Source organism: Nematostella vectensis, chromosome 6, assembly GCF_932526225.1.
Source record: "Nematostella vectensis chromosome 6, jaNemVect1.1, whole genome shotgun sequence".
NCBI lineage: Eukaryota > Metazoa > Cnidaria > Anthozoa > Actiniaria > Edwardsiidae > Nematostella > Nematostella vectensis.
In genome coordinates, this window is record NC_064039.1 from 13,732,738 (window position 1) to 13,838,929 (window position 106,192).

Genomic DNA, 106,192 nt, shown 5'->3' on the forward strand with positions numbered 1-106,192 from the left:
TACACTTTTTTTTCTAAAAACGTCTAATATTTAGTTGAGGCTGGGCCGTTCTTATTTTTTGGACATGTTAAGGCTGAATATGTTCTTAACGATGTTCTTAAATGTTCAGAATATAATACCAAATGAATTAGGAAAAGAATTACACTAATGATCAATAGCAATAATAAGGCTGTTACTATGAGCACAATTTGAATCTTTATTTTAGAACGCATCGGGACTAAAAAATAATTTTCTTCTGTTATCTGAGCCTCGGCATGTTCTTATCATGTTTTCAAATTTGGTGAAATCTCAGGCTAGACGTCCATAAAAAAAGGTTATTAAAACAAAGGCAACGGCAAAAAGAAACAGAAAACAATTGGAAAAACAAAATCAAGTACGTGGAAATGCGTTCTGTTTGATACGGTTCAGCTTTTCTCTACCAATCATGACTAAAAACACCAAGTTTTTAGGTCTGTTGAGGGGACTTTTGCGCTGCAAACCAACTATGTTTGCTAAGAAGAAATATGGTTCTTGTCAGTTTTGGAAGTACTCTAGTTATTTTACGGAAACTAGTTCAGAATTGAGCGCCTGAAGTTTTTTCGGTAGCGTCTTCCTAGCAGCCTTCGCCGTCGTCCCTTCTAGAACTCTCTGTTGCAAGTTCTGAGGAAAACGAGTGAAATGTATCAGAAAGAGTATATTTCACGTCTGTTGCTTTGAATCTTTCATGTTGCCGTCTTCTTAGATACTAATAAGAAACTAAACGGATACTAAACAGAAACTAAAGGCAAGGGGGGGGGGGGGGGTAATCGTTAATAACAAAAAAATCTAAATTACCTGTTTTTTTTTTTTTTGCATAAAATTAGAGAGGACGGCTGGAAATACGTCGACATATTTTTAACAGCGATTTTCCCGCTATTTAGCGGATGTAGGCTAAATTTCTATTTTAGCCATCACTAGCGTGAAATATTCAAAACGCGATCGCACACATATACACAGTATAAAACAGCTGAATAATAAATACGATGCGGGTGAACGAATTTGGATTTGTTCGTATAAATGGCAGCAAGGTAGGAACATTTTTTTTCTTTCTTTGCAAAAAGACTCACCAGAAAAATAAATACACATTAAACACTTAAACACTATCCGAGAATGTTACCTGTTTTTATAAAACCCTGACAAATACATTAGAATCTAGAATAATAATAGAATAATAATAATAGAATAATAAGCTTTTTGGGGTTTTTATTTTTCAATCACGGGAACCCTGCGTCTGTTTAATTTCCCGCGCTTTTCGCAACTCGCGGTCACTCGTAAACACAAAGAAATATTCGCTTGAAAATGATGCCGTCAAACCTCCAAACATTCAAGATATGGTCGGTGAAGAAATAGAAGACTTGATTGATAAAGAATTGACAAGTAAAGCACTAAATTTTCCTCTGAACCTTGTCGAACTGGTTTGAAATCCGACGAGCTGTTGCTCATCATTCGGAAGACAGCACATTGAATCCTTTGCTTTGGGAGCAAATTGAAAAGATAAACTTACAGAAATTTTTACGTTCAGAGAATAAGAAACGAGCATCGAGCGAGCATTAATGTTGGAATGTACTTGAATAAAATAATTGTTATGAATCTTCTTACTGCTTATTCCAAAAGAAAGTCAACCCTTCTTTTATAGCACAGCATTGAGAGTTTCAGAATTAAAAATTAAATTATCTCTAAAGGGATGGCTCCGCTTTAGGTTGTGCCTAAATCTATATATTATCAGACTAGGATCCACACAATTTACAGAAGTTGCTGTGAATAATTAAAAAAAAAAACATGTTTATAATGCCTTTCCATAGATTCTAGCTGATTTTACTCGGTAAATAGGTATTTTTATTATTTTAATATTTTTATGAAGTACCCCCCCCCCCCCCCCCTGACCGTTTTTAGTATCTGATTAGTATCTGAGGGATTAGTATCTAGGACCACCGCGGTCTTCCGTGTTTTAAGCCCTGTCCAAACTGCGCCTGCATTGCTGTGCCAGCAATGGCCCGGCTGTAGCTGGCTGCCGGTGTGCAAACCGCCCAAACACAACGCCAGCATGTTGGGTAATGAGTTCATGCATGACTGGCGTTTGGTGCATGACGGGACCAAAGGCAACCCACGATTCCGCTGGATTCCGGTTAAATTTGGGTCTATTTAGTCCCCTGATGTTGCAGCGGTCGCCATTTTTACGACTACCATTGGCAAGAGGACGATCATAAAACAAGTGGGATTGTGTTCTGCCTGATACATTTCATTCATATATCGGTTTCGCTACAAAAATTAGCGATGTTTTCTTTATTCATAGATGCGGTAACGTTTATTCTCTTTGACAGCATTATTTGCAAGCGAGCTATTTTTTTGCTATGGAGACGATGCAAATGAGCCCAGCATTGCTGGGTTCGTGTGCAAACTGCGCCAGCAAAGCTGTGATGGGCTCGTATGACCACGAGACAAAGAAATGCTTGCGAAGTGTTTGCCAAAAGTTTGAACTCAATCAAAATTTCGCCAACACTCGCCAGCCAGCACCTCCCAACACGGTGTTCAAACTGTGCCAGCATTGCTGGGCCAACGTCTCGCCAGCATCTCCCCAGCAATGCTGGCGCAGTTTGCACAGGGCTTCAGGTCTCGTGTGATATTCCATGTCAGCTCGCCACCGCCAATGGTGGTAAGTTAACCAGTAGTGGTTGCGAGATGGTGTTAGTGGCCAGTTGATCGGATGCCAATGAATCTCATGTGTGGGAAGAAGGGACGGGAAAAAAGGGAGGGGGGGGATTTGTGGAGGGCAAGGGACTAAATTTCGTAGGGATCTACAGAACCTGAAACCCAACACAATGTGCAAGGATACCGGGGCGACCTTCTTTCCGCCACCCGGCTATAATGAAACGGAAGCTTTAAGGCTAAACTGGGAGACATGTAGCGTGCGACATCCTGGTTCTACCATCCCGAAAATCATTGAAGCGCGCTCCAAATCTTGTAGCAGCCACAAAGAAATGTCTCTCGCATAGCTGAGAAACATTTTCGTGTCGCGCTCTACAAAATTTGTCACGCACTACATGATTTTGGTAGTGACTAAACTAGGAAACATTCAGGAGACATGTCGCACACTAGACGGTGTGCTAGTTAAGCGACCATATATTTCTTTTTTTTACATTGACGTTATAACACGGCCCTGATGAGGTAAAACGGGGACCGTTGTACGGCTGTATTTTAGGCCGGGAACTGGATTTGAGAAGGCGAGGCAAATTTGCTTTCACTGCATTTCCCAGCGCAAACCACAGGGTGACCATGGAAAATATACACTGACTATTGTACTTCTAGTAATACCTTTATTATACATACATTTTACTTGTAAAGAAACCCACTTCAGTCTGCCTGTCTTCAAACTAGCGGTAAATGCCGATCGTTTTTGTATGAAACACTTTTTACAACCCTCCACAGTTGCCGTGACTGTTCGACTAATAATTTAGGCGGAGAGGAAAACATTACCTCCCTGAGGAACATTATACCTTTGACATCACGTGATTATCACATACCAAAACACTTCCTGATTTACACAGGATAATAAAAACGGCTAAGAATAAATCAAGAAAATTGTCGGACGTCTCGTTTTGTTCTATTGTTTATGTTTTAAATGATTTATTTTCAACCAACTGCCCAAGCGCAGCCCTGCTCTCGGATCGCCATTCCTCAGGCCCTTTAGGCTGTAAGAAAGGCTGCTATAAAGTCCATATGATACATGGCGGGCCATTTAAGTTGGGCGCGCGTCGCATATATACAATGATGGCATCTGTATGCTAGGCGCTTAATTGCGCACATTTTATATGTCGTTCAGTTGTTCGTAGTCGATATATCTGCAGCGCAAGACATCAAGAATTAGTTGTCAGCGTTAGCCATAGTATTCGGAATAACCAAGGCTACCCCCCTCCCCCACCTGCCTGGGAATTACATATAACTAGGGATAGGTGCTTTTCATATTAAATTTGAATCAAGCTCTGCACCCCCACGCTTTCCATAAGACTAAACCATCCGAAAATCCTGTTCTAAAATGGTGACTGTCAAAAAGCCTGTGTTAAAAGAATCTCGACTTACCTTTTAGTAAGCGTTGAAAGAATCTCTGTAGACTTTGAAACCATCGCCTAAAGAGCCATCGGGGGTCGTCTCCTTCTGTAGTATGGAAGCATCGTCCGATCCACCGTTAACCATAAAATGGGCGACCACCTTGGGCATCGTGCTAGGATTACCGGGGACATAGCCTTCTCTAGAAATGGAGAACGTTCAACATTGTTAGAGATGAGAGACGCGCTAGGCGCAGGGGGTGCGAGCAACGGCCTACCTTCGGTTCTCAGTAGGCGTGCTCTTTTGTAAATTAAACTATAAAGCATAAGCTAGATCACTCTGGTTTGTAGCCAAATTCGACATTAAACGTTCCGTAGAGATACTCCAAAGGCAAAAAACATCTATCTGTTTTCTTTCGGGGTGGTCAGATTTTTATCAGAGAACACACCCCCCCCCCCCCCCCTTCGGAAAAATTAGGTCCACTTTATCGGATTCCGCTCCCCCCCCCCCCCCCCCCCCCCCCAAGAAAAATCCTGGGTACGGGCCTGGACCGTTCGGTCAAATGAGACTGCGATCGTGTGCGGAAATATGAAAACCAGCTTGCAGTATATTGCTATTTTTTATTTCTCTTGTTGAGGTGTCCTGTGTGTACTTCAATTCAAGGAAACATTAAAAAAGCTCCAATATGAAACGGGCGTTCTGATATATTTTATACCAGAACCTCTCGTTTTACATGGGTCTTTCGAACGATCTAGGTTTTTTTATTCTGGATTTAATAACTTGATATTTAGAGGTGTCCGAACATTAGTGCCGTCCGTGACTAGTATTCTATACGTACCTGAAGTAGATGTTTGATACCACTGGCTCTTGGATTGATCCACCATTTCGGCCGTAGTAGTTTCTTAACGCCGCTTTGACCTACGCGTCATAAAAATACGAAATGAATATTTCTGTGATGCCAACTGAAATGCGTCATTGACTTCATCTGAGACTAAAAATGACAATAATAATCAACAACTAAAACGCAAAATTTGTATCATTTTTAACATATTTTTGTACCCGCTTGCGTGAAAATGTTTTTAATGCCTCTTAAAATAACAAAGATTATTTTATGCTTTTGAAGGGCTTATGTACCTTGCAGGCGCGGAGAGGAATGGTGACATGTTGGTAATAGGAAGGAGTTCTTCTTATTGTAGCATGCCCCCCCCGTTTTTTAATTTGAATGAAATAGGTAGAAGGGGGTTGTGCCTCCCCCCCCCCCCCCCCGACGTTTTTTTATGCCTGTTGTTACGGCCCTGTGGATTGAATTCACAGTGGTTCAAGCTGTTTTGATTTGCTTCCGATCTCTTTTATATTAATATTCACGGGAAAAAACTCACAGCCGCCACGAGGTTTCCTGCCAGCAGCTTGTAACCGGCGGAGTTCTCATCGAGAAACTTGTCAGGGTCCCATGTCTGCATCAGTTTAACGGTGATCTCACCTGAAAGTCAAATTGATTTGGGAAGTAGCTAGGGCCCGGGATTATAAGGGCCGCAGTTACAAACGTCGAGTCAAAGATGCACATATAGAAAAGTAACGCAGTTTATTAGTATATATTTTAATTAGTAGAGGCACGTATTGACGGCTTCATACAATGATAGTTCGAATGAGCGAGGAATCTTTTTAAGCATGGTTATCGCACTGAGATTTAAGTAAGCACCAATTTGTCCTCGTGTGGATATGAGAGCTGAATGATGGTTCTCCATTAGGGCTTACGCTGAGATATTTTTGGTACTGAGGGATAAGATTTGCTTATTCCAAAATCCAAAACATTTGAATCATTTCGGTACTCTTTTGAAATGGCCGTGTTGGGTATGAGGAAGTGATTACTTGCACTATTCACTTACCAGGATTAGGATTGTAAGCAATTGGTGGGGCCGCTGGGGGTGGGGGTGAGCCTTGGGGTGCGCAAGGATTCATGCAGGGATTCGTCATCATGGGATCGCAGCATGAGGGGTCACCGCCCATTTGCATGGGTGGGACCATTTGCATGGGTGGGGCCATTTGCATGTCGGGTGCCTGGCCGTACATGGGATACGGGGGAGGGGCCATCATGGGCTGTTGCATTGCGAATGGGTCTGGCTGCATCATTCCCATGGGCGCGCCGCATGGATTGTCGCACCCTGGGCCAGGGTCGCAGCATCTTTTCTTTGGTGGAGAAGCTGGGAACAAAGAAAGGGTTAAGTATGACTTTTAAGCAAAAGTTCTGATATCGCGAAGCCTAAACTAAGTCGGCCCACGAGATACCCGAAACTCCTTGCGCAAACTAGGTGCGTAACACGAAGCTCACAACGCACAAGGATCTGAGGAGATTTCGTCCCCAAAATTGATGAGCTAATATCTACTGCTCCCTTATTTGCTCTGTATTGGAGTGTGCTCCTTATGGATGTCCCACCCTTATTGGACGTCCCCTCCCCTAAGTACCTTGTATTTTTCTTTGAGAATGTACAAAAAGGTAGGGGTTGATTATAATATTTCGGGCCTGGAGTTGGAATTAGGCCGAGCCCCCTACGTCACGCAGCCTTCGCACGTCACGCACTCTCCTTCAAGTGAAATCGAATGCCAAACTACGCTGGCTAAGATTCTATTTGTATAGTCCATAAACTCACCATTTGTAAATGCGAAGAGTGCTATACACACTAGTAAAGATAAGGCTAGCCTCATGTCCACGTCAATGGCCTACACAAGAAATAAAAACACCAAGTTAATGATAAAGTTCCTCGTTCTGTTTGGGATCCCTGTAGCTGTTTTTTATGCAAGATGGACTGGGGAGAATGTACCCAAAGTGCTTTGAGAGTGTTTTGGATCATCACACACAGGAATCCCGAAGCACACAGGATTCCTGAACAGAACCCCAGGGACTATAGGCTGTCACAAAAAACTATGTATTCGTAAAATTATGCATTAAAGGCCATTCATATATGGGACTGGCATCGTTGGAGTTAATAATATCTATTAACTTACGAATAATTAACGCCTGTATATCTTTCAGCCGTACACATGTCATTTGACATTGCCATCAGCACTGAGAGCGTTTTTTTGAAATATGTACTGTCAAGAGAGCATATCTTTATGCTCTCTTGGTACTGTATGTTGACAATAATTTGCCTTTCTTTTTTCCAAAACAAATGTAGTTAATATATGAGGAGTCGCTGGGGGGGGGGGGGCATTTTTTTCGACTGAAACAAGTCAAATACTATGACTTATTTCTTTTTCGTTTTCCAATATGATATTACCATTGTGAGCCCCTCTATTTTTCAACATGCTCCGCGTTCCCTAATACACTCAAACACGAACGCGCGCTATAAAAGGGATCGCTCCGCCCTCTTTTTCGCAAGCTCTCGCGCAAGTCGTCGCCATTCAAAGCTAGACTTCATTTGAGTGCGGACCTCTGAAACTGCCAAAAGAAAACATAGCAGAAAGTATAAAGCTGTACGACAAACTACGACAAAAGAATGTTAAAGAACTATCAGGCATAATCGGCATGTTCGGGAATGTGTTTGGACTCAATTATCTACAAAAACGGGAACAAGAATTGTCATTGAGAAATCAAACAAAACGAGCGCTCATTTGAAATGGCGTCATTCAGGTGCGCGCGCGGACAAACAACGAATTTGAATAGTTTATCATTTCAAAACCTCTCTAATCGTCTGTTATTTTTCGTTTTGTTCTAAGAAATGGCTAATAAATAGACTGTATTTACTTCAATGGTGTGTTTTTGGCCAATTTTGAACTCTATTATAGCTTTCTGGCTTCTCTCTATGGAGCTCTGCACTCAGTTATGTCAAATGACGAGTCCAGCTTGCCTTAGGCAAGTCCCTTATAGTGAGCGTTCGTGTTTAAAGATGTAAAACATTGGATGAATCGGAGATATTTGTACGATAATCTTGATAATCCTGGCGCGGAACAATAAAGAATGTCTGTTTATTTTTCTTGAGTGATTAGGTAAGACAATAACATAACACTTGTAAACGGGGACGACGTTAAAAACCGCACTCTCACATAAAACATTTTATCGTACGTTTGGTGTATCACTTCTCAGGGATGTCAGTTAGGAGTGATGGGGTATAGACAAATATACAGAGGTTAAGAGCATGGTTATTCCTACGACGAACTGTCATGGTCTGGTTGGGCAAAATCACTACCCGCATCAAGAATGTACCCTCTTTGAGACTATTTATCTAAAAATCATTACGGCTGGGTGTGACATACACTAGAAGGTATTAACCCCTGTCCTAGCTACGGCCCTGAAAATATCATCAAAGATAGACATTCACGAGGGTAAGCCCTTGTCTTTTTGGCGCGAAAAACCGCAAAGTACGCTGGATCCCCAAGCATATCGAGTCAAAGATTGTTTTATATTTGTTTTTAAACTAATAAAGACCATTTTGTACTTTAGGAGTCATGGTGAATACTTGGTGTATGACCCGTGATAGGCAAATCAGCAGGAACGTTCGCTTTGCTTGAAGTTTATCAGAATCAGCAATATATATACTCTCAATATAAGGGCTTGATTAGATAAGAATATATTTTCTGGTTTAAAAAACCCACGGTAATTAGCTTAACCAACAAAACCATAACAGGTAGTAGTTTATTTTGCTGGTTAAAAAAAGTTTTTTAGTATTTCGCAGATCTTTCTCTTGATATATCTTAGTAAAGGAAAAGAGAGTAACTCGTAAAACCAGGTGACAATTTTGTATGGCATCCGCAAAATTGTATTCATTCTTGAATAACAAGTGTTTTTCTTTCTTTTTTTCTTAGTTGCCAAAGTTATTTTTTACATAACTTTAATTTTCGAGCTTAGTTCACATACTTTTTTTCTTTGTTATAAATTATGATTTAAAGATGCAATTCAGACATAAACGATTTGTATGTTATATAACGTTTATGAGCTGGAAAATGAAATACCTCTGGGCCGTACCTGTTTTATGGCGAAGACCAGCCGAAATCGTACAAGATGATGGATCCGTCTAGATGCCCTTAAAATAAAACCATACAATCAGCCATTGCCAATACAAACACTAATCAAGCCTTGGACTTTAGCCAGCGATCACTTTCTTTCCACCGACCAGTTGTTCGATTTCCCAGTTATTCAGTTCTCCATGACTGACTCGTGTTGATTACTTTTCAAACACCCGTAGATCAAACACATACAAAAAGAATTCCTTAAGACGTGCCATCTGCTGCGCGGGATCCCCTTTAGACGAAACGACCTCAGACTATGCAAACCCAGTACAAATATTCATATATTTTGGAATTTTACCTCTTTTTCGTCAAGAGAACACCAAGATATCGATCCTAGTCAAACCGAGAATCGAAGCGTTTATGAATAAAAAATTACCAAATTCCTGAAGAAGCAGCTCGGTGGTGTGTTAGGAACGTCGACCTTGAAACTACGTCACCGGAACAACAGAACGGGTGGCCTGTGTGAGATAAACAAACAAGGGGTGACGGATCAGCCAATCACCGACAAGGATTTCTTGATTACATCATTCGGTAATCTTTCACCTGTGAAAGAGAAAACTGGTGTTGTGGCGTGCCTAAAAGAGTTGTCAAATGTTTGTACATTGGTCACTGGATTACCCTCTGAAGCCTGTGATCCCGCAGAACCGTGGCCAAATTAAATGTCAAATTTGTAAAGTTATTCCAAACTGAGCTAAACGTATATCTACTCAATGGACGATCGTTATCTAGGTCAAAAGATAGCTTATGTGATGTCATTCTGAGGCGATCCATAAATACTGATACCAAAACAGTGATAAATCGAGAACATTTGATTTTGCTTAAAAGCGATTCTCTTTTCTCTCTGCTGTTTTTTTTTTTTCTATGTGTCTCGCTCACTGCCCCGTGTAGCTATCAGGGCGGGAGGGTTGACCGACCAAATGAACGATCACCATCCAAGGGGGCTTCTAACCCCTTAGAAACATTCATGTTATGGGCCACAAATTTAGTACAAATATACAAAGACAATTTAGAACTACAATATAGGACAAAATGTAGAACAAAATAGAACAAAATACTTTGCGCGAATCACAGCCTTTGAGTTTTCAGAGGATCCGTTTAGAAATAAAAAGTATATAGGAACTCAGCTCCTGTTTTCCATTGACTGGATCAAACAGGGTATGAAAAACTAGGTTACCATGGCAACCTATCATATTCTTCCTTGTCAGACTTGTAAAAGAAAATCAGCAGATGGGAATGCATATCTTTCCATTCCCCATCTGAGTGCAGCATGCGGTACCCAGTCCCTTGGTAACTGCCCGGGACTTCATGTAAGACCGCAAGGCGAGTGCTTTATGTAGGGGTTAGGGGAATTGTACATGAAGTACGTTACTCCACCTAATGGTGCAGCTGTAGTTTTTTCTAGTCATACCACGAACGGGACTAAAACCGATACGAGATAACAAAGACAAAGCAAAGTCTACGTGTAGCTGTATTCTTGCAAAACAGAAACGAATCCCTTGTTTATATTTAGGCCACAGAAAAAAAAAATGTTGTTTCTGGTCGTCTCCTGCGTCCAGAATTTCAGTGCCGCATGATTTTTTTTCTATTTTGTAATTTAAGTATTCTTTGTAAAACCTCTAGAATCGTGTGAGTTTTGCGCTCTTCGATAACAAAAAAAATAGCAAAAGATAGACATTCAATTACGGCCATACATGGAAAGTTGTGTGCATGAAACCCTTGCACTGCAACAAGTAGCCGTCGCAATAGGGTCCGTGATTGATGTAATTCAGTCCTTGACTACGAAGGGTTGGAAATAAACATACATTATATTATAATCATTTTTATCCACGCGAAATTTTGAAATTAGAAGAAAATAGAAAATGAGAAACCGTCCACCTGCATGGTCCCCAGGAATAAATCGCGACTAGAAACAAAAGACTTTATTCTCTTCGTCTTGCCCAAGACAACTAGCCCTGTTTTGGGATACCTGTGGTATTTCCGCTGGCCACAAGTATCGTATCTTCCTTTGCAGAAACACAAACATGGCGACGACCACGTGAAACGAAATCACCTTCAAAAATACCAGGATTTTGTCTATCTTCTACTCCTAACCTTACAAAAGTCAATATTCTATTTCACCATGGTTCGGTTAAGGAAAGGAAAGGGCCAGAAATGGCGCAAAGGACAGAGTTGCGTATCAAACCCACAAACGAGAACCCACCGATCGAACACAAAACGAGGAGTTATCACGGGACAAAAATCGAACACTCGATCGAACCTAACGATGGAAGCGTTGGCTAGACACGACGAAGTACACGAATCGGATGTGGAGCTTGGATCTGACGAGGAGAAGAGTTTGAAGAGTGCAGGAATGTTTAGTATCAGTGGATTAACAGACTGTACGAACCCTGCTTTTGAAAGCATCCGTAGGTTTGCTAACACTCAGTTGGCTAGCCAGAAAGAGGTCAGTATTGTATCAAAATGTGTGTCTAAATGGTGCCTTGGATTTAACCTATACTATCCAGGATTCTACTTATATACAACAAAAACAGTCTATCATAGCTGTCAACCTCGCTTTAGGAAAAATCTTGAGAAAATACAGTGAATATACCAGAAGTACATCTTTTCAAGAAAATCAGGCTTGAAAAAAGGTTCAAAATCTTGAGACTCCCACCTAATGCAGGAGAGTTGACAGCTATGGTCTATGGCCATACAACATCAAAGACTATAGTCTACCCATCTGAAAAGATGGTTAGAGAGGTCTGTTAACTTAGATTAATACGGTGGGCACTAGATGCTTCTCTAATAGGTTATGGTCCAAGCCATTTATAAATTATTAATGAGTAATTAGATCCCTTAAGCTAAAAACCCTAATGAATTATAATGTAGATTTTTGGTATAGACTGTCAAGGTCTGCTATTTTAAAACTTAGTTTTTCTTATTAATTCGCAGGTCTGTGCAGTTTTAGCAGCTGTGACTGAGGTGTGTATTTCATATTTATTATTCAGGTTTGGTATGAATTCATCAATTAAGGGCAAAGGAGAAAAAAATTGCACTATAAAGGGTACTTTGCCCAGGAAAAATACTATGGGGTGGTCCATCTTCTGTACACTAAAATTTGCTTGTTAGCCAGCAAAACACCTGTTGTCTGCCTGTGGCAGACTCCCAGATACATTTTATAGTATTTTATATCAAGGCTTTTTTACCTACATACATTATGTCTCCATTATTTCAGGTTATCAAGTCTCAGGGAGGAAGTGAAACTGAGACAGAATACTTTGCAGCTTTGGTGAGCTATCTTAAAAGAATATAAATAACAATGGAGAATGTTTTTAGAGGGAATATTGAATATGTTAGCTATATGCATATAGCACTGAAAATTTGCTGGTCCATGGCCATGTACATAAATAAACTGTAACCAAAGCAAAACCACATTCAGTACAACATTATAATTTTACAGATGACTGCACTTGAGTCAGCACAAGACCAGGAGAGTATGACAGCCATTGCATATCTACTGACATTGATAATAAAAAGGTACACTTTTTGATAAAATCTATTTTTTTACTCCCTTTTACTTACTTGCATATTTATCTTCTGCCTGCATTAAATAACATAGTTTAGCCATCGACAATCGGCTTTTCCATTTAAAATGTACATGGTACACATACTTTACAGTTCTATTGGGGACCTTCTAGTACTGTACAATATATTCCAGTTTTAGTATAAAAATTAAAGTATAAAAAAATTAAAATAAGTAGAAGAAAATTCAAAATCCATTATTTATTTGGAAATGCATACAGTAGCAGATGGTTTGCCATACCACCTCCCCAAACAGTTTCCATGTTGCGTGATTATAAAATCATGAAAGACATGGATTGGTTTATATGACTGATTGACAACATGCTATTCCAAGACTAAACAGGATGTTTCTAGGTTTGTTACAAAACTAATGAAACAGTTCCTGTACAAAGTACAATTTTGTTTTATTGAAGGGTTCCAGAATCTATTTTGAAGACAAAGTTTTCCAAGGCGTCCCAAGTCATCCTGTCTTCTCTAGCTGCTTACGCTGGTGATGGTGGATCGTCATTATTAAAATCTGTAAGTCATATGTATGCCCCAAACTATTCTAGCAAGCACACAGTAAGGACAATTATTACCGATAGAGAACATCAACATGTATGTCCCTAGTATCAGCTGAAAAAAGGACAAGCACAATGGAAACAATGTGTATCATTAACTGTTTTCTTAGTGTCCAGGGTTGTACCTAATGTCAGCTACTGTACTGTACTGACTGGAAAAGAGCTTACTCCACTTTGTGTCATATTTAGCTGGCTCAAATTCCTATATTCCTGGCTAATAGATTCCTGAGTGACTCTGAGCATTTTCTTTTCTTGTTTGTCATCATATTGAAACCATGCATTGTTTTATCAGCTCCTGGGCTGTCTTTGTCAGCTTTTGGTCATCCAGGAACGTGCTGTTTGGTCAGAGTCATCAACTGTCAAGATCTACCATGGTCTACTCAGTTTCACAATTCATTCCAAGCCCAAGGTACGCTACTACTGAATGCGGTATTTACCACACCCTGTTACACTTTGTCAACACATATTTTACATTTTTGAAATTTTAAGATGGTAAATTTGTCCAAACTTCATAGAAAACTGTATCATTTTGGCATCTTAAAATTGGAGCGGTCACTCCCCAAGCGTACCCCTTTATCAAATTTAAATGTGAGGTTTAAAAATATGATGTATAAAATAAATCACATCTATGAAATGTAATGATATTCTGTTATGCCTGGTGCACACTAGTGACATAACGGCATAATGACATAGGCATATATGTTTATATGTTCAAGTGTGAATGGTTCGACATTTTAACATAAGCCCAACATAACAACATGAACATAATGACATAAGAGAAATAACATGTTTTTTTTTTATGTCATTATGTCCATGTGGTTATGTTGGGCTTAAAATAGTGCACGCACGTATGTTGTTATGTCACTAGTGTGCACTAAGCATTCACTCTGTATAAATCCATAGGTTCGTAAGTCCGCACATGAGGCTGTTCATTTACTATTGAGGTCCCCCCCAGCTGGCACCGAGTTTCACCCTGCAGCAGCTGTCACGGCAAAGTTCGCCATCCAACAGATACAGCAGCATGGAGGTATTTGCACACAGATGCAGAACGGCAATCTGCATTTATCTGCCTATTATGAAGTGCCAATTAGAGGAACCGGTACAAGACTTTATTACAGCACAACTTTATGACTGTTTGCATGGTACTGTATATTAATAAATTTAGGCAAAATATTGGTCACAATATTGGGAGAGCATGTAGGTACTTCTGTTAGTACTAGAAATTATGTACCGTATAGGCAAGACAAAAACATTTCCTGATACACCTAAGAATTTACAACTAGAATTTTGAAACTTGTTATAAACTTGAAAGAATTTGAAGGTTTGTTAATTTGAATTAACCAGGGGTTTCATTTAGGCCCCGGCGGCCGGCGGAATCACCAGCTACTACTTTCCCAGCGCCTGCTACTTTTTTACAAAGTCGATTAAAGTTTTATTTAAACTTTATAATAAAATAACTTTCATCCCCTACCTATCAATCTCCACCGCCTACTCTGAAACTCAATAAAATCCCTGTTAACTCTAAGTGATAAATTATCTCTGATATGATATTTGATCCTTTTGTCCTTGGAGATTAATTTTATGATTCACACACGCCATTGAACTTTTAGTTTTTTTATGTAACATAAATGAGAACAATCTATAGAAAAATCAAATTTGTGTCTCTAAGCTTGTCTCGCATGTTCTTGAAAGAATGGATTGAATTAATTCCAGGATCTTCCCAAGCTGTAACTACTCTTCACATCATTGGCCTTTTAAAAGAAATTCTTCCATGTCTCCCTGTCCAGGTACTGTAAATTCCTCCACTCCCTGTGCCCTTCACATATGATATTTGACCATTTAAAGTGTGCTTATCGCATGCCCTGAGATAAACTATGCTTTTGCCCATTGGCCACCTTTTTTTAATCTTTTACAATTTAATATCACTTATTCTGTGGAATTATTAATCCAGAATGTGAAGTCAGTCTGTGAAAATCTCTTGAAGTTGATGACCCTTGGCAATGTGGTAAGGATGGTACAGTATACAAAATAAAGTACAGTATTTTTTATGAGGATGGTAAACAGAGTACAGTATTTTTGATAAGGATTGTATACAAAGTGCAGTATTTTTGATAAGTTAGGATGTTATACAAAGTACAGTATTTTTGATAAGGATGGTATACAAAGTACAGTATTTTTGATAAGGATGGTATACAAGGTATTACAGTAATAAAGATTGGACCTCTAAGGCAGCTAGTACTGTACACTGACTTGTATTCAATACAATATGCAATGTATATATGACAATGTAATGTAATGAATGTGATTTACTGTACAGTAAGAGTGTAAAGCATTGTATTCTTCCTCTTGCTGAATGTGTTTCCCTTTTTGTATGTAATGGATAACAGAGAGATTAGCGACTTATAAGTTCATTTTTATCTTTGCCACAAGGTTATTTAACAAATACAGGAATAAAAAAGAAAAGAAATACTACACTACTGTTTAAGCAAACAAAAAAAAAACATGGATAATGGTACTGTACTGTATTACTATAAAAACAATAGTCAATTACTGTCTGGCCACAATGATTACAAAAACATAAAACTTGCATATACTAAATAGAGAAACAGTATTACTGGCAGCAATACACAGGGCTTCTGAGGCTGTCAGACTTATTGCTACAAAGATAGTAATGTAATGTAGTAACATAGTAACATCTTGTTATTTCTTTAAGATGGTGACTGTCAACTCCTTGCAAACTCTATTCAAGATGTTTGAAGCTTCCCCTTCTGCAGCAAGTTTATCTCCTGAATTGAATGCACAAATAATTAATGTAAGTCAAATATTATCTTCCTTTTGGATCAGTAGGATCCAGTATGCTTGGCACAAGTGCTGTTGGTGCTGGATATTTTCTCAATATTAATTTTAGAATGAAGAAAAATAACTGGATCATACCAACCATATTAAAGCCTCTTGTTCCATACAGTATAGATATACATATGTCAAGTGAAAGAAGTTGAGTGTAGTACTTATGGTCTGTTTTAGGCATTATACGATTACCAACCAAGTGCCAATGATATTGATTTGTCACAAGCTTGGATAACAACGATGGAGAAAGCACACTCAAACTTGACAAGGTACAGAATTGTGTGCTGAAGAGAGATATCATTGTTTTCCTTCACTTGTGGCCTTATCACATTTTGCAGGCTGGACTCCAAGCTGTGTGTTGCCAATTTGGCGAGATGTTTCTCCTCTCTAATGTCATACTTCCTCTCGGATCACAACATCCTGGCGCATGCCACTGCTGCTACACTTAAGGTAAGTGTACAATACCCCAATCATAACCTTTTGTAAAGCATTTCTAACAGGATTCAAGTGACAATATAAATTACTGGTTGACTTACCAGTGCACACCATGTAGATTATCTTTCCTCATTTAGCTATCACAATCAAATTTCTCAAGAAGGACATGCTGTAGTATACTTTGATTGTCTTAATCCATACTCACAAAATTCACAATTTGGGTTTACTTTACCTGCCGAATATTTCTAAACATGCTGTTTGCTCATTTTAGGAGCTGCTTCACAATTGTTTGAGCTCAGCATTGGATGAGCTTATGAAAGATTTGAAGAAACCCAATGCAGGCACAAACACCTCCATCCACAAGATCATCAGGTAAACACAGTAGTAACCCTACCATAAACTCTTATATTAGTGCCATTTTTTTGTGAGGGGGGGGGAGGGGGGCCTCAGTCATTCTTTGTATTTCGCACGTAAAGTATGGCAGATGCAATGTTCTTTGTAAAATTTACTAGGGGAGGGGGGCAACTTTCATCTCTCCTGCCAGTTGAGCCCCTTACTGTATGGCCCTGTATGTGATGGTGATTTCAAAATATCAGCCAAAAAATATTTTTATGCATGTTTAACCCATGAAAAAATATTGAGTTTCGCTACTGTATCCTTAAGTAGCAACTCTCCAATTCTTATATTCTGAACCATCGAATGAGTAATACATACATACAATACAGTTTCTTACTCCTTGAAAAATTGTCATTTATTACCTCTTTGCATGATGTCCGCTGTAAGTCTGCATACTGTATGTACCATGCCACCCTCACCCCAAACTACTGGAAAGGAGCCTGTGAATGACCTGTGAGAAACCTGTGAATATTCAAAACCTGTGAAAAAACTTTGAATTTCCTGTGAAGAACTTGTGAAATTCACAGGTTTAGTCACAGGAAATTTGCAGGTTCCTCTTCTGCAGTGCCAACCAGCATTTGTAAATCCTGCTTGCTTGACAGTGAGTTTTACCTTCAACATGCTTCTGGTTTGCCATTGTGTTGTGTTGCTATAACACTAACTGTATAGTGTTGCTAAGTTCCAATACACCAAAAAATTCTATTCTGCCAAATTTTCGTCTTTAATAAGACTTCTTCAGGGCAGACTGAAGAAGGTTAATCGTTACAAGCTTATTTACATCAAAATAGTGTCGTGAGAGGCAAAAACATTACAAATGACAAAACCTGAATATTCTAGAATAGCTTGCACTATGGACAAAAATAATTTACATATCTCTTAATTTAAAAAACGAAAAATTTGGCAGAGTCGAATTCCAGTTTTTGGTGTATTGTATTCTTTCTTCTGTTTCACGAACATGACTATTTGGGCTTTTTGTATTTATTCGTGTTGCTAAGTTCCAATGCAGTTCAACCCTCTACCAAGCAGAGTAGTACTGTATTAATATGTTTTTGATTGATGATGAAACAGGTGTCTGGAAGCAGGCCTAAAGTACCGGTACCAGGCATCTTGGGGCCTTATCCTACAAGTCCTGAACTCGTTGTTTGAGGTACATACATTCAGTACATATGCATGAAGACTTTTTATCCCACTCACTCACACTCTCTCACTGTCTTTTGGGTCATCAGGTCGCAGGAGAAGCATTCCCCAACCTCATGAGCAAAGTCCTGGTGTCACTTTGTGATCTCAGAGGAACATACCAATTTCCACACATACGGGAACTTGATAGAGCTGTTGGCATGGCGATACAGAAAATGGGGCCTAAGTATGTTTTGTAGTATTAACAGAAGTAGTGTATTTGATGGCTTTGTTAATTCTTTTTTTGTAATACCGTGACACTTTACACCTACAATTTTTTGTGTGTTTTAACTTCTTCAAATTGCTGGATTGTTAATTTGTAAATGTATTAGCCACTACAGTATCAATGCTTTTATTCAGCGTCATAATCGGTAAATGGCCCAGTAACTGCTCAAGTATATTAAGGCTTGGAACATAAGCTAAAACAGGTGAACTTTTGAAAGTTGCCTTAAAGTGAGTAAACATTGCCTTAAATGCACCATTTTTGGTCAAATCATCAAACTCGGCAATGTTAGCTGTTTGGTAATATTTTATTTTGAGTGATGACATCATCCAGCCGATCGCGTGACTTTTGTAAAGCTATATTTCAAAAAATTCTCTGCTGCTGGATACGCTATGAAAAAGAAAACATCGCATGTTTTTATGTTCCTTTGAAACACATCTGTACACTGATGTCTTAACGGTCAAGAAAAGTTTAGCCTTTCGGTCACAAATCAACATTTTAATTTGCATCAGGTCACGTGATATCTTGTTAACGGCAGAGAAAATCCCAGATGCTAAAACGCTATCATATGACACACATAAAGTCAACACTTATTTAGTAAACACCTTTGTCCAAGCTGTTCTCCCCACCAGTGGAAAGGCAAAAAACAATTTTTTCACGTGATCCATGACGTCATCACCAGCAAGAAAACATTATGAAAATGTTATGGCCGTCAACTTTAATCATCTTGCCAAAAAGAATGAATTTAGGGTGACGTTAACAAAGTTTAAGGCAAAAAGTTATATTCGATGTTAAGAGCAAACTACCCAGGCCTAAATATACTTGAGTGGTCAAGCATTTATTCATTGAGTATTGTTTGGCTCAAAATTGGTATTTTTTAAAGTAGTCAGCCCTATTCAAAGTGTGTATAAAAATGTTTAAAAGTTTTTTTTCTTGTTATCTTAGGAATGTGTTAACTGCTGTGCCTCTAGGGCTGGAAAAAGAAACGTGAGTACCATATTTAAAAGGTCTTCACCTGTCCTCTTTTCTTTTTACTGTAGGCCCAAATTAAAAAAAAAGGAATTGTATGTTTATGAAAATACATAAGTTTTATTTTGAATTTTGGCTTCTTTTCAGGGATGACTGCAATTTTCCCCGTTCCTGGCTTCTTCCAATTTTAAAAGATAACATAAAAGACACTCAGCTGAAGTATTTTTTTGATGAGATGCTTCCTCTTGCAGCAGACCTAAGGGCCAAAGGTACAGCTTAAAGATCATGTGTATAGCGCAGCACCAAATAGCATAGTCTCACAGTATCTATTCAGAAATGTTTTTATTGGTACTGGAAATAAAACCTTGGCAGAAACTACAGTATAAACTATTTTGATAGCTGTTTCTAAAAGTTTTAAGTTTTAGGGATATTATGTACTGTATGTTCCAGGTACAGGTACAATACCTACATGCCATTGTTGTCCACGGTTGATTTTGTCGTAGGATAAAACTGTCAATTCAAAAGCACAAAGGTTTCCCACGTTTTTTTATAGAATGTTCTTGGTATTTGCAAATGCTTGGTATAGATTGTTAGGGTGTATGTGGATAGAAGTTCATTCTTTTACTTTTTTATTTACATGTAGCTGTCACATTCACACAGGCAGGAAAAGACCTGGAAAGCAAAGTGTTTGATACTCTCCAACTGCAGGTAAAGTCAATGGAATTGGACTTACTGTCCATTTTCAACACACTTTTTATTGTTTTATATAGAACATCGTATAGCTATTTCCATAATAACTCAATAAGTCAGACATGTTGTCAAATCCGAATGGCATATACTATATAAAGAGAGCTTAGAGCTGCATCAAAATGATCTGCCATAAATGTTCATACATGTTTTGTATCATTGTATTGACTCACCTACATAGAATTGTTTTTTACAGATCTGGTCTTTGCTGCCTGGGTTTTGTACAAGACCAACTGATGTAGTCCAGGTATTTTTTGATATCTAAACTCCTCAATTATTTCTGATTTATCTTGCACATAATAATTCCGTTTTAACAGCACCCTGTACTGTAATATATCTAATAAACCCTTTTATCTTTTTACCTTGCTGTAACAATGTTGATGTTGCTTAAAAAGTCAAGAGCTAACATTTCTTTTTGTGCTCTTAGTCATTCAAGTCTGTAGCCCGTATACTCGGTGTGGCTTTGACTGAGAGATCAGACCTTCGACTCATCGTCTGCCAGGCATTAAGAATCCTCGTCAGCAAGTCAGAAAAGGGTAACGATACATACTACAGTATGTCACAGCAAAGCATAGTATGATTTAGCAAAGAAGGTTCAAACAGGGGCGTAGTCAGGGGGTGGCCTAGGGGGCTTGCCCCCCCCCCCTTCTGTAGCAGCCAAAAATACAGTAGATGAGACATTATCTAAAATACAGGTGAAAATGCCTTGAAAGTCCCTTTTGGGCCCCCTCCTGTTAAAAATTCTGGCTACGCCGCTGTAAAACTACATAGTATGGCAAAGCATAGCATCATTTAACAGAAATTAAGCATTTTAGGGGCTTTAGATCTAAACTTTTTCAATCCAAATCAATTCCAAATCGACCGAAAAGTTATAACATTCAATCATCTCCTTGACTATTTGATTCAATCTATTCAGTATTCATGTTTAAATTACCCACATAATTTCTCCCACATGAAAATTTTGTGCAACAGAGTTTGACATAAATCAAACATACAGTATTGTTCATTTTGCTTATGTGTTTCCCTTTAATGTTATCATTGTTATGATATTGCACCTGATCATCAGTCCAGAATTTATAAAGTTTGATTTTCACAACATCATCTTGCAGCTGAAGAGAAGAAAGAACTAGCGGCCTATGCCAAGAACTACCTACCCATTCTGTTTAACCTGTATTCAGCCGACCCCAAGAACGGGGACCCGGACAAGCTTCCGGTGCTGGAGACAGTGCGCACGTACTTAACCATAACTGACCCCAAGGTGAGTGAGGTGTACCCTGTTAGCACAGCTTTCTTCCTGTTTGTATCCGACAGTTCCCCTAGTAATGACATGTCTCTGTTCCTTTACATGAAATGGGGGTTGATAGATGTGTGTAAAACAAAATTAAAAGTGATAAGGAAAGCTCTTATAAAAGGTGTCTCTGCTCAGACATTTTCAAAACATCACCTTTGTATTTTTGTGCAATGGGCTAACAGAGACTTAGAGCATAAATCTTGTGTTGATTGATTTCCTTGGTAAAAATAAGTTTTAAGGTTTAAATGAAGGTTTAGAGATGTTTGTAGAGGTTTTGGTAGAAGACTTGATTTGTGGCTGTATTTAGTAATCATTTTCTTGCTTCTTTGTTTCTCTCTAGCTGACATCACGGTTCTTCACCAAAGCAATAGAGAAAGTCAACAGCAAAGAGACTAGTCACATTGCCAGGTACTTATCAGCTTGATACAGACCCAGGATAAAACCCTGGCACATCCCTGATACCGGGGATAGCTTAGTAGCTTGGGCTTTCTTTTTTAAGCAAGTCCCTCGATACAGGGTAGAAATATGATTATAAACTTTTATGTGACTGACACTTAACATGATGCTTATCTGTCCTATTCAAATACCAAAAAAAACAACTTTGCTATTAATATGACGTCAGCATAACATTTCACACACACTGGCCAATGTTGGCACTGTTTGTATGGGCCAACTCAGTGTGAGAACTAGGCAACCTAATGGCATATGCACGTGTGTATGTCAAAAATGCTTTTGTAAATATTCAAAATTTGATTGGTCAAAACAAAAAATTACAACATAAGTTACACTTTAATTTTATTAAAACTAAATGCTGCCTTACGTTTTTGAATATTTGAGTTTTAGGATTTATTAGTATGTGTAATATGGCTTATTAGACAAATCTAACATGGGGAACCTTGTGAAAATTATGTCAAGCAAAAACTTTTGTTCTTTCTTCTTTTAATTGGTTCAAAACAGAAAATGGCAGATAAGATATATCAGGGAGCACATGTTTGATGTAATTTAATCAAAATCTCACTATATTCTATGTCTTGTGCCTGTGTGTTTAGTACAAAAACTCTCCTACGTGTGGAAAGCTTTTAGCCGCAGGACAATGGGGCTAGTTCTTGTATGGGTGGTTACTTGATGAAATGAACTCATAGGGAAAGAGGGGGGTTAAATCTAGTTTCTTTGAATTCCAAGAAGTCATGGAGAAAGAGAGGTTTTAATTCAGTTTGGAGGTCATGGGTAATAAGTTTGAAGAGGGGGGTTAATTTAGTTTCTTTGAATTCCAGGAAGTCATAGGTAAAAAGGTGGATGAATTCTAGTTCCTTGGAGTTCCATAAAGTTACAGGAAAAGAGGGGGGTTTAAGCTGGTTTCTTGGAATTCCATGGAGTCATAGGGAAAGAGGGGGGTTTAATCTAGTTTCTTGGAATTCCAGGAACTGCATGATGGACTTGGTAATCGCAATGGTGCCATATGTGAATGAGTCCAACCTCCAAACATTATACAACATGGTGGTGCCATCACTCAAGGTATGAGTACTCCAAATTGCCAAGCCATCATTTCCAGTAAATTATCTTCGTGTCTAGGGCTGACACAATCTCACCTGTCAAGCCAGAGAAACTACGGTATATTCTTATCAGGTTGCCTCCTGATTGTGTGAAGATGTGTGTGGTTCAACTGAGACGTGGAACAGAGTGGACACCCTTTATAAAAAAAACAGGCTTTTTCCAAATTCTTTAGTTAAGGGATGAAACTACCATTAAGCAGACACCTCCATATAACAGCCATTTTTCGGTCCGAGGGTGTCCGTCATATACAGTGCAGCTTATTTGCTTAGTTTACACCAATTTCAAATAACCTTATAACCGCTTAGTGTATGTTCATACCGATATTTAAGCTACAAATACAAGTACAACACTTTTACCAGAGTGTTTCATCAGTCTCAGGATGTGACACAGCAGAAGAAAGCTTACCGTGTGCTGGAACAGATGTGCAGCTCCGACTCACAGGCATGTAGGGCCTTCCTCTCAAGCCACCTCGATCAGCTACAGGACAAGCTGCTCAACTCACTGGCATCCTCGAGCTCTGCATCAAAAGCTGTGAGTCACCTCTCTACACCCCAAGCTACTAGTGCCTATCACCTCACTACACCCCAAACTACTAGCACCCATCACATCACTACACCCCAAACTACTAGCACTCACCACATCACTACACCCGAAACTACTAGCACACATCACATCAGTACACCCCAAACTACTAGCACCCATCACTTCACTACACCCCAAACTACTAGCACCCATCGCATCAGTACACCCCAAACTACTAGCACTCACCACATCACTACACCCGAAACTACTAGCACACATCACATCAGTACACCCCAAACTACTAGCACCCATCACATCACTACACCCCAAACTACTTGCACTCATCACCTAACTACACCCCAAACTACTTGCACTCATCACCTAACTACACCCGAAACTACTAGCACACATCACATCAGTGCACCCCAAACTACTAGCACACATCACATCAGTACACCCCAAACTACTAGCACCCATCACATCACTACACCCCAAACTACTTGCACTCATCACCTAACTACACCCGAAACTACTAGCACACATCACATCAGTGCACCCCAAACTACTAGCACACATCACATCACTACACCCCAAACTACTTGCACTCATCACCTAACTACACCCGAAACTACTTGCACCCATCACATCAGTACACATCAAACTACTGGCACTCATCACATAACTACACCCCAAACTACTAGCACCCATCACATCACTACACCCCAAACTACTAGCACTCATCACATCACTACACCCCAAACTACTAGCACCCATCACATCACTACACCCCAAACTACTAGCACTCATCACATCACTACACCCCAAACTACTAGCACTCATCACATCACTACACCCCAAACTACTAGCACCCATCACATCACTACACCCCAAACTACTAGCACCCATCACATAACTACACCCCAAACTACTAGCACCCATCACATCACTACACCCCAAACTACTAGCACTCATCACATCACTACACCCCAAACTACTAGCACTCATCACATCACTACACCCCAAACTACTAGCACCCATCACGTAACTACACCCCAAACTACTAGCACCCATCACATCACTACACCCCAAACTACTAGCACCCATCACATCACTACACCCCAAACTACTAGCACTCATCACATCACTACACCCCAAACTACTAGCACCCATCACATCACTACACCCCAAACTACTAGCACTCATCACATCACTACACCCCAAACTACTAGCACCCATCACATCACTACACCCCAAACTACTAGCACTCATCACATCACTACACCCCAAACTACTGGCACTCATCACATCACTACACCCCAAACTACTAGCACCCATCACATCACTACACCCCAAACTACTAGCACCCATCACATCACTACACCCAAACTACTAGCACCCATCACATCAGTACATCCCAAACTACTAGCACTCATCACATCACTACACCCCAAACTACTAGCACCCATCACATAACTACACCCCAAACTACCAACACTCATCACATCAATACACCCCAAAGTACTAGCACACATCACATCACTACACCCCAAACTACTAGCACCCATCACATCACTACACCCCAAACTACTAGCACCCATCACATCAGTACATCCCAAACTACTAGCACTCATCACATAACTACACCCCAAACTACTAGCACCCATCACATAACTACACCCCAAACTACTAGCACCTATCACATCTGTACACCCCAAACTACTAGCACTCATCACATCACTACACCCCAAACTACTAGCACTCATCACATCACTACACCCCAAACTACTGGCATTCATCACCAGTACATCCCAAACTACTTGTACCTATCACATCTCTACACCCCAAACTACTAGCACTCATAACAAGTTGACCATAGCATTTCGCATGTCCTTTAGAGGGATCCCGTGTCCCTTGCTATTTTGTCCAGGAAACTCAGTCTTCTGTAACGCCTTGAGAGCAGCTAGGGGTCTCGTAGGATTTGGTGGGGAGTTGCCTAATTTATAGCTTGAAAGAAGTGACACATGAACAAATTAACAAAAACACACAGCTATCTCAGGGCTCAGGGCTGGTAAAGGATATATGCATCTGAAGCCATTCCATCATATCTTATTCTAAACTGTTAAAAGAGCGAGAGTATACCACAATCGCAATCATGCCGTGTCCAGTTGACACCTTGTTACTCGAACCTCTGGGGCTTTTGCCTTTTGCCAAAGTCCCCCTTCTCTCTTTAACCCCATGAAGCTAACGCACTTACATTGTGTAGCCACGGCTTCGCTGCCTCACTCATATCGTGAAACACCTCGGCGCGGAGCACAAGGACTTCATCACCGCCATCATTCCAGAGGTAACCTTGTAACACATTTTTAAGGGGAAAGAGCTGGGTGAAAAGTTATTTGAACCTTTTTTAAAGTTTGCTTAGCTATTATGATGATTTTCAGGTCATCCTGTGTACTAAGGAGGTCGGGACGAAAGCGCGTGCCGCCGCTCTCAGCCTTCTCGTCGCCAACTGTAACGCGCTGTGCCGCTGTGTCCCTGGTACCAGGGCAGGTAATGTCTTCAAACCCGTTTGATCTTTTTTTGTTTGTTTTTGTTTTAAAATAGTTGTTATCATTTACAAAAGTTAAATACAACTCTCCTTTTATACTTTAGGTATACAATTAAGCGGTTTTTATTATAAGATGGATTGAATCTTACAGTGATTGAAGTGAATTTATTTGCCTTTGAAAACATGCCGCTAAGACAGAAACTGATGTAATCTCAAGGTGCCCAGGGAAGGTTTGGGCAGCTTGCAAGACTGTTCCTTGTTTTACAATGTTATATCCAATACTTTTTGTAAAGGTTTTTTGTATTTATTCAAACGCGAGGCAATTTCGCACAATCTCGTCCCGAAGGTCTAACACTAGAAACGGGAACAAAACTACTCACATAGAGGTGTTGACTCTTGTGTTGGTTTACTTCCTTGAGTTAACTTCGCCTACGCTGACTACCCAGTTATTCTACAGCTTGTCTGTAGTTTTTCTAGTCATACCAGTGAAACTTCTCTGGTTGTGTTTCAGACGGTCTAGTTGCTTACCTAGAGCTGGTGCTGGCTGGCCTCGCGGGCTCACCCCACATGGTCAGCGCTACCATCATTTCCATTTCGCGGCTTGTGTTTGAGTTCAGAGGTGAGTCTGTTTGGGGTATATGTAGGCTCTGCCTACATTTCTCGCGTGTAGAATATAACGAAAAAATAGAACGACCGTTGTTTTCCTTCGGCGGTAGTAGTGGCTACATACGCTAACTCGGTTTCAATTGATTCCACTGAACCTCACTTTTAATTGAAATTGAAAACGATGATTTTAGGCTTCTAAGTCTAAGCTCAAACGTCGTATTATCCATGAGCCGTATTCAATGCATTCAAATAAAGATTAAACAATCGACTTGATTAATTTGCAAGCATTTGTATTGAATACGGCTCATGGATAAATCGACTTAGCCTAACTGATAAATGTTCTATAGGTGACATACCGTCAAAGGTGGTGGAACAGTTGATCGAGAGCGTGCTGGTTTGCCTCAAGTCCAAGACCAAAGAAGTGATCAAGTCGGCTTTAGGATTTCTCAAGGTCGTCATCTCTGTCATGAGTCGGGAGGATTTGGCGCCGTACGCGCGAGACCTGGTAAGGGCCGCTTCCTCGAATTGATGCGAAACGGTGACGTCAGTCATTGGTTCAAGTCGATTGGTTGACGATGCTCTGTCGAAGGGCATCAAGTGGCAGTCGTGGGATCTAATTGGTTGTCGATGGTACGTCGAAGGGCACCCAAAAGCAGTCGTGGAATCTGATTGGTTGTTTATCGTTTCAGGCGAGTGGGATCGTGACGTGGAACGAGGACAACCGAAGACGATTCCGCTACAACGTGAAGGTCCTCTTTGAACGGCTCATACGCAAATTCGGGTAAAATATTTGTATATTATAATTTTCTTAAAATCGGGGTATCTTTGGGTCGCGGTACGTTTAAGTAATTGTTTATTATTATTTTATCTTAATTGGAAGGGGTCGTGATTACTGTCCAATACTGTGAGCCCGTGGTACGAGCTCCCGTACAGTTAGTACTTCATGTAGCCAGCTACATGGCCTAACAGGATTGGCTAGATTACCTCATGGTTCTATTGTATTCTCGTTCTTCGTCTGCATCTTCCGATAGCTTCTACATGGACCGCTAGGGTTTTGCTTGACGCACTATGTTTCTGGCTACATGAAGTACCAACCCGTACATACGTATGACAGCAACGCCTGGCGCCGGCTAGAAATGGAGCCTGGGGAGAGAAAACCTTGACAGCGAGGCTTCTTAAAAAAACTTCCAGAGACGTCTTCGAATAAACCCTACTATGCACGTTTGATTGAGGCAAACCTTAATAACCTATATATCATCTTGAACCTTATATTGGGGGTGTTTTTTAGATATCAGACGGCGCTAAAATGCGTACCGGAGGATCATAAAAAGCTCGTTCACAATATCCACAAGACGACTCAGCGCCTGAAACGACAGAAGATCATTTCAAGAGCTAAAAACATGGTACGTTACAAGCCGTCTTTTTACGTACTCGCACAAAACCGAATCACAAAGCATCCGCTTCTCGCTAATAGACGTTTCGTATTTTCAAGTGTGAATAATAACAAAGTAGTGATTGGTCGACATTCTTAATTTGGCCTTTTTACCGCACTCTGAGATCAATTTTCTCATAGAAAAAGACAAGAAGATGTTTTCTATCTCTAATGATACTGTTATTCGATGAACAGGGGGCAGATACAGACGATCAAGACACACTTGCTCCGCACATGGAAAGGTAAGCTCAGATCACTTTAGATACGGAAGGTGTTGCGTAGACTTGATCTCTTTTCACGCCACATGGATCATGTTTTAGCTTTTGTAAGCTGAGCGTTTAGCTGAAAATTCCATTTTGGATTTTTTTTGGCAGTTATGAAGCTTTGATGTTCGGCTCTGATGATGAAGACGATAATGAAGCTGGGCCAAAGAAGAATGTTAAGGTACAAATGTCACTTTTCAAGTGACAGTAATTAATTTTTTTCACATAAAAAACGAGAGCATTGTTTGAAAAATGTTCAGCTATAATAGGCAAAGTGATTGCTACGTGCTGGCGCTGTTTACATTCAAGGACCTATAGAAAGCAATATTGGGTGTTGCTGTTTACACGGAGCTGTACGGAGCAATGTTGGGTACTGGTGCTGTTTACACAGCTATACAAAGCAATGTTGGGTTTTGGTGCTGTTTACACAGCTATACAAAGCAATGTTTGGTACTGGTGCTGTTTACATAGCTATACAAAGCAATGTTGGGTACTGGTGCTGTATACACAGCTGTACAAAGCAATGTTGGGTACTGGTGCTGTTTACACAGCTATACAAGGCAATGTTTGGTACTGGTGCTGTTTACACAGCTATACAAAGCAATGTTTGGTACTGGTGCTGTTTACACAGCTATACAAAACAATGTTTGGTACAGGTACTGTTTACACAGCTATACAAAGCAATGTTGGGTTCTGGTGCTGTTTACATAGCTATACAAAGCAATGTTGGGTACAGGTACTGTTTACACAGCTATACAAAGCAATGTTGGGTACTGGTGCTGTTTACACAGCTATACAAAACAATGTTTGGTACTGGTGCTGTATACACAGCTATACAAAGCAATGTTGGGTACTGGTGCTGTATACACAGCTATACAAAGCAATGTTGGGTACTGGTGCTGTTTACACAGCTATACAAAGCAATGTTTGGTACTGGTGCTGTTTACACAGCTATACAAAGCAATGTTGGGCTCTGGTGCTGTTTACACAGCTATACAAAGCAATGTTGGCTACTGGTGCTGTTTACACAGCTATACAAAGCAATGTTTGGTACTGGTGCTGTATACACAGCTATACAAAGCAATGTTGGGTAATGGTGCTGTTTACACAGCTATACAAAGCAATGTTGGGTACTGGTGCTGTTTACACAGCTATACAAAGCAATGTTGGGTACTGGTGCTGTTTACACAGCTATACAAAACAATGTTTGGTACTGGTGCTGTATACACAGCTATACAAAGCAATGTTGGGTACAGGTGCTGTTTACACAGCTATACAAAGCAATGTTGGGTACAGGTGCTGTTTACACAGCTATACAAAGCAATGTTGGGTACTGGTGCTGTTTACACAGCTATACAAAACAATGTTTGGTACTGGTGCTGTATACACAGCTATACAAAGCAATGTTGGGTACCGGTACTGTTTACACAGCTATACAAAGCAATGTTGGGTTCTGGTGCTGTTTACACAGCTATACAAAGCAATGTTGGGTACTGGTGCTGTTTACACAGCTATACAAAGCAATGTTGGGTTCTGGTGCTGTTTACACAGCTATACAAAGCAATGTTGGGTACTGGTGCTGTTTACACAGCTATACAAAGCAACGTTGGGTACTGGTGCTGTTTACACAGCTATACAAAGCAATGTTGGGTTCTGGTGCTGTTTACACAGCTATACAAAGCAATGTTGGGTACTGGTGCTGTTTACACAGCTATACAAAGCAATGTTGGGTTCTGGTGCTGTTTACACAGCTATACAAAGCAATGTTGGGTACTGGTGCTGTTTACACAGCTATACAAAGCAATGTTGGGTACTGGTGCTGTTTACACATTTATACAAAGCAATGTTTGGTACTGGTGCTGTATACACAGCTATACAAAGCAATGTTGGGTACTGGTGCTGTTTACACAGCTATACAAAGCAATGTTTGGTACTGGTGCTGTATACACAGCTATACAAAGCAATGTTGGGTACAGGTGCTGTTTACACAGCTATACAAAGCAATGTTGGGTACTGGTGCTGTTTACACAGCTATACAAAGCAATGTTGGGTAATGGTGCTGTTTACATAGCTATACAAAGCAATGTTGGGTACTGGTACTGTTTACACAGCTATACAAAACAATGTTTGGTACTGGTGCTGTATACACAGCTATACAAAGCAATGTTGGGTACCGGTGCTGTTTACACAGCTATACAAAGCAATGTTGGGTACTGGTGCTGTTTACACAGCTATACAAAGCAATGTTGGGTACTGGTGCTGTTTACACAGCTATACAAAGCAATGTTGGGTTCTGGTGCTGTTTACACAGCTATACAAAGCAATGTTGGGTACTGGTGCTGTTTACACAGCTATACAAAGCAATGTTGGGTACTGGTGCTGTTTACACAGCTATACAAAGCAATGTTGGGTTCTGGTGCTGTTTACACAGCTATACAAAGCAATGTTGGGTTCTGGTACTGTTTACACAGCTATAAAAACAATGTTTGGTACTGGTGCTGTTTACACAGCTATACAAAGCAAAGTTGGGTTCTGGTGCTGTTTACACAGCTATACAAAACAATGTTTGGTACTGGTGCTGTTCACACAGCGTTATAAAGCAATGTTGAGTAATGGTGCTGTTTACACAGCTATACAAAGCAATGTTTGGTACTGGTGCTGTTTACACAGCTATACAAAGCAATGTTGGGTTCTGGTGCTGTTTACACAGCTATACAAAACAATGTTTGGTACTGGTGCTGTTTACATAGCTATACAAAACAATGTTTGGTACAGGTGCTGTTTACACAGCTATACAAAGTAATGGTGCTGGCACAGTTACCACAGAGCTGTATAAAGCAATGTTGGGTGTTGCTGTTTACACAGAGCTGTACAAAAGGCGTGAATTGCTGCGCGCGAATACCCTGCAAAGCTCCTTGCAAACAGCAAACGCTTCGCTAAACATTGACGTAAATATTGTTTATACATTGAGCTGCACGATGCCGCATTCTCGGGGAGAGAACCACCGTCCGATCTTTAATCAGCCAACACCAAATACGTCTATCACGCAACACACTAACCCTAATGTCACGTAACCACCAAACGCATGCGCAACGCCTTATTTGAACCCAATCTATAACTAAAGACTATCTATACGTTTCGTAGGGTAAGAAGGAAGTCAAGGCGAAAGTTCAAGGCAAAGGGCCGAAGACTTGGATCCGAGAAGGAGCCGAGGAGGAACCCGTTGACTTTATGGACGCGAATGTGGTACAGCGTGTTGTGGGTACGCAACCTTTTAGGCCCCGCTCCTCATTCTCTCGTAAAATGGACATCTCTAATTGGCTATTTTGAAAAATAGTACACAGGCTTCCCGTTTTGCGAGTTACCGCGACGCTCCTCCCTTAACTACATCGCCACAAGTCGTCGTTTTCGAAAGGGTCCGTTGTTGTCCGTTTACATGTGACCAAATGGGTACCGTTTTTAGATATTTTTTACTCTGGACATGTACGGACAATACCCATATCCGTCACAAAAGTTTGCGTCTTTTAACAAAAATGGATACGTGGGGATGGGGTCTCAATTCAATACTATAGTGACACCTTTATAACGGATATCTGACTGAAAAATGTGTCCGTTGCCTAGAAGGCGCCCCCTCAAATACCCCGTGCCTGTCTCGGGATGACGAATGTTTTACTGCCGCAAACAAGTAACAAAGGAGAAATTGTTGACATTCTTTAATGTGTGTTTTTAGCCACGGATCCAAGGAAATGGTTACCATACTTTAACGTGTGTTTTTAGCCACGGATTCAAGGAAATGGTTAACATCCTTTAACGTGTGTTTTTAGTTACGGATTCAAGGAAATTGTTAACATCCATTAACTTTTGTTTGTAGCCACGGATCCAAGGAAGGGAAAGCGCAAGCTCGTAAATGACTTCGAGACATCAAGTGACGGCAAACTCATCATACCCGCCGACGAGGAGGATGAAGACGACCCGAAACCGAATCGCAAAAAGAGCGACGGTATTTACGCCTGAAATAACTTTTACACTATTTTGATGAAATCGGCGAAACAGATGATACGTAGATAAATTACTTTTACACTATTTTGATGAAATCGAACAAAAATATGATAGATAAAGAAAGATAAAAAGAAGATAGAAGAAACATAAAAAAGTCAGAGGCTTATCAGTATTGTTAAAATGTGGAATGGGAATGCAATAAAAAACAACAGAAAGAAAGCCAAAAGTTAAAGTTGCAACATCCTTATGTTAATTTCGCTTCTGCATAAAGGTCTTTTATGTTACTATTAAGAAATCTTTTGCTGATGTATTATCCTCCCTTCATAATCTATCTTTATTAATCTTTGTCTCTTGGGTAGCCTTTGCGGATGCTGACCTGATGGACCTCGAGCCTGAAGTGAGTATTTTACTGCTGTCCTCGGGACTACACAGTCCCAAAATATGGTCATGCAAACAATCTTGGCCAATCACACTCTTGCTTTTAAGTCAGTCATTGGTCCAAGTGGTTTGAGTGACAGCCAATTTTGGCCAATCACACTCTTGCTTTTAAGTCAGTCATTGGTCCAAGTGGTTTGAGTGACAGCCAACCTTGGCGATTGGTCTAAACCTTACTGATTGGTCAATCACGCTCTTGCTTTTTGCGAGTATTAGATCATTCATGTCAGCGATTGGTCTAAACATTTTGATTGACAACTTATGATTGCCCAAATAGATTTATCTGCTAATGAAAAGTAAACTCAGAGATGACATTGCTACGTTTTTGTTATAATTATTAGGTTTCCAATTCACGAAAGAAAGGTACTCGGGACGATGAAGACGACGACGATGAAGGTAACGATATTTTATTTCATTTCGTTATTTGCGTATCGTATCTTAGGCCTAGATTAAACGTCGTGCCAGAGTCGCACCGTTCTGGTTCGGTTGAGGTTCGACTATAGAGCGGTTCCAGAGTAAACATGAAGGCGAGCTTCTCATTTATTTAATTTAGCGCGCAATAAACGGCATGCTAACTTCGCATTAACTGTAACATGTCTAGAGTGTCACGCAAATACCCTGTCACGCCGTTTGATCTAGGCCTTAGCATGAAAGAACATCCAGTCGAGCCCTAGACATGTTTTCTCTGCGCCACAGCTGCCTAAACGTGGCTGCAGGGCAGGATTATAATAATAATCCATTTCTGTTTTATCTGTTTATCCAGAAATAGGCCCCAAAAAGAAACTGCACCAACCAGGAGCCGAATACAGAGCCAAGGTATGTCCTGGATTACAGGGCTAAAAATATGTACCTGTTCTGTAAGTGTAAAGCGGTAGCCAGCTTTTGCAGCACAGGAAAGTTAAAAGGTGCTCGGTGCTCAAGGATCGCAAATTGACAATGTTTCCAAAGCCGGAAGATTTCCATATTATTCTGCGAGGAAGGCGTTTTCAAGCATTCAAAGACCAAGTATATCTTTGTTCCGACCAAGAAGCCGTTTAAAATATGTGGTAGACACTTTTTCTTGTTAATAAAGAAACTGAAAACAAATGAAAGCACTGTTCACAACGAAACTAGCGCAAATAGGTGGACAATTTATATCGCTTTGTTTTGACATTTTTTTTTTGTGGTTTGACCTCCCATTGTTTACTTTAGCGTGCCGGAGGCGATGTCAAAAAGAAAGGAAAGCCTGATCCATATGCGTATCTGCCTCTTAACATGTCCACATTGAACAGAAGGTACGTTGCCCTAGAGACCAAGAAACGAGTCGATAAGTCTGATGTTTCATGCAGACAACCCAACCTTGACGGCTACGATTACTAAAAACCACTACGGTTAACCGCAAGCTCCCAGAAAACGGTGCGCCATCAGCTAAACATTATTTGGATTAAGCATTGCTACGAGTGTTGCAAAGTTTTTCTTAAACACTATTGACGTTGTGTGGACACACCTTTAGACAACGTCTTTATTGACCTTTAGACAACGTCTTTATTTATATGATTTTGTTCTAGCGGGCTAGCGATAAGTGCCTGCGCTATCACAATGACAGCGGTACATAGCTCGTTTCGTGGGTTGAAACTTTATGTAGCCATCAATAGTGTGTCCTAGATACTGACCCTAACCACCTTACCCAAACCCTAACAATATTGATGGCTACATGAAGTACTATGCTTTATCGAATAGAAAAGCAGGCATGGAAATTGTCAAAAACGAAATAAGTGTTCTGTGTGCTTGAATATAAAATTGCGAGCTTATCGAGACGTGGATTTCTTGTACGTCGCCTTTTGACCAATAAATACAATGTTCAATAATGTTGTAAAGCGCACACTCAAAAGGTTTAAGATAAAACTTTATTTGAACCCGCTCGATAATCCTTCGCGTGACTTCATAATTCAATTAAATACTTGTTACGGCTGGAACCCAATTCGGCTTCAACGCCGTCTTATAGTCGTAATCTTCCGGTAAAGTACATTTGCATTCATTATAATAACGTATGCATTCTATACGGCACATTGTTAATACGGCGTCTAAAACCAATCTGATTTAAGCCGTATTATGCGGCTGGACCAGGCGTATGTCTCGCAGACCCGTATACAATGATTTAAGACGCCGAATTAACCATGTGTAAACATTTTATACGGCTGAATTTTATGCGACGTTAATGCGGCCTTTAAACTAGGCCTAACCTCCACGGCGTTCTGAATAGTCGCGTGCTTAATGACGCCGTTTAAGCACGTCTTTTGACATTTTTTATCAAATATTTTTTGACTTCGTGTATACACGCCTTTAGACAAACTCTTTATTGAAGTCGTGTCAACATGCATTTGACGTCTTTTTTGAGTCATTAAACAAAGGTTTCTTTACGGGTGATTAAGGCAAGTGGTCTTGTGACCCATCGGTAAATAAATGTAGTGACTCGTTCTATTATTCCATCTCTTATGAATATTGTAGAGGCAAATTTTAATTACCAGAGAAAAATGTTAGGAGCGTTGACCCTAGCCCCGTTCAAAAAGAAAAAGCAGGAACTAATTCTCGTCTTTTTTATTTTTCTCTTAGAAAACAACGCAAGGTGGCCGGCCAGTTCAAGGGGATCGTCCGCGCTTCCAAGAAGGGGTCTGTTCTTGCTCAGCGGCGAAATGTTAAACGGAAATGAACGGCAAGACATGTACAATATAACCAATTTACCAACTGGATTAAAGTCGATTCTTGCATAAAAAATGAAGCTTATGTATGAAGTTTTGAATTAATTCATAAAAAAAAATGAAGCTGATGTATAAAGTTCATGTAAAATCACCATGTTGCCACGGCGTTAATAGCGTTAATAGTCAAGAATCATTCTAGACGTGTCGTCTTTGTTGCGTGAATTCATTATTCAGAATTTACCCTACCTTATCAAAAATAAAAAGAGTACCAAAAAGTATAACACGATGATATAATACTTTGTTTGAAAAATGTTATTTATGGAAATTCACCCTCGATGAGGCCTCGTTATTACAACAAAATGGGATGCGACCTTAATACGTTTTAGCGCCAAGACCCTATTGATTATTTGTGAGGGCAAGTTGTGCAGTGAAGTGAATGATAAACACGAAAAAGACATCAAAAGTTTTCCTTTTGATCCTAGCGGACCGCCATATCGGCCAAACACCATTCAGTTCTTCTAAAGGACGAGGGTTTGAAATAACAGCAAAACGCCTATGTTTTTCGAGACAGTTCTATCATTGTTGTCATGGTATATGCCATCCCATGGTTTTATTGTTAATAAGGGAGACGTAAGTGAATGAAATAATTAAAAACGAGAATACATCAAATGTCCACATTTTATCACACAGGGACGCCATTACGGTTAAAAACCATCTTGAGCATGTTTCAAGTTCAATATAATATTGATATGGCTTCTGTTCTGATGCATATTGTGCGAAAAAATAGGCATCTGCAAATTCTAGTATTAAACGTAATTGAAAGGACACAAAACAATTAAAAGAATGAGAACAAAAACTTTTCTAGAATGTTTAGCAGGTGAAAGTTTTCAGCGTCATTTTCTTTCCATGAATAACTGATGATCGTAACTAAAGCAAGTGTTGAGTCCTATTTGCAAGACGAGACGCTAGGTAAGCTTAAAGCTTCTTGAAAATTTAACTTTGAAAACGTATAAGAGGGACGGATTTCACAAATCCTGGAAAAGTGCTTACCTGGTGCATAGGACTTATCCAGGAAAAGGTCACAGGTTTGGTTTGGTGTCTTTTGAAAAGGTTAACATGTAGTAATGTGTTTCGTTAAAAAACTCTTTATTAGAAGCTTAAACATAAATTTTGGACTTTCCCAAAGGTATTGTTTTTGAAATTTTTAAATAAGAATTAAAATTCTTACGAGTTATCTCCTAGGTCTCGGAAGCGATGGTCTTAAAACATGGTTGTAGTCTTTCATTTTGACATAAACAACTATGTTGCTACGTTTATAAGCATCCGTATTGCGGGTCTACCACATTGAAAGGTTAATGAGCTGGAGTTCTGTTTAAGAGAATTAATTTTTGTTTTGGAAAACACAATTTGATCCTGCATTTTGGAACGCATCAGGACTAAAAAAGATTTTTTTTTTTGCTATATGAGCCTTTCGGCGTGTTCTTAAAATATTGTGAAAACTCAGGCTGGATGTTCTTATAAAAATGCATCTTATTAAAAAAAATGTATTCTTTTTACAAATTGTGCAGACGATGCATATTTTATGAATTGTATGCAATTGAAAAGGTATTTTTTTGGACATACAAATTTTAAGATATTATTCGACCTTGGACGACACCTGGAGTAAGTGTTATTGAAATCTCAGGCTAAGTTCGAACGTCTTATTATCCCTGAGCCGTATTCAATACAAATGCGTGCAAATGAAGATGAAACAATGGGCTTGATTCATTTGCATGCATTAAATACGGCTCATGGATAATACGACGTTTGGTCTTAGCCTTAAAGACGAATTTTGAAATGTTGGCACATTTTCATTTCTTGTCCCTCTATTTGAATTACACCTATTTAAAAATGTATGCGGAATCCTAGGTTTCCAATCCTGTCATTCGACAAAGCTAGTACTTCGTGGATACCATAAGCATTCCACAATTGAGACGATCTTTCAATCGAGTTCCTAACATTAAACTACATGAGGTTTATTGTTAATCAACTCTCTCGACATGATCCAGCCGCCCAAACCATGAAAGCTTTTAGCGAAGATTTGCCCTGGAGAGTAATTTTCTATCAATATTTTTTTAAGACTCATCTTTTTAAGATACTTGCAGAGCACTTTTTGTTGGGACATCATTCGTATACGATACCAGAAAAGCCATTAGTACAAGCAAATGGTGTAGAAAATATGCCAAATTGTTCAAATTTTTAGTACAAGCATAAAATTTAAGATGGTAGATCTTGATATTACAAGTAATTTGCAATAGGACGCCACGCCCTATAACGTATACTTCCAGTTTTATAAGGCTGCATATAATATACCTTTGAATGAAGAAAAAATGTCCAATTAATGGAGTGATACAGGACAAAAAACTTGCTAACTGATAACAATAAACGTCTTCTATAATATCAATTCGTAAGACACGCCTTTTTGATATTACTTACAAAACTTCTAGAGAATAGACGTTTATGATTATAAATTCATACCAGACATACACAAGTACATATCTAAAGTCACGCGAAATGTTTATTTGCTTTATAATGATTAGTTCTTCTTAGGACGCCACGCCCAATTTCGTATACTTACAGTGTTTTGGGGATAAAATAAACCCTTTTTGAATGAAAACAGAGTACATTTCATAGAATGATACATTCGTAAAAACCTTGCAGTTTGATTAAAAGAAGTGTTCTCTATAATATAAAATTGGCAAGACACGCCTTTTTAATCATACTTACAGCAATCCTAGAGAAAGTTCGGTTTGAAGTACAATTAAATACCAAACACAATACTGAAGTGCATATCTTTTACTTATGCGCATTCATTTACTTTAAATAAATAGAAATGAAGTACGCCACTATTACTTTAATACAAATCATACCACGTGCAAATATCTGTTCCACGCTGAATGATATCCCTCATAGGATACAACGCCCAAATTTTACTACAAGGCTAAGATTTTTTTTCTGATTGATCATGCTCGAAAACTGGGGAAAGCTTATTTTAATTTCTTGCGGCTATAAGCTGCTCAGTGAGCAAGGCCCAGATTAACTAACTGGTTGCGATCAAGTAGTGTCTTCTTCGTTTTACAACAAAGGAAAGAAAAGGGAAAGCTTATTTTAATTTCTTGCGGCTATAAGCTGCTCAGTGAGCAAGGCCCAGATTAACTAACTGGTTGCGATCAAGTAGTGTCTTCCTCGTTCTACAACAAAGAAAAGAAAAGGAACACCTGGGGCGTTCGTGAAGATGTCACCATCGGCACCATTCCTGACAAGGAATTTATGAACCAAGCCTTCACACCTGGAGCTATTTGTAGTTATAATGTTCGGTCGCACCAGCACTTGTCTGGCGGGGGGGAGGGGGTGGGGGCAGACATCTTCCCAAAGAGAAACAGAATAGAGGTTCTCCACCAATATCTGCTGCTATTACTGGGTCAGGACTCACTGCCTGTACAATACAATCTCTTCACCATCTGAATACGGACGAAAATAAACCGATAGTTGACAGTGGGAGCCTGTCTGGACCCTCCCAGAGCCGTCAAGTGTTTGTCTGTTGCTGCTATCCTAAGTGTGGGTGTTAACCAGAGATAAGATGCGTGGTCGATGCAAGTTGGTCAAATGGAACATACCAGGCACAGCCATGTGCAAATGTGGCGGAAATTTGGAGGGCCAATAAAAGCGCAAACTATCCAAGTTGGTAAGAGCTAAAAACCAAATGGAAGTTATATAGGCTATGTAACTCTTTCTGTTCGTAGCTTTGCATACCGTGCAAATTTTAACTCAAAATCTTGGACACCGCGTAGCACGCGAGACCGATGGAATCCCGTCATCCCTTGTCGCGTGCGAGTTCGATAGAATCCCGTCATCCCTTGTCGCGTGCGAGTTGATGGTATCCCGTCATACATTGTCGCGTGCGAGATCGATGGAATCCCGTCATCCGTTGTCGCGTGCGAGTCTGATGTAATCCCGTCATCCATTGTCGCGTGCGAGTTTGATGGAATCCCGTCATCCCTTGTCGCGTGCGAGTCTGATGGAATCCCGTCATCCCTTGTCGCGTTTGAGTCTGATGGAATCCCGTCATCCCTTGTCGCGTTTGAGTCTGATGGAATCCCGTCATCCCTTGTCGCGTTTGAGTCTGATGGAATCCCGTCATCCCTTCGATGGCATTCCGTCACCACTTTTCGCTCGCGTGTCCGATGGAATTTCGTCAATTTTTTACTGCAAGTCGGGATGGCACCCGATGGCACCATCTTGAATGACGGCCATCTTGGATTTTTTTATTACCATGTAATCAATAGATTCTTTGTACGGATTTACGTGAAACTTAGTAACCTTAAAAAGTATAATTGACTGGAAGAGTCTATAAAAAACTATTTCTTAGCTTACTATATGGATATCCGCTTAAATACTTGACATGCCAAAAAACTGGAAGTTCTAGGATCTGGGCGTGGCGTCCTAGCAAAAGCTGCCAAGTTTCTGCCAGTCGAACGTTTTGCACAGTTTTAGATATATATTTATGTATTTAGCATATCTTTTGGTGATTATCATTATAAGCCACTATCTCTGTGTGCTCTGTAAGTACCAGGAAAGGGCGTGTCCCATGTATGGATAATGGAATACACGTATCTCTTAATCGGGCTGCAAGGTAATTAGGCCAGTATCATTTCATTAAATGTACATGTTTATTGTTTAAAAAAAATAAATTACACCTCTATAAAACTGTAAGTATAAAAAATCGGGCGTGGCGTCAAAAATTACTCGTGATGCCAAGATCTATGCCAAGATCTATCAGCCAAATTTCATGCTTGTACTAAAAAAATGAACAATTCTTCACCATTTTCCTGTACTACATCTGAACACGGGGACGTCAAGAGCCGTGCACGGGGAGTGGAAACATGGTGGAAATACTAAACTTCTTTGCCGGTCAACAGTGTTAAACTTAAGGCGTATTGAAATTTATTATATACATACCGAGATTTACGCGCCAAAAACCATTGTGATAAAACTAGTCTCTTCGCGCTAGAGAAGCCAGCTGATTGGTCGTACGATTTTTTCACTAGTGAAAAATGCCGTATCGAAAAACGCCCTTTTTGCGCGATGATTTGATCGAGGGACACTTTCACTTAGGCCAAGTAAAAATAAACAAATGTTTCCCGTCCGGATTTCTAAAAAAAATCGGGCGGGCGGGCGGGCGGCTTTTTATTTTATATCTTTATGTCGATGACGAGGTGTATTAACACTGTTCTCAAGACAACTCGCAAGTCATATATTACCGAAACTAAAACTTTTAGTTCTTTTGCAATGTTTTCTAAATCAGTACCACAAGTTATTTCTTATTGTTTAATAGGCTTTTGGTTAAAAATAACAAATGATAAAATTTTTGAAGCGGCCCCAAAAAGGACGGGGACGGTAAACATTTGTCTATTTTTACTTGGCCTTAGGTTATAGCTATCAGTGAGCCTTGCTGTCAGTCAAGGAATACGTCTAAGTCTCCAGCAGCTAAAGAGAATCTTATCTAAAAAGCGACTTGACCGACGTCTCTTTAGTACTTCCAGTGACATAGCTATACATATATGCTATAGTGCATGAGCTACAAGGCAGTGGAAGTATTGTTGATTATAGAGCAATGTGGCAAAGGCTATTGGTAAAACATAAATTGGTTGTAAGGAAATCTTGTTCGACAGGCAGGTTCGGCCGGGGTTAGTGGGTCAGTGGCAAGACTCGGTAAAGTCGATCCGTAGAAAGTCGATCCGTAAAAAGTCGGTCCGTAGAAAGTCGATCCGTAAAAAGTCGATCCGTAAAAAGTCGATCCGTAGAAAGTCGATCCGTAAAAAGTCGATCCGTAGAAAGTCGAAACAACAAACTTGAACACGATTCACTAAAATAATATATAGATTTAGGCACTGCCTAAAAGCGGAGCCAGCATAAACACCTTTTGTGTTGACTGATCAAAGGTATTATTGGGGGATCTAGGATCCTGCTCTCTAATGAGATTTATTTATTGTACCAACCAAATGGATCCAGGCCTTATTCAATAATTCAAATTATGCAGTACATCAAAGTTAACAAACACAATTCCTGGTGTGCATATGGCTGTCAAAGTTGCTGTCAGAGTCTAATGGTAAATTCTTATGTCCCATCATAGAAGTTCCATTATGAATATCTTTTTTTTAATCAAAACAATACTCCCACAAGCTTTGCCCTTGTGCAGAAAATGTCATAGATGTAACAGCATTCCAAAGATTCAAAATAATATATTTAGACTGTTTAGATGCCATACTGTGATTTTTATGTATTGATTTAGTGGCGTTTCTCTCCTTCATTGGACCGAATATTCAGAAAAATGTCTGGAAATTAAAATCCAAAAAATATATCTACTTTCATGCATTACATATTGGTGCAACCCACTTTACCATATAGTGGCTTTGTTGTTGGTGGCCTACTCCCAAATGAATGCAATGAAGAAAAAACAGATTGAAAATGCTAACTTCTAATTTCAAACCAAACCCTTTCATTGATCTATGTTTGGGGTAGAGAGGAATCAAAGAATATCAATTAACTAAAAAATAGTCGACGGGGGAGGAGATATAAAGGGAATTGACTCAACTTGAAAGGTTTGGTGAAAAAAATATAACAGTAATGAAAATAATTTGATTGAGCATTTCTTGATATTTCCCCTTTCCCATTATCTTAACCCTTTCACCACCACAGGCCTCTAAAGAGGCCATGTCTATGCTATCCAAGCTATGTGAACAGAATTCTATTATTGAAAGAGAACAAGGTTGTTGCTAGTGTTATAAAGTTTAAGTATCTTGCCCTAAAAAACCCTTCCCCTTAATAAAAGTTCCATTAATGTACATTTGTAAAGCTACATTCTGACAAGCTTTGTTCTTGCGAAGAACAATGGATAAAACAGGATTTCAAAGATGGAATATAGTGTCAGACACAATTTTAGATAAGATGCAATGCTGAAGATTTAATGTACCATTTTAAGTGGTGATTTTCCATCCCCATGGGAATTAATATCTATTAATATACATCCAGTAATGCATTATATTTTGGTGTTTTGAGAAACCCTGGATCTAACTATTCCAATGAAATAAATCTAAACATTTAAAATAAATGTTATGGGCAAGAGACTTGGAAAGAAAATCCTAAAAAGAAAATATAAGTGAAAGTAATAAATGAAAATTTCTAATTTAAAAATCAAATCTGTTCATTAATTCATTTTTGGTGTAGAGGGGAAATAGCAAAGAGCATCAATTGCATAAAAATAGTCAACAGGGAGAAGAAAAAGGAAGAAATATTACTCTTCCTTAAATGTTTGAAAAGAAAATATAATAACAATAATGTGATAATTATATTCAGTACTTTTCTAAAATATCCCCTTTCCCATTATCTTTAGGTTGATAGAAAACTGTTTTCTTTACAGATTTATTATTTAAAAAGCAAAAGTTTGTTTTTAGTTTTATATTATATAAGTATTTTGTTCTAAAAAAAACCTATGAGTGTGTACTGCTGAATCACATAGTAATGAACTAGTCATTTGCGCCCCCTCCCTTATGGTCCCGCAGAAGGCAGGGGTTAATGTGGGGTTTTAGACCACTTTTTAACCAGTTTTTGACTCTTAACTTGGAAACAGGCTTTTATTAAAGTTTAATCCCCCACCCTTCCCTGGGACCATGGGTGTGGGGGTATCAAATGACTAGTGAATAAGAGCATCCTACTGTTCTCTTCAAGACATGATTTTTAATTCTCATGTCTTCCAGTCTTTAGCATTCATCTTGGCCCTCAGGTAGTTCCTGGTTCATAAAAGAGTGAAAACAATTATTTATTATTTCTTTCAAAACATTCTTTTTATCAAGTCATTTATAATCTAACTAATTTTCCACAACTATTTGAAAAAAAATAAACACATGAGATGCAAGATGCAGACAATAACAACAATACATATTGAAAATAGGGATTTTTTTATCCTCGGTAAGGAAAATTTCTCTTGTAAGTTGAAAAAGCTGCTGTATCTTCTAAGGATATGTATCTTCTTAGGACTAAAAGCACAGGATATAAAGACAAGAAAGGTCTTCTTTAGCAGTATTTGACAAATGCAATACGATATTGGTTAGCCTTTATGAAATATCTCAACACAATCAATTTGCCCTGAAGAAGTCTTATTAAAGACGAATTCCAGTTTTTGTTGTATTGTATTTTATTCAACACAATCAAGAATATAGGTAAAACGAAGAATGTCAAAACAAAACCTGTTATGCTCAAATAATTTGATTACTAAGTTAAGTACTTGCGTTCTCAAAGCATACAAAAAGGACAACAAAAAGCCTAATAACTGTCATATCCTCAATAGACAATACAAATCGTCGTCCGAAACTCACCTTGCATTGTTATTTTGATCGCTTTCTTGTGGTTCTGTTCGCTTTTTAATGTGAACTGTTACTTGCTTAAATTTACTAGCTAAAACCAGAAAAATCTTGTCGTGAATGAATGTTAGTGGATCTCCTCTAGTTGACTTTATCCTTGAGTCACAAAATTTGAGGCAAAATAAATAATCATCGCATAATCGACAAGAACTTTTTCCCTTGCTCCGTGCTTGTATTTAGTCGCCATTTCGGGGCCGAGTGGGGCCTGGGAGTCGCGCGGCTGACTGGCTGGCTGGCTGGCTGGCTGGCTGGCGAGTGACACCACAGGGTACCCGCGCGATGACCACAAAAACCAAGTCGCATACCTATACCATATTTCTATGCCTATGGGGCTACGCGCGCGGCCTGCGGCCGCGCTTAGCTCCGCTATAAACACGGTCCTGCGAAAAATTGTGCACAATCACATGGCCCTTCTAGGGCTCCGTAGTATTTTATTTATTATATAAATAGAGAAATTTATATAAGCTTACATAACACTTTATTAGACTTGGCAGTTCGACCAACGGTCCAGTTGAAGACAGACAGAAACTTACATTGAAATGAATCCGTCTCGCTAATGTCACGCACGAGACTGTGATGTTAGATAGCGTTTTACAGCTTTACATCTCGCTTGGTTTTTCCCTTTGTATTTTTGTCTTTAAGATTTTCTACATAATCCTCTACAGTGTCATTGAGAGTATCAAATCTATTGTCTTCCATATTGAACGCTTTCTATTCAATTTTCACAGTAAAATTTCATTCACTCGCTCAATGGAGCTCAAGAACAAAATAAACATGCAAAATGAAATGTTTTATTTTCGCTCATTTGAAATCTCGGTATGTATATAATACCCGGGGGGGGGGGGGGGGGGGGGGGACTTCGAGAAAAACCGACATCAAAATCAATTTTAACCCTAAGGGATAGCACTAAGGGCGTGGTTAACAACAATTCTTAGATAGCACATTGGGTGTGGTCGAAGGAATTTGTAACCCTGAGAGATGCTTGTTTTAATTGGCTGATGGATCCTGTATTGTTATGTTACCGACAAAAAAGGCAAAAGTGTTAACCGATCAGTTGACTTGTGGTTTATTGTAAAATACGTTTCTAGCGATTGGGCCACCATTGAGCGTGAGACACCCTAAAAGATAGCAGAGTCGGAAAAATCCTCCTCCCCCGGCGTGAAAACCCCTAAAAGATTTAATAGCAGAATCGGAAAAATCCTAAAACACACCCTAAGAGATTGTTGGTAAGAATTTTATACCCTTAAAGATAGGTCAAGCACCCCCGTCTACTTTTCTGGAGAGACCCCCCACCCCGGGATATAATAAATAAGTTATTTCACGGTTAGTTCGCTTTTACGATTTCTATTCAATCGTTGTGTAAAGTTTTACACAACTCGTGAAAAAAAAAATAGTACGCGCTCACCAACCGTGAAATAACCTATACAGTTATCAGCATCTTCAGCTTTTGTTGGATACTAAACAAACATATATATTCAGGCCCAGATCGAAACCATTCTGATTCAAAATCAATAAAGCTTTTCGAATGACAGAATTGAAAATCCGGGATTCCGCATACATTTGAAAATAGGTGTAAAGCGGCTGCCTTGTCACCAGTTTACTGCGAAAACCGCAACTGACAAGAGACAAAAGAATCGATTAGAATCCGAGTTATTTAACAAGTTATCCGCTCTAAATTATCAGTCACATCCTTGAAGAAACGTTTAATAGACACACTTTCACTATGTTGAAATATTTTTTTCGTTAAAAATCATAGTAGAGTGTTAAGTTATTGATCACAAGAAACTGATGACAATACCGCTTGATAACTGACGATTTATAACTGCTCGAAGGTATGCCATAATAGCAGACCAGTACGGGAGAAAGACTTTTAAAATCTATTTGTAAAGTTAAAGTCCAACTCGTCTAGCTTTCTTCTGGGCTGAATATAAGACGAGTACCTTGTATGTTTCAAGATATGCCATAGAAAGAGAGAGATCATGAATATTTGAAGTGTCAAGTGTAAGCGACATGGACCCTGTGCGTCACGTGATCATACGGCTCCTACTGATCGCCATCGTGGCAGCGATACCACATGCGCATGCGCAGTCCCGTGAGGACTGTATCAAAGACGTCAACAAGCACTTCAACGCAATGCCTGGTCAGAGGAAAATCTAGTCTTTTGTTTATTTATTTGTTTTGTTCGTTGGTTCGTTTGTTTGTTTGTTTGTTTGTTTGTGATTACATTTAATAAGTTTATTTAAAATTTTATGGATGCAATATTTTTCCTTATATTGAGGTATCCCTTAATTCCAGGTAAATACCTACATGGATTCAAAATCGAATCTTTTGTGGCTCAAAATCCATTCGATTGCTCTATCAAGTGCACAGAAAATCTCAGATGTCAATCATTTAACTACCAATCAGAAAGCAGCACTTCTGAGAATGCGTGCGAATTGTCGAACGCCACCCACCGAGCATCATCCCTACTGTCCAGGGAGGGGTACTCGTACTATGGCCCTGACCTTAACCTTCAGCCAGCCGTTTGTGTAAACTGTTCCCATGGCAACTTGTGCGTCCAGTCATGTGACAGCGATCGTGATTATGAGTGCTCATGCAACGAAGACAAAACTGGAAAGGACTGCTCCAAATGGAAAGGTAATTACTCTGTACACTTTTTTATACTTCGACTTTCTGAAAAGTGTGCTTCATGTTTTCAACTTTTTCAGCAAACGCTGCCGAATACGACGTGAAGTTTCCCGCTCGTAGCAACACGTCGCACATGGTCGTAGATGTGGTCAGCAGTATTACTGAATTCACAGCATGCGTATGGATCACTACTAGCACTAACGGTCCGCTGACCATCTTTTCATATGCTGAGCCCGCACAGATTTCGCAAATCGTGTTTGTCTGCGACAACCGTGAGAAGATGACGTCATGCAATCTGACAGTGAATGGAGCCTCGCGGTGAGTTTCTGCTTCGTTAAGTTTCTTTTGCTCCAAGCTTTTTAATATAATAACACGAGTTGCCTTGCTTCAGTGAGATGAAGTACTCGCAGCCTCTGAAAGGGGCCTGGTACCATATATGCATCAAATGGAGCAGCACCGGTGGCATATGGTCCTTCTTTGTAGATGGGGCCAAAAGGGGCCATGGTTCCACACTAAGCCCAGGGCACAATATCACGTCACCCGGTAAGCTGGTCATTGGCCAGATTCAAAAGGTGATGGTCGGTGGTTTTGATGCCAGCAAGTCCTTCGTCGGGGCGATCAGTCGATTTAACGTGTGGAGTGAGTTGATCAGTGATGGGGCCATTGCATTGCTGGCTCAGACATGTGGTCGGGAGACTGGGAACCTTATTGACTGGAGAGAGATGAAGTATCAAGGACGAGCTGACGTCATCATTCAAACACCGACTTCGTGTCTCGGAGTGGCAGGTAACGATGATTTTGTTTAAGGCCATAGTAGCTTGACACACACTTCCACCACCAGCTTAAAACAGGCGCCAAGCTAGGTGTATCTGCAAAGACCACACGCGCCACCGCCCCTCTTCTGCCAAAAACATCACTCCTCCTCGGACTGCAGATGTCCCCTTAGCAAATTCTGGTACGCGGCTGCAGACATGATTTTTGCCTGGCAGTTAAAATTACCTGTGATTGTAATAACAAGGCGTACACATGAAAATATGATTACAGTATGGCTTAGTAAATTTTTTAAATAAAGTACCTAGTTACAGTTCTGGGGGATTTTAAATAGCGAAGAAGTCTAGTTTCTTAACGGATTAAGTCTATCACAATTCATGTTTACATCTCAAGCTGGAGCAATATTGGTAAGATTATGACAACTATAAAGACTTTTTTACGTGTATTCCGTTTTGTTATTCCCTCAGAAAAGGATTATGACCACGCCATGCACTTCGTAACCAAGTCCGACTCGCGTTACGCCATCGCCAATACGAGTATGCCCGACCTGACTGCACTGACGCTTTGTGTTACCCTCAAGACGAGCGTTAAAGTCGACCTTGTCCCCTTCTCTTACGCCTGGGCCGGCGAGTCGAACGGCATTTATATAAGCATTTACGATGACGAGACGATCAGGTTTTATATCGACGGTTATTATAAGGAGAGGTGAGATATATCCACAATTTAAGCAGGCATCATCATCATCATCATCATCACCGTCATCATCACCACCACAATCATTATTACAATAAAGTAAATAATAAAATCGCGCTGTTGCTGAAGATGTGTTTGTCATTGTTGCTGTTTGCGTTTCTTCTGCTCGGCTGTCGTTGTTGTTTTGTGTTGTTGTTTCGTTACTAATTAAATCACTAATTGTTTATCTTGTACATTGTCATTACGTGTCTCTAGTGGCCACGCCCTTATTCGTGACCTCTGGAACAACAAATGGCACACTGTATGTCTCGCTTGGCAATCCTCCGGTAAAATGTGGGGCTACATAGACGGTGTCGAAGTTAGAAACTCACAGACATTGGCGGAAGGATCGACTGTCAAGGGAACAGGAGTTGCAGTTCTCGGACAAGACCAAGATAGTTACGGTAAATCGGATATATTTTTTTCAAGGTTTGGGTCTGGTTGCAAACCTTCCTTCCTTCAACACCTTTTTCTATGAGAGAGAAAAAAAAACGCTGTAAAAACCACCTCATGTTCAGGCCCAGCGGGACCAGACGTCGTGATACAAGTCAGCCCCTGTTTGCTTTATAAGTAAAGAAACTCAATACTCGTGACGGTCAAGCTGTTGAATTCACCCATGTTTCTACCCATGTTTCTAGGCTCCTTACAACTAGATCATCAAACAGAATAATTTCTACATAAAGCGCCTTGCACTAATCTATATATTAAATACGTCACGGGAAATAATAGCGTACATTAATAATAGTACATTATGCGTTTTCAGGCGGTGGTTTTCAAACATATCAAGCGTTTCTTGGTCTTCTCAAGAACGTGAACTTGTGGGACCGCGTGCTGACAGTTGACGAAATCATCCAGATCGCACAGGGGTGTGGCGAGGCACGTGGGAACGCAATCAGCTGGCAAGATCTTAGATTCGCCTCCAGGAACAAGTTGCCGATTATACGGTACTCCAATTGCGTCACAGGTTGGTTAACCAATTAATACTCCTGTTCAAAACAGGCGCGTGTCCAGATGGGGAGTCCCACCCTGCTCATATGACGAAAAAAGTCCGACTCCGGTTGACACCTTCCTTAGTAGTCAAGGGTGTTGGGACATATCTCGTTACTTAGCGATTCGGTTGTTAGGCGCACGCGCGATCATCCGGGAACTTCGCACTTTTAGGCGGGAAAATCGAATGGGAAACAATTTACGCACGCGCGACATTCAGAAACTGGCGAGAAAAACGTAATAAAACAGCAAATACTGTAAAACCAAAAATGGCGAGCATGTTTTTTGTACCTAGGGCATCTACTTAGCGACCTGAAGAGCTGATTTGAGCAAGAAAAGAGTTGCTCAACTGTTAAAAGGCGAGATAAAAGTCGATATTTTGATAACAAAATTATTTCGCAACATTCGCATTTGTAACCAGGCTGTATCGCAATTCATAGATCCGGCATGTCAATGAAAGAGATGATGCAATAACAGCCATGTGGTCCCACAAATGTCCCACAAAAAGTCGGCAATCGACGGCAAAAAAAGATTGGTTTGAGATATTTTTCTGCGAATCTGGACAAGCAAATAAATTCCGGTCAGCGTAGAAGGTGCTAGTCCTGTTTTCTTTGACCAGCCACTTTTAGTGTAGAGTTGGGACTCAAATTGCAGAAAAACACGTAATAATTATGCGAAGAAACGAAAAACAAAAAGCAAACAAACCACATACAAGAACAGCGTAAGTCGTTCTACCATTAAACTTGTGTTTGATATTATCCTAGGTTTACTTCAATGACATATAAGAATGAGACTGCCGTTTGTATTGTTGCTTGCCGATAAAAGCGAATTCGGCATTCTCCATTAAGATCTACTTTTCCCCGCACTTGAATCACTGCAAGTTTACAAAAATAGCTTTAAAAGCACATAAACACATAGTACCTACCGAAGAGAGCACCGCTTTATCTTATCATTTCCAAGTTTTCGTATTTCGAGCTGGTTTGTGCCTTTCCCATTCAACAACCAAACTTGTAGTTATCTATTTCTATGCTTCTCTACAAGATTTTCACCAAGCTTGGACATCAAATCAAGTTTCCATCATGTTAGGGGACCATGTTTTATTTCCCAAGTCGCAGGAAAACCCCTATAAACGTCTGTATTTTAGATAAATCCGGGCAGGACTCACCGTCCTCGTCCGACATGTTGTACAATTGTGGGACTGTTGTGGGACATTTGGGTTGCACTTCGCTGGCTTCTATTTACTGTTTTCTGATTGGATATCCGTGCGCGTGTCGGATCTGTGAATACTGAATTGCACATGCGTAGATAATTATACTTCCAGTTTGCATTTCCAACTCTTAATAGATAGTGAGTACGGGAGCAAATCAAAATTGCGAGATTCTTGATAGTATGTGAGTGGATTTATACTAAAATCTTTGAGAAATCTTTGAGTAGACTGATCGCGATTTTTTAGGCAAAAAATATTCACCTAGTTGCCGTCTACAAAAAATTGTATCGATTTTTCGATATTTTAAAAATTAAAGAAATTATTTAAATAAGAGTGGAATAATCACAATTTTATTTAAAAAAATGAATTTTATCATTTTGAAGAATACGTAAATGTGTAGGCACCCTACTGAAACCACAAATAGAGGCAAGCAAACACAGATAAAGTCACAAATAGATACCTTTATTGCGCTCCGTCAGGTCCCATTTTACAGCCATCAGCCACAATAATCAATGCTAAAACCTTCATTAGAAGCGAGTATCCATATTTATGTTAAATTACATGTCTGCACTGCATCATGGGAGTCTTGGAAACACCTTCACAGACAGGCGGGCAATCTCCTCCTCCAAAATCATAACAGTTTTTTTATAAGTCTCTTTGCTCCGAAGCCAAACAAAACATTTTTAGGTCAAAGGAACCCAGAAAAAAGCCTGAAAACAATTTTTGAATCAGGTTGGGTAGCAATGATGTTCGACATTGGAGAATATGAGGCCATTCACTAGAAAATTCCTTTCTCACTCGGTGAAGCCCAAACAAGGAATTATCCGATTGAATCAACCTCAGCGTGCAAACATCCAAAAGCGCAGCATTAATTATGCCCAAATAGACTTCATGATGTCCTTAGGCACTCTCGAGATGTGAAAAAGCTGTAATTTTTAAGCAAATTACAAGCAAACCTGCTGTAGCTTAATTTAACTGGTAGTGTTGGACTTAAAGTAGGGGAGAGGTTTCTGTTTTCAGTCTGTTTTTCTTACATTTTTGCTCAAAAGTACCCAGGAGTGAAAGGAATAAATACAAAAAGCCCAAATAGTCGTGAAAGGGTTATCGAATGTTTCTGTTGTGACGCCAGGCGATGACGTCATCTAAATTTAGAGATTCATAAGCAATGGTGCCATGTCTAAATTCATTCCATTTCACAAATGTTTGGCGGATTTATAACGTCTGGAAGTTTTCCTAGCAACGGCCCTCAGAGAAATGTCCCAAAACCCTTAAGATGGTTGATGTCATGCTTTCATTTGGATAGAAAAAATTTCTAGACCGTTTTCTAGTGACCTATTACCAGAGCTAATATGGTCCGTGGCAATTCGATTACTACTCTGGACCCCAACCAGTGTTTTTCTGTAGACACGCCCCCGCAATATCAGATACACGCAGGGGCTCATAAGTAGGAGCAATCATCTGTTTTATATAAGTATCACGGCGTTTCCGAGGATCAGGCTATTTTTAGACGCGCGCGCACGAACGGGCCAATCAGTTACGTTGACGTTGGTCGCGCGCGAGTGACGTGAGGCTGCACGCGCAAATTGCAGTTATAAAGAATATTTTTTTATCCATCATCGGTCGGTTTTGTTTGTTTACCAGAAGAATTGCAAGCTAGAGTTGAAAGTCGTAGGTAGGGTTGGATTCATATAAAAGAATAGAACAACAAAAGTCAAAGTACCGAAAAGAGAACATAGCTTTTTGTCTGAGACTGCGCGTGCAGTTGAGCTCAGCCAAAACGTCAACACAAATGTCCAATCTGATTGGCTCATCCGCGCTTCTGAAAATAGCCTGATCCTAGGAAACGCCGTGACACTTATATACCAGAATGTGGGGAAGTTGATTGCCCCTACTTATGCCCTTGGTACACATAAACTTCACACTGACTGTGTCACTGAAAGACGCAGGATTCTCTTACCCTACCTCTCAAACCATACTGTTTCCTTGTACATTCTCTTCTCTTCAGCGAATCAATCAGACTTCATGTTCACCGTCCCGTCGGGCGATACAGACTTCGTCCAGCTCCCCACCCTACCCTCCCTGGGGAGGTTTACGGTCTGCCTGTGGTTGAAAGAACGCGCCGCGGAGATACTCAAATATGTGGTCAATTCTGATGTTGAGCTGATGCTGAGTTTTAGCCATGTGGGAGCCTTGAGTCTCCGCGTTGGCAACGTGTGAGTACTTTGATTGGAAACATTTAAATGTCGCGAGGGTCATTTTAATTTATTCGCTGTTTTTTATTCATACTTCGTCTTTCGGCTTGAATTTATTCAACCGTCTTCTGACCGAGAAAGGAGGTCTTTCGGCCCCCCGTTTTCAACTTGTGTTCCATTGGTTCTATGATGACTAAGTTTTCTGAGAACCGTCATTTCACAAAGAGGAAAAACATAGTAAATGTGACGTCATTTATGGTGAAGTGGTGTCTAAACTCAGAAATTTCACGTGAACTTTCAGGGAATCTTGTTTTTTTGTTTTCCACAATGTTGCTAACCCCAAAACACAAATCACTTTTTGTTTTAGCGTAAAAAGCGATCCTTTGATGATCTACCCAAACGATATCTGGAAGCATTTGTGCGTCACATGGAATAACGAAGGTTATAATTAATCTATCAGAGAATTGACCATCTTTCCCTCCACCTAATTTTTTCATCATTATTATCATCATCATTATCATCATCATTACCTACATTGACATCGTCTTAGTCATTGTCAACACCGTCATCGCATTAATATTAAAGTCATCGTCGTCGTCGTCGTCATCATCAGCAGCATTGTCATTGTTATCAGCATTAAATAATTGCATTATTGTTATGTTTTTTTTCATGATGTCTTTTCATCAAAGGGGCTGGTACCAGTCGTGTCTTCAACAACGGCGTATTGCGCATGACCCACAGCCCTCACGCGGGGGGTGTGACGCTCAAGGCTGACGGCTCACTTCGACTACTGAACTGCACGGTGACCCGCTTCAATATGTGGAGCGAGATCCTGGCAGACGAGATGATACACAGCATGTCCTTAGGACCGGGCTCAGAGACAGGTGACCTGGTGGCTTGGCGTGACGTCATGACCAAAGGATTCGGGAACACAAAACTGACGCTCGCTCCAGAGGCAACAAACGATGGTAAGACTTGATTGATATAAGAATGGGAAAATAATGTCAGGGCATGACCAAAGGACAAAACTAGCTCTCACTCCAGAGGCGACAAGCGATGGTAAGGATTGATTGATTTAGAGACAGCATGAAAGTAGCGGTACTAAGGCTTGATTGATGGGAGGGGTATCGCTACGCAGTTACACAAGAAAACAAACAAATGACGCTTCGGAATCGATGTCACGCAATGCGCCAAAAGTCTAGTTGCATGACACTTTGAAAGAATGTATTATTAACGTACAGCCTCATTGAATGCTAGGGCACGAGATGAACTACGAGCTGATATTCCCGAGCCAGTCGACTAACAACGTTGTCGAGTTCACTGGTATGCCGTCTATGACTGCCCTGACGACGTGCGCCTGGTTCAAGACTCCAGCCTCACACACGGACACCATCTACATTCTAACACATGCGCATAGCACGGAGGTGGACAGTATGCGACTTGATATCCGAAACCCAAATGACATTCACATCACAGTGGATGATAGTTCAAGGTGAGATTTCCTATTCAAACCCAAATGAGATTCTCATCTCTGAGTGGATGATAGATCAAGGTGGTACTTGCTATCCATGCTCGGTGTCTTTGTTTATCCAGGTACCTTGATAAAGACGGCTCAGTATATTTGTTTATCCAGGTATCTTGATAAAGACGTCTCAGTATATTTGTTTATCCAGGTATCTTGATAAAGACGGCTCAGTATCTTTGCTTGTCCATGTACCTTGATAAAGATTGCTCAGTTTTTGGTTAAAAGAGGGTATTCGTACCGTGGCACCTGGGTTGGTGGCAGGTGTGAGGACGGGAGGGTAATTATGGGGATAATACTACAGTAAGCGGGGTTGGACTAAGGATGGTCCGGGATAGTGATGCGGGTGTTACCATGGCCTATAGCGTGAATGGGAAGATAAGAGGTATGAGGTAGTGGGTAGGGGAGGTATAGACCGGAAAACAAAAAGGCTGATAAGGGGTAAGATGTACATGCTGGTAGAAAAAGAAGTGAGTTACAATATAATAAGAAAACAACAAAAGACATGCACATAAATGTATAATAAATGACATTAAATAAGGAATAGGAAATTTTATAGAGCTCTTTAAAAGGTTAAGCAGTGTGTTCTAGAACAGGGTTTATCATCAGGATGTAAGACCAGGTACTAGTCAAATGCGAAGGGAAGAATGGAAATTTGGGAGCCGAGAGGTGCTAGTGGGAGGAGGAAAGATGGAGATACAAAGTAAGGAAAAAGTTTGCATTTGAGATATGTTTCGAAGATGGCTCAGTATCTTGCTTATCAAGGTACCTTGATAAAGACAGGTCAGTATATCTACTTGTCCTGAGCGACGATAATTGTCGGTCATTTTTGCTTGTCCAGGTATTTTGACAAGGATGGGCTACGTGACAATAATTGGCACCTGCTGTGCTTTTCATGGCGGAGTAGCGACGGATCGTACAAGATATATCTCGATGGGGTCATACTCAAAAGCTCTTCTAACTACCAGACGGGCCATAGTATCCAGTCCGGTGGGGTGCTAGCGATTGGACAAGACCAAGACTCGGTTGGTGCGTGTATAGCTGTTGTCTCATATTTACCTCGAAAGAAGGAGAGTTGACGGCTGGAGGCGTGAGGCAACTGACTCGACATATCTTAGCCAAATTTTACTAGACCATGCATTGCTAGGCCACACGTTACCATGTCACACAATGCTAGGCCACACGTTACCATGTCACACAATGCTAGGCCACACGTTACCCACAATGCTAGGTCACACGTTACCCAAAATGCTAGGTCACACGTTACAATGTCACACAATGCTAGGCCACACGTTACCATGTCACACAATGCTAGGCCACACGTTACCCACAATGCTAGGCCCCACGTTACCATGTCACACAATGCAAGGCCACACGTTACCATGTCACTCAATGCTAGGCCACACGTTACCATGTCACACAATGCTAGGCCACATGTTACCATGTCACACAATGCTAGGCCATACGTTACCATGTCACTCAATGCTAGGCCATACGTTACCATGTCACACAATGCTAGGCCATACGTTACCATGTCACTCAATGCTAGGCCATACGTTACCATGTCACACAATGCTAGGCCACACGTTACCATGTCACACAATGCTAGGCCACACGTTACCCACAATGCTAGGTCACACGTTACCCAAAATGCTAGGTCACACGTTACAGTGTCACACAATGCTAGACCACACGTTACCATGTCACACAATGCCAGGCCACACGTTACCCACAATGCTAGGCCCCACGTTACCATGTCACACAATGCTAGGCCACACGTTACCATGTCACACAATGCTAGGCCACATGTTACCATGTCACACAATGCTAGGCCACACGTTACCATGTCAACAATGCTAGGCCATACGTTACCATGTCACACAATGCTAGGCCATACGTTACCATGTCACTCAATGCTAGGCCATACGTTACCATGTCACACAATGCTAGGCCACACGTTACCATGTCACACAATGCTAGGTCACACGTTACCCAAAATGCTAGGTCACACGTTACAATGTCACACAATGCTAGGCCACACGTTACCATGTCACACAATGCCAGGCCACACGTTACCCACAATGCTAGGCCCCACGTTACCATGTCACACAATGCTAGGCCACACGTTACCATGTCACTCAATGCTAGGCCACACGTTACCATGTCACACAATGCTAGGCCACACGTTACCATGTCACACAATGCTAGGCCACACGTTACCATGTCACTCAATGCTAGGCCATACGTTACCATGTCACTCAATGCTAGGCCATACGTTACCATGTCACTCAATGCTAGGCCATACGTTACCATGTCACACAATGCTAGGCCACACGTTACCCACAATTCTAGGCCACACGCTACCAGGGCACACGTTGCTATTGCAAGGCCTACGCTCCTAAGCAACGCGTTGCTACGCCATTGTTCATGCTTTTAGAGCGCTCTTTGCCTCTAACCTTGCACTCCCTCCCCCCCCCCCTCCCTTGCCTTCATACTTATGTACATATTTTTTAGTATTCTGTAATCCGTTTTTGAACATAGGGGGAGATTATGACGCCACACAGTCTTTCGTGGGCTCCCTGTCCGGTGTCAACATCTGGCAGACGGTTCTGGGCGATGACGTCATTCAGGCTATGAGCGCTGGGTGCAACATGTGGAGCGGTGATGCTGTCAGCTGGTTGCAGTTGCGCAGAGCTAAGATCACCGGTGTCACCATCAAGCCGTACGCGGAGTGCTCTCTTCCCGGTAAGATACTCATTTCACATTTCAGAGAGAAATTTGTGTTGGTAAGATGCTCATTCCACATTTTGGCGGGAAATTTGTGTTGGTAAGATGATCATTCCACATTTTGGCGGGAAATTTGTGTTGGTAAGATGCTCATTCCACATTTTGGCGGGAAAATTGTGTTGTTAAGATGCTCATTTCAAATCTTGGCGGAAAATTTGTGTTGGAAGGATGCTCATTCCACATTTTGGCGGGAAATTTGTGTTTGTAAGATGCTCATTTCAAATCTTGGCGGAAAATTTGTGTTGGTAGGATGCTCATTCCACATTTTGACGGGAAATTTGTGTTTGGGCCCGGTCGCACTAGCAAGATGTTCAGGAGATGTCAGGGACATTTAGGTGGACAAGTTTGTCCCGTGACATCTACGCACTATCAGACATTCTTAAATTAAGGTCGCACTGGTTGCAACATCCGTGGATCACGGGCCCTAAAAATAACATCGTATGTCATTCATCTGCGTTTCCTTCGCGCGCGGGAGATTCGAAGAGCAAATACTCTCTGCATGCTGCACGTCTGCATATTAAGTCATGAGTAGAAGAAATCTGCTGCTTTTCGTGTGGATGTACCTATACATCGTGCTGCGTTAGTCGGATGCATAGCTGTTACTGTTACTCAGTTAATTGCAAATTTAGTTGTCTATTATGCACCGAAGGCGAAGACGTACATGTTTGGCTTGGAATTGACCGTCACGCCGCCAGATTGTTGGAAATAATGGATTTTGGTAGGGATTCACCTCTAGCTTTGAAGGCGAAGCGAAGGTTGCTATTTGATACCATTTACGTTTTTTGTGTGAGTGACGTTCTTTGCGTGATAAGAATAAAAACAAACAGAGTTCCCCTGATATCAGGTAGATGTCCTGCCCTGGGGCAGGACATCGGCTCCTTTGATGTTTTGTCTCGACCGGCGAATTTGTCGTGTTGCGTCAAAACACAGGTCGCACTTGGCCTCGTAACATGTCACGGATATCTGTCAGTTTTTGAGCTTATCTAAACAGAGATTTCCTGAACATCTTGCTAGTGCGACCGAGCCCTTCGTAAAATTCTCATTTCACATTATTTTGGCGGGAAATTTGAGTTGGTAAAATGCTCATTTCACATTATTTTGGCGAGAAAATTTGTGTTGGTAAAATGCTCATTTAACATTTTGGCGAGCAATATGTGTTGGTGAGATGCTCATTCCAAATTTTGGCGGGAAATTTGTGTTGGTAAGATGCTCATTTCAAATCTTGGCGGAAAATTTGTGTGGAAGGATGCTCATTCCACATTTTGGCGGGAAATTTGTGTTTGTAAGATGCTCATTTCAAATCTTGGCGGAAAATTTGTGTTGGTAGGATGCTCATTCCAAATTTTGGCGGGAAATTTGTGTTGGTAAGATGCTCATTCCACATTTTGGCGGGAAATTTATGTGGGCAAGATGCTCATTCCACATTTTATATTTATATCCCATTTTTAAAAGATCAAAAGATATAATCATGTTATCGATGTCTTTTAATATTTAGGAATTATATTTTTAAATTATATTTAGGTATGTAAACCACGCATTCATGTAAACAAATCGAAAAAGTTCTGCCCTAACTTTTAAGTAATCCTGCTTTTCCAGCTCAGCTGCTCTTTGTGGTGTGAAGAATGTTTATGTGCCGTGCAAATAGAACTGGAATTGCTGGGTTTTACCTGCACATCGTTGCAAATTATTGCAATTTTTTGTAATTATTGTAAACTTGATTAAGCAAAGACATTTTTGTCGACAGCTTTTAAAAATAATATAACTACTATAATTCTTTGGTAAGAATTGAATAAAAATATATTCGTTACCGCTTGAATTAGCCGATGAAAATTGATGCCTTTTTGTGAGTATGTTGTGTTTGAGCATAAAATGGCGGCGTGATTGGCCTTTTTTGAGTTCCATAATATCTTTACCACAGGTATCGTCGCTCAGAAGCATCGGGACGAATGGTGCAATAAGAAACATGGCGCGTCGCCATCCACAGGATGCACCTTACCGCTGTACGCTCTCTTTGACAAACAAGGCTCAAGCTTCCATAGACAATGGAGTTGTTACTATAGCAACGTCTTGTCAGCAGACCCTAGCAACCAAGGATTTGTTTACGCCGGTGGGATGTGTACACACACAATTCATGATGAATTGGTGATAATTAACGAGTAGTCGTCCAGTGGTATTTATATTACGAATTACCTCTATTGCACTTGAATTACGTGAATTTATGAACTTATTAAATAAATTTATTCTCAATTTTTTTTGTAATTGTCACTTTTAAGTTTGGATGATTGGACATTCGAATTCAGCATGACTTGTACTACTAGCTGCTTTATAGGTTTTCGTTAAGTTTAAGGTTCGTAGAGGTTTCTAAGCCAAAAGAATCAGCATTTGCATGGTAGGGTCCGTGGTCTAAACGGTTTGAAAAACAACTTTGACCGAATTTGATGCACCTTAAATAATGGGTCCACCACCGTTACATTATGAAGTACAAATCCCATCGGCCTTAGTGAAATATGTGATCTGGAAACGAAATACCCCTAAGAAAAATCCAAACAAATCATTGATATAACCAGCACACACTTTGATGTGAGGAATATTTAGAAATTCTGTCGAAGGATCGAATTGTTTTGAAAAAATCCATAGCTTTATCACATTTTACACCCATATTCTCTTGTTGATTCTGCACTGAAAAGCATACCCAACCCTTCCATGGAAGTAATCGGAAATTCTGTGGGTGGGGTTGGTATCTTCTAAAGGCACCTTCCTGGTAAAAAAAAAAATAACCGTGTGTTCTGGCAAATGTCCAGGACGGACTTCCGGGGGTGAAGATGGTTAAAGAAAAATCTGTGAAAAATTCACTCGTATAGGGGTATCGGCTTGGAATCGCACACATAAAAAGGCAATGTTTTTTACATAAAAAATAAATAACATAATTGAAACCAGAGTGTTTACTAAGCTTTCTGATCTTCCTTGATGTTTGGATGTGTTTGTAAATTGTTAAATATTTCTTAATATGTTTTTTGGTTCTCTGCCCTTAGGTGTAAATTTATTTTAACACCCAAAGTGAGCCATATTGTATTAGAAATATAATTTAGATTTTATTTATTATTTCATTTATGTAAGTGCAAAGTAAACAACAATATCTATTTATCATATTGTTTCAACATTTTTATTTTAAAGTAAATGAGAGCATATACATATTATTAACAGCACTAGAAAGACAACTCAATGCTCTAGATTTCATAGCCTGCTAGCCGGCTCTCATTGTGGATTATTCGGAAATGTTTTATTTTCGAATATTGGGAACCCTGTGCGCCCGAATGACGGCCGGCTAGCAGGCTATAGATTTCAATGAAAATATTCCATAAAATTAAAATGACATTTAATGAAGGATAAAGTTATTTTAGGAGGAAAGCAAAAATTATCTAAAGGAAGGACCAAAATAACAAAAAATAAGTAAGCACTAAAATACCAAAATAATTTTCATAGTTTTACATATCTTACACTACACATGGCTACTGACATGTTTACCTCTAAAAAAGTTACCAAACCAAAAGCAGGAGGCTTAAGCTTTTCTAGTTGAGTTACTTAAGTATACAATATTTTTTTTTACGAATATTGATAAAAACTGCTCGATATTCTGATAATTTGTCTCAATTCACACATATGCTCTACTTTATTGAAATCTACATGGTGAAAAAATCATGCCATTTAATGAGAGAATCAAATTTTTTTTTTATAGTAAGAAAACAAAATTTGTCTTATGGCCGGACAAGTGTTGTGATGTAAGGTAGTCACTTCTTTGATATTCATTCATAGCGAGACGATTTTCATCAATAAGCTTCAAAATACTTCCACTTCAAAATAGATAAGTAATAAAGGTTAATACGTCAAGTCCATTCATGAGTGTCTAGAGAACATTTGATTACGTCTTAAAGTAAGCTGTATGTATCTAAAGCAGGCAATAGATAATCTAAATCTCGAGCCTCGCCACGTGTCATGAGTAAATAAAATGAAATCAATCCAGCTTGAGATGATTTTGCACAATTACTTGGTAGATATTGAGACTATGGTAATGAAATCGCGAATCTGGCCTTCAACTGAACAAATAATAACATGGATATGAGAGCTGGAATCTCAAAATCAAAGATGGCGGCCATGACACTGTTTTAAATTATGCAGAAGGGTCGATTATGGCGCAAAGGTTCTTGGGTTATTGCACAACTTTGGTCATATCGCGAGCAGAAAATAAAAAAACCAGTTGCATTTTATAAAAGGCTACCACAGGTATCCCAGTAATTAGACGAGCAGAAAAAAACAGTTGCATTTTAAGAACTTTAGAAGCACACTAGCATACACACATTGGCACCAGTCGGTTTGCCTCAGTTAAACTTCATCGGCAAAAAAACTATGGCTATGCCATGCTGACGAGTCCTAATAAGGACGAAACAGCTGTCCATGGTTGCCGAACTGCACGGGTAATAGACTGTGCTAGCGTCCCGTCTTGGCCCGACTGGTGCCAATGTGTGTATGCTAGTGTGCTTCTAAAGTTCACATTTATGTATACATACTCGCAAGGATAGTTTGGCTATCCGACGGAGTTTTAGACTAGCAAAGGTCGCATGCGTGATCCGCACAATTGGCATCACGCTAGCCCGGTCGCAGCTCTAGATCCCACATGGATCTAAGCTGTGGTTTAAAGCACTTCGTTCGAGTCGAAGTCGCCCTGCAGTTTATTTTGCCGATGAATTTAAGTGAGGCAAACCGGCTATGCCATGCTGACGAGTCCTTATAAGGACGAAACAGCTGTCCATGGTTGCCGAACTGCACGGGTAATAGACTGTGCTTAGCGTCCCGTCTTGGCCCGACTGGTGCCAATGTGTGTATGCTAGTGTGCTTCTAAAGTTTGCATTTTAAGACTGGGCTACAACAGGTATCCCAGTAATGATTCGAAATATGCTTGTTTGCCTGGGTAATTTTCGTATACCGATACATTGGAGACGAGTGAGGTATACAATGCACTTCCTTCTAACTTCAAAGCTAGAAGAAATTCAATTTTTATGATAAATGCCCGTTGACGCATTTATATTTTATTCATAACTTTTTTATTGGATCTGCGTTTAGATAGAAAAATGACTTATATTTTGGACACGGGAAATGTAAGAAATATTGTGTACTTTTTTGCAAAATGTTTTTTTATATTATCATTATTACCATTGTTATTATTGGTGAAAACTATACCCATGGTATTTCCCCCGATAACATTGTTAGGAGATCGCGAATTATTAGCAGTCTTTACAAAAGAGGTGCGGTTATAGGAAGAAATAGCAAATAAAAAAAGCGTACCCTGCCGTATCGTTGCCGAAAAAGTTTGATAAATGACAATATAATCGACATTTTGTGGCCTAGCATGGCGCTAAAATAGAATATCAAAACAATACTTCGGGGAAAAAATAAATTTTTAACGGTTTTTAAGTTATTTCAATTAATAATTTATCACTATTCATTTTATTCACTAAAGTCAATATGCGTTTTTATCTTTTACTGTGTGCGTTAGCTTCGATCATTTTATTCGTCAATTGCCAAGCATTACACAGAAACACAAATGTCTTTTCATTTTCGAACTTTGTAGAACACAGATCTTCTTATCTAAATGTCACCGCAATCGTCAAAAGTTTTGAGAGCAACCCTGTTTTGTGTTGGCTGAAGTGCTTGGACGTGCTGTCGTGTTTCTCTGTGAACGTGGCGTCGAGCAAAAACTCCGAGTCCAAGTTCTGGTGTGAGCTTCTCGTCACCGATAAGTACAACGCCTCGGACAAGTTCCTGTCGAACAGCTCATCCAACCACTACAGTATCAGCGTAAGTAGTGTATTTAACACTTTATTGTCACCAGAGTTCTCTTGAAATTTTTCCTAAAAGTTGATGGCATTACCAATGCATGGCATAGAGAAGTAATAATATGATAATAATGACGATAATAATAAAAATGGGATTTATAATATTTTGGTTTGATAGAGATTTTACCTCTGTGCGTCACACTTCGACTTCGATTAAAACAGGAGCCTATCAGTAGGTGGTTGACATAACGACAAAATTCTACAAAATTACAGCTCTTATCAAATCAAACCACAGACGACGTCTGTCTAGAGTGAGAAATTATTATAGGGGAGTGTCCAGGCCAGTAAATACGATGCATATCAATATTTGAGTGACCTTCAAACCCGCTCGGTCAATCTCTGTGAGGCCTGGGTCTAAGGGCTTTTCAAGATTAGTGAGATACAAATTTGACCAAGCTGTCAGGTTTTTTGACAAATTCTTGCCGCGAGTCTCAAATTGACAGGAATCAGCATTTTTCACCATATTTTCTGTAGATCGCCGGGGAGCGGGAAAACTTTAGCTTTTCTAAATATGGGCATCAATGACCATATAAGGCAATGCAAACGAAGGACACTATCCTTAAGGAATATGTTTGATATGTACTTCCGTATCTCTCGTTCTAATATATAGATTAAGGCATTCACTAAAAGCGAGGCGCCAAACAAAATCTTTGCTTATTTTCGCTCAATAGGTAATTAAGAAGGGCGGGGTCCCTAAGAGCGGCGCGTAGGGGGCTACAGGTTCCCTAGCTCGTTGGATTAGCTACATGCCACGACACCGCGGTAACAACCAGGCGAGAGAACTCCCATAGAAGGCTGCGTGGCCAATTGAAGAAGTACAAGTAGTAGAAACGTTGAAAACAGCACTTGATACATTTTCTGCCGACGAGAACTTAGATTTAGCGACGTGCTTTGGATGCACAACAGCGCTTTCAGCGGGTCTCAGCCGCTTCACTCGTGGTTTCGTTGCCGTGAACAGTTCATTTATCTCGTGTTTTACACTCTAAACATGTTTCAATGCTCTATCTAGTTTCGCAAGTCTCTTGTAGCACTTTGTACAGATAAAGAGACTGGAATTTTCCTTTTCTGAGATCCTCTTCCGTCGAACATTTTATCAGTGCGACTAGATCTAGAGAGCTTTTCCCAAAAACATTTACTTTACCAGCAGACACTGTCGTTAAACTGCTACAAATGAAGCATTTACAGTCTGCCTCGACAATTTTCTTTGGAGTTTCTGCCATTTATATTTATAGGATATTTTATTGCAACATTTGAAAAGGGAAAATCGAAACACTTTCGAAGGTTTTGTTTTGGCGGGAACACAGTGTGCGGCATTCTAACATGGGTTTTGATTGGTTGTTCGCAATGGCTAATGACAATGGCTAATTCGTTTTGCCGCTTTGTGGAGCAGGCGCTCGTGGGGCCTAGGGAATCGTGGTCCCAAAGAGCGGCGCGTAGGAGGCTAATTGAGAAATAACAAATATTATTATTTTATTTCTGTTTTTGAAGGCGTTAACGATTTAACAGATCACATTATAAACCCCCTTCCCTCCACCCTTGGCGTCTATATCACACATAGCAAGTTTAGTTGTCATACAATGTATATTTCATTGTTTTTGACAGCGTCAGGGTAGTTTTACCTTGAGTGACGTCAACCATGACGTCACGTGATCATCTTATTGCACTGCAGTTGAAACATACATGACACCTACTAAGTTTGGTTGTCGTACGATGTTTTTTTTGGTGAAATATATATATTCTTATGCTAATGACGTCAGCATATTTTGTGTTTTAGGTGCCGTCATTGATGACGTCAAAAAACACGCGACCATATTGTTGCACCCCCCCTTGACACATGTTGTCATACGATATTTACTACCATATTTTACTTGTATACCGCTTTTTCTTAGGTGTTGGGCTCCGCTTTAATCGCTCTTTTTTTAGCATCCGTGTCAGACCATGTCCTGCGCAGGCCCATAGCAAAGATTTTGAGGGGGGTGGGGTTCGTTTACCCGTTTAGCGGACCACTTTCTCCTAAGCCTCCAGCTGGACGATTTTATACGTTCGTGTGAGCGAATTTAATCGTCAGTATTGGTCGAATCAGACGTCTAGAAATCGGTGGTGAGAACGGCAGCAGAGACATTATTAGCCGGCGATTGAAATTCAAAATCGCCCCCCCAAAATAGCCTTGTGTGTCGTAGGCTTTAGGTAGTTCGTTCAGCTCGCAGTACCCAATTTTCCTTTATTAGAGCGAACTTTCCAAGTCGAGTGGGGGAGCTCTTTCGAATCCCCGAATCCTCCCTGACTACGGGCCTTCTTGCATGAATGGAGACACTTGCAAAAATCAGTAAATACGATTTACTTTGTATCTCCAAGAGCATACTCTCTAAGTATCTCTTATTCTCTTGCTCTTTTTTGCTCTTTTTAGCATCCTTGTCAGGCTTCGCCTTGTATGAATGGAGGCACGTGTCAAGCTAACTATCAAGACGACACTTTCACGTGCTTGTGCCGACCAAACTACTTTGGACTTTGCTGCCAAAAGGGTGAGTTTGAATAAGTTTTGATTCTGCTAATTGATGCTAAAATATAGAAAATGCAGTCAAAAAGTCACATGTGGGCAAGGCGAGTGGCTAGGGGGTTGAGTAGGGGCGAAAAAGTGGCAATATATATGACTATGCACCCCTCTTCAGAGAATCCATCCTGGGTACACTCCACCTGGATCTATCTAACGACAACGGCGAAGTGAAATGTATTATATCTGACGGTTTTCCTTCTAACAAAAACGGGCCGGGGTCTCAAATAATCCTGTAACATTCGGAAGGAAATGCTCATACGAAGTCAGTATTCGCTTGCTCTTGTTTAACATTTAGTACAAATAATCAACTGATTGCTCGTGATGTTTTGCTGGTGATTGTAAGCCAAATTCTCGTAAATGCGGCTACCCTCATTGCAAGGGTTAAGTGTGGTGTCAATCGCTACCCTTAAAATTTTTTTAAAAAATCAGTAGAATTATTTCAAATACATATTGATATTTTAATTCAACTAATATTGCTTCTCTTTGGAGGTCCCTCGCGGGCGCTTGGGATGCTAAGTAGAGAGATTCGTGATGACCAGGTCAGCGCCTCGAGTTCGTATGACTATCGCCATGGTCCTCACTTTGGCCGTCTCCACGAAACTCCTGCAGTCGGCAGCTTTGGATGCTGGTCAGCAGCAAGGAATGAAGTTGACCAGTACTTACAGGTATTGTACTACTGGTTGCCTTCTCATCCCCCCTCCATATCAGAGAATCTATAAGAAAAGAGGGGGGGTCACTGTGGCATGGCAATTATGTCCAATACTTAATAAATATAAAACGAAGACAGTCTGAAAAAAAAATAGAGGCATCTTGGGATTCCAGGTTAGAATGTTACTCTTCTTGACATGATGATTGTTAGCGGGTAAAGGAAATCTTAGGTAATGTTATCTTTACGAAAAGTAAAGTAGATATACTAGCTGTGATATTATCTCTGCGATTTGCGTGCTCTCCGTTTACTTAACAAAAGCGTGACAGCGCTGCGTTACATGTAACGCCACAATGCTGGTATGGGCTTTTAGATCGATCTGTTGGCCAAGACCTTGATTACTGCGGTGGCTACCCAAGGTCGCCCAGGTGCATCATGGGGACAGTGGGTCACATCATACAGCTTGAGGTACAGCAAGGATGGGCTCAATTGGAACGACTACCCCAACGGAGGCGTGGCCAAGGTGAGGCAAGCATATATCAAGCACATATTTGTTGGCGATGTTATCGATGAGAGAAATATGTTGACCGTTCTCAGACATTTTCCACTTCCACTTTTTAACATAACTAAAGGAGTGATGTCATGGGAGGGTTTTTTGAAGTCAAGAGTTTAAACCACAAATTTTATTTATTATTAATGAGAAATGCAAGGAAAATTTGGACAGTTTTTAGAGAATTCTCGCCGTGAGCAGCGTTTTCTAACATTTTTAAAATTAAAATATAGGAAGAGACAATGTCACCATAAAATACCAGGAATTATAAGATGTTTTAAAAACTCATCATTGGGAATCATTCCCTTTAAAAAGTTAGAGACAATGATAGACAAAGTGGAAAATTGGGAATGAACCAGATGTTCTGCCTGTCGAGGTCTTGACACTGCTTCTTTAACTAAACTGCCCATGTAATTTCAATAAACAATAAGCAATTTGTAAAATATTTAGATTCATCTTTAGTACTGATCAAGATTAGAACCAAAGCATAAATGGTTCTGACAAAGGCGTCTACAAAATCCGAGGAGCTTACTAGCTGTTTGTTCAAACCAATTTTGTAATGGAATCAGCCATAACACACACGCAAGCATCTTTAAATGAACTGCTGGGGCTATGTAACTTTTTGACAATGGTCAGTCGCAGTAACTGTGTTTATACACAAAGGAGTACAAGAAAATTAGACCGATGCTCTAAAATGTCTACCTACACAAGCTTTCAAAGCTAATAATCCTAAATCGTTTCAGATTTTTCCTGCAAATACGGATACCACGTCTGTAGTGTCGCATTCCCTTGTTGAACCAATCGATGCACGATTCCTCCGGTTCATGGCAAAATCTTGGAGAAACCATGTCTCCATGAGGGTAGAGATGTATGGCTGTAGGTAGTATACGGCTGCTGTAGGTGGAAGATGGCTGCTGTAGGTAGTAGATGGCTGCTGTAGGTAGTAGATGGCTGCTGTAGGTAGTAGATGGCTGCTGTAGGTAGTAGATGGCTGCTGTAGGTAGTAGATGGCTGCTGTAGGTAGTAGATGGCTGCTGTAGGTAGGAGATGGCTGCTGTAGGTAGAAGATGGCTGCTGTAGGTAGTAGGTGACCGCTCGAATCATATCTCATACGCTAAGGAAAAAGCAATTGACATCTCTCAGGGAAAAAAAGGAGGACCTAGAAAACTCAAGAGCCACACGAATGACAATCACTAGCTAAAGTGGGGTACCACTTCTAAATGATTAGGCAAAGAGAAGCTGCAATTCAACGATTTTGCTTAGCGAGAGAAAGCACTCGCAAACGCGCCACTTTGGAGCTCTCCACAGAGACAAAAAGTATTTCTAACTTACAGCTGAAAGCATCAGAACTTTGTTACTGAACTTCTTGGTTTTCAAACAAATCACAGTTAATATTCAGGCGAAAAATAAATAAAGCACAATGTTGACAGGATCTCATTTAGGGCGTGTGTTTCTCTGACTAAGGTTATACGGCGTGTGTTCCTTATACTGGGGTTATAGGCCGTGTGCCCCTCTGACTGAGGTTATAGGGTGTGTGTTCCTTTGACTGGGGCTATATGGTGTGTGTTCCTATGACTGGGGTTATAGGGCGTGTGTTACTCTGACTGGGGATATGGGGCGTGTGTCCCTCTGACTGATGCTATAGGGCGTGTGTCCCTCTGACTGGGGTTATAGGGTGTGTGTTCCTCTGACTGAGGTTATAGGGTGTGTGTCCCTCTGACTGGGGTTATAGGACGTGTGTTCCTCTGATTTGGGCTATAGCGCGTGTGTTCCTCTAACTGAGGTTATAGGGCGTGTGTTCCTTTGACTGGGGCTACATGGCGTGTGTTCCTTTGACTGGGGTTATCGGGCGTGTGTTCCTCTGACAGGGGCTATAGGACGTGTGTTCCTATGACTGGGGCTATAGGGCGTGTGTTCCTTTGACTGGGGCTATAGGACGTGTGTTCCTACGACTGGGGCTATAGGGCGTGTGTTCCAATCACTGGGGCTATAGGGCGTGTGTTCCTATGACTGGGGTTTTAGCGCGTGTGTTCCTTTGACTGGGGCTATAGGACGTGTGTTCCTGTAACAAGGGCTATAGGACGTGTGTTCCTATGACTGGGGCTATAGGGCGTGTGTTCCTTTGACTGGGGCTATAGGACGTGTGTTCCTATGACTGGGGCTTTAGGGCGTGTGTTTCAATCACTGGGGCTATAGGGCGTGTGTTCCTCTGACTGGGGCTATATGGCGTGTGTTCCTATGACTGGGGCTATAGGACGTGTGTTCCTATGACTGGGACTATAGGACGTGTGTTCCTATGACTAGGGCTATAGGGCGTGTGTTCCTATAACTGGGGCTAAAGGGTGTGTGTTCCTCTGACTTGGGCTACATGCATGTGCTCCTCTGACTGGGGCTATAGGACGTGTGTTCCTACGACTGGGGCTATAGGGCGTGTGTCCCTATGACTGGGGCTATAGGACGTGTGTTCCTATGACTGGGGCTATAGGACGTGTGTTCCTATGACTGGGGCTATAGGGCGTGTGTTCCTATGACTGGGGCTATAGGGCGTGTGTTCCTATGACTGGGGCTATAGGGCGTGTGTTCCTATGACTGGGGCTATAGGACGTGTGTTCCTATGACTGGGGCTATAGGGCGTGTGTTCCTATGACTGGGGCTATAGGGCGTGTGTTCCTATGACTGGGGCTATAGGGCGTGTGTTCCTATGACTGGGGCTATAGGACGTGTGTTCCTATGACTGGGGCTATAGGGCGTGTGTTCCTATGACTGGGGCTATAGGGCGTGTGTTCCTATGACTGGGGCTATAGGGCGTGTGTTCCTATGACTGGGGCTATAGGACGTGTGTTCCTATGACTGGGGCTATAGGGCGTGTGTTCCTATGACTGGGGCTATAGGACGTGTGTTCCTATGACTGGGGCTATAGGACGTGTGTTCCTATGACTGGGGCTATAGGGCGTGTGTTCCTTTGACTGGGGCTATAGGACGTGTGTTCCTACGACTGGGGCTATAGGGCGTGTGTTCCAATCACTGGGGCTAAAGGGCGTGTGTTCCTATGACTGGGGTTTTAGCGCGTGTGTTCCTTTGACTGGGGCTATAGGACGTGTGTTCCTGTAACAAGGGCTATAGGACGTGTGTTCCTATTACTGGGGCTATAGGGCGTGTGTTCCTTTGACTGGGGCTATAGGACGTGTGTTCCTATGACTGGGGCTTTAGGGCGTGTGTTTCAATCACTGGGGCTATAGGGCGTGTGTTCCTCTGACTGGGGCTATATGGCGTGTGTTCCTATGACTGGGGCTATAGGACGTGTGTTCCTTTGACTAGGGCTATAGGGCGTGTGTTCCTATAACTGGGGCTAAAGGGTGTGTGTTCCTCTGACTTGGGCTACATGCATGTGTTCCTCTGACTGGGGCTATAGGACGTGTGTTCCTACGACTGAGGCTATAGGGCGTGTGTCCCTATGACTGGGGCTATAGGACGTGTGTTCCTATGACTGGGGCTATAGGACGTGTGTTCCTATGACTGGGGCTATAGGGCGTGTGTTCCTATGACTGGGGCTATAGGGCGTGTGTTCCTATGACTGGGGCTATAGGGCGTGTGTTCCTATGACTGGGGCTATAGGACGTGTGTTCCTATGACTGGGGCTATAGGGCGTGTGTTCCTATGACTGGGGCTATAGGACGTGTGTTCCTTTGACTAGGGCTATAGGGCGTGTGTTCCTATGACTGGGGCTATAGGGCGTGTGTTCCTATGACTGGGGCTATAGGGCGTGTGTTCCTATGACTGGGGCTATAGGACGTGTGTTCCTATGACTGGGGCTATAGGGCGTGTGTTCCTATGACTGGGGCTATAGGACGTGTGTTCCTATGACTGGGGCTATAGGACGTGTGTGCCTTTGACTAGGGCTATAGGGCGTGTGTTCCTCCGACTGTGGCTTTAGGGCGTGTGTTCCTTTGACTGGGGTTATCGGGCGTGTGTTCCTCTGATATGGGCTATAGGACGTGTGTTCTTATGACTGGGGCTATAGGACGTGTGTGCCTTTGACTAGGGCTATAGGGCGTGTGTTCCTCTGACTGTGGCTATAGGGCGTGTTCCTTTGACTGGGGCTATAGGCCGTGTGTTCCTTTGACTAGGGCTATAGGCCGTGTGTTCCTTTGACTGGGGCTATACGGCGTGGGTTCCTATGACTGGTGTTATCGGGCGTGTGTTCCTCTGATATGGGCTATAGGACGTGTGTTCCTATGACTGGGGCTATAGGACGTGTGTGCCTTTGACTAGGGCTATAGGGCGTGTGTTCCTCTGACTGGGGCTATAGGACGTGTGTTCCTCTGACTGGGGCTATAGGACGTGTGTTCCTTTGACTGGGGCTATAGGGCGTGTGTTCCTTTGACTGGGGCTATACGGCGTGTGTTCCTATGACTGGGGCTTTAGGGCGTGTGTTCCTTTGATTGGGGCTATAGGGCGTGTGTTCCTTTGACTGGGGCTATAGGACGTGTGTTCCTATGACTGGGGCTATAGGCCGTGTGTTCCTTTGACTGGGGCTATAGGCCGAGTGTTCGTGTGACTGGGGCTATAGGGCGTGTGTCCCTCTGACTGGGGCTATAGGCCGAGTGTTCGTGTGACTGGGGCTATAAGGCGTGTGTCCCTCTGACTGTGGCTATAGGGCGTGTGTTCCTCTGACTGTGGCTTTAGGGCGTGTGTTCCTTTGACTGGGGTTATCGGGCGTGTTTTCCTCTGCATGGGGCTATAGGGCGTGTTCCTTTGACTGGGGTTATCGGGCGTGTGTTCCTCTGATATGGGCTTTAGGGCGTGTGTTTCTATGACTGGGGCTATAGGGCGTGTGTTCCTTTGACTGGGGCTATAGGACGTGTGTTCCTATGACTGGGGCTTTAGGGCGTGTGTTTCAATCACTGGGGCTATAGGGCGTGTGTTCCTATGACTGGGGCTATAGGACGTGTGTTCCTATGACTGGGGCTATAGGGCGTGTGTTCCTATGACTGGTGCTATAGGGCGTGTGTTCCTATGAGTGGGGCTATAGGGCGTGTGTTCCTCTGCATGGGGCTATATGGCGTGTGTCCCTCTGACTGGGGCTACATGGCGTGTGTTCCTCTGACTGGGGCTATATGGCGCGTGTCCCTATGACTGGGGCTATAGGACGTGTGTTCCTATGACTGGGACTATAGGACGTGTGTTCCTTTGACTAGGGCTATAGGGCGTGTGTTCCTATGACTGGGGCTAAAGGGTGTGTGTTCCTCTGACTTGGGCTACATGCATGTGTTCCTCTGACTGGGGCTATAGGACGTGTGTTCCTACGACTGGGGCTATAGGGCGTGTGTCCCTATGACTGGGGCTATAGGACGTGTGTTCCTATGACTGGGGCTATAGGACGTGTGTTCCTATGACTGGGGCTATAGGGCGTGTGTTCCTATGACTGGGGCTATAGGGCGTGTGTTCCTATGACTGGGGCTATAGGGCGTGTGTTCCTATGACTGGGGCTATAGGACGTGTGTTCCTATGACTGGGGCTATAGGGCGTGTGTTCCTATGACTGGGGCTATAGGACGTGTGTTCCTTTGACTAGGGCTATAGGGCGTGTGTTCCTATGACTGGGGCTATAGGGCGTGTGTTCCTATAACTGGGGCTATAGGGCGTGTGTTCCTATGACTGGGGCTATAGGACGTGTGTTCCTATGACTGGGGCTATAGGACGTGTGTGCCTTTGACTAGGGCTATAGGGCGTGTGTTCCTCCGACTGTGGCTTTAGGGCGTGTGTTCCTCCGACTGTGGCTTTAGGGCGTGTGTTCCTCTGACTGGGGTTATCGGGCGTGTGTTCCTCTGATATGGGCTATAGGACGTGTGTTCCTCCGACTGTGGCTTTAGGGCGTGTGTTCCTCCGACTGTGGCTTTAGGGCGTGTGTTCCTTTGACTGGGGTTATCGGGCGTGTGTTCCTCTGATATGGGCTATAGGACGTGTGTTCTTATGACTGGGGCTATAGGACGTGTGTGCCTTTGACTAGGGCTATAGGGCGTGTGTTCCTCTGACTGTGGCTATAGGGCGTGTTCCTTTGACTGGGGCTATAGGCCGTGTGTTCCTTTGACTAGGGCTATAGGCCGTGTGTTCCTTTGACTGGGGCTATACGGCGTGGGTTCCTATGACTGGGGCTATAGGCCGTGTGTTCCTCCGACTGTGGCTTTAGGGCGTGCGTTCCTTTGACTGGGGTTATCGGGCGTGTGTTCCTCTGATATGGGCTATAGGACGTGTGTTCCTATGACTGGGGCTATAGGGCGTGTGTTCCTATGACTGGGGCTATAGGACGTGTGTGCCTTTGACTAGGGCTATAGGGCGTGTGTTCCTCTGACTGGGGCTATATGGCGTGTGTTCCTCTGACTGTGGCTATATGGCGTGTGTTCCTATGACTGGGGCTATAGGACGTGTGTTCCTCTGACTGGGGCTATAGGACGTGTGTTCCTTTGACTGGGGCTATAGGGCGTGTGTTCCTTTGACTGGGGCTATACGGCGTGTGTTCCTATGACTGGGGCTTTAGGGCGTGTGTTCCTTTGATTGGGGCTATAGGGCGTGTGTTCCTTTGACTGGGGCTAAAGGGTGTGTGTTCCTCTGACTTGGGCTACATGCATGTGTTCCTCTGACTGGGGCTATAGGACGTGTGTTCCTACGACTGGGGCTATAGGGCGTGTGTCCCTCTGACTGGGACTGTAGGCCGAGTGTTCGTGTGACTGGGGCTATAAGGCGTGTGTCCCTCTGACTGTGGCTATAGGGCGTGTGTTCCTCTGACTGTGGCTTTAGGGCGTGTGTTCCTTTGACTGGGGTTATCGGGCGTGTTTTCCTCTGCATGGGGCTATAGGGCGTGTTCCTTTGACTGGGGCTATAGGCCGTGTGTCCCTCAGACTAGGGCTATAGGGCATGTGTTCCTATGACTGGGGCTTTAGGGCGTGTGTCCCTCAGACTAGGGCTATAGGGCGTGTGTTCCTCTGACTGGGGCTATCGGGCGTGTGTTCCTTTGACTGGGGCTATAGGGTGTGTGTCCCTCTGACTGGGGCTATAGGACGTGTGTTCCTCTAACTGGGGCTATAGGGCGTGTGTTTCTTTGACTGGGGTTATAGGCCGTCTTTCCCTCTGACTGGGGCTATAGGACGTGTGTTCCTTTGGCTGGGGCTATAGGGCGTGTGTCCCTCTGACTAGGGCTATAAACGTGTGTTCCTTTGACTGGGGCTTTAGGCCGTGTGTTCCTACGACTGGGGCTATAGGCCGTGTGTTCGTGTGACTGGGGCTTTAGGCCGTGTGTTCCTACGACTGGGGCTATAGGCCGTGTGTTCGTGTGACTGGGGCTTTAGGCCGTGTGTTCCTACGACTGGGGCTATAGGGCGTGTGTTCGTGTGACTGGGGCTTTAGGCCGTGTGTTCCTACGACTGGGGCTATAGGGCGTGTGTTCCTTTGACTGGGGCTATACGGCGTGTGTTCGTGTGACTGGGGCTTTAGGCCGTGTGTTCCTACGACTGGGGCTATAGGGCGTGTGTTCGTGTGACTGGGGCTTTAGGCCGTGTGTTCCTACGACTGGGGCTATAGGCCGTGTGTTCGTGTGACTGGGGCTTTAGGCCGTGTGTTCCTACGACCGGGGCTATAGGGCGTGTGTTCCTTTGACTAGGGCTATAGGGCGTGTATTCCTTTGACTGGGGTTATCGAACGTGTGTTCCTCTGCATGGGGCTATATGGCGTGTGTTGCTATGACTGGGGCTATAGGGCGTGTGTTCCTTTGACTAGGGCTATAGGGTGTGTGTTCCTATGACTGGGGCTTTAGGGCGTGTGTTCATGTTACTAGGGCTATATGGCGTGTGTTCCTATGACTGGGCTTATAGGACGTGTGTTCCTCTGATTGGGGATATAGGCCCTGTGTTCCTATAACTGGGGCTTTAGGGCGTGTGTTCATGTTACTAGGGCTATAGGGCGTGTGTTCATGTTACTAGGGCTATATGGCGTGTGTTCCTATGACTGGGGCTATAGGACGTGTGTTCCTTTGACTGAGGTTATAGGCCGTGTGTTCCTATAACTGGGGCTTTAGGGCGTGTGTTCATGTTACTAGGGCTATATGGCGTGTGTTACTTTGACTGGGGCTATAGGGAGTGTTCCTCTGACTGGGGTTATAGGCCGTGTGTTTCTCTGCCTCTATTTGTTTCCATGCAACAATGACGTCTTGCAGGTTAAGAGCTTTGTAACACGACACACAACAAAGGTTTCTCCTTTTTCTCAAAAAATGTAAGAAAGGCGTTTTTTTATATTTTAAATTCAGATACGAAAAAAATTAGATTGTCACGGGTCTTTCTTTGGTAATTGATGAATTTTCTATCATACGCTAACATAGTGATACTAAACAATTATGTTCATTGGTTTGCTAGCAAAACGTCTTAAAAGCCTTGTGACAAAAGCTCGGTATATACCAATGATTGTCAGGTGAGGTTGTGTGCGCACCTCCCCCCCCCCCCCCCCCTTCTTGGCGGCAAAAAAGTCAGTAATTTCTTATTAAAGAATCTTCCATGCTTTTTCTATAAAATGCCTATGAATGCACACCCCATCCCCACCCCCCTCCTCAACAAATCCTGGGTTCGCGCCTGATTGTCTTCACTAATCTTTTATATGCAAACGACCTTTTATCCCAATCAAGAACCAGCTGTCAAGTCTATGTAGGTTACTTTAGCATAGCTTTGTGTGCCCCAATTTTAAATGGAAAAATAGAAATAACAAGAAACGTTAGAGGAAAACGTAGGCTAAACAAATTTAATTAAGTTAAGTAAAAATCCTCTTTAAATCAAAAAGAGAAGGTAACCTTATTTTGAGACTTTCCCTCTCTTCATGGCTGCGTACAAGCTAACGTAAGGATGCCGATTTTTTTTACTCACTTTGATGTCAGTATCTCCTTCCATATGGAAATTCACTACATACCCTGTTCCCTCTCTGTGGGAGATGGCGACGTTATTAGAGAAAACTAACCTACCCCTTATCAATATTAACGCGCACATTTTACTGTGAAGGGAAGCCATGGCCAGAAATATTGAACCAAAACGGGAGTTGGGCCGAGCTTTTCCTATTTTGCATATCCATTGTATTTGCGCGCATTTGATTGGTTCCCGAAATCCACAAATCACGGGTCTTAGACCCGTGAAAAAATGGCGGCTAGACGAGAGAAGGGTTTTTATCGTACGCTTAATTCGATCTCTTCCGTTGATCTTTTTTGCGATCGACCTTTGAAACGAATTCAAGGTAAAGGTCGGCTTTGGGAAGTTGATCGGCTTGTCTTAGAGCGCAAGACCACAGAAGGCAAGGTGAGTTTGACAAAGTTTAACTTACAGGTCACATCGCTCCCGGCCTCGTGTCATCGTATTTTTGTTGGGGTCCGTTGCCCCCGATGGCTTCTTGCTATTTACGATATTGCAGATAAAAATATACTACTCTGCATTCTGATAATCAGCATGAATACCTCGTTTTATGGAAGGGCTTCTCTCCCTACGATGCAACATGGGAACCTGTCGAAAACATGACGTCCGAGTGTGTCCGGTACGTCAGAAGCTTCAGAAGCTCAACTCTACTGGGATGCGGACCTACTATTTACCAATAGGGCTTTTTTCACCTATTAGTTTCCAAATTTAAAAAAAAAATTGAGACTACAGAATAATAAATAATAGGCAAGTTGCATATGTAACAGATCCACAATAGAAAATTGCCTAAAATCTAGCTCAGAATTATTTTCAGATGCTTTACTTAAATCCTCTTGTGTATTTGTCTTTCAGCTTGTTCTACTCCCCACCTATGCCTGATGGAGGTGTCCTTCATTCCAATGTCGCAGTCTTTCGAGCTGAGGTTGAAGTGCTTTTGAAATCTAGGTCAAGGTTACCAGTAACCTTTTATTTCAGGGGAGATGTTTTTAGATATTTATTTAATTTTAATGACTCCAATTGGCATTATCTCGAAAGAGATCAGTTCCCTGCCACATATTTTCTAAAGGGCTGGGATCAGCTGGCTGACATGCATGGACAGGGGATCAAAGTATTTTATCCCATGAAGGTTAGAAGCTTTGTTAGCTTTACAACAAAGAAATACTCCAGACAACCCCTGCCAGTTTTATTACCTAGGGCTTTTCAAGAGAAAGTAACAGTTTCTTTCGTTAAAGTTGCACTTGGTGACAAATAAAGTTAGTAGAGCCTTAATTTGTGTTCCCTCGTCTTCGCTTTATCTTAATTTCCTCTTCCCAATATTAGGCATTTCGTTTGACATAGGGACGAGGGAGTTTCTCCCTGTGCTTTAGCTTGCCCAACCTAAACTCTGCTTGCAAAACCTCACAGGGGTCATCAAGGTGGTTAGATTTTCTCAAAACCACTCTTCTTGCATCATCATTATTTTTCTCCAGACCTATAAAAGTATTTATAGTAAACAAACTTTCAAAACTTTTCACTTTTTGATTTTTATAAAAAATAATATTATTTACCCACCTTGACCACTAAACTGCTTCAGGTTTTGATAGCGCCTTATCATGGGTGGAACATGATAGGCTGCAACATGCATGTAGCATGTCACTCGCTCTTTTTTGTAGCCAAGCCTCACATCACCAAGGCTACCGAATTTGGTTATCCATTCTTTAGCCTGTGGAATTTTTGTTACAAAAAACAGGTATAATAGTTTTGTCAGATTCTATCAAGATCATACTGGTTTTTTTAAATTTTTATAAAACACTTCTAGCTTTACCTCTTTTTGATAGACTTCCATGGATGGTGGTTTCCAGTTAGAAACACAATCAAAATACAAATGGTGGAAATCCTGGAATCATGAAAATACAATTTATATCTCTATAGCTTACTTTTTAATTTTCAGTGAGAATGATTTCAGCATAATTATGCTAAATTCACCTTCCAGATTTCTGCAACCCTAGCAGCTGTAGATGGCTGTAGGACACCAATGAGCTTCTCTGGGAGCTTTTTCAGAAGTTTCTTTCTATCGCTACCCATCAAACTTGTGAAGTCATAGGTACCACTTCCCCTACCATCTGCATTAAGCTTCTCCCACACTTGAAATGATACCCCACACGACCGTATAGTTTGTACTAATTGACTCAGATGGCTTGTGCTTCCTTTGTTTGATCTTTTACTGATCTGAAAAAAAAAATTTCTGCTATGAGTAAACTTTTTTGTAGTGGCATTTCCTAAAGCTCAGTGGCACTTTACATTTTTAAACTTTACTACAACATACTACAATTCCATTGCTAACAGTTTTTCCACTTCTTATAGTAATTGTACATGGACAGTCATTCATGTCCTATATAAGTGCTTTATTTGTCATAAAAAGTATATTATCAGGTAGATTGTATTGACCTTTTCCTTTTCATCCCACTGCATTGCATCTTCTATTGCATTATCTATCAGGATGTCCGTCACCCTCAGCATTAAGTGGAGCTCATCTATTAGTATGTGGTCAGGTTCAATGTTGAATAGGGGTTTATTTACACAGCAGTAATTCTCTCCCTTCGTTCTTTTTCCACACTCAATAATATCCTGTAGGGTCCTGCGTAGTGGGTCCTTCTCATAATACTCATCATCCTTGCTCATATCACCTCTGGGGAAATTACAAAATAGTTACCTTGTATTGTAGGTCACTTAGACCTAGTATTCTTAACAATTTTTACCTGTCTTTCTTGTGAACTTTGCACCAAAGACAAGCATATGCTGAGTTTGCAGCACTCAAACCCATTGTTTGTAAGAGGAACTGAAAAAAAAGAAACAAATTACTAGATTAGTTTTTCTTTTTAAAATGTCACATTCTGCTAAGAACCTGTAGACGACTGTTACCTTATAGTCTCCGCCCAGAAAGAACTCTACATTTATCTTCTTGCCATCAAGTTCTACATAGCTATCATCTTGCACTGCATCAATTTCTTCAAGAACATCTTTCAAGCTCTCTGCTATTGTCTCATACTTCTCTGGACCATTGATAACTGCCACTGTGTGTGTACCTCAAATGTATTTGTAAGATGGTATAAGAAACATTGGAATGTATAGCCTTGTCCCATGTATAGCCAGAGATATAGCATATAAATGAGGTACACATACCTTTCGAGGAAAGCAGATCATCAGGTGCATTCAGTATTGCAAAGCTAAAAAGGGTGAAATTTGAGGAGCGGCTCATTCTGGCCCCGTCACCACTGAGCTTTATCCTGACATGGTCTGTAACCATACCACTTGCTCTCTGTTAAAAGAAATGGGATACCACTTCTATTTTAACTTGGGTATTTATGATTAATAGCAGGCAGTCTATATTTCCAGCAACCAGATTATCTAGTAAATTAGTAAATATCATGAGTGCATATGCTTATTTTTGTAAATATCATTACTGTACTGTATGTACAAATCAAGATTTGTTGTTGCATTGATGTTTTCTGGGGTGTGATTTGTTGTTGCATTGTTGTTTCCTGGGGTGTGTGTGTGTGGGGGGGGGGGGGGTATCATTTCTTAATACATTTTTGTACATAAATCCTGATTCAAATTACTAACAACTCACCAGACTCTTGATTTGCTCTACCAGTCTCTCCTTGAAAGAGAACTGGGCTCCTGGAACTTGTCCTGGAGTGGGCCTGATGTTGCACTGTTTATTGAGCTCTGAGCGACACTGTTTTATGATATAGCCTCTAGGGAAGCCATCAACTATTCTTGACACCTTTTGGATAAAATCATCCCCAACACCAAATTTGTCCATCAAAAATAGAACACTTTCTACAGTGGCTTTGTCCTTTTCATTAAGTGACAGGTATTGGGCATTCTGGCCTGTTGTTTTGGATCCACCTTGACATGCTGTTGACAAGTCCAGATTGTAGTTTTTCTCATTGACAGAGTCAGTTACTTGGAGAAAATCAAGCTCTAAGCCAAACAATTCTACAAATGCAAGTGCTTTCTCTGCTTTATTTTTTAGTATTTTTATTTTTCGGTTTTTACTTTGTTCGGTCTTTAATTCAGGGATGGGAGTCCCCACATTTGCATCGCATGTTTCCCTCTTCAAGTGCCTAATTTGCTGTCTCAAGGAGTCATTATTACCCTTGAGCCGTTGCACCTCTTGTTTCAAGGCTGTAACTAGTTCATCACGTTCTGCAATGGAAGAAGTTTCCTCGACTCGTTCTTCCACCAAATCCTTTATTTCTACAACTTCTTTCCTCAAGAGTCGGACTTTGCAAGCGCTGTTGCAAAAGTCAAAGCGTGGTTTCCCCGATCCCCGTACGTTTAGTTTCTTTTTCTGTGCCGAACTTCTCCTGCATAGATCGTCCAATCTTTTTTCAAGTAAGACGCTTTCTGAGCTGATCTTCAGAGTGGCCCCTATAGACTTGTTTAGCAGGTCGATGTACCGAATGTCCTTCGTTTTGATTAAATACCAGCCAGCAAGGAGGGGTCGCGGCAAAGTTATATAACCGGTTACATCGTTTTCTGCAAGGCGTTGCTTGTGCTCGTACCTGGAGTCACTTTCCGTCAGTAAAAACTCAAAGAATGGATCCGTCCTTTGTAATATATCCGACATAGTGTGTTGCCAGGATGAAAACCTACCGGACTGGTGTTTTTGTTTTCTCGTTACGTCGCCATTTCTTTGATTACTCAGTCATTATAAACTGTAAACATTGCGTAGTATTTTTTTACTACGCGCGTACTACGATGAAACTACAACTTCATTCATGAACTACCCGCCAATGAAATTCCCGCTAAATTTCAAAATGATTGACAGATAAAGCCTGGAGAGGAACGGCCTTTAGCAATACAGGGCTCCCGGCAGTCTTAGACAATTCGTAGCAACATCAACAGCCAGTTTTCAAAGAGATGGCGCGCGATAAAATGCTTCAACTTTCTCGACAAACGTTCGATTTATCATTCGAATGCCAGGAAACTACGAACAAAACTTCAAGGGAGATCATGCGTTTTATATCGCAAAAACCGAATTACGATGAAGCGGTAAAGACAATCTTCTCGATGAAGACTCAAGGTAAACATGTCTTTATTATGATTCCGATGCAGGTTTTGAGCCAAGAGATGTTATTACTGAGTGCTAGGTTTTATTTCAAGGGTGTCTGAGACAAATTTACGTTATTTTATTCAGATGCATTTAGCGAACAACACAATGAAAACGCTATTTTTAAAACCTACAAAACCGAACTATTTTTTCATTATGTGTCGAACATTATTCTATATCTGTTATGTTAAATCTTTGAAAAATACGATTCCGATGCAGGTTTTTTCATTTTCACATTCGGATACGGTTAAAAATTCGTTTTAGGGTTACGCGTAAGTCATTTGTTAACAAACTTCGTTGTTTCTTGAAAGCCGTTAGTTCAACTTCTGGTTATTAGCGCGCATGCGCGTGGTTCAATATTTCTGGCCATGGCAACATCAGCATTCAGTCCACTGACTGAGGTATCTATCGCTGCTGCCGATCTCCGGGTTTAAAGTCCCTTACAGCACTTTGAACAGGTAAGATTAAAGCATGGTTAAAGGTTTTCCTACTGATTTTCTAAATGTCGAATGATAAGGCCCAGTGAAGGGCGCTGCATTGCAACCCTTCAATTATGCTTGACGAATTAAGTTTGAGGATGTATTATAAATGCTCCGAGCGTAAGATACACTACCTGCCGAGCGTTTTTCATTGAAGTGTTACCAAGATATTAACCTATTTTTGATCTGATAAGTCCGAAAAATGACTATGAGTCTCTAATATTACTCAAATTATTAGAAATCGATGTGATCTATCTGGGATAATATTCTTAGTTATACCTCAAAAACTGAGTAAACAAGGATTTTCTATATTTTTAATGGAAATATTTCACAAATCATTGCGTAGTTAGGATAGTTCTTTTTCGAAGGAATGAATTAAGGGCAGCTGTGAACAGAATTGCATTCCGTGAAACAAAACTCCCTTTTTTGCCCCTCTAAAAAATATGGTATTCAGTGATATCTCCAGAATGAAGGGTTAAAAAAACGAAACTCCCTTCGTTGTCCCTCTAAAAGATTTTGCATACCGTGATAATATCTCTGGAAAGGGGTAGAAAAAGAAAACGTTAGTCCAAAACGCGTTAGAAAAACAAAACTCCCTTGTAATCAGTTTATAACTTGATCTCCGAAACAAAGGCTAGGACTTTTTAGATCGTTCAAAAAAAGAAGCACAGCAAGATCTGGCGACACTTTCAGAATCATCACTCAAACTTTAGATAGAAAAAGAATAAAAATAGGGGAGGTAGTTCAACATACCAATGGTATGCGCCTGTGAAAATATTATTTTTTGGCAAACAGCAGGGCAATGTATGATTGGAGTCGTTTTTCGACTCGTTTTCTTTTTATTATCTAGTTACCAAGCCGTTTATTTGCTATTTAGTAATTGTTAACATTTCTTAAATTTTGAGCATTTAAGTCATTTATTAAATTTTGAACTTTAGAGAGTTATAACGAAATGTTCAAAACAGAAACTGATATCGAAACTGCCACGCAGATGGTTAAGTATTGGAACAAAAAAAATAATAATTTCGAGTGAGGCGCCGCTTTGAGAAATAAGCGTTACGCCGGAAAATAACAGCGCTAAAACTTTCATTGGAAAAGCAGTAAAGGGAAATATAATTGATAAGGCTACGGAATCTAATTCGAGAAACATTTGAATAACATCGTCCCAAAAAATAATGAATTGAAATTCAAGAGCTGATAAAATTAAATTTTAGAGATAGAACATTCAGGACAGAATTTGTTATTTTATTTAAATGCATTGACAATTGTAAACAATCACCAAAGTTGACAAAAGTTTGCAAATATTTTTTATTCGTTTCGCTGCTGTCGATCTTTTGGTTTCAAGTCCCTTACAACACATTGATAAGGTAAGATAAAAGCATTTTCTTAAAATAACTTTGACAAGTTCACTTAGAATTTCCTTAGCATCACTTAGAATTGTATTCAAAGTATGAAAACTCCATGTGATCAGAATTTGAAAGATAAATATACAAAAATCGAAAACTAATTCGAACCGAAAAACGGACCAAAAGTAAAGTAATGCATATTGTTTTTGAAACACACAAAAAAACTCGGTCAGCGCTATGGAATAAATTCTGTTAACCCCACCTTTTACTCTTAATTATTAGCTAAGGAATGCAACGTTTGTCAATTTTATGTTCTATGGATAAAGGGGATCTGGCGTGCAACATCTCACCAAAATACCAAAAACTCGAGATTCTCGAGAGTCTGACAAATTCGAGATTTATTCCGTGTGCGAAAAGATGGTTTAAGGTTTTCCCACTGATTTCATGAGTGTCGCATGATAAGGCGCCCAGTGAAGGGCGCTGCACGCAACCCTTCAATTATGCTTGACGAATTTTAGTTTGACGGTGTATTATAAATGCGCCGAGCGTAAGATACACTTACTGCCGAGCGTTTTTCATCTGTTCATTTTAGCGTTAACTAGATCTTAACCTATTTTTTATCTGGGGAGGCCGAAAAATGACCATGAGTCTCTAATATTACTCAAATCATTAGAAATCGATGTGATCTATCTGTTATAATATTTTTAGTTATACCTCTAAAATTGAGTAAACAAGGATTTTCCATATTTTTTTTCTGGTAATATTTTATAACGTTGTTAGAATAGTTCTATTTCGGAGGAATGAGATAAAGGCAGCTGTGAACAGAATTACATTCTCTGAAACAAAACACCCTTTATTGTCCCTCCAAACAATTTTACATACCGTGATAATATCTCCGGAAAGGGGTAGAAAAAGAAAACGTTAGTCTAGAACGCGTTAGAAAACCAAAACTCCCTAATAATCAGCTTTATAACTTTATTACTTTTACACTGAACGCGAACATGTAGCTTTTCTATGCCGGTTGAAAAAGAAAGCTTTTTTAACTTTCTTTTTTTTAACAGTCAGCACAGAATTTGTTATTTTATGCATAGGAAATTGCAAACAAGCACCAAGTTTATAAAGGTTTGCAAAAATACAAACCGAAGCTTGTATTCCTGCGAGGGACCTTAACTTGTTGTGCTACATGCCGTCTGCAGGTGTCAACTCTCCCTGATGTGTCAGCGGCGAGACTTGCGCCACGTGATCAAATGGCTTACGCTGAGCGTCGTGGTGGCAGCGACAAAAATTGCGCATGCGCGTTCATCAGGCGACTGCATCAAAGAAGTCAATGAAAACTTCAAGAAAACACCCGGTAACAGCTTTTAGAAAACAAAAGGTGTTTTGAAAGACCTTAGAAGCTTCTTGAGTAATATTCTGTTTACGTTTTGGGTGTCTTCGTTTTGTTTTTTTTCCTTAAATTAAAGTGGCGGTAAAAATTTCTCTAGAAATTTCAGCTACCCTTCTTTACTTTTATTGTATTAGCAGTAATCATTTATATAGGCATCGTCGTCAAGCCAAGCTCGCTGCAAAAATTAATAACAACTTATCACTTTCCGCAGAAAAATACCTTCATGGATTCAACATCGCCTTCCTTCTAGTGAGAAATTCATTTGATTGCACTCTTGCGTGCATGGAAGATGACAAATGTCAATCATTCAACTACCAATTACAAAGCAGCACTTCTGAGCATGCGTGCGAATTGTCGAACGCCACCCACCGAGCATCATCCCTACTGTCCAGGGAGGGGTACGCGTACTATGGCCCTGACCTTGACCTTCAGCCAGCCGTCTGTGTAAACTGTTCCCATGGCAACTTGTGCGTCGAGTCATGTGACAGCGAGCGTGATTATGAATGCTTATGCAATGAAGACAGAACTGGACAGGACTGCTTAAAATGGAAAGGTAATTACTCTGTACACTTTTTTTTACTTCAGAGTAGTTTCTGAAAAGTGTTCATGTTTTCAACTTTTTCAGCAAACGCTGCCGAATACGACGTGAAGTTTCCCGCTCGTAGCAACACGTCGCACATGGTAGTAGATGTGGTCAACAGTATTACTGAATTCACAGCATGCATATGGATCACTACTAGCACTAACGGTCCGCTGACCATCTTTTCATATGCTGAACCCGCACAGATTTCGCAAATCGTGTTTGTCTGCGACAATCGTGAGAAGATGACGTCATGCAATCTGACAGTGAATGGAGCCTCGCGGTGAGTTTCTGCTTCGTTAAGTTTCTTTTGCTCAAAGGTTTTCAATATAATAACACGAGTTGCTTTGCTTCAGTGAGATGAAGTACTCGCAGCCTTTGAAAGGGGCCTGGCACCATATATGCATCAAATGGAGTAGCACCGGTGGTATATGGTCCTTCTTTGTAGACGGGGCCAAAAGGGGCCAAGGTTCCACACTAAGCCCAGGGCACAATATCACGTCACCCGGTAAGCTGGTCATTGGCCAGATTCAAAAGGTGATGGTCGGTGGTTTCGATGCCAGCAAGTCCTTCGTCGGGGTGATCAGTCGGTTTAACGTGTGGAGTGAGTTGATCAGTGATGGGGCCATTGCATTGCTGGCTCAGACATGTGGTCGGGAGACTGGGAACCTTATTGACTGGAGAGAGATGAAGTATCAAGGACGAGCTGACGTCATCATTCAAAAACCGACTTCGTGTCTCGGAGTGGCAGGTAACGATGATTTTAATCACTTTGTGGGGCCCATTGACCCCTGGCTATTTTTTAGCTGAATTTTGAGATTTTTTTCAGATCTTCAAAGTCAAACACCGCTGAACCTAGGTATCCAAGCTTACCAACAGTGCTTTGCGGTCCCATCTCTAATCCTCGTCGCTCTGTTAACGCTAACACAAGTTTATGGTTGCTTGTATTTTTCATCAGTTACATACAGCTATTAGCATATTGAAAGAGTACCCTAGGACATAATTAAAAAGACTCTGCCCTAAGACATAATTAATCGAGTGTTGTGCTTAAGGATGTTTGTAAGCAAAGGTCACAGGCTTCCCACCAGCGTCAGTGAAGGATTTCTAAGGACATACGAATTCACGCAAATAAACATCTATGAGTTATACAACACAAGGGCGGCGCAGTGGTCACATAAGTGGGGGTGGGGGCGGGGAAGTTGGAGGGAGGGGTGGTTGCTGGGTTCAGGGGGAGGGGTGGGTGGTGGTTTCAAATTCTTAAGCGCTATTTATAAGAATGCGGGGAATAACCTAGGTTTTCATGCACGGGATTTTAAACTTGTCAACAGATTTGTTTTCGGTTTTATATGTTCCTCTTGAAACCCGTTCATTTAAAAAAACCGTTCATATATAAAGAAACATTCGCTAGCAAAAGTGGGGGGGGGAGGGGCTGGCGACCCCCCTCCCCCTACCCTTCTGCCGCTTCTGCTTCATTCTCTAATTCATGAAATAAACTTAGTTGGGATTGTATCCGTCTATGGTATTTTCTTCCCTAGAATCATGATTTATTATAATCATAATTTTATTATTATCTTTATATTTTTTTATTAAATATACTTGAATACGTACCTCTTGTTAGGGTGCTTGCGTTCCATGGACTGCTCTTATTGTTTTACGTGTGATGTTCCTTTATTTTCCCTCAGAAAAAGGCTATGACCACGCCATGCACTTCGTAACCAAGTCCGACTCGCGTTACGCCATCGCCAATACGAGTATGCCCGACCTGACTGCACTGACGCTTTGTGTTACCCTCAAGACGAGTTTTAATGTAGACGTCGTCCCCTTCTCTTACGCCTGGGCCGGCGAGTCGAACGGCATTTATATCATCATTTGGGATACTGGCATCAGTTTTTTTATCGACGGTTATCGGACAGACAGGTGAGATATATGCATAATACAGGTATGCTGATATAGGCGAAGACAAGAGTGGTAAGTTGTCTTTATTATTATTATTTTTACCATACCATGATCATCATCATCACCATTATCATCATCTTCATCATTATCATCATCATCACCATTATCATCATCATCATCATCTTTATCATTATCATCATCGTTACCATTATCATTATCATCATCATTACCTTTATCATTATCATCATCATAACCATTATCATTATCATAATTACCACCATCATCATCACCACCGCCACCATCACCACCACCATCATTATCATCATAAAGTCACTAATATAATCGCGCTGTCTCTGATGATGTGTTTGTCATTGTTGTTGTTTGCGTCACTGCTGCTCAGCTGTCGTTGTTGCTGTTGTTTTTGAGTTGTTGTTTAAACTAATGAACTCGCCATATTGTTATTATCATCACATTATCACGTGTCTCTAGTGGCCACGCCCTTATTCGTGACCTCTGGAACAACAAATGGCACACTGTATGTCTCGCTTGGCAATCCTCCTGTAAGATGTGGGGCTACATAGATGGTGTTGAGGTTACAAACTCATCGACATTTGTGGAAGGATCAACTGTCAGGGGAACAGGAGTTGCAGTTCTCGGACAAGACCAAGATAGTTACGGTAAATCTGATATTTTTTTTTAAGGTTTGGGTCTGTGGTTGCAAATTCTCCCCCCTTCACCCCCTTTTTCTGTGAGAGAGGGGAAAAAATGCTGTAAAAACAGTCATCTCTTAACAATAACATATTTTTTAAGGTTTGGGTCTGTGGTTGCAAACTCTCCCCCTTTCGCCACCTTTTTCTATGAGAGAGGGAAAAAATGCTGTAAAACAGTCACCTCATAACAATAACAATAACAACAACAACAACAACAACAACAACAACAACAACAACAACAACAACAACAACAACAACAACAACAACAACAACAACAACAACAACAACAACAACAACAACAACAACAACAACAACAACAACAACAACAACAACAATAACAATAACAATAACAATCAGTAGCAGTAGCAGTAGCAATAGCAATAGCAATAGCAGTAACAATAACAATAACTAGCAGTAGCAGTAGCAGTAGCAGTAGCAGTAACAGTAGCAGTAGCAGTAGCAGTAACAGTAACAGTAGCAATAGCAATAGCAATAGCAGTAGCAGTAGCAATAGCAATAGCGATAGCAGTAACAGTAGCAGTAGCAGTAGCAGTAGCAGTAGCAGTAGCAATAGCAATAGCAATAGCAATAGCAATAGCAATAGCAGTAGCAATAGCGATAGCAGTAGCAGTAGCAGTAGCAATAGCAATAGCAGTAGCAATAGCAATAGCAATAGCAATAGCAATAGCAATAGCAGTAGCAGTAGCAGTAGCAATAGCAATAGCCGTAGCAATAGCAGTAGCAGTAGCAGTAGCAATAGAAGTAGCAGTAGCAGTAGCAGTAGCAGTAGCAATAGCAATAGCAGTAGCAGTAGCAGTAGCAGTAGCAATAGCAGTAGCAGTAGCAGTAGCAATAGCAGTAACAGTAGCAGTAGCAGTAGCAGTAGCAGTAGCAGTAGCAATAGCAGTAGCAATAGCAATAGCAGTAGCAGTAGCAGTAGCAGTAGCAGTAGCAATAGCAGTAGCAGTAGCAGTAGCAATAGCAGTAACAGTAGCAGTAGCAGTAGCAGTAGCAGTAGCAGTAGCAATAGCAGTAGCAGTAGCAATAGCAGTAGCAGTAGCAATAGCAGTAACAGTAGCAGTAGCAGTAGCAGTAGCAGTAGCAGTAGCAGTAGCAGTAGCAATAGCAGTAGCAGTAGCAGTAGCAATAGCAGTAGCAGTAGCAGTAGCAGTAGCAGTAGCAGTAGCAGTAGCAGTAGCAGTAGCAGTAGCAGTAGCAATAGCAATAGCAGTAGCAGTAGCAATAGCAGTAACAGTAGCAGTAGCAGTAGCAGTAGCAATAGCAATAGCAGGAGCAGGAGCAGTAGCAGTAGCAGTAGCAGTAGCAGTAACAGTAGCAGTAGCAGTAGCAGTAGCAATAGCAATAGCAGGAGCAGTAGCAGTAGCAGTAGCAGTAGCAGTAGCAGTAGCAGTAGCAGTAGCAATAGCAGGAGCAGGAGCAGGAGCAGTAGCAGTAGCAGTAGCAGGAGCAGTAGCAGTAGCAGTAGCAGTAGCAATAGCAGTAGCAGTAACAGTAGCAGTAGCAGTAGCAGCAACAGTAGCAGTAGCAATAGAAGTAGAAGTAGCAGTAGCAGTAGCAGTAACAGTAGCAGTAGCAGTAGCAGTAGCAGTAGCAAGTAGCAGTAGCAGTAGCAGTAGCAGTAGCAGTAACAGTAGCAGTAGCAGTAGCAGTAGCAGTAGCAATAGCAGTAGCAGTAGCAGTAGCAGTAACAGTAGCAGTAGCAGTAGCAATAGCAGTAGCAGTAACAGTAACAGTAGCAGTAGCAATAGCAATAGCAATAGCAGTAGCAGTAGCAATAGCAGTAACAGTAGCAGTAGCAGTAGCAGTAGCAGTAGCAATAGCAATAGCAATAGCAGGAGCAGTAGCAGTAGCAGTAGCAGTAGCAGTAGCAGTAGCAGTAGCAGTAGCAGTAGCAATAGCAATAGCAGTAGCAGTAGCAGTAGCAATAGCAATAGCAGTAGCAGTAGCAGTAGCAATAGCAATAGCAGTAGCAGTAGCAGTAGCAGTAGCAATAGCAATAGCAGTAGCAGTAGCAGTAGCAATAGCAATAGCAATAGCAGTAGCAGTAGCAGTAGCAGTAGCAGTAACAGTAGCAGTAGCAGGAGCAGTAGCAATAGCAATAACAGTAGCAATAGCAATAGCAGTAGCAGTAGCAGTAACAGTAGCAGTAGCAGTAGCAGTAGCAGTAGCAGTAGCAGTAGCAGTAGCAGTAGCAGTAGCAGTAGCAATAACAGTAGCAATAGCAATAGCAGTAGCAGTAGCAGTAGCAGTAGCAGTAACAGTAGCAGTAGCAGTAGCAGTAGCAGTAGCAGTAACAGTAGCAGTAGCAGTAGCAGTAGCAGTAACAGTAGCAGTAGCAGTAGCAGTAGCAGTAGCAGTAACAGTAGCAGTAGCAGTAGCAATAGCAGTAGCAGTAACAGTAACAGTAGCAGTAGCAATAGCAATAGCAATAGCAGTAGCAGTAGCAATAGCAGTAACAGTAGCAGTAGCAGTAGCAGTAGCAGTAGCAATAGCAATAGCAATAGCAGGAGCAGTAGCAGTAGCAGTAGCAGTAGCAGTAGCAATAGCAATTGCAATAGCAGTAGCAGTAGCAGTAGCAGTAGCAATAGCAATAGCAGTAGCAGTAGCAGTAGCAGTAGCAGTAGCAATAGCAATAGCAATAGCAATAGCAGTAGCAGTAGCAGTAGCAGTAGCAGTAGCAATAGCAATAGCAATAGCAATAGCAGTAGCAGTAGCAGTAGCAGTAGCAGTAGCAATAGCAATAGCAATAGCAATAGCAGTAGCAGTAGCAGTAGCAGTAGCAGTAGCAGTAGCAGTAGCAGTAGCAGGAGCAGTAGCAATAGCAATAACAGTAGCAATAGCAATAGCAGTAGCAGTAGCAGGTGCAGTAGCAGTAGCAGTAACAGTAGCAGTAGCAGTAGCAGTAGCAGTAGCAGTAGCAGTAGCAGTAGCAGTAGCAGTAGCAATAGCAATAGCAGTAGCAGTAGCAGTAGCAGTAGCAGTAGCAGTAGCAGTAACAGCAACAGCAACAGGAACAGGAACAGTAACAGCAACAGCAGCAATAGCAGTAGCAATAGCAGTAGCAGTAGCAGTAGCAGTAGCAGTAGCAGTAGCAGTAGCAGTTGCAGTAGCAGTAGCAGTAGCAGTAACAACTTCTACGTAAATCGCCTTGCACAAATCCATATATTAAATATGTCACGGGAAATAATAGCGTACATTAATAATAGTACATTATGCGTTTTCAGGCGGTGGTTTTCAACAAAGTCAAGCGTTTCTTGGTCTTCTCAAGAACGTGAACTTGTGGGACCGCGTGCTGACAGTTAATGAAATCATCCAGATCGCACAGGGGTGTGGCGAGGCACGTGGGAACGCAATCAGCTGGCAAGATCTTAGATTCGCCTCCAGGAACAAGTTGCCGATTATACGTTACTCCGATTGCGTCACAGGTTAGTGAACCAATAAAAGCTTTTTAACAATATCATGTACATGTATTCCTAATAAACTGACTGAGTCTCTCTAAGTTGCAGGATTGCTTTCATCGTGACATTCTATTTTCTAGAATATTTTCTTCTTTTCAGCGAATCAATCAGACTTCATGTTCACCATCCCGTCGGGCGGTACAGACTTCGTCCAGCTCCCCACCCTACCCTCCCTGGGGAGGTTTACGGTCTGCCTGTGGTTGAAAGAGCGCGCCGCGGAGATACTCAAATATGTGGTCAATTCTTATGTTGAGCTGATGCTGAGTTTTAGCCATGTGGGGGCCTTGAGTCTCCGCGTTGGCAACGTGTGAGTACTTTGTAACAAATAATTCACTTTCAGTGATGGCACTGTGACTGGTTTCTTTCTGAGGAGTAAACTAACAACTCCCGGTGCGAATTGATGAATATATATGTCTACTGACTTTAGACATATAAAAATAACTTTGTTTCAGAGTAAAGAATGATTCCTTGACGATCTTCCCAAGCAGCATCTGGAAGCATTTGTGCCTCACATGGAACAACGAAGGTTATTATTAATCTATCATCATAGCATTGAACATCTTTCCTTCCGCCTTATCTTGTCATCATTAGCATCATCATCACAATAATCAACATTATCTTTGTCGTCTTCTTAGTCCATTGTCATCATCATCACCATCATCATCATTAGCATAAGTATTTTTACCTTTACCAACGTCGTCTTGTCTATGGTCGTCATTATCGTTGTCATCGCCGCCGCCATCAGCACCAATATTGTCATTATCATTAGGATTTTTTCATGATGTCTTTTCATCAAAGGGTCTGGTACCAGTCGTGTCTTCAACAACGGCGTATTGCGCATGACCCACAGCCCTCACGCGGGGGGTGTGACGCTCAAGGCTGACGGCTCACTTCGACTACTGAACTGCACGGTGACCCGCTTCAATATGTGGAGCGAGATCCTGGCAGACGAGATAATACACAGCATGTCCTTAGGACCGGGCTCAGAGACAGGTGACCTGGTGGCTTGGCGTGACGTCATGACCAAAGGATTCGGGAACACAAAACTGACCCTCACTCCAGAGGCAACAAACGATGGTAAGGATTGATTGGTTTAGGGAGAGATATGTATAGGAACGGTGATAAGGCTTGATAGATTTAGAGAGAGTATGAAAGGGGCGGTGTTGAGGATTGAATTGATTTAGAGAGAGTATGCAAAAGAGCGGTGGTAAGGCTTGAATTTATTTAGAATTTGTATACAAAAGAGCGGTGGTAAGGCTTGAATTTATTTAGAATTTGTATACAAAAGAGCAGTGGTAAGGCTTGAATTGATATATAGAGAGTATGGAAAGTAGCGGTGGTGAGACTTGATTGATTTAAAGAGAGTATGAAAGGAAATAGTATAGTAATAGCAGAATTAGCCCCGAATTTTGGGAGGGACTCCTTTTTTTGGGAGGGACTCCTACCAAAACAGTCGCCATGGCAACCCCGGAGGAACTAAGGAATGGGAGGAGTTGGGAGGAGTCGAAACAATGTACCCCTTATGTATCCCGTATGTACCCTGTATGTATCTCGTATGTACCTCGTATGTACCCTGTATGTACCCCCGTAGTCTAGCCTTATGTTAGACCTTATAAAAGACACTTGCTAAAACTCTTTTAGCCATTCTCTTCATACCGCCATGCCAAGAAGGTTTACAAGAGACTGCCCCTTGTGTGGGAGGCCAGAACTGAAAAACTTAAGTTCCCACTTACTCGCTTTTCACGGTCTTAGTGATATGGAAAGAAGTGGAAAGTTTGAAAGTCTTGGAAAACGCTATTTTGTCTTGGCGAAATATTACATTCTCGTCGTTGAAAACTAGTTCTTTCTCCCTGGAAAGGCCCACTTCTCTCAAGGAGGAGAAGTACACCGAAAGCGACAAATCGACTTCTTACCATTCAAGCAATCCAAGGGAGGAAGAAGGAAGCTAGGACCAGTAACAGATAAAATGATAGACAGGTGTCTTCTTTTCCCTACCAGATTTCACGTTTTGCCATTTGTTTTCGCTAATTTGCATAGCCGCTTCCCAAAGCGGAAAGACTTTCCTTATACGACAAATACTGGAACAAAAATCTATCTAAGTTTTCCGGAACCCTACAAACGACTTCCAATTAGATGGTATTATGACCAATGGCAATCCGTGTACGAAGAAATTCAAAATTCTTTGGGATGTAAAATCAAATTTATACCAGGACTCCCCGAGCTCTCAGTGAGAACTTTGAAGAACTTTGGCCAGGGGAGAGTGGAATCTCAGCCTACCAGAAACTAGAGCACAAGTAAAACCCGCCCGCCCATTGTTCTTTAAAAGATCAATAAACCAATTAGGCGATAATTATGTATAAATAGGGCGTTTGATCACCCGAGTATTAAGACACTCGAGTCTATTGTCCTCACTCCTCCTTGCACCTCCTGTTCTATTGTTCTTACTCCTCCTAGTCTATTGTTTCGACTTCTCTCAACTCCTCCCATTTCTTAGTTCCTCTGAGGTTGCCATGGCGACTGTTTTGGGAGGAGTCCCTCCAAAAATTCGGGACTAATTCTTCTCTTACTATATTACTAAGGGAGCGGTGGTAAGGCTTGAAACCTTTAGAGACAGTATACAAAGGAGCGGTGGTAAGGCTTGGTTGGCTTAGAGAAAGAATAGTGTGACGTCAAGACCAAAGGATTTGAGAATGCTATTTGCATTCATTCAAAAAAAACAAAAAAACAACCTAGTGAAGCCGTATAAAAAGCACTGGTCAAAAGAATAAACATTGCTGGACCAGCTTTATGCCGGCGGTGTAACCAATAACCTGAATTATTTTCAGGAGACGAGATGAACTATGAACTGATATTCCCGAGCCAGTCCACTAACAACCGTGTCGGGTTCACTGGTATGCCGTCCATGACTTCCTTGACGACGTGCGCCTGGTTCAAGACTTCAGCCTTACTTAGCGACATGTACATTTTGCAGCATGCGCACAGTACAGTAATTGACAGCATGCGACTCACTATTTGGAAGGACCAGGAGATCTTCTTCGGAGTAAATAACACTATAGAGTAAGATATGCAACAATAAATGTGTACACGACGGCCCTTCTCCAAATACTTGAATGTAGCTATCCCGGACTCATAAATCAATCCCAAATTTTAACTTTAGACTTTTACATGTACTGATGTCCATACCTTTTCGAGGTGCCCCTGACTTTTCTTGGTTTTAGGTTTGTTGATCTGGGTGTGTCATTCCGTGATGATAAGTGGCACATGCTATGCTGGTCATGGCGCAGCAGCGACGGATTCTACAAGATTTACCTGGATGGGGCCACTATTCATGCGTCCTCTGGCTACCAGAAAGGGCACAGCGTCCCATCCGGTGGGGTGCTAGTAATCGGACAGGATCAAGACTCGCTGGGTATGTACAATCAACTCTCGCTTTCACGGACACCCTTAGGACCTTAGTTTCATGTTCGTTATACAGTCAACTCTCGCTATTACGGACACCCTTGGGACCTCAGTGTAGTGTTCGTAATACAGTCAACTCTCGCTTTCACGGACACCCTTAGGAACTTAGTTTTATGTTCTTTATATAGTCAACCCTCGCTATTACGGACACCCTTGGGACCTCAGTGTAGTGTTCGTAATACAGTCAACTCTCGCTTTCACGGACACCCTTAGGACCTTAGTTTTATGTTCTTTATATAGTCAACCCTCGCTATTACGGAAACCCTTGGGACCTCAGTGTAGTGTTCGTAATACAGTCAACTCTCGCTTTCACGGACACCCTTAGGACCTTAGTTTTATGTTCTTTATATAGTCAACCCTCGCTATTACGGACATCCTTGGGACCTCAGTGTAGTGTTCGTAATACAGTCAACTCTCGCTATCACGGACACCCTTAGGACTATAAGTCTAGTGTTCGTAAAACAGTCAACCCTCGCTATTACGGACACCCCCGGGACCTTAGTCTGGTGTTCGTAATACAGTCAAACCTCGCTAATACGGACACCCCTGTGGCGGATCAAGAGGAGGTGCGCTGGGTGCACGGGTGCCCCCCCCTTACCTTGGTTTCAAAAAAACATAATTTTATTTAAAAATTTTAATTTTTATTTAAAAAATCTAAAATCAAAAACGAATTTATAACCTTATGAAATAAGATAATAATATTCAATAACAGATAGCGATCTGTTGGATGATCCGTAGTGTCTTACAAAACGGCTAGATTTCGAAGTTCCTTTGGTGGACTGCGCCCGCGTTTGCTCTCGTAGTAGCGGTCATCACAGCCAGCTTAGCTAAAAATCGCCAAAGCGAATTAGTAAACCACAATAAAATCTCGAAAACTATGGTACGTTTAGATTTTATTTTATTTATTAATTTTAGAGTTATACACTACAGCCTTAACCCTCGTACAAAGAATGCGGTATGCATAGTCCTAGAAAGCCTATGATAAAAATTGGGCTTCCTGTAGTTTCCGTCTGAGTTTGTCCCTAATAACAAACTCTTAATAGCGGTGTCTCCTTAAGATGCCTGTCGAAAAAAAAATCCCTTGGTTGAAAAAAGTTATTATAATAAGTGCATTTCAGTTCCAGTCAGCCGGCTTAGCTCTATCTTATCTACCATTTTTTACCATAGAGGGAGGTTACGACGCCAAACAGTCTTTCGTGGGCTCCCTGTCCGGTGTCAACATCTGGCAGACGGTTCTGGGCGATGACGTCATTCAGGCTATGAGCGCTGGGTGCAACATGTGGAGCGGTGATGCTGTCAGCTGGTTGCAGTTGCGCAGAGCTACGATCACCGGCGTCACCATCAAGCCGTACGCGGAGTGCTCTCTTCCCGGTAAGATACTCATTTCACATTTCAGAGAGAAATTTGTGTTGGTAAGATGCTCATTCCACAATTTGGCGGGAAATTTGTGTTGGTAAGATGCTCATTTCACATTTTGGCGGGGAATTTGTGTTGGTAAGGTGCTCATTTCACATTTTGGCGGGAAATTTGTGTTGGTAAGATGCTCATTCCACATTCTGGCGGGAAATTTGTGTTGGTAAGATGCTTATTTCACATTTTGGCGGGAAATTTGTGTTGATAAGATGCTTATTTTACATTTAGGCGGTAAATTTATGTTGGTAAAATGCTGATTCCACATTTTGGCGGGAAAATAGTGTTGGTTTTACATTTAGGCGGTGTTAGTAAAATATTGATTCCACATTTTTGCGGGAAAATAGTGTTGGTAGGATGCCCATTTTACATTTTGGCGGGAAATTTGTGTGGATAAGATGCTCGAATGCTCAAATTCATGTCCTCTCCCAGACTGTTGGGCATCTTGGCATATAGTCACGTGCGATTTTAATCACAACAGAAGTTCATTCGTCTCTGCTGCCGTGAAAGTTTCTGACTTTGAGGTTCACCAGCTTCTTGAGCTCTATTAATAATGATGATCGCTCAAAAAACCAGAAGAGTGGATATAGGGAGGGGGTGAAGTTTGGGGTAATAAGTGAGCATTTTATCAACAAAACCTTCTGCTGAGATAGTAATTGTGTATGTGAGTCAGAAAGAATGTATCGATAAACTTAGATTTTTATCCACGGTTCTCCTTTATTTTGGGATCACCCTGGACGTGTTGACTCTATTTACATCCACTTTAGTTCACTTCACGACGTTTTGATTTCAAAATATAAAACATAAAGAAAAGTTGTTTTGGTTTAAGTGCATCAATTATTACAAAGTCAGGTATTAAAAAGTGCGGCGTTAAATTATTGCAAAGTTAGTCAGGTATTAAAAAGTGCGTTAAATTATTACAAAGTGCGTGAGGTATTAAAAAGTGCGTTAAATTATTACAAAGTGCGTGAGGTATTAATAGGTGCGTTAAATTATTACAAAGTGCGTCAGGTATTAAAGAGTGCGTTAAATTATTACAAAGTGCGTCAGGTATTAAAAAGTGCGTTAAATTATTACAAAGTGCGTCAGGTATTAAAAAGTGCGTTAAATTATTGAAAAGTGTGTCAGGTATTAAAAAGTGCGTTAAATTATTACAAAGTGCGTCAGGTATTAAAAAAGTGCGTTAAATTATTACAAAGTGCGTGAGGTATTAAAGAGTGTGTTAAATTATTACAAAGTGCGTCTTGATTAAAAAGTGCGTTAAATTATTACAAAGTGCGTCAGGTATTAAAAAGCGCGTTAAATTATTACAAAGTGCGTCAGGTATTAAAAAGTGCGTTAAATTATTGCAAAGTGCGTCTTGATTAAAAAGTGCGTTAAATTATTACAAAGTGTGTCAGGTATTAAAAAGTGCGTTAAATTATTGAAAAGTGTGTCAGGTATTAAAAAGTGCGTTAAATTATTACAAAGTGCGTCAGGTATTAAAAAAGTGCGTTAAATTATTACAAAGTGCGTGAGGTATTAAAGAGTGTGTTAAATTATTACAAAGTGCGTCTTGATTAAAAAGTGCGTTAAATTATTACAAAGTGCGTCAGGTATTAAAAAGCGCGTTAAATTATTACAAAGTGCGTCAGGTATTAAAAAGTGCGTTAAATTATTACAAAGTGCGTCAGGTATTAAAAAGTGCGTTAAATTATTGAAAAGTGCGTTAAATGATTGCAAAGTGCGTCAGGTATTAAAAAGTGCGTTAAATTATTGCAAAGTGCGTCAGGTGTAGCAAAGGGCGTTTGCGGTACACACCTCTAAACTAATTTAGTTGTTCTCACCCCAGCCAAAAACTCTCAGATTGTGAGCTAAAATAACTGATAAATGTGAATGTTTCCCACACAGGAGCAATCGTACAGGGCCAAAGAGACGAGTGGTGCAACAAAGAATATTCCTCGCCCCCCCAAAACAGGCTGTACTCTACCGCTTTACGCTCTCTTTGACAAGGCCGACGGGAATAATACCAGAGAGTGGCGCTGTTACTATAGCAACGCACTGACCGCAGACCTTGCTAGCAACCGAGGTTTTGTTTACTATAGGGGAACATGTCATTACACAAGGCATGCCATGCTGACGTCCATTATCGAGTAGGTTTTCTTAGAAACGTCCCTGCGGTATGAAAGCCGCGGACCTGGTCTTAGTCGTCATTCACACTGTTAGACTACGTCGCGTGCAGAGTTCCGTAGATATCGCAAAAACAGAGCCGTAAACTAACTTATGCAAAAAATGTGCTGTAGATAGAAGGCATCAAATTTTGTCCTCCATAACAAGAACGACAAGAAATGAGATTGAAAATCAAATTCCATAACAATACGCCCGCATGGAAATAACGAAACCTGAAAACTTTTTTGCTTCTTGTTATGGATCTCTGCACTTTTATACCGCAGGTCTAAAGTTTATAAGGGGCACTTTGCACGACTATAGCCAAAAATGTGCGGAAAATGAAAGACATCAAAAAAACAAAGAATCTTTTTGTTGACTTTGTTTCATAAACTAGAAAGGTCATTACAGAATCAATTTGGCATTGTGCACTATGGTATTATCATATCTGGAAGGCGTGTTGTCTTGGGGAGATCCTATAATGCCGGTGACCCCATTTGAGTGCGAATTTCTCGTCTCTGTTATGTCCTGTGCAACCAGAGCTGTAGCACGCCTCGAAATATTTGAATATTTGGGTTAGGGGGTTAGGGGGGGGGGGGGGGGGGGCTACGGGTCATTTCCTTATACATATTTTCTAAATATTGGAGGAAACGGGGCCGTGGCAGCGATTGGGAGACAGGGGGCATGTTCCCTCCAATATTTTTAAAAACCTAGGCACCCCTGAATTTATCCATTAGCACCATTTATGTAAGAAACTGTGGAGGCGAGGTTAAGTACAATTCTAGGCTGATTATAGAAGGCTACGTGGGGGCGTTTACTTGTGATTTTAGCGTAAGCGATTCCATTTTGATTGGACTAGCGAGAACTGGGAAGGGGAAGAGAAAAAAGAGCTCTCGCGCAGCAGTACAAAACAAGAAGGCGGTCAAGACTAGGCGTATAGTATGAACAACACAGCAAAACGCAGAAACAGCAAAACGTAGAAATAGCGTTTAGGAGCTCACTTGAGCTAGCCAGCTGTATGATTCGTGAACTAAGGATCGCACTTACGGAAATGCCTTTCAAAGCGGCACACTGTATGAAATAATAAAATGAGTCATGTGGATCAGAACAACCCACGCGTGTTAAGAAATGATTTTTTCCCAGTGAGGACCACGAACCTATAGCCCCAGTCAGAGGGACACACGCCCTATAGCCCCAGTCAAAGGAACGCACGGCCTATAGCCCCAGTCAAAGGAACACACGGCCTATAGCCCCAGTCAGAGGGACACACGTCCTATAGCCCCAGTCAGAGGAACACACGCCCTATAGCCCTAGTCAGAGGGACACACGCCCTATAGCCTCAGTCAGAGGGACACACGCCCTATAGCCCTAGTCATAGGAACACACGCCATATAGCCCCAGTAACATGAACACACGCCCTAAAGCCCCAGTCATAGGAACACACGTCCTATAGCCCCAGTCATAGGAACACACGCCATATAGCCCTAGTCAAAGGAACACACGTCCTATAGCCCCAGTCATTGGAACACACGCCATATAGCCCCAGTCAAAGGAACACACGCCCTATAGCCCCAGTCAAAGGAACACATGCCCTATAGCCCCAGTCAAAGGGACACACGCCCTATAGCCCCAGTCAAAGGAACACACGCCCTATAGCCCCAGTCAAAGGAACACATGCCCTATAGCCCTAGCCAAAGGAACACACGGCCTATAGCCCCAGTCAAAGGGACACACGGCCTATAGCCCCAGTCAAAGGGACACACGCCCTATAGCCCCAGTCAAAGGAACACACGCCCTATAGCCCCAGTCAAAGGAACACATGCCCTATAGCCCCAGTCAGAGAAACACGCCATATAGCCCCAGTCAAAGGAACACACGTCCTATAGCCCCAGTCATTGGAACACACGCCATATAGCCCCATTCAAAGGAACATACGCCCTATAACCCTAGCCAAAGGAACACACGCCCTATAGCCCCAGTCAAAGGAACACACGCCCTATAGCCCAAGTCACAGGAACACATGCCCTATAGCCCCAGTCAAAGGAACACACGCCCTATAGCCCTAGCCAAAGGAACACACGGCCTATAGCCCCAGTCAAAGGGACACACGGCCTATAGCCCCAGTCAAAGGGACACACGCCCTATAGCCCCAATCAAAGGAACACACGCCCTATAGCCCCAGTCAAAGGAACACATGCCCTATAGCCCCAGTCAGAGAAACACGCCATATAGCCCTAGTCAAAGGAACACACGGCCTATAGCCCCAGTCAAAGGAACACACGCCCTATAGCCCAAGTCACAGGAACACACGCCCTATAGCCCCAGTCAGAGGGACACATGCCCTATAGCCCGAGTCAGAGGAACACACGCCCTATAGCCCCAGTCAAAGGGACACACGCCCTATAGCCCCAGTCAGAGGGGCACATGCCATATAGCCCTAGTCAAAGGAACACACGGCCTATAGCCCCAGTCAAAGGGACACACGCCCTATAGCCCCAGTCATAAGGACACATGGCCTATAGCCCCAGTCATTGGAACACACGCCATATAGCCCTAGTCAAAGGAACACACGGCCTATAGCCCCAGTCAGAGGGACACACGCCCTATAGCTCCAGTCAGAGGAACCCACGCCCTATAGACCCAGTCAGAGGAACACACGCCCTATAGCCCCAGTCAGAGGGACACACGCCCTATAGCCCCAGTCATAGGAACACACGCCATATAGCCCCAGTCAGAGGGACACACGCCCTATAGCCCCAGTCACACGAACACACGGCCTATAGCCCTTGTTACAGGAACACACGCCTTATAGCCCTAGTCACAGGAACACACGCCCTATAGCCACAGTCATAGGAACACATGCCCTATAGCCCCAGTCAAAGGAACACACGCCCTATAGCCCCAGTCAAAGGAACACACTCCATATAGCCCCAGTAACATGAACACACGCCCTAAAGCCCCAGTCATAGGAACACACGTCCTATAGCCCCAGTCATAGGAACACACGCCATATAGCCCTAGTCAAAGGAACACACGTCCTATAGCCCCAGTCATTGGAACACACGCCATATAGCCCCATTCAAAGGAACATACGCCCTATAACCCTAGTCAAAGGAACACACGCCCTAAAGCCCCAGTCATAGGAACACACGTCCTATAGCCCCAGTCATAGGAACACACGCCATATAGCCCTTGTTACAGGAACACACGCCTTATAGCCCCAGTCACAGGAACACACGCCCTATAGCCCCAGTCATAGGAACACATGCCCTATAGCCCCAGTCAGAGAAACACACGCCCTATAGCCCCAGTCACACGAACACTCGGCCTATAGCCCCAGTTAGAGGGACACACGCCCTATAGCCCCAGTCAGAGGGACACACGCCCTATAGCCCCAGTCAGAGGGACACACGGCCTATAGCCCAAGTCAGAGGAACACACGTCCTATAGCCCCAGTCAGAGGAACACACGCCATATAGCCCTAGTCAAAAGAACACACGGCCTATAGCCCCAGTCAGAGGGACACACGCCCTATAGCCCCAGTCGAAGGAACACACGCCCTATAGCCCCAGTCAAAGGAACACACGCCCTATGGCCCCAGTCAGAGGGACACACGGTCTATAGCCCCAGTCAAAAGAACACACGCCCTATAGCCCCAGACAAAGGAACACACGCCCTATAGCCCCAGTCAGAGGAACACACGCCCTATAGCCCCAGTCAGAGGGACACACGCCCTATAGCCCTAGTCATAGGAACACATGCCATATAGCAATAGTAACATGAACACACGCCCTAAAGCCCCAGTCATAGGAACACACGTCCTATAGCCCTAGTCATAGGAACACACGCCATATAGCCCTAGTCAAAGGAACACACGCCATATAGCCCCAGTCAAAGGAACACACGCCCTATAACCCCAGTCAAAGGAACACACGCCCTATAACCCTAGTCAAAGGAACACACGCCATATAGCCCCAGTCAGAGGGACACACGCCATATAGCCCTAGTCAAAGGAACACACGGCCTATAGCCCCAGTCAGAGGGACACACGCCCTATAGCCCCAGTCAAAGGAACACACGCCCTATAACCCTAGTCAAAGGAACACACGTCCTATAGCCCCAGTCAGAGGAACACGCCCTATAACCCAGTCAAAGGAACTCACGCCCTATAGCCCTAGTCACAGAAACACACGGCCTATAGCCCTACTCACAGAAACACACGGCCTATAGCCCTAGTCACAGGAACACACACGGCCTATAGCCCCAGTCAGAGGGACACACGGCCTATAGCCCAAGTCAGAGGAACACACGTCCTATAACCCCAGTCAAAGGAACACACGCCCTATAGCCCCAGTCAGAGGGACACACGCCCTATAGCCCCAGTCATAGGAACACACGCCATATAGCCCTAGTAACATGAACACACGCCCTAAAGCCCCAGTCATAGGAACACACGTCCTATAGCCCCAGTCATAGGAACACACGCCATATAGCCCTAGTCAAAGGAACACACGTCCTATAGCCCCAGTCATTGGAACACACGCCATATAGCCCCATTCAAAGGAACATACGCCCTATAACCCTAGAAAAAGGAACACACGCCCTAAAGCCCCAGTCATAGGAACACACATCCTATAGCCCCAGTCATAGGAACACACGCCATATAGCCCTTGTTACAGGAACACACGCCTTATAGCCCCAGTCACAGGAACACACGCCCTATAGCCCCAGGCATAGAAACACATGCCCTATAGCCCCAGTCAGAGAAACACACGCCCTATAGCCCCAGTCACACGAACACTCGGCCTATAGCCCCAGTTAGAGGGACACACGCCCTATAGCCCCAGTCAGAGGGACACACGCCCTATAGCCCCAGTCAGAGGGACACACGGCCTATAGCCCAAGTCAGAGGAACACACGTCCTATAGCCCCAGTCAGAGGAACACACGCCATATAGCCCTAGTCAAAAGAACACACGGCCTATAGCCCCAGTCAGAGGGACACACGCCCTATAGCCCCAGTCGAAGGAACACACGCCCTATAGCCCCAGTCAAAGGAACACACGCCCTATAGCCCCAGTCAGAGGGACACACGGTCTATAGCCCCAGTCAGAAGAACACACGCCCTATAGCCCCAGACAAAGGAACACACGCCCTATAGCCCCAGTCAGAGGAACACACGCCCTATAGCCCCAGTCAGAGGGACACACGCCCTATAGCCCCAGTCATAGGAACACACACCATATAGCAATAGTAACATGAACACACGCCCTAAAGCCCCAGTCATAGGAACACACGTCCTATAGCCCCAGTCATAGGAACACACGCCATATAGCCCTAGTCAAAGGAACACACGCCATATAGCCCCAGTCAAAGGAACACACGCCCTATAACCCCAGTCAAAGGAACACACGCCCTATAACCCTAGTCAAAGGAACACACGCCATATAGCCCCAGTCAGAGGGAGACACGCCATATAGCCCTAGTCAAAGGAACACACGGCCTATAGCCCCAGTCAGAGGGACACACGCCCTATAGCCCCAGTCAAAGGAACACACGCCCTATAACCCTAGTCAAAGGAACACACGTCCTATAGCCCCAGTCAGAGGAACACGCCCTATAACCCAGTCAAAGGAACCCACGCCCTATAGCCCTAGTCACAGAAACACACGGCCTATAGCCCTAGTCACAGAAACACACGGCCTATAGCCCTAGTCACAGGAACACACACGGCCTATAGCCCCAGTCAGAGGGACACACGGCCTATAGCCCAAGTCAGAGGAACACACGTCCTATAACCCCAGTCAAAGGAACACACGCCCTATAGCCCCAGTCACACGAACACACGGCCTATAGCCCTTGTTACAGGAACACACGCCTTATAGCCCCAGTCAAAGGAACACACGGCCTATAGCCCCAGTCAGAGGGACACACGGCCTATAGCCCAAGTGAAAGGAACACACGCCCTATAGCCCCAGTCAGAGGGACACATGCCCTATAGCCCCAGTCATAGGAACACATGCCCTATAGCCCCAGTCAGAGGAACACACGCCCTATAGCCCCAGTCACACGAACACTCGGCCTATAGCCCCAGTCAGAGGGACACACGCCCTATAGCCCCAGTCAAAGGAAAATACGCCATATAGCCCTAGTCAAAGGAACACACGTCCTATAGCCCCAGTCAGAGAAACACACGCCCTATAGCCCCAGTCACACGAACACTCGGCCTATAGCCCCAGTTAGAGGGACACACGCCCTATAGCCCCAGTCAGAGGGACACACGCCTTATAGCCCCAGTCAAAGGAACACACGGCCTATAGCCCCAGTCAGAGGGACACACGGCCTATAGCCCCAGTCAGAGGGACACACGCCCTATAGCCCCAGTCAAAGGAACACACGGCCTAAAGCCCCAGTCAGAGGGACACACGTCCTATAGCCCCAGTCATAGGAACACACACCCTATAGACCCAGTCAAAGGAACACACGTCCTATAGCCCCAGTCAGAGGGACACACGCCATATAGCCCTAGTCAAAGGAACACACGTCCTATAGCCCCAGTCATAGGAACACACGCCATATAGCCCTAGTCAAAGGAACACACGTCCTATAGCCCCAGTCATAGGAACAAACGCCATATAGCCCTAGTCAAAGGAACACACGGCCTATAGCCCCAGTGATAGGAACACACGTCCTATAGCCCCAGTCAGAGGGACACACGCCATATAGCCCCAGTCAAAGGGACACACGGCCTATAGCCCTAGTCAAAGGAACACACGGCCTATAGCCCCAGTCAGAGGGACACACGCCATATAGCCCTAGTCAAAGGAACAGACGGCCTATAGCCCCAGTCAGAGGGACAAACGCCCTATAGCCCCAGTCAAAGGAACACACGCGCTATAACCCTAGTCAAAGGAACACACGTCCTATAGCCCCAGTCAGAGGAACACACGCCATATAGCCCTAGTCAAAGGAACACACGGCCTATTGCCCCAGTCAGAGGGACACACGCCCTATAGCCCCAGTCAAAGGAACACATGCCCTATAGCCCCAGTCAAAGGAACACACGCCCTATAGCCCCAGTCAGAGGGACACACGGCGTACAGCCCCAGACAGAGGGACACACGCCCTATAGCCCCAGTCAGAGGGTCACACTGCCTATAGCCCCATTCAGAGGGACACACACCCTATAGCCCCAGTCAGAGGGACACACGCCCTATAGCCCCAGTCATAGGAACACACGCCTTATAGCCCCAGTCACACGAACACTCGGCCTATAGCCCCAGTCAGAGGGACACACGCCCTATAGCCCCAGTCAAAGGAACACACGCCCTATAGCCCTAGTCAAAGAAACACACGGCCTAAAGCCCCAGTCATAGGAACACACGTCCTATAGCCCCAGTCATAGGAACACAGGGCCTATAGCCCCAGTCAGAGGGACACACGCCCTATAGCCCCAGTCACACGAACCAACGGCCTATAGCCCTTGTTACAGGAACACACGCCCTATAGCCCCAGTCATAGGAACACATGCCCTATAGCCCTAGTCAGAGAAACACACGCCCTATAGCCCCAGTCACACGAACACTCGGCCTATAGCCCCAGTCAGAGGGACACACACCATATAGCCCCAGTCACAGGAACACAAGCCATATAGCCCCAGTCAAAGGAACACACGCCCTATAGCCCTTGTTACAGGAACACACGCCTTATAGCCCCAGTCACAGGAACACACGCCCTATAGCCCCAGTCATAGGAACACATGCCCTATAGCCCCAGTCAGAGAAACACACGCCCTATAGCCCCAGTCACACGAACACTCGGCCTATAGCCCCAGTTAGAGGGACACACGCCCTATAGCCCCAGTCAGAGGGACACACGCCTTATAGCCCCAGTCAAAGGAACACACGGCCTATAGCCCCAGTCAGAGGGACACACGGCCTATAGCCCCAGTCAGAGGGACACACGGCCTATAGCCCCAGTCAAAGGAACACACGCCCTATAGCCCCAGTCAAAGGAACACACGCCCTATAGCCCCAGTCAAAGGAACACACGCCCTATAGCCCCAGTCAAAGGAACACACGCCCTATAGCCCCAGTCAAAGGAACACACGCCCTATAGCCCCAGTCAAAGGAACACACGCCCTATAGCCCCAGTCAAAGGAACACACGCCCTATAGCCGCAGTCATAGGAACACACGCCCTATAGCCCCAGTCAAAGTAACACACGCCCTATAGCCCCAGTCAGAGGGACACATGCCCTATAGCCCCAGTCAGAGGGACACACACCCTATAGCCCCAGTCATAGGGACACACGCCCTATAGCCCCAGTCAAAGGAACACACGCCCTATAGCCCCAGTCAAAGGAACCCATGCCCTATAGCCCTAGTCACAGAAACACACGGCCTATAGCCCTAGTCACAGAAACACACGGCCTATAGCCCTAGTCACAGGAACACACACGGCCTATAGCCCCAGTCAAAGGGACACACGGCCTATAGCCCCTGACTGGGGCTACTGGCTGACTGGTGGGCTGACTGTTGTCACACGAACACACACGGCCTATAACCCCAGTCAAAGGAACACACGGCCCTTAGCCCCAGTCACAGAAACACACGGCCTATAGCCCTAGTCACAGGAACACACACGGCCTATAGCCCCAGTCAGAGGAACACACGTCCTATAACCCCAGTCAAAGGAACACACGCCCTATAGCCCCAGTGACACGAACCAATGGCCTATAGCCCTTGTTACAGGAACACACGCCTTATAGCCCCAGTCACAGGAACACACGCCCTATAGCCCCAGTCATAGGAACACATGCCCTATAGCCCTAGTCAGAGAAACACACGTCCTATAGCCCCAGTCACACGAACACTCGGCCTATAGCCCCAGTTAGAGGGACACACGCCCTATAGCCCCAGTCAGAGGGACACACGCCCTATAGCCCCATTCAAAGGAACACACAGCCTATAGCCCCAGTCAGAGGGACACACGGCCTATAGCCCCAGTCAGAGGGACACACGGCCTATAGCC

At 42.2% G+C, this 106,192-nt stretch overlaps 7 protein-coding genes across 11 annotated transcripts; 5 read left to right on the plus strand and 2 right to left on the minus strand.

The window, feature by feature from the left end:
- Nucleotides 1-3,318: 3,318 nt before the first annotated feature.
- On the minus strand, nucleotides 3,319-9,515 carry LOC5521084. The gene is made up of 8 exons (XM_032366022.2): nucleotides 9,365-9,515; nucleotides 9,023-9,080; nucleotides 6,711-6,780; nucleotides 5,949-6,263; nucleotides 5,442-5,542; nucleotides 4,901-4,980; nucleotides 4,096-4,264; nucleotides 3,319-3,857 (listed from the first exon to the last, which is right to left on the minus strand). Exons 3-7 carry the CDS (start codon nucleotides 6,763-6,765, stop codon nucleotides 4,099-4,101), a joined length of 717 nt encoding a protein of 238 aa, XP_032221913.2. The 5' UTR covers nucleotides 6,766-6,780; nucleotides 9,023-9,080; nucleotides 9,365-9,515; the 3' UTR covers nucleotides 3,319-3,857; nucleotides 4,096-4,098.
- Nucleotides 9,516-11,055: 1,540 nt separating this feature from the next.
- Nucleotides 11,056-35,381, plus strand: LOC5520996 (RRP12-like protein). 2 transcript variants are annotated; one of them, XM_048729031.1, is made up of 39 exons: nucleotides 11,056-11,509; nucleotides 11,998-12,027; nucleotides 12,281-12,334; nucleotides 12,506-12,582; nucleotides 13,041-13,146; nucleotides 13,480-13,596; nucleotides 14,091-14,214; nucleotides 14,901-14,974; nucleotides 15,139-15,192; nucleotides 15,901-15,999; nucleotides 16,212-16,303; nucleotides 16,373-16,484; nucleotides 16,741-16,841; nucleotides 17,934-18,012; nucleotides 18,092-18,228; nucleotides 19,210-19,251; nucleotides 19,381-19,502; nucleotides 19,877-19,941; nucleotides 20,177-20,227; nucleotides 20,408-20,516; nucleotides 21,090-21,238; nucleotides 21,612-21,679; nucleotides 22,693-22,786; nucleotides 23,198-23,356; nucleotides 25,611-25,691; nucleotides 25,786-25,894; nucleotides 26,404-26,511; nucleotides 26,846-27,003; nucleotides 27,188-27,279; nucleotides 27,787-27,901; nucleotides 28,126-28,172; nucleotides 28,305-28,374; nucleotides 31,338-31,455; nucleotides 32,065-32,193; nucleotides 32,552-32,589; nucleotides 32,969-33,023; nucleotides 33,391-33,443; nucleotides 33,819-33,901; nucleotides 35,220-35,381. In XM_048729031.1, the coding sequence occupies exons 1-39, from the start codon at nucleotides 11,186-11,188 to the stop codon at nucleotides 35,314-35,316; spliced, it is 3,792 nt and encodes a 1,263-aa protein (XP_048584988.1). In that variant the 5' UTR covers nucleotides 11,056-11,185; the 3' UTR covers nucleotides 35,317-35,381. The 2 variants fall into 2 exon arrangements, with proteins under 2 accessions (XP_048584988.1, XP_048584989.1); XM_048729032.1 differs by lacking the exons at nucleotides 32,552-32,589; nucleotides 32,969-33,023; nucleotides 33,391-33,443; nucleotides 33,819-33,901; nucleotides 35,220-35,381 and having other exon boundaries at nucleotides 31,924-32,150.
- A 353-nt stretch (nucleotides 35,382-35,734) lies between these two features.
- LOC5500822 lies at nucleotides 35,735-59,734 on the plus strand. 2 transcript variants are annotated; one of them, XM_048729033.1, is made up of 15 exons: nucleotides 35,735-36,274; nucleotides 45,720-45,904; nucleotides 46,060-46,401; nucleotides 46,473-46,710; nucleotides 46,784-47,178; nucleotides 47,631-47,868; nucleotides 48,112-48,299; nucleotides 48,659-48,859; nucleotides 52,095-52,302; nucleotides 52,649-52,722; nucleotides 52,971-53,249; nucleotides 53,539-53,773; nucleotides 54,645-54,832; nucleotides 56,345-56,548; nucleotides 58,509-59,734. In XM_048729033.1, exons 2-15 carry the CDS (start codon nucleotides 45,775-45,777, stop codon nucleotides 58,748-58,750), a joined length of 3,162 nt encoding a protein of 1,053 aa, XP_048584990.1. In that variant the 5' UTR covers nucleotides 35,735-36,274; nucleotides 45,720-45,774; the 3' UTR covers nucleotides 58,751-59,734. The 2 variants fall into 2 exon arrangements, with proteins under 2 accessions (XP_048584990.1, XP_048584991.1); XM_048729034.1 differs by lacking the exon at nucleotides 35,735-36,274 and adding an exon at nucleotides 36,329-36,390.
- Nucleotides 59,735-62,107: 2,373 nt separating this feature from the next.
- On the plus strand, nucleotides 62,108-67,668 carry LOC5500825 (lactadherin). The gene is made up of 5 exons (XM_048729312.1): nucleotides 62,108-62,443; nucleotides 64,889-65,003; nucleotides 65,525-65,700; nucleotides 66,055-66,204; nucleotides 66,975-67,668. Exons 1-5 carry the CDS (start codon nucleotides 62,111-62,113, stop codon nucleotides 67,113-67,115), a joined length of 915 nt encoding a protein of 304 aa, XP_048585269.1. The 5' UTR covers nucleotides 62,108-62,110; the 3' UTR covers nucleotides 67,116-67,668.
- Nucleotides 67,669-75,280: 7,612 nt separating this feature from the next.
- On the plus strand, nucleotides 75,281-76,441 carry LOC5499670. 2 transcript variants are annotated; one of them, XM_001621204.3, is made up of 3 exons: nucleotides 75,281-75,559; nucleotides 75,706-75,791; nucleotides 76,025-76,441. In XM_001621204.3, the coding sequence occupies exons 1-3, from the start codon at nucleotides 75,404-75,406 to the stop codon at nucleotides 76,422-76,424; spliced, it is 642 nt and encodes a 213-aa protein (XP_001621254.2). In that variant the 5' UTR covers nucleotides 75,281-75,403; the 3' UTR covers nucleotides 76,425-76,441. The 2 variants fall into 2 exon arrangements, with proteins under 2 accessions (XP_001621254.2, XP_048585270.1); XM_048729313.1 differs by having other exon boundaries at nucleotides 75,730-75,791.
- Nucleotides 76,442-76,488: 47 nt separating this feature from the next.
- On the minus strand, nucleotides 76,489-79,787 carry LOC116603099. The gene is made up of 9 exons (XM_048728972.1): nucleotides 78,783-79,787; nucleotides 78,335-78,470; nucleotides 78,074-78,237; nucleotides 77,911-77,990; nucleotides 77,600-77,840; nucleotides 77,138-77,380; nucleotides 76,977-77,048; nucleotides 76,724-76,874; nucleotides 76,489-76,643 (listed from the first exon to the last, which is right to left on the minus strand). Exons 1-9 carry the CDS (start codon nucleotides 79,785-79,787, stop codon nucleotides 76,489-76,491), a joined length of 2,247 nt encoding a protein of 748 aa, XP_048584929.1.
- On the plus strand, nucleotides 79,676-98,272 carry LOC5507485. 2 transcript variants are annotated; one of them, XM_048729315.1, is made up of 16 exons: nucleotides 79,676-80,728; nucleotides 83,292-83,446; nucleotides 83,694-84,035; nucleotides 84,108-84,163; nucleotides 84,269-84,345; nucleotides 84,419-84,813; nucleotides 85,745-85,979; nucleotides 86,448-86,635; nucleotides 89,914-90,114; nucleotides 90,247-90,454; nucleotides 90,600-90,673; nucleotides 90,946-91,224; nucleotides 92,973-93,204; nucleotides 93,366-93,556; nucleotides 94,774-94,977; nucleotides 96,907-98,272. In XM_048729315.1, the coding sequence occupies exons 2-16, from the start codon at nucleotides 83,308-83,310 to the stop codon at nucleotides 97,002-97,004; spliced, it is 2,919 nt and encodes a 972-aa protein (XP_048585272.1). In that variant the 5' UTR covers nucleotides 79,676-80,728; nucleotides 83,292-83,307; the 3' UTR covers nucleotides 97,005-98,272. The 2 variants fall into 2 exon arrangements, with proteins under 2 accessions (XP_048585272.1, XP_048585271.1); XM_048729314.1 differs by having other exon boundaries at nucleotides 84,108-84,345.
- The last annotated feature ends 7,920 nt before the right edge of the window (nucleotides 98,273-106,192 follow it).

Excerpts from the sequence above, each read along its gene's own strand:
- LOC5521084 (XM_032366022.2), bottom strand. The coding sequence starts at position 6,765 with ATGAGGCTAGCCTTATCTTTACTAGTGTGTATAGCACTCTTCGCATTT. Across the intron at positions 6,264-6,710 it reads ACTCTTCGCATTTACAAATG|CTTCTCCACCAAAGAAAAGA; the intron begins GTGAGTTTATGG and ends CTTTGTTCCCAG. Across the intron at positions 5,543-5,948 it reads TGCTTACAATCCTAATCCTG|GTGAGATCACCGTTAAACTG; the intron begins GTAAGTGAATAG and ends TTTGACTTTCAG.
- LOC5520996 (XM_048729031.1), top strand. The coding sequence starts at position 11,186 with ATGGTTCGGTTAAGGAAAGGAAAGGGCCAGAAATGGCGCAAAGGACAG. Across the intron at positions 18,229-19,209 it reads ATACAGAAAATGGGGCCTAA|GAATGTGTTAACTGCTGTGC; the intron begins GTATGTTTTGTA and ends TTGTTATCTTAG. Across the intron at positions 19,503-19,876 it reads AGCAGACCTAAGGGCCAAAG|CTGTCACATTCACACAGGCA; the intron begins GTACAGCTTAAA and ends ATTTACATGTAG.
- LOC5500822 (XM_048729033.1), top strand. The coding sequence starts at position 45,775 with ATGGACCCTGTGCGTCACGTGATCATACGGCTCCTACTGATCGCCATC. Across the intron at positions 46,711-46,783 it reads ACAGTGAATGGAGCCTCGCG|TGAGATGAAGTACTCGCAGC; the intron begins GTGAGTTTCTGC and ends GCCTTGCTTCAG. Across the intron at positions 52,303-52,648 it reads AGTCTCCGCGTTGGCAACGT|CGTAAAAAGCGATCCTTTGA; the intron begins GTGAGTACTTTG and ends TTTTTGTTTTAG.
- LOC5500825 (XM_048729312.1), top strand. The coding sequence starts at position 62,111 with ATGCGTTTTTATCTTTTACTGTGTGCGTTAGCTTCGATCATTTTATTC. Across the intron at positions 62,444-64,888 it reads CCAACCACTACAGTATCAGC|CATCCTTGTCAGGCTTCGCC; the intron begins GTAAGTAGTGTA and ends TGCTCTTTTTAG. Across the intron at positions 65,701-66,054 it reads AAGTTGACCAGTACTTACAG|ATCGATCTGTTGGCCAAGAC; the intron begins GTATTGTACTAC and ends ATGGGCTTTTAG.
- LOC5499670 (XM_001621204.3), top strand. The coding sequence starts at position 75,404 with ATGGCGGCTAGACGAGAGAAGGGTTTTTATCGTACGCTTAATTCGATC. Across the intron at positions 75,560-75,705 it reads GCAAGACCACAGAAGGCAAG|CATGAATACCTCGTTTTATG; the intron begins GTGAGTTTGACA and ends TCTGATAATCAG. Across the intron at positions 75,792-76,024 it reads ATGACGTCCGAGTGTGTCCG|CTTGTTCTACTCCCCACCTA; the intron begins GTACGTCAGAAG and ends TTTGTCTTTCAG.
- LOC116603099 (XM_048728972.1), bottom strand. The coding sequence starts at position 79,787 with ATGTCGGATATATTACAAAGGACGGATCCATTCTTTGAGTTTTTACTG. Across the intron at positions 77,991-78,073 it reads TTCTGGGCGGAGACTATAAG|TTCCTCTTACAAACAATGGG; the intron begins GTAACAGTCGTC and ends CTTTTTTTTCAG. Across the intron at positions 77,049-77,137 it reads GGGTTGCAGAAATCTGGAAG|GATTTCCACCATTTGTATTT; the intron begins GTGAATTTAGCA and ends TCATGATTCCAG.
- LOC5507485 (XM_048729314.1), top strand. The coding sequence starts at position 83,308 with ATGTGTCAGCGGCGAGACTTGCGCCACGTGATCAAATGGCTTACGCTG. Across the intron at positions 90,115-90,246 it reads TTACTCCGATTGCGTCACAG|CGAATCAATCAGACTTCATG; the intron begins GTTAGTGAACCA and ends TCTTCTTTTCAG. Across the intron at positions 91,225-92,972 it reads TCCAGAGGCAACAAACGATG|GAGACGAGATGAACTATGAA; the intron begins GTAAGGATTGAT and ends AATTATTTTCAG.